This window comes from Ricinus communis, chromosome 4 (genome assembly GCF_019578655.1).
Source record: "Ricinus communis isolate WT05 ecotype wild-type chromosome 4, ASM1957865v1, whole genome shotgun sequence".
Lineage (NCBI taxonomy): Eukaryota > Viridiplantae > Streptophyta > Magnoliopsida > Malpighiales > Euphorbiaceae > Ricinus > Ricinus communis.
Window position 1 is genome coordinate 25,342,005 of NC_063259.1, and position 141,201 is coordinate 25,483,205.

Consider the following 141,201-nt stretch of genomic DNA (forward strand, 5'->3'; position numbering starts at 1 on the left):
TGATAAAGGAAAATATCAGAGACTTGTAGGAAGATTAATGTATTTAGCTCACACAAGACCTGATCTTGCGTATGCTTTGAGTATTGTTAGCCAATTCATGCATAATCCTGGAGAAAGACATATGAATGCTGTCATAAGAATCTTACAGTATTTGAAGTCCGCACTGGAAAGGAATTTTGTTCACTCAACATATGGATTGGCAAAACATAGAGGTTTACACCGATGTTGATTGGCTGGATCAATCGATGATGAGCGATCAACCGCAGGGATATTTTTTCGTTTGTGGGTGGAAATCTTGTGACATGGAGAAGCGAAGCAAAATGTTGTTGCGGTCGGTGAGTTCGAGGAATGGTCATTGGCGTGTGTGAAGCCTTATGGTTAAAACAAATTTTGGAAGATTTAGGTTACGACCGAGGCCAGTTAGATTGTATTGTGATAATAAAGCGACGTGATATAGCTTATAATCCGAGTCTGACATGATCGGACAAAGCATGTAGAGGTTGAGGATTTTTTATCAAAGAGAAGTTGGATGAGAATATCATAGAATTGCCTAAAGTATGTTTAGAAGATCAGTTGGCTGATATCCTTACCAAAGCAGTCTCGAGTCACATGTTCTTTAAATGTCTAGGCAAGTTGAGCATGTATGATATTTATGCACCAACTTGAGGAGGAGTGTTGAGATTTTGAGTTGTTAGGGTTGTTAGAATATGATAAGTATTTATCTTTTAAATTTAGGATATGATAAATATTTATCTTTTAAATTTAGAGTCTAGCTATTAAGAGTTTGTTATTTAGTTTCTATCAAAGTCTTACATATAAGTATAAATATAAGGCTGATGTATCTCTTTTTGATATTATAATACAATAATGAAAACCTAATTCTTAGGTTATTTCTTTCAAGTTTTCCTTGTCCTTTTTCTGTCATTCTAATTGCTTTGTAGCTAGTGAATGATCAGCTTGCAAATGATAAAATAATTATGTTTCGTCCATATTATAAATATCCTTCCAATTAAACTTGTCCAATTTCGCTTGAATTTCAGGTAAAGCATTTTTAATATTCTCCATGACAACTGAACTACTTTCACCGAACTTTCTATAAGACTTAATTCCATATCTCGCCTTGAACCGCTCTAGCCAATCACTTGAGAAGTTACAGTCTGAATCTGCATCACCATACATTTTTTATAGAAACTCTTTTGCTTTAGTTTGAATCATTTCTCTAATCATGTTCATTTTCTCTTGATATTGGAGAAATCACTCATACAATACCTTTTCTAATTCGGGATAGTTGGCTGATTTGTGGCTTTTAATATTGCTATTTGTTATCTCTTTTGATAATATTTTGCTCACATTTTGAGAGTATTTGATATAGTTCATTGGTCGAGGGAGAGACCAAACTTTTGTTGAACCCATTGTTACAAATATTTTTTACTTGAAAAGAGGTGCTCATTTTTGTACTCCCATAATGCTTTTCGTATCTCATCTGTTAGTTTAGATTTTTTTATACATTTCAAATGAGAAGCTATAGAGGAAAAGATATATATAAGTTTTTATATTTTGATATATGAAATTAAAGTGCATATTTTATTTATAAATATTTCATTGTGCACTCGAAACACTTCATATTCTAAACCGAATAAAAAAATTATAAAAAAATAAAAAAAATAAAAAATTGGATTGATTAATAAGAAATTTGCAATTTTATTTGATAAAATTTTGAATTAGTAAATTGAGAAATCTACTTTAACGGATAATGTACGTACATGCATGCATTGCATTTTAAACCATATCATCCCCACAATTAGCTCTGATACAATGCACCATCGTCCATCATGCATCTAAAATACCAAAAATCATTTCTATACTTTTTAATTCCTTTATTAATTTTATATAAATTTAATAAAAAATAATGTATAAATTATTAATTATTTTTTAAAATAATAAATATTATTTTATTAATAAATTAATAAAATATTAATTTATCGTTAAAATAATAACTTCTATAAAATAATAATTTTTTCTGTCGCAATGTTATTATTTTATAGAGGTTGCACAGTAATTATATTGCATTCATCCTTATGGACAAAGAAGTACATGCTTCGACCCAGTAAAAGAAATGTAGATAAATCATTTCTAATCAAACTTCTCAGTTCTGCAATTTGCAAAAACGTCTAGAAAGAAAACTCTATCTCAACTTTGACTGCCTTTTATACTTATCTTAATTCTATCTTAGCAAGAAGATTCTTTTAATGTTGCCCAATAATGTAGATGGCTGTTGTTTTACAACAGGTACTAACAAAGAAGAATAATACTGAAAAAGCAACTGAAATTCAAGTGGAAGAAGGTATGGAGACAAGAATTGAAGATATAAGAAAAAAGAAATCACTTAAATGGAATAAATAAGATTATATATTATATATATATTTAGAGTAAGAATCAAATTTCTCTATATATTACTACTTGGCAAGAAAGAACATTGCAAATTGAATTTTCAACTTTTTAAAGAACCAGTAATAACAGCCATTGAAATGAAGTATAATAAATGTGATTTAGTTAGTACAGCAGCATCATAGACATCATTCCCCACATCACCCATGTGCTGCATCTCTTTATCTTTCTCTTTCTGCAACCTAGCAGATAACATTCAATGATAAAAGCTTTACAATTTCTATATCAAATAACAAATTAATGGGTCAAATTTTTCCCATCAAATTTAGTTCTCAGTTTCACACAGTTCCTTAATAGTCATAATCGATGGCAAATAAACAGTGGGTCGGTTTCAGTATGCAGTTTTAACTTCATCTGAGTTGAGATAGAAAAAACAACTCTGAAATTGCTTAAGCAGTTACTACGTACATGTACTTGTGTAGAAGAGAAACAGAACTGCTTGAATATATTACAAGACAGACACTCAGTAATTACTTCAGTAATTTTGTTCTGTATTACTTTTCAATTGAAGTAGTTTGGCAATGTTATTAGAAAATAACCTGTAAGGTCATATTTGGGTTGAACCGTTATAAACCTGTTGCAGATTCTCTGTTTCTTGTTTTTCAATGAACAGACTCTTTTGTCTGCGATAATTTCAAAAGCAAAAAGTACCCAATTACTTGAGATCAAATGAATGATTAGGATAACAATAAACTTCAGAAAGCTCTATTTTATGACAAGTTGCAGACTGTATACACCGACCCTTATGTCCTATTACTGCAAAAATGGATGGAGGCGGCATTGCATTGCACCTTTACAAGGTAGAATTGCATCCTATCTTCACTTCCTTCTTTTTAACCAATCTACTACCCCAAAAAGGTTTATTTTATTTATCTAAATTCCTTTTCATGAATGAATTGCTTAATCGCAGAAAAAAATATCTACTGATAGTATGATGCCGCATCATGAACTGTGTCAAATAGAAAATACTTCATTTCACTCTTACTCCGCAGGAGTAATTTGCATAAATGTAAAATTTGACATTAATTGGGGCAAGCAAGAATTACAGTGATGTTCACATGTAAGAGCATTGAACGAAACAAAGCTTAACTTCGAAGCACCGAATGGCTAAACCAATAGCTAAATTCAACAACATATTGCAAATAATAAGCTAATAAAGAAATCATATACAACTAGCTAGGGACCAACCGTCCAGGCAGCAAGTTGCAGTAAATTGCAAATGTTTTAATTGGTCAGTTTAAGTATGGCAGTTCTTTTTTTTTTTTCTTTTGCAGTGGGCAAAAGTGCCATACTTGAACATGGATGATATTTGCATACCTGCACAAATAATATCTTTCCGAATTTTATTTTATTTTTCAAATAAAGAAAATTGAAAACCACGTGGTTTCAACAAAAGTAGGCCTGGATGCACTTGGCGGTTTAAGGTCCCCTTATACAGCTGAGTAGAGAGAGAGGTTCAGTTAGTTTATGTGACGTTGGCTAAGGGGACATTTTGCTTCCTTGAGCATCTATATATTTCCCCACATCAGCCCCCCCTCCTTTCCTCACAGGCCATACTACCAAATTCTCCTATTACACCACTATAATACCAGATTTAACTATACTAGTGTTTGAGCTTGTTACCTATTATTTAATTGTTGTTTTTTCCCGGAAAATGGCACTTGCTCATCTTCCCTTACTGGGATTTCTTTCTTTAGTCCCATTTGTTTATGGGTACGATGGTGGTTGGACTAATGCTCATGCTACCTTTTATGGAGGTGGTGATGCCTCTGGTACAATGGGTATGTAAACAGAAACAAACCCATTGCTCTCCTTTTGTGTTTAATGGGCTGTGGTTCCATTCTGTAATCTTACTGTTAAGCCGAAGCTATTAATAGTTGTTCACCTTTGTGGCATATGGAGATATACTGATAACTTGTATTTTGGCTACGTTTTGCAGGTGGGGCTTGTGGATATGGAAACTTATACAGCCAAGGATACGGGACTAACACTGCAGCTTTGAGCACAGCCCTGTTCAACAATGGCCTAAGCTGTGGAGCTTGTTTTGAAATAAAATGTACTGATGACCCAAAATGGTGCCTCCCTGGCTCTATTGTGGTGACAGCCACAAATTTCTGCCCGCCCAACAATGCCCTCCCTAACAATGCTGGGGGCTGGTGCAACCCTCCACAGCATCATTTTGATCTCGCTCAGCCTGTTTTTCAACGAATTGCTCAGTATCGATCAGGGATAGTCCCTGTCGTTTACAGAAGGTATGAAACCTAGTACTTGAAAATAATTTGTGGGAATTTTGGCTGTGGTTGTGGCGATGCTGTCATGCATGTGAAACATAAAAGAGAGACAGATTATAGATTTGTGTCCTCTTTATATATCCATCACAAGAAAAACTTTGTTTTTGTACAAGATATTGAATATTATTTTGATTACAGGGTACCATGCCAGAAGAGAGGAGGTATCAGATTCACGATCAATGGCCACTCATACTTCAACTTAGTCTTGATAACAAATGTTGGAGGTGCTGGTGATGTTCAGGCAGTTTCAATAAAAGGATCAAGAAGTGATTGGCAACCCATGTCAAGAAATTGGGGTCAGAACTGGCAAAGCAACTCATATCTCGACGGACAAAGCCTCTCATTTAAGGTCACAACAAGTGATGGGAAAACTGTTGTGTCTAACAATGTTGTACCTGCTGGATGGTCCTTTGGCCAGACTTTCACTGGCCAACAGTTCACTACTTAAGATTCAAACGAAACAAAAACAAGCAGACACATAAGCTAAAGGGTGCTGTCCGCTAGTTTGTCAGTTACTGCTATACTAAGTATTATTTCTTCTTCTTCTTCTTCTTTTATTTTCCGAATAAAAGATTTGTATTTTTACCACATCCGGACCGGGCACGGGCAAGGGTATTTGAAAGAGAGCCCGAAAGGCCCGGCTCCGAGCCACGCTTGATGGTCAGGTCTAGACTCTAGTCACTACTTATAGTTTTAGTTTCTTAGCTTAATTTAGTGAGATATGAAGGTCTTCCGTTCTGCTATCTTTTGAAAAGGCAGACGGGAAATTTGGCAGTGGTGGTGGATTTTACCACCCGCCATTTTTATTTTTATTTTTTAAAAGAAATATTTCGGAAGGCTTATCTTTTGCTATTATTGGTCATCTGTAGAAAGCAAATTTGCTTACCCCTGAAGCAACTGCATGTAACCAGCCATTTGCTGGATGTGCTACTACTAAATAATATGTGTTTTGGTTTCTGATTAGCAAGATTTGTGCCTCTCTATCTCTCTGAAAAATTTACATCAATTGTGAAATATGCTAAGAAATCTATAACTATATAAATATTATAAAGCTGACCCTATTCAGTAATTTTCAAGAAAAGTAATCTACAGAAGTTTATAATTACCATATTAAAAATAATATTATTATTTATCCATAAGTATCATCATATGTAGGAAAAATAATTAATGTTTTAGTTTTATAACAAACAAATCTCAATTTCAATATCAAAGGTAAGTAAAAATTATACCAGCCCATACTCTATAGGCCCTTCATTAATTAATGAGGATGTCCAACAAGGAGAGTGCAATCGTCTATATTGGGCCATACTTGTGGATCTTCTTAGTCTAGCCCAAGTTGGTTTATGGATATCTTATGCTAAGATGTAGCATGACTTATCCACTTGTCCATCAGCTATTGGACTGAAATACACATGGCAAGATGTCCTAAGCATCATATCAAGTTAAAAAAGATCTTCCAACGTGGACAAGACCATCTTTTGGTAACCAACAGCAAGAAAGAAATAGATACGTGGATATGGATACGAAGATAAAGGGATAAGCCACAGGTACTTCTCATTGGACAATCCAAAACCCGCAAGCACATCTCAACCGTTGGATCCAGAAAATCAACAAAACCAACCGTCAACTTTCAACAGAGAACAAGAACCACAATTCCTCCTTTCAAAATGAAGTACAAAGGCATCGACCATTAATCAGCTTTAAACAACTGCTACTACTAGTCTTCCTTTATCTGAGACCTTATTTTCTTTGCCGAAATTAAGGATGGCTACTGTCACTACTCAAGCTTCTGCCGCCGTATTCCGGCCATGTGCATCAAAATCAAGGTTTCTTAGTGGGTCTCCTAGTAAACTCAACAGAGAAGTAGCTTTTAAACCAATGTCATCTTCACCTGCTTCTTTCAAAGTTGAAGCCAAGAAAGGCGAGTGGTTGCCTGGTTTGCCCTCTCCAGCTTACCTCAATGGAAGGTATATATACAATGAACCTAACTTTAGTATTGCTGTTTCTTCTTCTTCTTCTTTTTTCTTAAAAAGAAAAAAATCAAACTAGCAACCTCATGACCATAGGACAACTCTGGTAAAAGCTGAATGGTTTCTTACTGTTGGTTTCTTCTTACTATAGAAAATGCTGAATTCTGAATGTTAAAACCTTGTCAATGTAAATGCAGTCTTCCAGGGGATAATGGGTTTGACCCTCTTGGTCTAGCTGAGGACCCTGAGAATTTGAAATGGTTTGTCCAGGCAGAGCTTGTGAATGGCAGGTGGGCTATGTTGGGCGTTGCAGGAATGCTATTGCCTGAAGTTTTCACAAAGATTGGAATAATCAACGTTCCTAAATGGTATGATGCTGGCAAAGAAGAGTACTTTGCTTCATCGTCAACTCTCTTTGTCATTGAGTTTATTTTGTTCCATTATGTGGAGATCAGAAGATGGCAAGATATCAAGAACCCAGGAAGTGTCAACCAAGATCCTATCTTCAAGCAATACAGCTTGCCTCCAAATGAAGTTGGTTACCCTGGTGGCATCTTCAACCCTCTAAACTTTGCACCAACTCTCGAGGCCAAGGAGAAGGAGCTTGCCAATGGTAATAATTAGCCAACAGCCTGCTTCATTCAATTCTGATAAGAAATTTTTGTATAGAATAGACTAATGTTGTTTTGATTCTATTATATGCAGGGAGATTGGCTATGTTGGCATTCCTAGGGTTTGTGATTCAACACAATGTGACTGGCAAAGGACCTTTCGACAACCTCTTGCAGCACCTGTCAGACCCATGGCACAACACCATTATCCAGACATTTAGTGGTAACTAAATTTCAGTAAGAGAAAGAAAAAAAGAAGAAAAAAATGGGGGTCCATGTTTCTTGCCTTTGTAAACCATGAATTATATGGTTTTTGAGTGAGGTTTGAGCATCAATGTGATATAAAGAACTTTCAGTGTACAGAGGAACTAAGATGGCATTTATATTACTATTTATCACTTTGACCCACTCAAATTATATCACTTTTATTCTATCTAGCATGAAGTTGCTTAGAAATAACAAATCCCAAGTGAAACTGTGGCACAAATTTTGTTTTCATTTTCTACAAATTACAATTATACAGCTCGGGTGACTACAGCCTGTTAACAGAAGCTTAATCCCGCTACAAAAGTGTCATTAAAGAACATAAGAGATCATATAAAGATATAGATATATATAGATGGCTTGGTAATTTATGATGTATATCATATATACAGCTAACAGCCTAGAAATATGAGATGGAAAAAAAAATCCAGTCGATTCGCAATATTCTCTCTGTTGATTTCTCTTCCATGTATCAAAATTGTGTCCTAAAACCTCCCTTCTCATAAATGGGTTGCTTCATAATATGTTATAAGATCACACCATTGATTCTTCCAGCAAGCACTCTTCCCATCAAAGGAAAGTAATGTTCATCTCGGTAGGATTAATTTGATTGCTGCATGAAATGAAGCAAACAGTAAAACACTTAAGAATAGATAATGGCATCAGCTCTCAGACACCTTAACTTTGTTCCTATCGATGGTTATCCCATTTATTAATGCAAGAGAAGGAAAAACCAAAATCATATCTTCATGACAAGGTTAGGTACAAGTGGATGATGCATCATAACGACTGTGGATCCAACTAATTAATTAACTATGAAAATGTACTACACATCACTGAGCACCAAAACGGCAAAACATATAAGACATTAGAAAATCCCTTTAGGTGATTTTCCATAAGAAAAACGCTCATTTGAAGGCAGCAGAACTAAGTGAAGAAAGTATTTTACCAACGAAAGCAATTCTTAGTAATTCAATCTGAACCATGAAACCGGCATGAAAATTGTTAGTATGGAAACAATATAGTATTGGCCTATCATTTTGAAAACTCCTTCATTAGCCACTTCATTGTAAAAAGATTTAAGACGATAATTTATGTAATGGTTCATGTTAGCTGGCAATAGAGACGTCCAAGAATTGGGCTTTAAAGGCAGTTGAAGAAACAACAAAAGCCTAACCATAATTCTTTCTTTTTCTCTGAGAAAGAAAAGCCTAACCATAATGATTTCGAATCAACCTAAAAAATTTGAAAAGAACACAAGTATATTATAATGCTGGCTGCTAAAATTGGATGCAATTAGAAATTAATAAGAACTCCTAGGGACTATACAATTAGACATATGATCTCAAATCAATTAAGTCCAGAAGAAACTACTCCAATTATTCTATCAATAAGCAAATTACCAAAAAGAGAAAAAACGACAGATAGAGAAAGATTTCTAACCTGATGGTATGGATTCTCATTAAACATTGCAATGCTGCAAGGCCCAGAAGCAGAAAACCAAGTATGATGCTCTTTGTCATACATTGGTCTAGGCAGTTCAAAGTTGCTATTGACTTGATAAACAGTGTGATTTCCTTGATTATTCATCTGCATCTCAGGCTTCACTTCCTTAACATCAGGCAAATTTAAACTACTGTACGGAGGGTATAGGAATTGCTCATCGAGTTGTACATTTAAGCATGTATTGCTACTTAAACTTCTCAATGCACCACCTTCCTGTCCCATGTTATCAACTGGTCCAGGTTTTCCAATTTCAGTTTGTTTTCCAGTATCATAGAAACCAGAATAGCCTGGAAGGGATGCATTGGTTGTGCACTCTATATCTCTGCAAAAAACAGAGCATGGCCACTCATTGTAATAAGATAACAGCATAACAGAAATCTGTTTGCCCAGTAAGCACTTACAAGATTTAGGGGGAAAAATGGAGAAAAGAAAATAACCAACAGCTTTTAACAACAGTTATTTAATAGCTGCATACAGAAATAGCAGACATAAATGAAACTCGGTAGTGCCTAACATCGATATATAAGTAACTTATTTTGATTAAACCAAAACTACGTTCAGAATGATTAACAATTCAAGCATTCGCTGATTAAATGGCATTTGAGCAACTGACCCAAAGATCAAGATCAAGGCAAATTTACCTTTGGGGCAAAAAACTTGGTTCGTTGGATATTATTAGATGTTGATTGCCATTGTTTGGAAGCCATGATAATGGTTGGGCCTCTTGTAAACCATTTATCATATAAGGTAAAGCAATTCCACTCTGAAACTGTGAGGCAAAATAAGTTAGATTAAGATTTTGGTTCCAACTAAAACATTCATTATACGGTCAATGCCATACCTGGTTATTGCATTCCAGAGGCATAAGTTGGCACTTCCCAATATCTTCCTGCCAAGAGAAGTAGCCAGTGTAAGAATATTATTCCAAAACTCATGATAATCTCACCAAGGTGAGTAAAAGAATTAGCAGCTCCCTCATTCACTCTTACAATTAAGGAGTAAACATAATTTGAAATGCTGATATAAAAAATTGGACAAGGAATAAGATGTCTTGATATGTGATATATACATCTTGTTCTTTTATAACATAATAAACAACTTCAAAAGGGACAAACACGAGGTGGCACTTTATTACTAACAAGAGTAAATGATTATCACTAGCTGGAAGTAACATAGAATGGTCGTTTAGGGCTTGGGGAGGTTTTTATGGATTCCAATCTTCCAGGCCTTCAAGATTCCAGTCTATACACTAAAACAAGTGATACCTAGAGTATAGCCATATTACTAAATCATGTGCAGTAACAATGTAGCATACCTTGTGCATACGGAGTTGATTAATCGACTCTTTTAGTGAGTCTTCCATCTGCCTAAGATGTTCTATTCTGTCAACCTTATCAGGATCACTCCAATAGCTGAAAAGAGTAATGGCATGAAACTGTAAGATTTATTTTATCCTAGAACAAACAGACAGGTCTTACTCCTACCTATATATAACGGGCATCCACAGACATCTACAACTCAAACTGTCATTGATAAGTTCATGCATATATCATAGCCAGTTTATGTACCACAGCAAGCATACTAAACTATGATAGGAGTTTTAAAGTCGTGCAATGTTAAAGATAGAAAGCCTTTGTTACATATTGTCTCATGTAAAGCTAATGAAGTGTGATAAACAGCACAATAAAAATGAGATGATTATTTTAACAACTAAAAGCTCAAAAGGTGCACCTCAGTCTCTGCTGTACTTCTGTAAGTTGCGCTTGCATTAACCTAACCTGATCAGTCAACTCCTGCCCATAACAAATTAACAACAAAAATAAAACTACCGATTTGCATCGTGACATTACAACCTAACATTGCGTGGAAGGTGAGACCACAAGTAGTAACTTCATACCTCAACTGTTTGACTGCTACAAGTTAAAAGAAAAAGTATATCAGATCCTTCCAAGGCTATCCTTAAAGAACAGTGCACTAACTTGACCAAAATAATCACATACCTGGAACCCAGAAAGTCTTGTATATTTACATCATGGTCCAATTTCTTAAAAGTTTTCTTTAATGCCTACATTCTCAAGAATAGCACCAAATTGAATGCAAAAATTGGAAAGAATTCAACCGTCCAAGAAATACTAGCAACAAGGAAAACATTACAACAAGAATATCATTTCAGAGCATGGATCATAGGCAATCTTACTTCAAGGCTTTCCAATTTCCTGTTCCAATTAAACGAAAATCTTTTAGCTGTAGTATCACCAAAATGCTAATGGAAGGGGCTCAAAATCTGCTTGCGAATTATCATACCTTTTTGCCCTCTCTTGTGGTGTTAATTGAGAAAATTTTGCAATAACATCTTCTATATTGCTGTAGAATCAAAGAGATACAAAATATTAGCATATAAGTTCTCATTATTTTGAGGCATTTGAAGTACTTGTGCAAAAAGTGAGATTATTTAAACAAACATTAGCCGTGCTTCATAATTGGAAAAGCGAGCAAAGTGGGAATACACTCAGCCAAAAAAGGATGGTTGAGAGTTGAGATGAGCATTAAATACTTTTCGAGAAATCTCCTCCATATCGCTGGCATGGCTATCAAATTGTAAGCATCAGCATATAGGTTCCAGAATCAAGTGGTAGTATATGGTCTTTTAGATATTGTTCTTGAAAAATGACCCGGCTATTGAAATTGTAGCATGTAGGTTCCAGATCCAAGTGGCAGTATCTGGTCTTTTAGCTATTGTTCTTGAGAAATGACCCGGTCTAGCCCATTCCTCAAAAGAATTTTTAATATACTTCTGGTACCAACAAACAAATAATCACTGAGTCCTCTTTCCATACAACGCATATAAAGAGACCCACCAACAACAGAGTCGAGGTATTAGTGAACCAATTGTTCAAAATTTATGATGGTGAAACACTACTAAAGCTCATTATTTTCCCACGATTACATTTATTTATAAGAGTTGCCTTCGCATATATGTTCTTTAAATTTCCTTTTCTTTTTAAAGTAAACCTAAAACCAAAAATTAATGCAGTCACCTGAACGAGCCAACGGCTAACGTAAAGCAGAAAACTAAAGAATGCAACACTATTTAAGCAAACTCAATAACTAAACTAGCATTTAGTCAATCTTTTTAAAGTCATCACGATAAGGGCAAACAATAATTGAAAAACTTGTGCACAGATTATATCTAAAATCAATTTAAAAATTCAAGCTAAACATTAGCTAAAATACCATTATGGCAAATTGTCCAGCACAAAAATACAAATGACATGTTTCTTTTTAATCACCTGTGATCTCCATGGAATAAAGTAGGCTTTCCAGTTGGAGAAAACATGAGAAGGACAATATGAATATCACATAATATAGACAATTCCTTAGCTTTTTTCAAGATCCCATTTCTTCGTTTCGAATAGGTGACTTGTCGATTACTAGTGCTTTCTAATCTCTTTATCTTTAGCTTAACCCTTCCCATACTGCAATTAGTAAACAAAAGCAAATCCTTAAGAATCCAATGATCGAAACAAATGACCCTTTTTATTTTTCTTTATGATGACATAGAAAGTCACTCACTTTATTTGTGCAAAAATACACCTCTCCAACTGAAACTTTCATCCCAGGAAACAAAACTAGAAGGAGAACATGATTCTAACCAACATTTCAACAAAAAAGAAGAACAATTTTTTATTTTTTTTTTAAAGAAAACAAGCAGAAAATGGTATAAAAAAGGTTCTAGTCCTTAAAACTAGGGACATTGTTATTTTCTAGGAGAAACAGAACACTATTCAGATAAAGCCATTAGAAACAAAAGAAATCAGACCCACTTGCAAAAACTGGCAATTTTCTGAAGAAAATGGAAACTTTTTAACTTGAAGTTTATAGAAAAAGAAAAAAGAAGAATAAAAAGAAAGAAAAATTCTTTATTAAGTCAGGAAGACCCAAAATTAAGTAATCCACATGAGGAAAAAGAATCAAGAAATAACAAAAGATCTAGCATAACTGATGAATTGCACGATGTTTAAAAGGAAAAGAAGGGAAGAGAAAAAAGAAAGAAAAAGAATTGAAGTGAAGGAAAAAGGAGGGAGAGAGAGAGAGAGAGAGAGAGAGAGAGAGAGATCGATCATGGATAGAAAGGTAGCAAATTCGCGCGAGGGGTGTACCTGTGATTACGGTAGTTAAATTTGAGCGGGACCAACCAACCCCCCAATTTGTTTTTGTGTTTTGTTAGAGTCTTTGTGAAATGGGAGGAGGTGATATTAATGCCTTTTTTTTTTTTTTTTCTTTTAATTTTCTTCAAAAGTATTTTCTGTTTTTTTTTTAAGCTTTTATTATGAAAAATTAAGGGCGTAATAAAAATTATTTACTTTACTATAAAACTCTAATTTTCTTTTTAAATTACAGCACTAATTTCTAATCTTCAATAATGATAGTTATTATTATTATTATTATTATTATTATTATTATTATATAGTAGATTATGAATTTTAATCTTTCTTTTTCTTCTAAGTAATAATTTTCTTTAGCTAACAGTAAAGTATGTGTTTATGTAATTATGTTATCACCTGTCATACGTTTCATTTTAATTTAAAAATAACTCTTAAAACCAACTCTAAATGAAAAAAGTATGGAAATAAATAATCTTATTTTTATTATTTATAACATTTAAGCCATGTCATCTCATTACTACATTATCTTGGTACAAAAAAATAACATGATAAAATCCTAATTTTTCTTTACTTTATGCATTAAAAAAAATGGGCAAGAATATAAATCACAGTATTGTAAAAATAAATTTCACTATACACGAAATGGATGACATATATTTTAATTAAATATTAATTATTTAATTTCAAATATAAAAAAATTATATTATATTCACAATCTCTTGTATTACATAGTAATATATAAATAAAATCTTATTAGTTCGTATTATTCTAATCACACCAAAATTTAATTAATAAGAACATCCAAAAAATATAATTAGATATAGTTTCTATTTTAAAAAGGTAGATCAGAATTAAGTAGATTTGTGAAATATTTAAATGAATAGAAAAAGTCACACAGTATAATTAAATTTTATTATCATATCTCTATTTAAGACCAAGTGCTTGTTGACCAAACCTATTTCATTTAGAAAAATATTTAAAAATATCATATATTATCAATAAAAGAATTATTAATTTTACTATGTAAATATTTTTTTAAAATATCTGTTTTTCTAAATTTTTTAAAATTTACTTTTCAGTTGTTTTATTAAAACAATTAAAAACAGACTAAAAATCAATTACAACCATAAGTTTTAATATTTTAATATGATATAAATAGAAAAAAATACTATAAATTTAGTAAAAAATAAAAAGCATACATATTTTTTTATATTTCCATGGAAGATTTTTGAGACTTAGATAATTTTTGCTAAAACCAGAACGGATCCAAACTTAAAAGTGAATGATATAATGATTATTATTCTAAACTGAGGTCTAATTATGATTTAGGTACCTTAGAAATTATAAAATGAAAACATATAACGGTAAAAAAACGTAAAGATCTGCTTGTTTTAACAATTTAAATTAATTTTTTTATTTTAATAAAATTAAGGCGACGTGTAATTTATAACACATAATAGCATATCAGTTACTATGTCAATATCTTTTCATTTAAAATATCAAAATAGGCCACAATTGCTATGAAATTATCTTTTATCAAAATTATTTTGCAAAAGAATTTGTCAAAATTAAACAGATTCATCAGGATTATCAAAAACTTTAATTATTTAACCTTTTATGATTATTAAATATATGAAAATTTATTTATTTTTATTAATTATAATATAATATTTTATTTTATTTTATTTTATTTTTTTAATGCTTAATTATTATTTTTTCAATAAAATGTCTGAATCTGTTAGTTTATATATATTATAGTGTTTTTTATAGGTTTTAAAGATTAAAATAATAATTTAACTCATTTTACATATGACTTAACTTAACTATCATTATTTATTTTATTCATAATTTTTTTTATTTTTTTTTAATCTTTTTTCTACTTTCAATCAAATATTTTTTTAATAACAAAGAAAGTGTTGGATTAAATTCCTTTAATTTTTATTTATTTTTATTTAAAATAATTTTATTCCTCATTTTTTTTAATTTCTGAAATTTATTTTTTCGAACACTTAATATCTTTTTTTTATTGTTTTGAAATGAAAAATATATTTTATTTTTTATTTTTAAGATAAATATATGAAAATAAAAGAATAAGTAAATGCCATTTAACTTTTTTAATTTTTATTTGAATGGATGAAAAAGAATAAAATAATTAAATTTTTTTCCTTTAATTTCTTAAGAAACAAATGAACTTTAAAAAAGATGATACTTATTGATAAAAAAAAGAAAAATAGAAGAAATATGATATTATTTTAAAGAAAGAGTTCTTAGCAAGTTTAAATATTTAATTGAATAAAAAATAATTAAACAGTAAAATAGAAAAAATTAAAAAATTAAAAGAACCAAATTTATAATTTTTCCGGAAACAAAAAAAACTTTATGCTGGATGAACAAAAGTGGGTCTGACGAAATCCGGCCCGATTCCATCCAAGTTATTATAGTTGTTACCAAACAGCACCCGTGCGGTCCCACAAACAAAAAAGGCCAAAGAATTTTCCAAAAATAAAAAAGGAAAAGGCAACGAACGACCAAAAGCATGTTAGCTGGCAATTGCGGCTTTTATTTGTAACGGCTATGAATCCCATGAATTCTGTAATTCACAGGCTGGTAGGTTGTTCGGTCAGTTTTTACACAAACAACGTCGTCGTATTGGAGGTTGTGAAAGGAACTTGCAAGGCGCTGTCTATAAATAGCAGACGAAGAAACCCTAAAAGCAACTCGAGCGTTGCTCTGACCACGTTGTTCATTCCTCTTCCTAAAATGGTTTCTCTTTTTTTTTGTCGCTCTTTCAATTACCGAAAAGGCGAATCCATTTTAGGAAGGGAATGAACACTGTCTTCAGAGTGAAATACTATCACCCAAAGACACAAGATTGATAATTCTTTCTCCAGATCACATTTATGTTTTTGGTGGTATTGTTTCTTTTAATTTGATTTGTATATTAATATTAAATGTTTTGCTGTTTGGATTGCTTGAGCTTAACCTTTTTATTTTTCCTGTATTGATTGATAAGCTATCTGTGCGTATAGGATGTCTACTGAGCTCGTAGATTCCCAAATGCTAAAGAATAAAACTCTTTTGCTATTTTAATCCATGCTTTAGATGATGAATTTTTATGTTTTACATGTCTCTGTAATTTATTAGGATATTCATCTCTCCTAATTTGGAGAAAAGCTCTTTCTTTAATGTTTAATTAAACTTAATAGGAAGATTCTTAATCCCCAATTACAGAGGGTTTATATATATATATATATATAAGTGGATATGTGTATTATTGATTTCTAAGTAGTGCTTTTGGATGTTCACCTGTGCCTTCAATTGTTCTTCCTCTAAATTTTGGGATAGGTGCCCTGTAAATTACTTTAGTTCAATTTAACTCATTTAGTTAACATTAGATGCTTGGTAAGTTGAGCTCATACTCTGTTTTCTTGGTTAAGCACTATCTTAACATGTTTTTGAAGGGATAAACAAAAGTATTAGAGAATGGTTGACCAGAGGCTCGAGGGGATGTATTCTTTCTTCTGACATTTTTTTTTTCAATAATTCATCAAGTGGTGCATTTGAGCTTTGTCAATTTTGGGAATTGGACTTTTGCATAATGATGCCGAGTCGAATAGAAAATGAATTGTTGGCTTAAAGTGATATTTTTTGACATGTAAGATTGAGATGGTGACGTTGTCGAGCAAAAGGTTTTCAGGTAAAAGTAGTTGTCTCCCTTGGATTTAGATGAGTAAATAGCTGATCTGTTCTAGAGTGTAGATGACTGCTGATGGTGTCTGGTATGATGAGTGTGCTACGACTTCTAACCCCTCCTTTCTTATTAACTTAGCCAGTAATTTGTTGCCTTCTAAAACGATCACTGTTCTTGGAATTTTTGATGATGTTTTTGTTGAAATAGGGCAGCAGTGATTATTCCCATTTGTTTGTTCGTTGGGGTGCTGCCTGAAAAAGCTTTTGGGCAGTATATGAATTTGAAATCCCTCAACACAATGCCAAAATGTCAAGGAAGGCTCTAAACATTTACTTGATCTACATGCCTAGAAGCTCACAAAAGAAACCTCTTTATAGGAAATGTAACTATGCAAGCTTTGACTCACTTGCATGTATATTGCTGTTTTGTGCTGGTCGGTAGATTAGTTGGACTTGATTTTGCAACACTGTAAGTTGTGATCTGATGATGCGAATGCACTCTTACTCGTTTTGGTATATTCATTGAAAGTGAGCATCTCTGTTCCTTCAGATGAAATGGAGTCTGGAGTTGCTTGTATGTACGGAAGACGTGGCTGTTCCTGTTCCTTGATAAACAAATTGATTGTTCACTTTGCAGTCCTAAAGCGTGTTGAAAGCTCTTCAAATTGACTTTACTACCATATTCCAGGGCTTTTAAGATCTTTTTCATTTTAGTTTCTCATAACCCTCTTTTGTACTTCTCGCTCTGCCCATATGAAATGTTGTTAACAGGGCGAATAAGTTTGTCCCGCCGTAGGATGAATACACACACCTGTGGAAATATATTGTAGATATGGCTGGTTCATGTAATTTCTGGAAACTATCAAACTAAAGCTTCAACCATAGTGATAGGCGATAGCACCAGCAGTGAGATGAGGAAAATGCTGAGAACTTCGAGTAACGCGACGCAAGGAGAACATGGGGCTGGGGACATAAGTTGGTTAATCGTGGGGGGTAAGGCATGGCATCATATCTTCTCTGTGACTACGAGTTAGAACCTAAGTGATTACTTTAATGGTAGTCTTTACATTTTCCCTTCCGCTCGTAGTATGGGGAAGAATTGGACTTTAGGGGTATTACTAATTGAATTGAGAAATCAAACTCTATCGCTTGTTTTTAGGTCGTTATGCAAAGATTAAAGATTTTTAAATTTAAAGATGAAAGATTTTTTAATTTATTAATTAATAATTAAATTGAATTATTTAATTCAATTTTTAAATTTGAAAATTATAACGAATTTTGGAAGAATTTATAATTGGAAAAACTCTTTATTTATTTATATTTTATATTAAAAATGAAAGTTATAAGACGAAAAACAAAAAAGATAATAAAAGAAAAATAATAAATAAATGGAAAATTATATCAGGAATATGCCAAGAAGCACAAGGTAGAAAACATAATATGCACTCCAGCCACGCTTCATAACTCCAAATACCAGGATTCGTTATAGTTCCTCCTGTGTAAAGTAGTAGATTTGATAGCCCCTTATCGCCATGGAAGAATTCAGGAGAGCTGAAGTGGGTAAATGTGGATGTCAGTAATTTGAGTCTGCTTATTTCTAACTTGTGAACTTAGTCAGTACAAAGCTATACGATAGCATCCATTTTTCTTCGGCAGTTCGATTTATGATTTATCAATTTATTGTTCATGGACGTTGATAAGAGCCTTCCATTTAGCAACACCTTAGGATGACATAGTTTTACAGTTAAGGGCGAAGTTCAAACGAGGAAAGGCTTATGATGGATATTTAAGCACTCAGAGATGAGAAATGGTGTAGTTCGCACATCTTGGATCAAGTAAAGACTTTGGGTTTCCAGCAAGCCACTGCTACATCCATTTCATTAGGAATTGATGATCTTCTAACAATACCTTCTACGGGATGGCTAGTTCAAGATGCTGAACAACAAAGTTTGATTTTGGAAAAACACTATCATTATGAAATTGTACACGCGGTAAAAAAAATTATGTCAATCTATTGAGATAGGGTATGCTACAATATTCTTTATGCTACCTATGAAAACAGTAGCAATATCAATGAGGAGATGAGATATTTTATTATTTTCTCCCAAAACATCCATTGGTTATTGAATTTTTTTTTAAGGATATATTGTCCTGTTACAAGTTTCTCTTGGATGGTTACACTTCAATCTAGCGCATCTAAACAGGCCATTAATTAATACGAATACTACAGAATATTAAAATTAAGAAATTAATCCACAAATTTTGTGCTTAGGTTAATTAAAGAAAAGGATCGCCTACTTCTTAATTGGGTATTAGAGACATTCACCGATATTAGTTGCAGTTCAACATCTTTGCTTAAGAAGTAAATCAGAAGATGTTGCACCTAGCATTTGTGAAATGGGTAGCAAAAACAACTCTACTGCATTTTGGTGCTTGAGAGATTGTTGAGATTCTATCTAATAGCCTAAGGCCCAATGTAGAACACTATTATTATACCAAAAAAAAAAAAGGATTTATTGTATGAGAAGCTGAATGCCTTGTAATTGTATAGGAAGATTAAGCCAGTTTCAGGCATCATATACTCTGTTTTAGTAAGAGAAAAATGCATTTTAAGTAGTACTAACTTTACCCCATTATCTACTATAACTACAACTTCTGTTTAGATGGCAATAATTTTGCTCCATTTCAAATGAAATAATACATACAATCTCCACATTATTTTGTAAAAGAACCTTGAAGGAAAAAAGAAATATATATAAACATATTACTTAGCTAAAACTACTCGCAATGAGTCTTACAAATTCATCCAAGTCTATGACTCCATCTCCATTATCATCAAAGGCATTAATCATCCTCGTGCAATCTGCTTCTGAGGCTTGTGGGAAACACAATGTGCGAAGGACTTTGTTCAACTCAGTTGCATCAATGGAACCATCTTTATTTTGATCAAAGACGGAGAAAGCTTCTTTTACTTCTTGGAGGCTTGGCTCCTGCTCTTCGAAGAGAGCAGTAATGTCGTTTGACCCCAGCTTATCCTGAAGCTTGTCGCCATCTGGGTCATAACAAGTTCCCAGCACACTCAGCACCGTTGTCAACTCTTCTGTACTCAGCTCTTCATTATGACAGCAGGCGTTCTCTGTCGAAACTGCTTCTGGTTTATCTGTCAGCATTTCCACTTCTTGTGGCAGCCTCTCACTTGCATTTCTGTCGATGCAAAGTTTCTTGGTTGCAACTTCTTCAACTCTACGGCACTTGCTGGCTAACCAAACTCTCCAGAGCTGCCAACAACTAATGTAATAGTTTTCAAGGATGATGATGATACAGTCGAGAATAATTAACAATAACAACCCAATTACAGAGTTTGCTGATTCATTAAAATCCGCAGCGTCGTTCTCCATTTCCTGAGGTAGAAAATTGGATCAAGGCAGTAATTCTGAAAGACTTTGGCAATAAATGTTGGTTCTGAAATGAAGAAGTATGGGAGTTTGGATATTATTAATATAGCAAGATTGAGGAAATGACTGAGAAAAAACACGACAATATAACAATTATTTTGCTCCCAAAAAAGTCTTGTTCGCTGATCTACCTTTTTCCTTTTATTAACTCGTTTACATTTGTTCAAAAAAACACTTCCTGCAACTTCCAAGACATGACCAACCAATTTTTTTTGTTTTTTATTATCGACGGATTTTAGTTAAAATATTTATAAAATATAACGGCAGATTGTTACTTAGGTTTGGCAAAAATGACATGTATGTAAAGGTGTTTTACACTTTGATCTTGGATGATTGACACATATTCTATTATTTAATATTAATAAATATATGTCAATCATCTATTAGTTTAGAGTATGGGTTGAAACATACGCCTAAATAAGAATTTTTTAAATAAAATAATATGGATACGTTTTCATTTATAGACAAAATTAAATTTATAGTGACTTAATAGTAATAATTTATTTATTTATTTTATTGATCATTCTGATTATAAGCTAATCGATGTAAATTTAACAGTTAATTACTTATATAATAATATAAAATCAATTTTATTTATATGAAAATTTCTTTATGATTCTATTTAACGAAATGTAAATGTTATAACATAACACTGGAGCAGATAAATAATTCAATAGAGTTGATATTTAGTGGTGAAAAAGACAGATATAATTTTTGTTTTAAAAATTTAAATTGTTTTCTATGAACATATTTAATAAAAATAAATATTTATTAAAAATTTTCGGGAATAATTTTTTTTAAAAAAATCATTTCTACTAATTATAATCTCAAATAATATCAAAATGACCAAACAATTTTTATTAGAATGGCTTTTCAAAAAGAATCGAAACTTATGAGTTTGAACTACGAGAAGAAGACGTATGAAATTGTATACATTTTACTTGGTAGAAATTGGCTTTGTGATGATTATTGATTAATGATGAAACTTTACAATATGAATTTTGAGATTTATAGTATAAGACAATTATGTTATATACATGTATGAGTTGCAACGGTCCCTAAGCTATCTAACGTCTGTCTATGGTCTATCTAATGTCCATTTCTCATTTAAGAAAGGTTGAAGTGACCTTTCTTCCTTAGAAAAGAAAAGTTGCTCCTTTTCCCTCCTCAAGGCCTGTGATGACATGTCTGTACAGCTTTCTGCTGTACAGACCTGAGGGCTTCCTTTCTTCTCCCTTTCTATGTGTTTGTTACATACTTTCTGTTTTGATTCTTCAACACTCCCCCTCAAGGTGGGTTTGTATAGGTTGATGGAACCCATCTTGCTAAGGATGTTTTGATGACTTGCTTTGTTGAGAGCTTTTGTAAATATATCAGCAGGTTGTTCATGACTTCTGAAGAATGGGGTTTCTATTTCTCCGGATTGTAATTTTTCTCTAATGAAGTGACAATCGACTTCAATGTGTTTAGTCCGTTCGTGGAAGTCTGGATTTGACGCAATGTGTCTGGCAGCTTGATTATCGCAATACATTTTCATAGGTCCTCTGCATTCTATTTTCATATAAATGAGTACTTGTTTGATCCAGACAAGGCCGCTAGCTGTAGATGCCATGGCTCAGTATTCAGCTTCTACACTTGATCTTGCAATTACATTTTGTTTCTTGCTTTTCCATGTTACTAGGTTTCCTCTTACAAAGGTGCAGAATCTTGTAGTTGATTTCCTGTCACAGCTTCCTGCCCAGTCTGCATCAGAGAAACCAACTATAGTGTTAGCATTATTATTCTTCATCCAAATACCTTGACCTGTAGTGTCCTTGAGATACCTAAGTATCCTATCAATTGCATCCAAGTGGCTGGTACGAGGAGCATGTATAAACTGGCTTACCATACTTACTGCATATGTAATATCAGGTCATTTGACAGTCAGATAGATCAACCTCCCTACTAGTCACTGATATTGCCCTATGTCAGTCAATGGTTTACTATCTTCCAGATTAAGTTTAACATTGGTCTCCATGGGAATATTGACGGGTTTAGCTCCTAGCTTCCCGGTTTCTTTTAGTAGGTTAAGGACATATTTTCTTTGGGACAAAAATAACCATTTGTTAGATTTGGCTATTTCTATTCCAAGAAAGTATGATAGCTGGCCTAAATCCTTAATGTCAAATTCATTTTTTAAACTTTGTTTAACTTCCTCAATTTCTTTATTATCGTTTCTAGTTAAAATGATGTCATTAACATATACGAGGATGATAATAGTGTATGTATGAGAGTGATTTACAAACATGGAAGAATCTGAAGTGCATTTATTGAATCCAATATTTAAAAGAAAGAGGCTTAGTTTGGCATTGCTCTTGGAGCTTGCTTAAGACCATAGATTGCCTTTTTAATTTGCATACCGGGGATGGATTTGATGTGGAGTTATGGCCTGGTGGTAGAGTCATATAGATTTCTTCTTCTAGAGTCCATTGGAGAAATGCATTTTAACGTCCATTTGGATCAGATTCCATCATGAATTAGTAATTACAAATAATAAAATACGAACTATGTTCATTTTTGCTACTGGTACAAATGTCTCTTGGTAGTCAACACCATAGGTTTGGGTAAATCCTTTTGGTACCAACCTAGCCTTATATCTCTTAATTGTTCCATCACAGTTATATTTTATTTTATGCACTCATTTACATTCGACGGGTTTTTTATCTGGGGGTAAGGGAATAATATCCCAAGTGTCATTTCTTTCTAGGGCTCGAAGCTCCTCCTTCATGGCTTTGCACCAATTAGGGTTGGTGTTAGCTTCATAGAAGGATGTAGGTTCTGTGTGTGCCGTGAGATTTCTTAGGTAGGCTTTATACTGACTTGATATTGACTCGTAATTAATGAAACATTGAATTGGATATGATACCTTGTGGGACACATAGTCCCTTAACCTGACAGGAGGCCTGGTTGGTCGGGTGGCTCTTTGCGAGGCAATTTCTTCTTGTGGCTCGTTTTCTCTATTACTTTCATTATCTCCCCCTGAAGGAATTGCCTCGAAGACTCGATATGGCTCCCCCTCTGGTGGAGTATCCTGTGCTTGATTGTCAAAAAAGGAAAGATTATGCGGAAATAATAAAGTGTGGGGCCCATGAGTGCTGGTTTAATCGCATGTGTAGTAGGGTTCACTTCTACAAATGATACATCTAGAGAGATGTAAGTCTTGTGTGTGGAAGGATCATAGCATTTATACCCTTTTTTCTTTAGGAGTATCCTAAAAACAGAGTTTTAACAGAACTCCTGTCGAGCTTGTGATGACGTTTGATGTGGACAAAGCTAGTGCAACCAAAGACTTGAATGTGTCCTAATTCTATTTTTCTCCCTTTGAGGATTTCTAGTGGACTGAGATTTTTTAATTTTACACTTGGTAATCTGTTGATGAGATACGTAGCGGTTAAGAGAGCATCCGACCAAAAAATATTTGGAACATTATTTTGAAAAAGGAGAGTCTTGGTGACTTTAAGAAGATGCCTGTTTTTTCATTCGGAGACCCCATTTTGTTTAGGGGTATTAATGCATGTAGTTTGATGCAAAATATCTTATCTGGTAAAAAATTCTGAAATTTTTTTATTTATATATTCAATGCCATTGTCAGAGCGAAATTTTTTGATTTTGGCAGTGTATTGATTTTGGATAAATTTAAAAGTCTTGAAAGTAGGTAAATACCTCATTTTTTCCTTTTAACAAATAAACCCAGGTAGTGCGGGAGTAATCGTCAATGAATGTAGCAAAATATCTTGAGATAACAGGGGGCAGGTCCCCAAACATCATAATGAATTAATTCAAACATATTTTCAGAGACATTAGAAGATAAAGGAAAAGGTAATCGTGTATGTTTAAAAAATTTACAAATATCACAACAACTGGAATTCAAATTGTAATAAAAAAGCTTGTTTAAAATTTAATCGGAGGGATGCCCAACCTGTCGATGCATCAGCATGCCTTGATCGACCGGTCTCATCGAGACAAGGCATTGGTTGGTGGAGTCCTTAAGATAGTATAGTCTATTTTCAAATTGTCCCTCACCAATCGTCTTCCATGTGATTCGATCCTGAAACAGTATTGTAGTTGGTGAGAATATGACATTACAGTTTAAAGTATGGGTTATTTTACCAACAGACAGTAAATTAGATTTAAAATTAGGTAAAAGTAATATATATTGTATATTTTTATGAAATAATGTGGAGGTGCCAAAACCAAAAATTTTAGCTTGTCCTCCATTAGCAAATTAACAGGTACAAAATTTTATAATTTTGTTGAATCTCACGTCATGTGATCAGTTGCACCAGAGTCAATAATCCAATTTTATGAATTTTTTAAAAAACTTGAACAATTTTTTGAGTTAGATACTAAACCTGACCCACGAGATTGCTGTTGTTGGACAATAGATTGAAGCTGAAAAATTAATTGGGAGCATTGTAAATTTTCTATCGGGTCGGATCCGGGTCGGGTTTACTGTGCAAATCGGGTCAAGTTATTAGAGTCGGGTCAGGTCGAGTCTTCATGCTCGGATATTTTAAAGAGACCCGACCCGCTACTTATGTTGAGCCTTGACCCGCTCCCTTCTTTCTCAATGTAACCCTTATTAGGGTTTGATAGGCTTATGCCGCCAAACCTCTTCTCTGTCTTCTTCCTTCTCTACCCGCCTCTAACCCTATTAGTCGCGCTGCTTCCTCGCTCGATTCGATTGTGATTCGGCCGCAGATGAGGGTGAAGATGCCAATAGTTATTGTGGGTGTGGCCCTGCTTGCTGCAGTGGTCGCACCTCTCGATACTAGTAGGCGCTCCCCTCGCGCGCGCTGTCTTTCGAGAGTCTGAGTGACGGGTGAGATAAGCTCGATTCTCTGTGTTATCGAGGCTGGAACTTGTGCTCATCATGGCGTGTCTGGTCTCTTCCTATTGGATGATGGCTATGACGGCGTCGATTTTTGGGAGTTTGCTGGACAGGAGGATTAGCAACCTCAAAGCTTCATAGCTTGAGTCCAATCCTCCTAGATAGGTATACACTAAATCTTGTTCTGCTCTTCTTCTGGGTCTGTTGTCGGTGGGAGGTAGTTTTGCAACTCCTCCCATCTGGTTAGAACTTCAGTTGCATAATATATGCTGGTTCAAGTCCTTTGCTTGATTTGTGATAGTTCATGTTTTAGGTTTAAGATGTGAGTGAAACTTTGCTCGTGGCCGTATAGGCTCTTCATCTGTTTCCAAATTGCTTGTGATGATTCGAGTAACATGCACAGTCTAGAAATCTGTGGTTTCATGGTGTTTGTGAGTAGGGACATGACCATATGGTCTGCTGTCTGCCATTCCTCAATTTCTTCTGTTTCTCCTTTGGTTGGTCGGTCTAGATTGATTGGCTTTGGCCTGTTTCTAGTTCCTGTGATGAACGCTAATTTTTTTTCTACCGCTCAAACTGATATATACAGACCTTGACCATTCGAAATAGTTTTGGTTGCCTTTTAACACAATGTTGATTAATTTTGTGATATCATTGTGAGACATGATGAAATTTTGAGATTTAGTTTATGGGAAAATGTAAGTGATGACAAGTTAAACATGCTTTGATTCCATGTAGAAATTGTATTTGTGATGATTATTGATCAATGATGAAATTTTACAATATGAATTCTGAGATTTACAGTATGAGACAATTTTACTATATACATGTATAAGTTGCAACGGTCCCTAAGCTATCTAACGTCTTGCTCCTTTTCCCTCTTCAAGGCCTGTGATGACATGTCTGTACAGCAGAAACTTGAGGCCTTCCTTTCTTCTCCCTTTTTGTGTGTTTGTTACATACTTTATGTTTTGATTCTTCAACATACTTCAAGTGAACTTTACCTATTAGTAATTTTTATTTTATAAAAATTTATTTCAAGTGATTTGATTTATTAAATGATCAATAAACTGATAATTATTTAAGGCTAAAAGCGAGTTTTTCTGCAGAGGTAAATGAGTGGATGAGTTTTTGGCACATGAACTCAACAATTAGTATAAAAACTTCACAGTGAACATTTATCTGTTTTAGTTCAATGTATTTACAACTCTCATTTCCAGTGAGATTTTTATTTCTGGTGATTAAAGTGTTTATTTTGTATTTAATTTCTTATAGATGCGGAATTTACAAACCTGTTAAATCTCATATGAATCAAAAATAGAAATTAATTTAAACAAAAAATCAATTATATTTACAGTCATTTAATCTGCATGTCGTGTAATTATTTATTATTATTTTGATTTAGACAATAGTGTAAAATAAATATTTAGAAAAGATTTGATGTTATCTAGACATCTTTTAAAATAATAATAAGTTTTGATATTTTTAAATGTTTGGTGATAAATATTTTGAGATTTTGTTTGATATAATAAATATTTAAATTATTCTTAAAAATATATATTAATCGAGTTATAATTATATAAAACTATAATATAATTAATAAAATTAACTTATTAATTTATATATTAAAAAAAAGATAACGTATTAATTGAATATTTCAACAAAAATAATGACCTAAAAAAAACTGACGCGTGGATTAAGAATTTCCACAAAAATCAGGAGCTCTAAATTCCATGGAAATCTTAGGCAAGAAGAAAAAATTGAAGTGGTAGTTGGTCAAGACCCATTTGTTTTGCAGTAGCATTTGTCGCAGTGATTTCATATCATAATCTTAGTTTAGTTTCTTGTTTATGATTGATTGCCTGTGCCGTGACGCAATTTCATTAGGTGAAACTCATGTTTTCCTTTATTACTACTAGTTTTAAGCTTGTTATTTATATGATTAATTGTATTCTTAAATTTACTTTTTTATTAATAGATTTGAACATGACATCTTACATTTTTAAGTTAATTTTGTAAAGCAAACAAGACAATTAAAAAACTAAAACTAATAATAATATTACTAATATAATTGCATTCTATCTTTTGGAGAGAAATAGAATTGTATGATTGCAAATTGTATATCCAGAAATAAAATATAAAAAAAAAAAATCAATTTTTTAGTAAATAAGTGAGGAAATACCAAATTTCAGTGAGTATTTGGGGCAGATGAGCATCATTGAAAACGATGAGCAAATACATTAGAAAATTGGTAGAAGAGAGTTGTGAGCTTCTGAGAAGATGGAACTGACTGACTGACTAACTTTTTCTTCTAAAAGCAGAAGTAAACTTCCTCATGCCCTTTTCACATCAAATCTATTTCCTTTTATCTGTTGACTCTTAAAGTCTTGAGGTCCACACACATAAAACCAAATACATTTTTCTTTCAAATTAAGGATATCTTTTTTAGACGATTGATTATCATTTCAAAAATGGTGGATTTTAACGTTATTCATTTCCTAAATGAGAAATTAAATCCTAAAAATTAAAATTTATAATTTCATATTTTTCAATCAAACGAGTCCTTGAAATAAATCAATCTTACCAACCATCACTATCTTTTTATCTGAACTTTTTGGCCTCATTGATTTTTTTTTCTTCTTTTAAATCATTAAAAAGATATTTAATTACAATCGTCCTTTAAGACAGCAAAAAGATCATCAGAAGGGGTCTGAGATGAGCTGAATTGTTTTTTTTTTTTTTAAAAGTAATTTAAGTACACTTTTAGAATATTAAAAAATGAAAAAATTACTGAGGAACAGCTGCATTCCAGGATTTTTCTTTGATAAACTGATGCGAATGTCTTCCTTTCGATTTTTATTTTATTTTTTTTAAAAAGTAATCCATCCTTCTTTAGCTCTTAACAGAGCAGCTGAAAGTTCATTTGCGGGTCTTAATTTCTTTATCCATTTCAATCCGAATAAATAATACTCAGAAACATTTATGATTTTATAAAAGATGAGCCCGACCAAGGATAGACCCAAAAGGCGAATCCGCCACTCTTCCCCACCCACACCATCCCGAACCGCCTCCTTCTCCTCCACACCCGACTCATCACATCGTCGATCTACACTCGCCCATTCAGCCACTCTCCAAGACCGGGAGGTCCTGACTGAAGAAGATACTTTAACACTCTTTGAAGACCTCCAAATCTCTGAAAAATACACCAAGTTTTCAAGCACTGAACCAAGAAGCTTTCCTTACAGTGTCAAGCAGCAATGTTGGGATAAGGCTGAGAAAGTTAAAGGCCGTGACCCAGATCGATGGCGACGTGACCCACTTGGTAACATTGTGTTTAGAAAGCTTGTTGGTTGTCCTGGTTGCTTGTGTCATGATTATGATCACATTGTTCCTTACTCTAAGGTAATTTCTTTCATTTCTTTTTTGACAATGCGTCTCATTTATGTTTATTAAATGTGTGGTATTTATTAGGTGGAAATTCTTTTAAATTGTTATAAAGATTATGTGTTTTGCTATTAATTTGTCAATCACCTGCTGCATAGGATTAGCACTATTCAACTATTTGATTTTATGAATGTTTTGATATTTTCCTCAACAATGAGGGGATGTGTGACTGTTGAAAATTCAATTTATCTGGGGCTGCTTGATTTTCCGCCTCTTGAATTGTATTTAGATGCACGCAGCCCTTAAATTTAGTTAGCGAGTTATGATAAATTGAAATTGTGGGTCAGAACCAAGGTAACTACCAATCCTGTTTGGAATAAAAGAATTGCAAAAATGTAGTAGAAATCAAACTGGATTAGCAGATGGTATGTAAATACTGCGGTACCAGCAATGTATAATGTCAGGTTACTGCCGTGATAAAATAGATTGTAGAGTTAGTGCTAGAATGAATTGCAGAATACCTGAAACAAGAATAGATCAGTTTAAATTTTAACTTGGAGATGTCCAGAATGCAGCGGCTGAAATGCAGTGAAGGTCTACAACCTTTTACATCCATTTCGAGGCATTAGCATCAGACTTGATAAGCCAGCAATTTTTTGCCTAGTTAGATATTGTAATTGGGCTCAACATATCTAGTCTAATGGTCCTGATTGAAAAGTTGTATAAATGTTTTTGCCATGTAGGATTGCTAAAGTAAAAAATCATTCATATTTGGTATATCAATCTTAGAGCATGGAATCTAAACAGCCAAAAGAAATAATTGAAGGGATTGAGAATTTAAAGGAAATCTGAGCCCTTCTATAGACAAGGGGAGAGAAGTGGATTGAATATATCATTATAGCCTACTCCGGCAATGCTATAAATTCTTTGTATTCTTTTTCTCTCTGGCAATGACAGATACAGTTTGGATTTACACATTATGTCTTGTTCAGAAGGCATGCTTGAATCCTGTTGTTGTGCAGTTTTTGGGTTTCCATCGTAATTGTTTCATTTGTATCATTAAACAAAGGATATAAGTGTTGGCATGTTTCGTATTACTTTTCTTTCATGATTGACTAATACTCAAATGTTTAGATTCTGTTAATGAACTCTTTGCTTAGTGGAGTGAGGATTAAAGAATGAATTACAACTCTGTTTGTCTACCAAAACTACCCAATACATGCTATAATTTTGTTGTCACCTTTCGAAGGTGCAGTTTGTTCAAGTATACCCTTTCATAAGCTCTACAGATTATTTTTACTTTGAATCATATGGAGCATTTGCTTTTTTATATTCTTATATGCACGAAATTTTATCTTAGATGCTTGTTGACTCTTATATGAGACCACTATTCTTGCAGTGTAACCAATTTTAGATCCTGTATGGAATCACTCTTAAAATACCCCTTGCAAATTGTGGATATCATTTAATGTAGTTTTGTATTCTAAACTTTATTATATATGGCGGCTGCTCGAGTTTGATTTAAATGTATTCTATTTCAGGGGGGCAAAAGCACACTGGAAAATTGCCAGGTTTTACAGGTGAGTGGCATGTTCTCTTCTAATATATGAGATTATAACATTTAATTCTTCTTTGGTTTGGTATGATGTTCTCGATATCTTTTGCATTTAAATGTTAAGTTCTTGAAAAAGATCAATTTGAACATTTTACTTTTTGCTTGTTTAATATGCCTGTTCCTACAAGAAAGCTACTTTTTCAAATTCATTATCCTTACTTATCTACATGATAGGAAGCAACTCATTTTGCATCTGCAAGATTGGCTCATGTTTAATATGCCAGTGCTGGGAAATATGAGATGGCTCATGTTTGTATACATAAATCTAGTAAGATTAGTGAACAGAATAGGTCTTTCAGCTGCTCCTTTCACTGAATAGTCTCAGTTAATTATGCCCTAGAGTTGTCACTGTTTATGCATAATTCTCACCGAGTCCATTGTGGTCTCATAAGTATATCGAGCATTAACCTTCAATTTCCATTCCCCAGTTAGCTAATGGAAATGAGCCTTTGTTTTCCTTGACAGCGGTTTGCTTGGAATGCGTTCTAGACGTTAAAATAAAATATTTCTGTGTACTTAATTGTTTTCTGACTGCTGTGTATGATATAATTTCTCAATGGTCTACACATCAAACCAAATTAGTAACCGATGCGTATGATGCAAGATATCTGACTGTTGTCCTGATACTGTTAGGAGGTCATGAAGTCATTAACCACATCTCTATGTTCCACCCAAACTGTAGCACACATCTCTTCTTAGATCTGCATGTTTTGATATTTTTAGTTTTATGTGAATCATCTAAAATGAGAAAGTTTATTTTCGGGAAATCGTTATATTGTGCTACTGGTGCAAGAAATTGGACACTCTTTAATAAAGCTGAATTTTGGTTATATCCCCTGCAGGCAACAGTTAATCGATCAAAGGGAAATAGAACCGAGCTATCCAGAGCTGATCTCATTCAGAGAAGTTCGTATTGCCGCGTAGCAGGTACTCTGAATGTAATAAATCAAACAAAAAATAAATAAAAGAAACCACACACAAGACACAAGTTCTTGAAGAAAGGAATTCAGCAGAATAACTAACTGGAGAATTTTGAATGAGGTGCAGGACGCGACATGGATCTTATTGAACTGTCAGCCTATGGCAATGTACGACACGCGCAAGAATCAGGAGGTTGTAGAATTCAATGAACAAGTAGCTATGGTAACTTGTAAAACAGGCTTCAAGACGAAGCAAAGGAATTTGTACATCTTGTTATACAATTACATATTGGAAACCTTTTGTTCAAACTGCATAGATCTTATCCAATTTCCTTTTGTTGTTATGTTAAGCAAGTCATCTGCAAGAAATTCTTGTCGTGGTAGAACTGTAAAGGTTTATTTATTGAATGGAAATAACCAGAATTTGATTGTGTGCGACGGTAAGCTTGGAAAGCGTCAAAATGGCGTCTTCCCGCTAGCTTTTATGTTCACTCTGAAGAATTATATTCTGCTCACGAATTTAGCCTTCTAAACGTATTCCAGAAAAAAGAGTCCCTGTTATAATCTACAGTTATTGAACCTTTCATGGTTTAGAAAAATATAATTTTTGTTTTTCTTTTGAGACCTGTTGACATGCATGCTTAGAGTAAGGCCACCTGCATATAAGTTGAAGGTTACCCCAAACCACAATCTTAAAAGGAGAGACCCTTGGGGCTTGAAGTGTGTGGAATGCCAATGCCAATGCCACATGCAAATTAGTAAATTAAGATACCAATTTCTTCACTAAAATTTGGATGTTAACATCAAATACCAATATGACTATCAAAGGGGAAAAGTAAAAAATGTTTGCTTCTTTTTGTTGTAAAGGGAAAAGCTTTACACGCATTCTACTTCTTTTGTTGAGCTACTTTTCTTTCTCCTCTAATTAATAACACCACTTTCTTTTCTTTTCCTTTTTGAGTCACTGTATTCTAATGTTACCAAAAAGAATCATTTTGGTCATCCTCTTTGGAAGCTAATATTTTTGATGCCATGCACGTCTCCCACACAAAGTCATTATTATCCAGAAAATCAGTCTCTTTTGATTGCTGTTGCATGTTACCGAACCAGTTTCTTCACTATTTTTATTTAATTAATTATCTTCTTTTAGTAAATATATCAATGCATCTGTATTTTTCAAAACTTAAAATTACCAAAGTTTTGTCAAGAAAAAAGTATCTTCGTTTGGCTTTTTTACAATCGCTACACCATAACGCCCGCATTTTCCTTTCCTTGAACATGGGGCTTTCCTTTTTTTTTTTGACTTTCTTGCACCTTTATGTTTGAAGTTAATTATAAAATTTGTTATATGTAAATTCAGCCTGTGCCTTTGGAATTACAATTTTAAAAGAAGGCCATGAATCAAATGGGTTCTTAAGTGGGATACTAGTTCCATTAGCAAGGCCTATGACTTTGAAAATAACATGTCTATTCGCCACTATAATTTCAATTTGATTAAACATGAAAAAGCAGCAGATCAAAGGATAATGGGAGCTTGACTGTGAGACCCAATGAAAAAGCATTCCCTTCCTCAACTAAGTCAACTTTGATTATAATGGCCATATTTCCTCATCAAGGCACTGAGGCTAAGGTCTAATATCAATCTTTCATTCAATTGGTTGCAAAATGCTAGTCAAGATAGGGTTTTTTTTTTTTTTTTTAAATGTTTTCCTAAAGGAAATGTCAAAATAGTTGACCCTGCACTTACTATAAGTCTATGACTTAAAAAAAAAAAAAAAAAATCTCTCACTCTCTTACTACTAGTATTATTTTAGGCTTAAGAAAACACTAAGGTAATAGTGGAAAACATTGACTAAACTTTAGATTACTATGAAACTTTAACTAATTAATATAATTGCATACTTTGACAATATGCTAAATTAGTTAGAGGGTTTTCCCATGTATTCATTCATGTTTCTGTAAGCAATTTTACATATATATTAGGTTTCTATCATGCAAGTGTCATTATAAGAAATATAACTTGCTCATATTGATGACTTCTTTGAGTTCTTTATTATTTTTCTTTTTTGGCATCGTAGGTTCAGGAACTTATATGGGTGCATGTCAAAAGCAAAGGGATAGATGGCTTTTCTTCTCTCCCCTCGTTTGCTAATGCTTTTCCTAGCATTTACCTTCAAGAGATTAATGATTTCTTGTATGAATATGCTTGGCTGGCTCTTTGGACCCTCCCTAATGTGGACAAGTTGCCTAATTTATTTAATATCTCAGCTGAAATATTACCTTCCAAGTAAAGCATCCAGGGAAATTATAAAACTCGAATGCTTTATGTTCTAACTTTCATCTCAATGACACGATGCACCATTTTATCTTATGGGCATCTCCTTTTTTAAAATATATGATGTCTTATTGATTAGCTCGCTTGAGTAACAGGCGTGCCACACAGTGTTCTCCTTTTCCAAAGAATAGACTCGGAGATGGTGCTTTGATGGACCTCATTGAAAGAATGAAGGATCAATAATCTTATTAATGAAACAAATTACAGTAATATATAATATACTACAATATGAGTCATCTGCAATACATAATTGATTAGAAAATGTTTATTCTTATCGCTTATGAGTTATAATGATTAAGTTATTCAATTAATAATTCAATAGTCAAGTGTCTATCTTGTAGTGTACAGCCGAATGTCTGTACAGATCCTTACTTAAATTGGCATAAAATAGTTAATAATTATCAATAGGCCATTGTTGACAAGTTAGAAGAATGCCATCTTTAGAGCAGGTAGGACTTGATCCAGATGGTTGGAAAACTGAAACCTGAAAGAATACAACTTTCCTTCTTCTTTTGTGTGTGTGTGTTGTAGAACTGACGCTCATAGTGGAAGTTTGTATTCAATCTGCTCTTGGAATAATGTATTTCGCAGGCAAACTAAATTAATGATTATATGGCCAGAATTTAATGATGCATACATGGAACTAACTATGATTAATGTTTCAGTTACCTGATGAAACAACTGAAACTTAGGCATATGGATGGAAAGAAAAGAACAATTGCTTTCTGCATAGAAAAGGAAAAGAGCAAAAAGTAAAGAAAGCAAAAGGAAGAGAGAATTGCCAATAATATGATGGCAGTATATGCAATTGGGTCCCCATAACAACTCACCTTATACGCAAAATGTGGCCTGTATTTGCTGCTACCAACAAAATATCTAAATGTTCCTTGTTGCTCATCAACCAGAGACACATGTTGCTTAGATTTTGATGTGTCTAGTAAATGCTCTTTTAAAGAAACAATTTATATTGGGTCATACATCTCAGTGGGGTCATCATCCATATATCCACTTTCCTATCAATGCAAATAGACCTGTTTTCTGTTTTTTGTCATTACTTAGAGCAGCTCATAATAAATCTGCAAGTTGATCCTGGTGCAATTTTAGTGGATTGTTTCTATCTTTTTATTTTTCAAATTATCCTAAGAATCTTATTATCACAGTTGAGGTAAGCAAATTTTCTCATTTATACTCAGCTTAAGAAGAAAGGGGACATAAATCAAGGAAATTCTGCAGAAGTTCAAGAACCTTGAAAATACATCTATGTTAGTGCTCTAATAAATATATAAAGAAGATTAGAGAGGAAGAAAATTCAAGAAAAATATCAAAGAACCTCATAATGCAATTACTCCTTTTGTGCAAGTTGTTCTTGTGTCCATTGAGCATGAAAAGGAAAGCTATTTGGCTTTTTTGTGAGATAAATTCAAGTTTATCTAGATTCAAAAAAAAGGGCCTAAAAGAATTTGAATATATTTATTTTTTGGAATTGTCATTTTTTTCCCTACTTTAGCCCCACCGGGGACCCTTTTAGCATTCTGCACTAATTACAGCGACTTTTTCTGCATTTGGCATCTTCCGATTATGCACGACTTTTCTCGAAGAATCCCTTTTCCAAACAATAGTCCTAAATCACTGCAAAGCAAACTACACACTAAGGATTTTATTGCATTCTTGAATCTGTTAACTCTCCTTATTTTTGGTAATATGAATGCTTCTTTCTGCAACTTTCAAGTACAGAACATATATGAGTCTGGCCTGAAAGAATTGCCGGTTTATTATACGGAAAGCAGCAGCAAGAGAAGTAGAGAAAATAGACTCCATTTTCTAGCTACTGTATTGAAGAACTACATTACAGTACGTGTACAGATTTTTCTGCTACATTCTTCTAAGGATTTTTCTCCAATCCTAGCTCAGTAGTATATCACATATATAGAGAGATATTTACATGAACTGAAACTCAGCAAAACAAGTAAAAAAAGATCCTCCAAAGACCCGAAATCTATGCCATCATCTCCTTTGTCTTGGTCAATTATCTTGTTTTGTTTCCCACGAGGCTAATGATTAAAATGATCCATTCAGGATCATGGTGAGTGCTGCAATCCTATAACGGGAAAGTCGAACTTGACCTTGCTCTTATGGTCTACATGTCAGCAAATCAAGTGCTCTCATGAAAGTTGATGGATCGAGACAAGGCAGCAGGGTTCGCTCTTAATACAGAAGAAGAAGAAGTTTGAGGAATATGATTCTTTTCATCACTCTTTGGTTGCAATGCCTTCAATAACCCTCCTCCATTAAAAGATTCATTCTTGATTCCTAGTGTAGCCCATATAGAACTTTTGGCTGCTTCGTTTGGATCATCAATTCTTAGTGTCTTGGGAACTAATACACGTCCATTTTTACGCTTCCCTGGCTCTTCTTTCCCCAAATCATCTGGCTTTAGCGCGTCCCCGTCTCTTGAATGCTTTCCTAGTGTAGGAGAATTAGGACTGGATGAAGCCTTTTGATTTGATGATGAAGAAGAAGATTGGGGTGACAAGAGAGGGATGTTCCAACCCCCTGCGACACCACAGTTCCAAATGGGAGGATAAAATGACATGGGAAATCCTGGTGGCGGAGGACAAAAAGCTGGAGGAGGAGGCAATGCAGAATTCCATGGATAAGCCCAAGGAACACCAGAAAGACATGTAATTGGAGAAGCAAAGCCATTGATGCTTGGCATGAAAGGTTCTTGTGCACCAGTACGGCGTCCTTCCTCCATCGAATTCGAAACCGTAACAGATGATCCACCTGAACAATCATCGCCACCATTTTCTCTACCTTTGCATGGAACACGAGTCATCTTGTCTTCAAAATGATGAAAACCATTTCGACTGCTATTCAAAACCTTCTTATCAGCAAGACTCAGTACAGAAGCCATCGAATCACATATTGGTGTATCCAAACCAAAGCTAAGGACTCTGCCATTAGGCCTTAATGCAGGATTGTTGCAGGTTCCATTAGGAGCCTCAATTCGAGCAGCTTGAAGCGCCTCAGAAATGGTTATATGACGATAATGAGAAGCAGAGTTCTTATTCTTACGACGTCCAGCTCCCACAGGAACGTTCCTCATAGTACCACCAGCAGTCCAGTATCTTTGACAGGCTTTGCAGAAATGGCGTGGTTGATTGATATTGTAATTATTATAATAACAAAATTTAGTATCCATGCTATTGCATCGGGGACAAGGAAGAATTTTGTCTGGCTTCTTGAGAGTTTTCTCTTGTGTATTTGTTCCATCATTCTGCTGTTTCTCTGATTTGGAATTCTTCGACTTTGCAGATTCTTCATTGATGGATGGTGTTTTTGGGTTGACATCAGTCTCCCCTAATTTTTCTGGCTCTGCAGATTCTTCTGTATCCTGAATTGGAGTATCGTCCTCATCATCTTCTTCTTGTGTATCAGTGACTTTTCCTGCTGAAAGTTCCTGAAATTTAACGTAGTTTCTTAGTTGGTTACATTCTAATCATATCTAAAATTAATCAGAATTCCTGAAAAGCAAGAAAAAACCCAAAGAGAAGAAATAGCATAAACTGAAGATTCTTTGAATTAACTGAAAGTTTTTCTTGTCATTTCTGGTTAAGGTTAAACACTAACATTTGCTTTGTCAAATTCCTCTGTTACACGTGTAGAGGTCTTATTGACAAGATCAATGTTCTAAGTTCAACTTTTGTGAACACATAGTCTAGAAATTTAATAAATTGGGCAACAAAGAAACAGACATGTGCACGGAAACCATGATTGTAATAGATTAAAGCAATCAGGAGGATAACATTTCAGAATTTCATGCTTAAGACAAGAAGTAGAATCTGCAATCAAAATCTCTAGTAAAAAACAGAACTCGTGTCAAGTTCTAATAGGAAGGGAATCAATGAAATTAAAAACACTTTATTGAAACTAAAGAACTGGATGAAAATAATTCTGAAAATACTACATTAAAAGGAGAAAAAGAAAAAATAACAAATAGGAGAAGAAAAGTAACAGTTTCCGTTGACATCTGGAAAAACAATATTCAAAATCAAGCATAAAAAATCAGTAATCTGAAGGTGAATGACAACTGTAAGAAAGCTGTAACAAAAATTTGCACTGATGGTTTCAAGTTTGACTAAGAGGATAAAACTTAATTTAACAAATGAAAACTTTGCTTCAATTGATTGTAAAGATGTAACAAGAAAAAGCGGATTCAGATTGGTAATCTGAAGTTTCAGGCTTTCGATTTACAAAGTCTACCAAGACTCTAAGATCAGAAAATTCATTTGTTTGTTCATTTTGTTTTCTTACCTTTCTCATCTTCCAAACACTAAAATCAAATCTGGAAAGTTGAAGTAAAAGCTTTTAGAAGTGGAAAGAAATTAAAAAAAAAAAAACCAACTCGAAATAGTAAAACCAATGAAGCGCAAAAACAAAATCCGACATGTTTGTCAAAATACTAGAAACTTAAAAAATGGAACAAAAAATGCCACTTGCAGCTTACTATGATAAGTAAAAATAGAAATCAAATCACGGAAGCTGAAAAGAAAAAAAAGGTAAAGCCACCAATTAATTCGTTTAGTATTCTAACAAATGGGTAATCTTCAAATCCATATATACCACAGTCTCTCTCAATCTCTATAGAAACCAGTACCTTCTCTGCTTTCATTTCTTCTTCGTCTTCTTCTACTGCTACCCTCTCCAAGGAAGGCAACTCCTGACCGGGGATCACCGGAGGGTCAAGGTCGGCGGTGAGAGGTATTTTCTTGCCGAAGAGTCTGATAGCAGGGTCTTTAGTAGTATTTTCTTGCATTTTTGTTTTTCGTTTCCTTGGTTAGCAAACAGGGGAGAGATAAAAAGAACGAACCAAAAGAGAGAGTTAGAATAGAAAAAGAAAACGCGCGAGAGAAATCTTTGTTGACAAAGTGGCATGGAAGGCAGTTTGGTGTCTCAGTTTTTGATCTCGTTTAAACAAGAAGTGGACGCCACGTCAGCATTATAGTTTGTTTCTCAGCCACAAGTTTTTGTGGCCTTTAAGATTTTCTTTTTCTTTCCGTCCTTTACACACACAAAGTATGGTGATTTTGATTCTATTCCAGTATATTAGGGTTGTAGCACAGAGTTTTGATACAATTGGTATATAGTCCTAGTCAGCATTTGAGATTTCCCTTGAAAGAGTATAAGTTTGGCTGCTACGATGACATGGCAATAAAATATTGGATTTCAGAAGCTAAACTGGTCCACAGGGAGGTCCATTTCTTGAAAACTCCACTTCTATCGTTTGAAAAGTTTGCAATTACTATTGGCCGGCCCTTTGACAAGACACATGAAGAGATTTTCTTTTCTTTTATGACCCAAGAGAAGAAGTTCTATTCCTCTAATATATATTACCTTTTCTAGAGGTAATCTTCGTCCCCGTCCCAAATTTTAGGGCAATTCCCATTATCCTCCCAGATTTTAATTAACACGTGAGATATTATATTAGTTTTTTAATGGTTTCTTTAATGAATAATAGTTCGAAGAATTTCTTTAGAGAAACTCAACCAAACTAGGCAAAACTCACTACCAAGCCCTTCCACTGTTCATGTTTGTTGCAATGAGTCTCAGACACCGAGTCTATATATTAATTATATTTTTGTTAAGTCTTTAAACGTCTGTTTATTATTTTATGAAGTATTATCGATAGAAATTGAAAATGCGGTTTTCGCCCTTTGTTAGAGGCTCGTAATATGAATGTTAATGAGGCTGATTAGCATGGGTTGAACACTAAGAAGCTTACTAGAATTAGTACTGACTAAAACAACATCCATCTTAGAGTTTAATAAAATTATCTAGTTTTTTAGTCTATTGATTTCCAATTTCAAAGAAGCTTTGTTGAAAATGATTTTTAATTATAAAGAAGCAATACATATTAGATTTTAAAATTTTGAAGTAAATTTAAATTTATGGAATGAAACTTTAATTGATCGAAGTTTATTATGAATTAAAATTGGACATCGATGATAAGACTTATTCTTAAATTTGAAAACCAAATACTCTTTTCTACAGCATAAAAAAAGTCTAGAGGAGGATTCCAGGCTGCATTCAAATAGTTTAAACACATTGTGTTTTTACTCTTTCCTTTTTTTTTTCTCATTCATTCTGTCGACGGATACTAATTAAGCCACAAAATCTTCAGATTCTGAAAACACAAACTGACAACATAAAACTCAGCCTCATTCTTACAAGATGTCAATTTTCCAAAATACTTTGATAATTACAGTCTTGAAATTACGTTTTCACATTGTATTTTGAGACTGACATTCTCAGACTGCATCAACTGGTTATCATCAGTTTAACGGCGACAAGCACCTTCTTGAGATAGACCTGCTCAAAGTCTCGGACCATGGTGGTGAACAGAAAGCGCTTGTAAGCAATGGGTTAGTGAATTCTCTCCTGACTTTTATAGTGACAAAGTGACTTTTAAAATTTATTGTAATAAGTCCTTTATCATAATTGCTAGGTTTACAGAAGAGATTGGGGTTGTGGATGAAATGAGTTTTGGAGAAATTGATGTATAGAAAATGGTATTGAAGCTTTTCCTGTTGTTTTTAGTCTGAAAATGAAAGTGTACAAGTGTTTTCAGAGGATGGATTAGTAGCCGTACGTAACATATATATATTCTATTCAATCTTAAATTGATTAGGAAAATTCTCAAATTGATTTATTATTATAATTTTGAGAAACAAATTACTTTCTATGAACGAATGGAGTCTTGATCTAACTTTATGTTATGGCAAATTTCGTTGCTTTTATATACTGCATTTTGAATTTTTTATATATAATAACTAAATAATTATATCGAAAAATGAATTCTGAATGATAAAATATGATGATTGATGATGCTCAAAATAAATATTTATTTTAATAAATTAATAGTTAAAATTATTTTACTAAGATTCGGAAATTTTTAAAAAAATACGAAGGAAATTTCCATTTCCATTTAACCGGTTGCATATCGGCCTTTAACAAAGAAATCTCTTCATTAAAGGGCAGTTACACTTTGATACTTTAATTTTACCAAGAGGAGCAACTGGAAATGATCCCACCACCGGAACCATTAATACCGTCACCCTACCGGAAGAAACACATCAACCCCATGTGTCAATTGTTGAAAGAACATCTCTGCTGTCAAAAATCTTTTCCCTCAAATTTGAATTCTGGAGGACAAATTTTCCTGAGATAAGAGGTTTAGATTTTCCCTATTCTTACACAAGTGCCCACCTATGGTGTCTCTCCTTACTCCCCTCTTACCTTCAGCGAACAAAAGTAGTCAATGAAACTGGAATGCCACTTTTCCTCGATCAACTACCTAAGGGCTTTATTTATTTAAGTTGATTTAGAGTCTAGTCTTAATTATTTATATGGGAAAATGTGCATTTTTGACCCTCATGTTTTTAGATTCAATTAAGCACAAAATCAATAAAAAGTTGAATTGTAAGCCCCTCCACTAATGGAAGATTTAACACCGTTTATAAAACAGTGATGTGGCAAGAAAGGGGGTCCATAAGCTAAACAAAATAAATTTATATGTTTTTGTCTAAAAAATTATCTTAATTTTAAAGTATTTAACTTTTTTTCTTAAAGGGGTAAGGGTGAAGAGTAAATTTATCACAAAAACTATCATATAAATTGATGGTTAATTAAATTAAAACAGAAGCTAGCAGATCAATCAAGCTAGCAGGTTTTGACTTGATTTATGAAGCAAGAATGTCAAGCAAGCAGGTGAAATTTGACAATAAACAAGCATGTCAAAACAAGTAGTTCAATAGCTTCTATTAACTTTTATCTCTATTTCTTTTCTTTTAATATATGCTCCATGTTCTTCAAGTTTTAACATATGAAAAAGGAAAGTTCGAGAAAAAAAAAACTATTATCTACTTTGTATGAGACTCACTTTATTTGTGTCATATCATCGTTTCAGAAAAGATGTTAATCTACCGTTAAAGAAGGACTTAGATTTCAGATTTTTACTAATTTTGTGCCTATTCGAATCTAAAAATAGTTAAAGGGCAAATGTGTGCCTGACACTAAACATTAGGGAGCAAATGTGCACCTTTTCCCTTATTTATATACTTTAAAGACTTTAAATACCAGTATTAAAACAAAATCTTTTTTATGAAAATAGGATATAAAATTTTATTAGATAACAAAAACTAATATTAAATATATATTATTTTATGAAAAGCAAAAATAAAATTCTTACTTCTGAATAAAATAAATTAAATAAACTGAGTTCTAATAATTAACAATTTAGTATATTACGTTATCTTAAGAGCTTTTATATATATCCATTTTAGAATTTTTTTTTTTAAAAGTCTTTTGACAAAGGAGATCATTGACTTCATATATATGTTATTTATTTTAGTTAGGATTTGGCATACAATTGGTATATTCATCGGTCTATCTTATGTTTATGCCAATGCCAATAATTTGTTGGCTTAGTAAGCTCTTTGTTATATCGTTTAACATTCTCATCATTTGATATTTCCATTTGAAAAGGTACTTTTAAGTCCATTCACCCTTAGCTCAAAAATTTATCAATTTTTTTGGGGAAAATAAAAAATAATTACCTATTAGTCAGTATGTGTAATTCAAAATTCAGTAATGAGATTTATTAATATAAAATTTATTTAAGAATTTTATTTATTTCACTATAATTTAATATAATTATAATTAATTTTATAAAAAAATAATTATATAAAATTTTAAATTAATTCTCACTTTATTTAAAAAATATAAATTTTATAAATTTCAATCAGAATGGTGGTGTAACATAATCTCCTTGTCTATAAATATTCATTGATAAGTCATCCAGGTGTATGAGGTACAAAATTACACTTTCTTTAATTTGTTCTTTTGAGTATATGAAAGTTTTCTCTCTTATTTTTTTTAATTAATATTTTATTTTTTAGCTGACCACTAATGTCTTTTTCTTATGTTTTTATTATTAATTATTTTTATAAATACATATTATTATTTTCTTTAAAGGGTTTTATACTCTTCTATTATAAAAATTTTGAATTTTCTTTTTATAGGAGTTTTATAATTCTCCATTACAAAAAATGTTGAATTCTCATTCTATAAGAGTAGTGAAGAGAAAAAATAGATCAAATTTAATATTCAAATAATTAGACTCGTTAAAAAAGTTTTATAAAATCGATATATAGCTTAGTGCCACGCAATGAAATATTCTTATCATAGAATTACAATCTACTTCTTCATCAATATGATTGATAAGTGTTAAAAATAAATATTTTTACATATATTTTTTAATATTTAATTATTACAGAATTACAATCTACTACTTCGTCAATATGATTTGTTAGAAGTAAATATTTATATATATATTTTTTAATATTTGATTTTGAATTTAATTTTTATTTTTTATATTAAAATATATTTTTAAATTTTTATTAATAAAATATTCATATTTCTTTTAACGAATTTGAAAATCTTATTTTTCTTATGAATTATGGGTCTCTTTCTTTTATTTTCCTATGTTATAATTTCTTTTTTAGGGAACTATTAGATATCACACAAATAAACATATTTCTTTGACCATATTATAAATCCTCCAAAATGCATAAGACTATAAACAAGTGATTTAAAATTATGATTATATCTAATTTATAGTTTCTTTTATTTTCTTACTTTGAAATATTCATGAAGATAAAATTGTATTTAAAATTATGATTATATCTAAATTATTTGTTTAACAACTGATTTGTTTTTAAACGAGACTGTTAACACTCAAACTTGAGCCGACCCTGAGTAGCTATTATACTGCCATGTTTACGTTGAGAGAATTTAAAAAAAAAAAAAAAAAAAAAAAGAAGAAGAAGAAGAAACAAACGCGGTTTCTAGCCACATCAGCATTCAACATTTTCCGAGCAGGTCCCACATCCAAAAAAAAACTTTTCCTTTCCTGCTTACTCCCAAACTCGAACACAATCCATAATCATCCGACACGCGTCCTTACTTGAACACGTGTAATAACACTACAAACCAAATTATGTCTTGTCGTTCAAGGTATATACATTTGAGTCGCGCCACGTGTCCACCACTTAGAAATACTTAATTAAGAAAAAATAGTATTGGTGCACGTAATAGTCTTAGATAAAAAGGTACACAACGAGGACCCTTTTCGATCTTTCGGTGTAAAAAAGGTCAGCCCATTTTGCATTTTTTTAGTATTTATATTAATTAGATACCTTAAGTAAGAGCGTTTAAAGTTTAATTAAGATAATAAAAATGTCTGATTCAGATGTTACTTTATGAGATTAAATTCTTACTTTGTTAATGAGGGGGCGGCCGCGTGGGCGGTTATGGATATTGAATCTTCAGTTTTCTAATCTGTATTAAATTAGAACTCTGATTTGGACGTGTAAAAATTTGTTTACATTTCTTTAAAAGTTTTATGATTTCTTTATTAATATTTTATCAAAATTCCAATAAAACAAATATTCTAAAATTCATTGGCTTTTATTTCAAATTAAATTATAATTTTTTTAACATTTCACAGCAGAAAGTCTATATATATATAATTTCGCTCTCTATCTTCTCTTTTTTAATAAAGAGAATATATATTTATGATATCCTTTTGACTATAAAGTCATTCTCTTTGAATTTTGCTTCTATATTTCTTCTCCCTTTATATTTTCTCCTCTTCATCTGTTATTTTCTTCTTTCTAAATTCGCCACTCATGCAGGGCTTATTTGGCCACTGAATTTGTTGTTTAAAAAGGCCAACAATTAAGGTTCATAGTTGAAACTTTGAATTGTAAGGTTTCAAGATCTAAAAGATATAAGAAATTGACCCTTTTAGCCTAGTACACAAATTGGGAAGGAGAAAAGTCATTGTAAAGATTAGTTCAAAAAGGTTAAAAGACCAAAGTGTTTCTTATAATTTGACTTTTTCTTTTTAATTCTATAATATATTATTATTATTCTCTTATCGATCCCTTGAGAGAGTTTTTGTTTGTTTATTATTATAAATTGATTCAGGTGAGTCCAAACGATTAAATTTTCAAGTCCTATTTTATCATCATTTAATCAAATTTAAAAAATGATGATTAAAAGAAATGCAGTTTTGAGGGGCAATTGAATTAGTAGAGTTGAGGTTGAATCAACTTTCTTATTAGGATTTATTCTTCTCAAGTTTTGGGTTACGCCAAGCCCACATGTATTGCAGCCTATCTTCACTATCCAACGATATTTGTGGTTTAATATTGTGTTTGTTAGTGTTTTTGCTTATGTAAATAAAATAAAAATATATATTTAATTATAAATAAATAAAATGAGAATTTAAATTTTGAAATTTTTTATCTGTCTATGAACAATAGAGGGTAGCTATTCTCTTTCTCTCACTGTAAAGATAGTAACTTTCATCATTATTAATCGATGACTATGGTGATGAAGATTCTTACAAGTGAAGAAAGATGATTAAAAGAAATATAATTATGGCGGTTTTCATTGCTGATGAGCCTGCATCATTTTGTTGGGCCTGAAAGTTTCAAATGCCCATCAGATTTTCTTCGATTGGCCCATCATAAATTTGACATATTTAAGGATGTTTCTGTGTTCACATATATTTAGTTTTCTCATGTTAGTTTATCATGAGAATCTATGGCTCTACCAACATTATTACAACTTTCAGCAAATTCCTTTTTTTTTGTTGTTGTTGTTTTTATTTCTTGTAATGCACAAGTTAAATTATACAAACGGAATGCTATTTTTCTTCTAATAAAAAGGAGAAAAAAAAAAGATATATAAGATATAATTACGACCTAATTATTGCTTTTTTTTTTTTTTCATCAATTCATGTTTAATTCTCACAAACGACTAACATATTTTTGAAGTAAAAATTGACACAAGTTACACAAATAATTATTGTGTCTCATAGCTCTATTAGACATAGTAATTTCCCGACGAAAACAATTTTTTCTGTGAAATCGTCCTCTGTTTTTTTTCTTTGCTCCCGAAAGATAAAGGCTATGAGACAGATTCACAGTAAGCACAGGACCGGTAGATTCCTTTGTCGCATGTAAGCTGAGAGGAAGCCCACTCAAAATGCTGAATGAGTGATTGCCCTTCTCCGATCCTACTCTCCAACTTTCAATTTTAAAAATTAATGATTGAATAAGATGGAAGCTTATCAAGAACAATTAAAGGGTAGGAATGAAATTAAAAGATATCATCATTGATAAAAATTTCAATAGTAAGAAAGGAAAAATATTATTGGAAACATTAGAAGAAAAAAAACATGTGATAAGGCAGATTCTAAGAATTTTCTTTTCTTAATTTATTCAAAAATATATCTGCATCAACCCAATATTAGTTTCAACTCTTTACGTACTGTGTTGTACTATGATGAGGTTTGTAGCATGTGTAATGCATAACTGGTCGGTTAGTCGTAAGGTCATGCTTACAGTCTATTTATATAACTTTTAATTTATTTTTTTTAATATTTGTGCTTAATTTTTGACATATAAAATTATTATTTTAATATATATATTTATTTATGTTGACATGTGTACTTATTTTTCACATATAAAGTTTAAAATAATATATAATTTTATAATTTTTGCTATTGATTTATTGATTAATAAGTTACATTTCTAATTAAATACTGACTCTAATTTTAAAAAATAGGATGTTAATTATATTTTATATTTATTAATAAATAGTTTTCTAATCAGATAATGATACTATTTTTTAAAAATATCATTTATCAATTATATTTTAATATTATGTTAACTAATAAATTAGTTTTATAATTGAATAAAGAAAATAATATCTTTAATATTATACTCAATAATAAATTAATTTTTATTATATAATAAATTTTTAATCCAAAAAATAATTATATCAATTATATTGATAGTATTAATTCATATAATACAAGAATTAATTAATAAGTATTTTTAAAATATTTTTAAATTATTGTACTATAAGATTTTAAAATTTTCTTAAAATTTGAAAAGACATTGAAAATAGTTAGTTTGCTATTATTTTTAAAATATTATTAATTAATATTAAATATTAATTTTTTATTAAATTATATCTATTAACTTGATTTTATAATCGAAATAATATTAAATTTTTTATTAAATTGTATCTATCAACTTGATTTTATAATCGAAATAATAATAACGGTTGTGTAACGCACGAGTATACTACTAATAGTACACTAATTTTTAAGTAGTGGAAGAGAAATTTAAGGCAAAGATAAAAAAAAGAAAAGGAAAGAAAGTTAATTTTTTTTATCCCTTATTTGGAATTATGTGAAAATAAGAGAAAGAAAACAACCAATAAAAGTTGTATTCTATTTTATTTTATTTAAAATAAATAAAAAATTACAACTTTATCCAAAAAGCAAAATAATGATAAATATGATTTTATATATATATATCTAGAGTTAATTTAGAGCGTACCGAACAGACCTCTTACAGAAAGCAAAGTATTTCTTCAAAGAATTTGAAAATAGTTGCATACCTAAAATTTGAATTTGAAACTTTAGTTAAGTTAGAAGAGACCATTACCATCTCATTTTAATTTAAGATATTCTAATTTTGTGAATCCAACAAAAAAAGAAAAAAAAAAAAAGAAGAAAAGAAAAAAAAATTTGCCTCATGTTGAAACGAACTAATGAAAAATGGAAGCAAGCCACTTGCTTAGTAGAAGAACATGTAGAAAGGCTCTGTAAAAACCCCCATTTCAGCCTGAAGTCCAAAGCTTTCTATGGAGAGCTTGTACGACCTTGTTGGCCCCTGTGGCTAACTTATTTCACAAGGATCTAGTAGCTTTAACCCATTATGCTCTTTTAATTGCAATAAGAGTCCATTAATGAGCATGTGATATCTGAGATCCAGTAACCATGGTAGAGGCAGCATGATTTGCAAGTGATTTGGACTAGATTTCTAATATTGTTGGGCAGTCTGTCATTTCTAATAAATTTATATTACACCTAAAAATAAGATAAGAATTTCTCAAAAAGAAAAAAAAAAGTAGAAAAAATTTGGTTGATCGTTGTAAGAAATGAGAGTTCTTTTTGTGAAAAAGTTGCATCTTTCCGTCGTTTTCTTTTTTATATAGGAGGGCATAGTAACACAAATTATTAAGTTAAAAAAGAAAAAGAAAACATTTTCATAGAGTTGACTAATTATACTTGTAAAGGAGACATGCATTATGAAGATTGGAAAGTGTATGTGGAAGTAATTGCTTATTGAAGTGGTGATATTAGACAAAATGGGTTGGTTTCATTTGTCTTTAACTTTCTCTCCATCCGCCAATTAGCAATGTTGCACTCAAAAGCTTCTGCCTCATTGGGTTACAGGTTTGCCCCTTTGCATTTTAAAGCTGTCTGCTAGTTTTTTGAAGCACGGAAAATTAAAACTGTAATCAAACAAAAAGAAAAGGCAGAGAGATTCTTAATTAGTTGAACTTTAATTGCTTTTTACTAGTGTGAAGTATGAACATGTACCATAGTCAATGTAAATCATCAAGCCCTCAAATCTGTGGTCAGGAATTTACAGGAAAACCTAACCTCTATTCATTTATCGCACAGTTGACCACTCAAACAAGAAAATCCATTCTTAATTAGCCTTTTTTTATTGGTTATAAATATTTTAAACATACAATTAGATAAATAATTCTTTTTTTACTCTAAGCATATATATACATATACCATAATATATATGTGAATAGTATATTTAATTATTTTACATTAATAAATATATCTTACTCATTTATAAATTTGATGCATAGTATATGTGGAAACATAAATGAATGAATGATATATATTTTCATAATTAAATATTAAAATTTAATTTTTTTTTAATTCTTACATAAGATGGGAGTTTCTCAAAATAAAATGTTTTATTTACCTTAATATATTACAAAAAGAAAACAATGCCTTGCTTTAATTGAATATTTTTCATCCAAAATACTAAATAAATAAATAAATGATTTAAAGGATTGACTTTAAGTTGAATCATTCTCTAGATCGATCTAAGTTTTGGAGAGAACCTTCTTCAATTATTTGGTGATCAAGTATAGTAGAAGGAGATTTTGCATCAATTATAGAGCTCTAAACCAATTAAAAAGAAAAGGACAAGACAAACAAGTGCCATTGTTGGTATCTTAATATGACACACTTTTATAGTGAAGAATTGCTGCCACAATTAGTAGCCAAGATATGCTCTGCTCCCACATCTCACAATGACAATTTTATTGCAATATAGTCTTGAGAACATAAGTGCCTCAACTTTTTTCTTTTTATGAGTTCTCACTTTTCATGGATGTGAGCCTTCCATTTGAATTCATTGAACATCTTTTCTTGACATCTAATGATAATCCCCACTAGGCCTTGACCTAAATAATTAGTGCAATGCCCTCAAATATATATGTTCCAACACCATCATTCATCTGTCATCTTCCACTTGTATAGTGTGTGCTCCATCTCCCTTCACCCTTCACCCATCATCCCAATCTTTGCTTAATTATATATATAATTTTCAAAGATGTCTCCCCACTTTAACGAGTCTTTTAAACCATCTCTTAATACACCTTAACTTTTTTCCTTTCGACTTAAATTGCGGTAAAGTCTTCCTAAACAAAGATGTTTATGTTCCTATCGCTTTTTGACTTTTGGGAAGCATGATAACTACTGTTAAATTTCTCCATCATTACATGTGTCCAGGAGAATCTCCAGTGGTGTGTAAATGTATAAATTGAGTACTCTTGCTTTTATCAGCAGCAGCATACTAAGAAGCATAGTCTCTAAGGAAAACTTGTTTCTTTGAAAATGGCAGGCACTTTCCTACGCTTACTAGTACTTTTCTTGGGGATTTCTAACCTTATTTGCTTGAATGCTATCCCGATTACAAGTATGTTTTTGATGATTCTAAAGACCCAACCTTCTTCTTCTTCTTCTTCCCTTCTTATCTCTTCTTCTCCTTATTCTAATTCTTGAATTTCTTTTTTGATATTTGTTGCAGGAATTGGAAGACTAACTCATGGACCTCAAGTTCTTACAGTTTCAGAGACTACTCACATGGTATCCACTTATTAACTGGCCAATCTAATAGCCGAGGTTATTATATTATTTTGATGACCAAGGAAATGAATACAGTTTCTATTATTTGTGTCGTGCAGGTAGCTAAGGATAAAAATTTGGAGGAACATGAGAATCTTGAAGAAAGGATAGCTGCAGAGCTAAATGATTACCCTGGATCCGGTGCGAATCACCGCCATACTCCATGGCCACCGCAGCTGAGATGTGCTGATTGCTAAGTTATATATATATATATATATATATATATATATATATTTACTCTAGAATTATATATAAGATTTATGCACTTCAGACTTCTCGTTAGTGTAGTATGGGCATGCAATCATAGGCAAGTATCTTACAAGATACTTAGGACGTTCTTTATTTATTTGTATCATCAACTTTTACTAAAGATGGGAAGATATATATATGTATGTAAAATCTTGAGCGAGTGAGCTACTAGGGTGGTTACGGTTCCTGTTATATTATATATAAGCTAGTTCTTGATAATTAGCTATATGTAATTAAGAACCTTATATATTAATCTATATATAAGTAATGAGAATTTATTAATTAATCTGGTGCCAAGAACTTGAGCATTTCTTTGTGAGAATTCAAGGCCAATCAGTGCTCACTCTCGCTTTTGTGAAATTTTCTGCTTGCAAGAGCTTTTCTTTTGATCACTCCAGTGAAAGATTTGCTATCAAGTTTTCAAGCTATAAGCAAAGGATGGGTGGAATTCCATAGTTGGGTTGGTTTTGTTTTAACTTTGGATTAATGTAGATATCTTAAATGGAGAAACTCATAAATGGATTCATGTATATATATATATATATATATATATATATATATATGTTTCTGAAGATCTTTTTCAAGTTCTTGCAAAATTAGTCTAGAGCAATTCTGTGATAGATTTGGATCCTCAAAAGCTATTCGCCATAGTCAAATTGTCCTTCAGTAATACACTATCTAACCCTTTATCGTTGACAATAATACATTGATCCTTAACTTTTAATAATCATAGTAGTCTGCCTTAAGTCAAAAATTTTGAGACTCGGCTTTTATAAATATACAGTTGACTCCTTATAATTAGTTATTTGTAACCCACATGTTATGTATGCAAATATTAATATAATTCAATTTGTTACTGCGCATATTATAAAAAATAAATAATTACTAACTTTAAAATAAAAATAAATACTTTTAGAATTGTAATTAATATAATACTTAAAATAAAATATTTATTTAATTTTTAATTTATTTTTATAAAATAAATTAACATATCTACAATTTGAATATGATTGTATACAAATCTAATTCAAAGCATTTGATTATTTATTCGATCCTTTTATCAAGTTGTCTATTTTAAGTAGAAATATAAAATAAATAGTTGTACCATAATATAAATAATGCTTGCTGATTTTTTTTTCTTAATTTTTAATAATGACATTAGAAATAATAATTTATTAAATTTATAAAGAATGAAAATTATAAAATAGTATGAAATTAACGTTACAAAGCAAACTATATATTTGAACTTGTAATCACTAAATTACTAAAAAGAAATTATTATAAGAAATGCAAAGCTAATCCAACAAGTGATCCTAAAAAGAGAAACATCACACTCTATTTCTTGCAGCAAATGCCTAAAAAATTTCTTTTTATATTTGCAACACATGAATTGGTTTTAGTGATACATCACTAAGAACTTTTAATTTATTTTAATGCATTTCTTTTAAATATTTCTCATTATTAATAATTCAATAAGGAACAAAGTGGGTTCTATGGGAATTTATTAATCAATAAAATTTTTAATTTATTAAGTATTAATAAATACAAAAGAGTGTACTATAAATATAGATTTAGATACATAATTTAAATATAATTAAGAATTAAAATCACCAGTAGGGATTTTAATAAAGGTAAAAGGGAATTCTTGGATAGTAATTGAGAGTTGATGATCTTTAAACTTGTTAGGTGAATTCTAGGGCGTCTACGACCATTCATGATGAAATTGGAGGCAAGTTTTCAACTCCTTCATAAAAAAGAAAACATAAAAGGAAAAAGACGGAAAAAGCAGCATGTTTGAGTGGCCTTTAGCGCAATGCAAATGCAAAAGAGATTGGATCACAACCATGAATATACTTGAACCCCTAACCCTTAAGTTACGATAAGTTCTCTTTGTAGAATACCTTTACCCTTTTTTCGGGACGCAAAAGGGGGAAAGAAAGAAGAATAGAAAACTGGAACTGCTTTACAAAGTTTGGTGATACACAACCCAAAGTTTAGAGAAAGTTCACTAATTCTTTACAGAAAGAAAAGAAAAAGAACATGTTAGGTAAACCACACTGCAAATATCTGGAAGCACATCTAATTTTGTACATGTGCATTGTGTAATTTTCAAGTGGAGAAGGTGGATTGTTGAGTCGGTAGGCAATAGGCATATTCATTTCCTTAGTCCTTACCACTATCTTTTCCATTGAACTAGGGAGGGCTCTCTTTTTTAGATGTTCCCTTATTTGGTCATTTCTTGTACAAATGGACAACTAGGAATAATGAATAAGATTGGAAAAACTTTTATCTTATATATAAACTTAAGCGTATCTTGTGTTAAAACATAGCATTTTAGTGGTCCTTTAACTTGATTAAACTAACTCTATGTAGGCTAAATGTATGGATGCAAAAGTAGTACCAAATGGAAAGACATGGACCAGCAACAAAAAGAAAATTTGTTGTATGTGATTATAATAATTATATGGTGGGATTTGATCTCCCTATCAGTAAGGATCTCACCCGTGTAAAAGTGCAAGGGGAATTCACTATTGCCCTATTGTTCTACGTCAAACCATATTGAAACATTTAGTTTACTAGATAATAACATTAGACCAGGATGATCTTCTTTACATGGCTAGCTCATAGCTACCTAGAACTGGCCCGTAAGCATTTTCAGTTTTGATCTCACGTCCGAATTAAGAATGCACTGCGATTGTAAAATTGAACTGTGAATTTTGTTTATGATATTTGATGGCCGTTATTGCCCTACACTTGCCAGACAAATGTGATGGCTCAAAATTTTGCACATACCAACTAGAGATTTCTTTAGCATTTTTCTTGTAATGGAAATCGGATCAAACATTGGAGACAAAAAGATGTAATCTTTCCATGCTTGAAAGGTCATGTGCCTCTTCAGTCTTGAATATTGTACAACGTACAACTGTACGATTGTAAGAATGCAAATACTTGTTCAACAAAATATAGCAATAAGTTATTAGCTGCAATCAAGTGCGTGGCAACAATGATTAAAATTCGCTCGTAAATTTTGTGATCAATCTGAGGATGGGGCATCAGCTGGTGCAGAGGAAGGAGCATTTGTATCATTAACACGTAAAAATCCAAATTTCTTAATGAGCTCATTGGCAATCAACGCGTTTGCGCTATCTGATGGATGGTATTCATCCCAAAACACGTACTTGCTCCTGTCCTTGCACAATGTTGATGCAGGAATACATGTCAGAGCTGGTCGTATTCTTCCAAACGAGCAACACGGCGAGTCGGAGTTATTGAATCCTGCACCAAATTACAGAACAAAAAAATATCAAAATTTATTGGAAAAAAAAAAAAACGGCAAGAATTAATCAGTCATGAGTAGTTCAAGACAGAAGGAAAAATTTTCTTGCCGTATTGAGTTGGGTTGCTAATCACATCATTAACAACATCATAAGCATCTCCAAATTTGAAGCTTGCATTAGCAAGCTTGGTGGTTAAATTATCTAATAACTTGCTGGAAGCTTGATTAAAGCTAATTGCTAGTTTGTTGGTTCTTTCTTGACAGCCCCCAGATGTACTTAGGATCCTTTGGAGTGGAATGCAGCCCATTGGTCCTAGCCCAAATACCATCAGCTCCCTTGCCCCTAAGCTGTGCAATGTCTGTACCAAAAACAAAAAACTCAGCTGCCTGACTTGATAAAACTATTGATTTAGGTTTTTATTGGATCATAATAAATTAATCTAACTTACCCTGAGTTGCCTGTCAAGTGTTTCCATTAGATAGTCAATGAAAGTTTGATCATTGTACTTCCATGAATCGCTGTAAACCGGCATTAAGTAATTGTTAATGAAGTCATTACTCCCTAGAGCAACAACATATCTAGCCTTTTGGAAGAACTTCTTTGCTTCTTCTTGGCCAATTCTGTTAATAATGAGCTGTTGGGTTCCTTGAAATAGCTCAATTTGCTTGTTGAGAGAAAACCTCTGAATCTGCAGGAATTAATTTTTACAAAATAAATCTTATTACTAGCAGTGATGGTTTTGGAATTAAAAGGGATGTGATTAAAATACTCACAAAATAGCCACCAGTTTCATTCAGAATCCCTCCGCCTCCAGAAGCATAATTTACTCCATTCTCCAAGATTACGTCTTCTGTTAAAGATGGGTCGAGAAAAGCGGGCGGCCTTGGCAGACCAGTATTGTCACCTGCATGCATGCAAAAACAAGAAAGGTTAGTTAAGTAGAAAATGATGTTAAGATCTTTCCTTAATCAGAACATTGATGAATGCTAGCAAAACTGACGATATATACCTATAATATCAGCAACTGTACGTCCATTAGTAAACCTGCCATTAGGCAGTCCATTGCCAAAATCTATACCGTACCAGGGCAGACTAGCTTGAGCAAGACTCCTAGACAAGTACCTGTTGTTACCAACATCTGAAAGTGAATCCCCAAAAATAAACTGCACAATCTTGCACTGGCACCCATCAATTGCAAGTCCTACAAAGGTCAAAACAAATAGCAGCAGCAAAACAAGGAGCTTCATGTTTGTCCAGAGAAACTCTTTATGTTTTTTGTTTTTTTTCCTTCAGGAAGTTCCAAGTTCATTGGCATTTTAAACACGTTTGGAAGCAGACAAATTGTATGAGAGACAGAGAGAGAGAGGTCAGGATTGTTGGATGAACCAACTGTTAGATCATTCAAACCTACTGCAACTACATTAGTATATTGTTACAACGGTATTGCAATTTTCATACCATTATCTTTTTTCTTGGGCGATTAGAGTTCACCTACCCTTTAGTTTTCTTGCATGAGTCCACAAAATCTAAAGGGCTGATTGCTTCTACTGTATGAGAACATCTTGTCAATAAACTGAATGTTGCTAACGAATCCTTGTGATCTAATATGTATTTATTTTTGTACTTAATACATCCTTTGACAAGAGAGTGATTTTATTGGGCTGGGCCTGAATTTGGGATTATATTTCAACTGATGTACATTTGGGTCTTAAAAAATCTTTATAGTTTTTCTTAATTTAATAAGTAATAAACAGTATTTCAACTGATGCATGTGTACACAGAAATTACAGATGCATAATATCTGACTAATGTGACGCAAAAAATAAAAATGAAAAAGCAAAAAAGCAAGACTCCCGCGAAAGAAGAACACAACGTCAACGTGGCGCAACGCAAGCCACTCACTTGAACTAAAATTACAAAAGTACAAAACAAAAACAAAAATTGAATTGAATAATCCCCACAATCTATCCTCATTATCCATATCCAATCCTCACCCTCAATTCCTTCAATCCGACGGTGCACAACCCCCACATATCCCAAACCATATCCACCATGAAATATCCGCCAAAGTTTTTAACAAAAACCCCAACACACTCGCACTCTCTCGCCATCCAACTCTTCCAATGTCTTCCTCCATCGTTTTTAAGTCCTTCACCGGACTCCGCCACTCCACCACCGTTGATTCATCTAAAACTACCACCCCTCTTAACCGCCAGCACCGCCGGAGCCTCCAAGTTTCCGCCAGCAAAACCAGCCCCAAGCTCCAAAACCGCAACCTCCGTGTAGCTGTCATCGGTGGTGGCCCTGCTGGTGGTGCTGCTGCTGAAACACTCGCTAAAGGTGGCATTGAAACTTTCCTGATCGAGCGTAAGCTTGACAACTGCAAGCCATGTGGTGGAGCTATCCCACTTTGCATGGTGGGTGAGTTCGATTTACCATTAGATATTATTGACAGGAAAGTAACTAAAATGAAAATGATATCTCCATCAAATATAGCTGTTGATATTGGTCAGACTCTAAAGCCTCACGAGTACATTGGTATGGTGAGAAGAGAGGTTCTTGATTCTTATTTAAGAGAGAGAGCTCAGAGTAATGGTGCTAAGGTTATTCATGGTTTGTTCTTGAAATTGGACATTCCTAAAGGCAGTGGTAATAATGCACCTTATGTTCTACATTATAACGAGTACGATGGAAAGGTTGGCGGAACTGGGCAAAAGAAGACTCTTGAGGTTGATGCTGTAATTGGAGCTGATGGTGCTAATTCTCGTGTTGCCAAGTCTATTGGCGCTGGTGATTATGACTATGCCATTGCCTTTCAGGTACAACTTATCCCAAAGCTCTTGCCTACTCTGAGCTTATTACACTCAATTACTCGATGATGGATACAAATAGACCACTTATTATAATAATTAGGATATATGTCAATCGTTCCATTGTCCTTCCAACACAAGCACTCAGATTACATGTCAATCACTTATACTGTAACTATATTCATGCCATTTCCTTATTGGCGCTTAATTTTGTGGTTGTTTCTGGAATTTGGTTCTCTATTTCTTGCAGGAGAGAATCAAAATCCCAGATGATAAAATGGTGTACTATGAGAATTTAGCAGAAATGTATGTTGGTGATGATGTGTCCCCAGATTTTTACGGTTGGGTGTTCCCTAAATGTGACCACGTTGCTGTTGGAACTGGGACAGTAACTCATAAAGGGGACATCAAGAAATTCCAATTAGCTACAAGAAACAGAGCTAAGGACAAGATTCTCGGTGGTAAGATTATTCGAGTGGAAGCACATCCTATACCGGAACACCCTAGGCCTCGCAGGTTATTGGACAGAGTTGCATTAGTCGGCGATGCAGCTGGATATGTGACGAAATGCTCAGGTGAAGGCATCTATTTCGCAGCGAAAAGTGGAAGAATGTGCGCGGAGGCAATCATTGAAGGGTCGGAGTATGGGAAGAGAATGGTGGATGAGATTGATTTGAGGAAGTATCTAGAGAAATGGGACAAGACTTATTGGCCAACGTATAAAGTGTTGGATGTATTGCAAAAAGTTTTCTACAGGTCGAATCCTGCAAGAGAAGCATTCGTGGAGATGTGCGCGGACGAGTATGTGCAGAAGATGACTTTTGATAGCTATTTGTACAAGAGAGTTGTGCCTGGTAATCCTTTGGATGATTTGAAGTTAGCTTTTAATACAATTGGAAGCTTGGTGAGGGCTAATGCTCTTAGAAAGGAAATGAACAAGCTCAGTGTATGAAGAAACATGTAACTAATTAACTTGAGAAACTATGCTAGATTTATGCCTCTGTTAATTTTCCCCTACCTTTGTGCGCTGGGAGATTTATAATTTACATAATTGATTTGCATATTTTGTTCAAGTACAAAGAGTTCATGGTTACAAGGCTTTTTCCAGCCTCAATTTTTCTATTCTGATTATGATTTTCGCACATTAAGACATGAATTGAATCTTTGCCAAAGAGTCCAGACATGAGCATTTCGACTTTGGTAATCTCTAAAGTTTCTGCACTCTAGGCATTTTCCTTTTGCCAGCATACAGGATAGCGGCTGCAGAGCAATCAAGTACACAGCAAGAGATCTTTTTGATGTTCAGAACAAGAAAATGCACCTCCATTACAGGATGAACAAGACGATGAATGGGCATGATTTTTGCATTGGTGACCCGTGACCCCATTCAATCTGTGAATTCTTTTTGTTGGGTGTTTGAAGAGTGTCTTGGAAAGAAAAAGAAAATCAACTAAAGAATGAATGGCCTGTTGTAATTGGTCAGAAAAGTTGTCACATGATGACACTGAAGATTACTGCCTCTGATTAAGACGTAGGTAGTTAATTTAAATTAAAATAAAAAGTGCTTGAAATAAAAAAAATAAATAAAAGAAAATAAAGAAAAGAAAGAAAGAGTGGTTAGGCAAGTGCTTATGCAATCGTTCTTAATTAGAAACCAAAGACCGGCTCCAACTCTTGGCTCTGCGAAAGAGGCAATCTACCTGGTGTGTGTTTGATTGCTGTACGCATTAAGCAAGGGCCAACTTTGCTAATTCATATTTTACTCAAAGGACAAAAACATGAACAAAATCAATTTGAACATGAAAATTTTACCGATAAATACTTCACTCACTATAGAATTTCTCTCGAGCAATTTCTAATTTATAAATATAAATATTTAATTAAATATTAAAACAGTGTTATCTTGTTTTTATTGTTAAAGAAATTTCAACTATAAATGGGAAAAACATAAAACGAATGAAAAGGAAAAGGAAAGAGTGGGGACAAAAAGGGTAGAAATCAAAGCCACTAAAACCCACGTAAGAGATAAACCGACGGTGGAGATTCTTTTACATATTGAAGAGTGATTCTTTCTCAGACTCCCAAGTGCGCCAATGTATTGGGTACACAGAAAGAGAAAAAAGGAAATATATATAAAAAGAGAAGAGAACAGAGGAGAGGTGTCGATGGATAGCTGTTTAGTATAAACCCAGCAACAGAGTTGTTGAAAAAGCAGATTCTTTCAAGGCCCATTGGCGGAGTTATCAAACCCATCTTACAAATTTCCTCTCTTAAATTCACCAACCCACATATACTTTTCATTTTCATACACACTCATCTGAACGACAAATCTCTGCTGCATCTCTTTCTTTTCTTCCTTTTCAGGGTTCGTTTTCTATCTATAGCTGTTTTATTTACTCGTTTCTTTTTCTTTTTTATGCAACATTTATATTTTTTCTTTCTTGTATACTTTGGGATCTCAAACCTCTTGGTTTTTCTTGAGCTTTATGGTGCAATTCTTGAAATTAGATTTGTACGTTAATCTTGTGCTTTGGGTTTAGATCTGATGTGGGTTTCCTTTCTTTAAACTTGATGTTTTGTTATGTATTTGATGGAATATGTTATCTATATTTGCTTGTGCTGTTACCTGAATCTGAATGAAGGGTCAAACATAAAAGAAAGATGCCTGTTTTTAGTACCTTTAATCGGTAAATTTATTATGTAAGAATTTCCATCAAATGAGCAAATGAATGGGAACTATATGTGCTATTGAATTTGCAGATGTAGTTTGTGCCGGTCCTTTTGTTTGAAATTATCAGATAATAGTATTGTGTTCTTATTTAGTTATTAGATGTCAAGCTTTTCGACCATTATTTGATTGAATTGTCGGCCATGTTGCTATATGTGATCTTTCTTCTTTGTGCTTTAGTTTGGCATGACAGTTTAATTTCTTGGTATTAATTGGCCATGCTGCTATTTGGATGTATATTTCTTAGCTAATTTATAGCATTTGATCCTGTAATATTATTATTTGTAGACTCGGAACTTGAAACTTTTAATCGTAATCTTTCTTGGTAATTCTTCTGTGCCTTCGCCATTTTATTTCATCATCAGAAATCTCATATTTGACTTTTATGGTGCAATTTGTTCGCTAATCTCTGTATTCAGTGTTCTCTGTCAGATGTGGTCCAATAATTATCTTGATAAAGCAGTTCTACCAGTGTGTCACTGGTTACAATGTCTACAATCGCAATTTTTTTATCTCCTTTGTTCTCTTAAAGAAGATTTTAGGATTGGAATTAAGAACCTTGTGTATCTTTCTTAATCTAGATCATATGTGTGCCAAGAATACTATATTTATGTTAAATTTTAGATATTGCCTCTTCTTGATCATTCTGTTTGTTGTCTGCAAGGTCCTTTACCATAGGATAATTTATTGGAGGTCGAATAGCTGGTGTCATGTATCTTCTGTAACGTATTATTATTCTTGGTTTTACAGATTCAGAAGATGGCAGCAACATCAGCGGCAACCTTTTCAATTGGATCAGCTGTCTCCTTTGGCCCTAAAGCGAGCCAACTTCCACAGTCAAAGTCCCTTGCTGTGAGATTCAACTCCCAGAACTCAATTGTGAGCTTCAGCAATCTCAAGGCATCAACCTCTGTGAACTTCGAGTCAGAATCATCCTTCTTTGGCAAGGAAAGTACTATGGCCCTCCGAGGATCTTTTGCTACAAAAGCCCACAAATCAAGCCAAAGGTCACAGTATCAACTGAACCTCCAGGCATCTTACAAAGTGGCAATTCTTGGAGCTGCCGGAGGAATAGGCCAACCCCTAGCACTTTTAGTTAAGATGTCCCCGTTGGTTTCAGCCTTGCACCTTTATGATATAGCAAATGTCAAGGGAGTTGCTGCTGACCTCAGCCATTGCAACACGCCCTCTCAAGTTCTGGATTTTACTGGGGCTGCTGAGTTGGCCAACTGTTTGAAAGGTGTAGACATTGTGGTTATACCTGCTGGAGTTCCAAGAAAGCCCGGGATGACTCGTGATGACCTCTTCAACATCAACGCCAACATTGTAAAGACCTTGGTTGAGGCTGTTGCTGATAATTGCCCTGATGCTTTCATTCACATTATCAGCAATCCAGTCAACTCTACAGTGCCAATTGCTGCTGAAGTTTTGAAGCTGAAAGGTGTCTATGATCCAAAAAAGCTCTTTGGTGTTACTACACTTGATGTTGTGAGGGCAAACACATTTGTTGCTCAGAAGAAGAACCTCAAGCTCATTGACGTGGATGTTCCAGTTGTGGGAGGGCATGCTGGAATTACCATACTCCCCCTTCTGTCCAAGACAAAACCCTCAGCCAGTTTCACTGATGAGGAAACGCAGGAACTAACTGTGAGGATCCAGAATGCTGGGACAGAAGTTGTGGAAGCAAAAGCAGGTGCTGGGTCTGCTACCCTGTCGATGGCATATGCAGCAGCTAGATTTGTTGAGTCTTCTCTTCGTGCACTTGATGGAGATAGTGATGTCTACGAGTGCTCATTTGTTCAGTCCGATCTGACCGAGCTTCCTTTCTTTGCATCAAGGGTAAAAATCGGAAAGAAGGGGGTTGAAGCTCTCATTTCATCTGACCTCCAAGGATTGACCGAGTATGAACAGAAGGCACTCGAAGATTTGAAGCCAGAGCTGAAGGCTAGCATCGAGAAGGGTATTGCATTTGCTCAAAAGCAACCAGTGGCTGCATAGAGAGAATTTGGAACTGAGTGCCCTAATTAGAGTGAAATGCAGGTCCAAAGAAGCTTTGTCAAAATTGATACTTCGTTATAATCATCATTGCGTCAGCACTTCAGTTTTGTAGAATTTTCCTTTCTCTTTTTTTTTTTTTTTCTTTTTTAAATTTTCATAAAGCACTTTTTATGAGGAGCCATTTGGAGGCTGGAGCAATTATGTTAGTGTTGTAGATTCGAAAGTGCAATCAATTATCCTGAAGAGCTTGTAATATTTGTCTTCTTGAATAACATTGCCGGTGCATCATATTACAGATATTTTGGGAATGTCATAAAATTTCTCTCCTTGTACACTAGTTCTTGGATTGGCAGCTAATATAATCCTTTTGTGGATTCATTGTTTGGCATTAATGCAAAATCTAATGTCAATGCATCCATAGAAGGATACCTCAGATCAATTTGGAAGCAGTAGCAATAATGTGAAGACCTCTGCATTTTCTATCTCTCAAGATGTTCAATTTGGGAACAATATTAAGATTGAAAAGTAACTCTCACTCTTTCAGGAAAATTCTGAAAGTTTATGTTAAGTGTGACTATTAAATATCAATCAGAGGTACGGATGCTATAGACATCTGAGTTGTCCTGAAGAGTTAAAGGATAGTAGTTTTAGATGAAACACATTCAGTTGAGAATCAACACCCACCAGGTTGATACCTGCAAAGTGGAAAACTTCATTGTCAAACAAAGGTCCTGTGGGCGACCCAGTGGCTGCAGCTCCTCAGTTTGGCAGTTCAGGAAAATAATTTCAACAGAAACAATATATAAACCGGAGAGCTGTTGCTTGCACTGAACTTTACTCTTACAAAAATAAGATGGATCTAGCTTGTAAATTTATTTGTTAGTAACAAAAAATGCGTGAATATGAGGTCATTAGCATATTGGTAACCGAAAAGCAGGCACTAACTTCAGGAACTGTTGTTGGCTACCTATCCTTTTTCTGTGAACTATCTGATAAAACGATGAACATGATTTTGTTGATTATGCAATTGACACAATTCCCTTGAGGAAAACTGATGCAACCATAGATCTGACAGCCCCCTGATTATTTGCATCTGGTTCAGGATCACTCCACACAGGTTTAAAAAATCAATCCCTGCCCCTACTTACACTGCAGATAAGGCCTTACACTGAAGCTTCTGCTGCTGCTTCTCTCAAATTTGACCTTGTGAGATAACTTAGGGCTTAGATTCCCTAGCCTTCCCCATTTAAAACCTTCCCATTCAATCTCAGTAGAACTTGAACCTGAATCTGCAAAAAGGAATGCCCAAATTAAAACCATTGGCATGTCCTTTCTAGAAAGATTGATTTTACGCTCAAGCTGGCCCTTTCACTTGCATGAATACATTTCCAAACAAGAATTTCCAACCACTTCTTGACACTTCGGGTGGTGTTATCCAACCTCAAATGTTGCCATCAATGAAAGTGTACAAGTATCATTACCAATAGTCATTGCACGAGCAGTGTCCTTCGCGGAAATGATGAAAGCGAGTACGATCTCTGACAATTACTTCTCGATTATAAACCCCTGAAAGAAACTTAGCAAAGTTATGGCAATCAACACAGGTGCGGAGATTCTTGGCTATTCTGATGGTTGTGCCAGGTGGTGTTGCAAGGACTCCAAAAGCAATAGCTAACTTCTCACTGTGATAAGATAGTGTATGACTCTTTTCCTCTGAGCTCAAATTGTGCAGTTCAGATGTTATTTCAGCAACATAACCAGCAATTTTAAGCTGCTTATTAATCTCATCCAGCATTTCATAAATTTCATCTTTTCGTGGATGAGAAACATCATCCACAACAAACTCATGAACCTCACCTTTCAATTCGATTGAACTGCAGCCAGGTGTCGTTTCGATTCCTTTCTCCTTCATAAGCTTTCTTATTTCTGTTACCTTCTCCCAATTCCCAATCGAGGAATAAATATTCAACAATAAAACATAATCCCCAGCCTCTTGAGCCTTAAGTTCAATCAAATGCCCAATCACGCGTTCTCCAAGTGTAACATGGTGATGAATCCTACAAGCCCCTAGTAATGTCCTCCATAAGGCTGAATCTGGTCTGACTTCCATTGACATTATTAGCTGATATGCCTGATCAAGCTTACCAGCACGACCTAAAAGATCAACCATACACCCATAATGATGATTATTTGGAGCTATACCGAACTCCTGGGTCATTTTATCAAAAAACAGCATTCCCTCATCAACCAATCCACAATGACTACAAGCGGAAAGAACTCCGGTAAAAGTTTGGTCATCAGGCAGAACACCTATTCTTTGCATCTTTCCAAATGTTTCAATAGCTTGTCTCCCATACCCATTCATTGCAAAACCAGAAATCATCGCACTCCATGTGACCACATTTTTATTAGGCATGTTCTTAAACACTCCATAAGCCTTGTCCAAACATCCACACCGCGAATACATTGTTATAAGAGAATTACAAAGATTCGTTTTATCACCATATCTATGTCCTTGAATGTAAAGATGAACCTTTTCACCAAATTCAAGTGCACCCAGATTCGAGCATGCCTGAACCAGAAGCAAGCAGGTAACGTCATCTGGTTCACATCCAAACTCACCACTAACCATATCGTCAAACAAACCTAAAACATCCCTGGTCCTTTGATTTCTTATAAAACATGAAATCAATACATTCCAAGCAACAGTGTCTCTTTGAGGTATTTCATCAAACACCCTACACGCTTCAGTTCCCTTCTCACAAAACGAATATAAATCCATCAAATTAGTAAGTAACAAACTATCTGATTGAAACCCATCTCTTAAAAGCCTAGCATGAACCTGCACACCGCCCATTAAAGAGCTAACTTTAACAAAACACTTGATAACAAAGGACAAAGATAATGGATCTGCACGTAGACCTTTTTGTCTCATTTCTTGGTATAAATAAAACCCTTCAATAGGTGAACTGCTCATGGAGTAAGCTCTTATCATGGTGTTGTATTGGAAAACGGATGGATTTGATGTTTGAGAGAAAATTTGGCGGGAATAGGTAATATCTTGGATTGGAGAGAGTGCTACGCGTGACAAGAAAGGGAAAGAAACTCTGGGTTCTTGAATAAGAGAGTTGCGGATTAGTTGAGCATGGATTTGGAGTAATTGGGACTTTTTGGTACATGATCTTACGAGAGAAATCAAATTTTGAATCATTTGTGTTTTGACAGTAATTTGTGAGCAATACAGTATGGTTTTATTTTATGCCCTGCCCATGTCAAATAACAAAAGTATCTACCGCGGTGAAACCATTGTAAAAATAAATATTTTAACCTACAGCAAACCTATACGCAGTTCATTATATAAGATTGACTTGATTATAGATGAGCCAAACCTATACGCAGGTTAAGAATTCATATGGCGAAGTATTTAGAGTTGGAAAGAAGAGGAAGGTGACAATTAATATATAAACTATGAAAATGTTATAACCTGTCTTGAACTTGATTCTCTTACTACAGATTCAGACTAAAACAAACATGGATGAACATCTGTCAACGATAATTCAAATATATATAAAGCCAAAGAGAAACAAAAAGCACTCCTAATTAAAATAGATGAGATAGCCAAGGCTGGAACAATAGGAATTTAGAACATCAAATTGTTAGCATGACAAAAGGGCTCATTCAGTAGGGATTTAATTTCCTCGTCATCTTCAGTCATCATCATCATCTCATGAGCAACGCTGGCCTCTAAACTTGCATGGCTGCTGCTGCCACTAGAAGAACAAGAATTACCCATCATGCCCATCAGCTTTCTCTTCTTGTAATTCGCCTTAAAACAGGCTTGTCTAAGACATTTAGTTTTGTGCTCAAGTTGCATGTCAGGCATCTCTTCTAGCAACTTCCTTTCGCTCTCCAATATTTCAATAGCTTCTTTCAGCCTTTTGTCACTTTCATCCCCCTCTACTTTCTTCATCTCCTACAACAAACATATATACAGTCTTTACTACATACATATGCATATATAGCATCTAATCTAAATGAAGATAAATAGGCAGCCACTCGACCATTAAATTGGATCAGAAGCATATTTACCTGAACATTTTTTATGAGGGTTTGGAGGCTCATCAGCTTCCTGTGAGGCCACCTCCTAATGCCCAATTCTCTGCATCTTTTTTTCAAAAGTGTTAACCCCACGTTGAGTTCTCTGGCTGCTAGAGTTATTGGCATGTAGAAATACTTTGATATTATCTCCCTTGTCAAAGCTTTGGATATACTATTATTCAACTTTTCTTCTCTGCATTTTGTTGCCTTCCTTTCTTCCTTCAACTCTCTAGTACTTGATGATTCTTTTGTAGTACTTTCACGCAAAAGTAGCATCTGCTTCTGGGGCTCAATTAAATAGCCTAACTCACTCCACACACAAAGTCCATTGATATCATCTGCAATGATCAGCAATTAATAACTATCAGATTGATTGTTATAATTAACGAAAAAAAATGATGACTGTACAATACTATACCTTGCACAATAGTGGGACTATGTTCAATATCTAACGAAGCATCATACAAAGAATCAGAAGGACAGTAGCTTTCCATCAAAGGACACATATCAAGATAACTCTCTTGTATAGATAATTCATTTTGCCAATTCAACATAGAGTTATAGGCACTTCCGCTGTAGAACCAGAAAAAAGAAAGAACGAATCAATTACGTATCAAAGAACAAGGAAAATACAGAAAACAAAAGAATGTCATATTACCAGAAATCAAAAGTAGGCAACTGGCTTGAAAAGGCAGAAGGGTCTTCTTCTTTGGCCACGATTTGATATCCAGAACAAACCTCAAGGACTGAATGACTAGCCATTTTTTAAACACTCGCACAAACTAGTTACTGAAAAGAGGATAATGATAAGAAAAGAGAAAATACTTTTTCTTTTTTCTGGAGTGGATAATAATCAGAGAATAACCATTAATGGATTTGAGGAAGAAGATGAAACGGAGAGAGAGAGAGATATGTATAAATATATATATACACACACAGAGAGAGTGAGTGAAATGGCAGTGTATCTGAATCTTAAATGAATCTAACTCAAGAGAGAGTAATAAGTAGTGGGAGATTGTGCGCCGTCGCATGATCTAACTGGCCATGCATGAATATTCATGAATAATAATAATTTACATTTATTGGTGAGAGTTACAATACAAGTTAGATTACTCTCTTTCTACTGTGGAGATACAAAATGTTAGTAAATTATTTTGATGAGAGAAGTGAACATCTGTTTAATGTGACAATATATATGATTCAATTATTTATTTTTTTGGTTTCAAAAAAATAATATTTTCTTTTATTTCCAATTATTTCGACCCTATAGTATGGGAATTTTTTTCTACTGTTTTACCATTATTGAAAGAGAGATTTAACATTGAGGATTATTTTCATCATTAATAAAGAATTAGCGGACTAAATTTTAAGTTTTGCAAGTCGAGATATACTGTTATGACAAAAGTAATTAGTATATTGCACAGCACATAATAATCAATAGACATAATTATTTCTCTTTATTTTACTTCTGTAAGTAAAATACGTTCGTCTCTAATTTATATAGTAGTAAAACCAGGTAAAAACAACTTGTGAAATCAAAAAGAAAACTATTTTAGGGTAAAACATTGAAGATAAAATGGATCTCGATAAAAGATAGAAAAAGAAAAAGGGAAGGGGACAATCATCATTAGATTTATTTCTTCTGGGCAGTGGATATATGTTAGAGGTGTCGTATAATCCTGCATGCATGGAAGCCACATGTAATGCAAGTAGTTGTTGCAGGCTATAGCCACCATTTCAGAGCATTCAATGGAAGCTGTAAGTAATGAAATATAGTAGTAGTAGTAGTAGTATAAAAAGATCCAAGCGTGCATGGGATGGTATTTTATCTTCTCCACTTTGTCAAGGCACTAAAAACTTGGCTAAGGACTGCTTATACTCTCTCAAGTTCATCAGGAATCACCAGCCATCCTTCAGTAGTCATAATCATTATTATCTCCCTTGAATATTAGAAGAAGAATCATTATCTCAGCCACCTTTCCCTGACCCTTGTTTAATAATTACACTTCCATAATCCCACCACCTCACACAAAACCAAAAAAAAGTAATATTAAGAATAAGAAGATTATCAGAATTACTTTCTTCTTATTTGATTGCGAAATGAATTAGTGAGGGAGTTACAGTTAAACTCGTGGTATGATTAATTGCTACTAATAAGCAACATTTACGCCTTCTTTTATTGTAAATGGGTGACAAATTATTAAATCATTACTTATATTATTACCTTTCAAGAGGATGGAGAAGGTTGCAGTACTAATTACCACTTTAATCGGCTTCAAGGGCAATTGGCAGTTTTATCAATGCAACATAATTAGAAAGGAATAAATGCTATCTTCTTGTTCGTTATAGAATTAGAAAGAAAAAACTGTTAAACTCTTGCTCTAGCTGAAGTTCTGGAAAATCCAACTTCAGAAATTAACTATTTTGGACTTTGGTGTTGGAACTTGCTTTTGGTCTTTTATGGAGCCCTTCTGGATAAGGTAATTTATCTGGAGAAGCGTATCTGAAATGCTTTGTTTTGTTATGTATTTAAACAGAAACTATCCAATTTTGAACTCCTTAGCAATTTATCTGCTGAAATGCTTTGTTCTTTTATGCACAATTCAAGTTCAAACTTCAGAGAGATTATATACAGCTATGATTTTAACCGGCAATGATAACCTATCCATTTTCTAACCCATTAGCAAATAGCAATATAATACTGAAAGAGGGAAAGAAAGTCGAGAAATACTCCCATAAAATTTGTGTATAGCGCTAGAGCAAGGCATTAAGAGAAAGGAAAAAGCAATAATGGAAAATGCATAACTCAAACAGGCAAAGATGGAATAGCGAACACTATTCAGAAACAATACATTTTAACGATCAAAACTAGGACAAAAATTGTAGCTTAGCTAGGTAAATCAAGAAGGAAAACAAGTGATACTTTTTTTTTTTTCTTCTACATAATGTTTACCCCAGGTGAAAAATCAACAATCAGTTCAGCCTCTTGATTTACCACCTCTTCCATGGCCACGCCCTCGGCCTCGGCCCCTGCCACCTCTTCCACTACCACCACCACCTTTTCCTCCATGACCCTTGCCATTTCCATCAGATTTTATTTTCATGTCCTCTGGTAAGGGAAGTATTTTATCCACACACTTCCTGAAGCTGAAATCATCCATAGTATCATCATCTCTGATAAGGAAGAAGCATCGACTCTTCCACATTGGATGGTAACGAACTTGGAAAGCCTGGATGCCGCCGCCAATCTTTTTCTCAGGATCAGAGTGGCCCTTCTTAAGCAATTCCAACAGCACCATATGCTCATACTGTAATGTTTACCGATAACCAAAGACACATCAGTAGGATGGTATGTATAATTTGACGCAAAGGCTCCAAATATAAACAGGTGAAAACATTATTGCAGTCACCAAGCTTTCATGTATGAGTATGACAATTACTAATCACAACTTGATACATCATGTTTAACCACCAATAGCAAAGCTTTTGAGCATTTGGGCACAATAGGTAACAAGAATGAAGATTAAAATGTACAAATTTGAACGAAAAATCCTGCTTTTCTTACCAAATTTATACTGACATTACCGGTCCTAACTTCAACTAAATCATTAACATAAGGAGAGCATAAAACACAGCTCTAGACTTGATATGGTGATAACCAGGTTTATCCAAAGCAACAAATAAAACATGAGCAATGCTACTTTTTTTTATTACTCTCATTGGCCCTGATCAATTAGCGCCCTTTTGCAATTATTCGAACCACCAGCATTACTCAGTATATGAAGAATTCCGTGGAATTCAAATGCTATTCTACTCAACTTTAAACTATCCGAAATAGTGCAGTGAATTAAATCTCCAAAACTTGCAACTTTATAAAGTAAATGATTAAAATAAAAAAGGTTACCTTGTTAACAGTGAGATTAGGGGGCCAGTAATGAAGAAGATTATAAAAGTAATCAAACATCTCCACAGAAGACCCGAAACTCTTCGGACCCAAACTAACCGGAACAGATTCTTCCTTGTCCTCCTCTCCTTCTCCCTCCTCAAGCTTCTCCAATCTCTCCTCTTCTACAGACTTATCTACCTTCTGCTTCTTCGATACGTCGTCATCGTTCTGTTCCTCCTCAGAATCTCTCACTCGTTTGGCGCCGTTGGCGGCTGATTCTTCGGCCACATCCATGTCCTCTGTGGTCGAGTCAACTCGCTCTTGGTTGGCTTGAGTGGGTTCGGTTGCTTTCTCTTCTGCCATTAGTATTGATATGCGAAGAAGGAGAGGTAAAACCCTAATTTAAACCTCTCCTAACTACTTGCACACTGATTTTTATATTGGCGGAGTTTTTGGTGGCGGATCCAGATCCGAAATTTGACTTACAATATATTCGGGTTTTGTTTGGTCCGAATTATACGGGACTTCTCTTCTTACCTCTATCGTTTAAAGCCCTATTTGTGTATAGCTCCTCGTCTTGGATTGATTTCTATAGATGGCATCGGGGCGGGCCTTGCAAATTTCGTGCCCGATCCTACAAGAAGAAATAGTGCTCTCGGTCCAAATAGTCCTAACGGGTTTGGCCGGAGTTTTTAAATAAAGTATGAAAAACAAATACAATTTTTATAACAAAAGTATTAGATGAGTTTTTCTTTTTTTAACTTTTAAATCATGAAAGTTGTCATTTAACTTTTTTTTTTTTTCTTTAACTAAATAAGCCAGAAATACATTCTTACCTATTTAATGCAGATTTTTCAAATTAGAGCTTCATAATTTTAGCACCATCACCATTGTGAATATTTGGAGCTACATATTAGAGATATAATCTTACATTGAAATCCCATTCAACCGTGTAAATGTTGTAAATGTGTTTCCATTTACCTTAACTAGTATTTTGATCCTCTAAATTAATTGTTGAAAAATACGAATCTTATTTATATTCCTATTTCAGTTTTTTTCCATATACCTTTTTATTGTTCAGTTTTTTTGAATTTGCATTTAACTTTATTTGAAAATGATTGAAATATCTAACGTATATTTAATATATATTATTTTTATTAAATATATATCTTCTACTATTATTTACGTTAAAAATATACCATAAATTTTTTTTTTCTTCAATATATATTGAATATATATTTATTTTACCTTATAGCAATTTGTCTAATTTTTTGGATATGATATTTTCAACACGTCTTCAAATTTTTAAATTAGAAAAGTACATTTTGAGTTTATTTATTTATTCACTATTAATATCACAAGAAGCAAAAATAGTTTACAAAAATTATTTTAAATTTATTATCTATCAAAAGTATATTGAACATGTACACTTTTCTTCAAAGTATACTCAATATATATCTTTTCATATGAGAAAAGTAAATCGAATATTTTTATAAATAAAATTGGAAGACAATTTAAATTTTACCCCTCATGTTTACTGTGAGGATCATATTTTCCCCTAATCTATTTTTTGGTGCAATTAAACACTAATTTAACTAAAAGCTTCATTTTATGCCCTTTTTTTAAACTCAAATTTAACATCGTTTCTTAAACAATGATGTGGTAAGAAATGGCCTTTACAATTAAAAAAGAAAAAAACGACCTTCGCTATTCAGTGGAGTTGGCTCTGGATCATAAAAACTCTGCGTTTTTGAAAGACACGGTTAAAGATTTTAGGCTCGCACTAGGAAAAGTCTATAATGATATCTCTTTCTGAAATTTCTCTCCTACTTGATAACCTTGAAAGGTCAACTACTAAAGTAAAATTTCATACTTATAACATCCCAATGGATGATTCCTTAGTGAATAAGGAAGCCATTCATGAGAATATGAATAATGTCGTTGTTGAGGAGGAGAACGTGATGGGTGATGATATCGAAATGACCTAGTTTGCTTCTAAGTCATATAAAGACAAGCTTATTAACAAGGATGAGTCCAACCATTTGAGATCAAGCTTTGATGTTACAGTGGATGAGGGGGATATTAATGTGACTATAGAAACTTTAGGGTCATCCATTTTGCTTTCAAACAGATTAAGAAATTAAATAAAGAAACATTGGGAGAACTCCGTGGTAGTGAAACTGTTAGGGAGACCTATTGGTTACACAATGCTGAATAATCGTATTAAGGATCTTTGGCAACTTACATGGTACTTTAAAGTAATTGACCTTGATAATGGTTTCTTTCTTATTCAGTTAGCTCTTTAAGGAAGACCTTGTGAAGGCTATACTTGGAGGCCCTTGGACAATCATGGGACATTATCTTACAATTCAGTAATGGACCCTAGATTTTTGTGCTGTTACAGCCAATATAAAGTTCGTGGTTGCCTGGGTCCGTTTCCTTGACATGCCTGTCCAATATTATCAAGAGAGCATTGTTCATGCTATAGGTAATATAATTGGTTCTACTGTTAAAGTTGACATGAACACTCAACTTGCCAATCAGGACAAGTTTGCAAGAGTGGCGGTGGAGCTCAACTTTGCTAGACCTTTGATATCAAAATTCCATCTTGATGGCATTTCCTAAAATGTGGAATATGAGCATCTCCCGCAAATATGCTTTGATTGTGTTCGTGTAGGGCACAGCCAGATATTTTGTCCTTTTACAAAACGCCCGAACCAAGAGACGATTCGAGAGGATAAAAGTAATGAAGATGATGTTCAGAACCGGAATCCTACTTCGATTCATGATGAAAAGTCTTGTTATAGCCCCTGGATGGTTGCTGCTGGTCGGCCTCGAAATATTCAAAATAAGGAAAATAAGAAAAATAAACTAGTGATCAAGAAAGTTAATAGAAAAGAAAATTCGGGCTCGAGATTTGCTGCGTTGAATGTAGAGGGGGATGATTGTGAGAAGATCTTGACTGGAGCTTATCATGGGATTTGTGAACTCTAGAAATTAGGATATCAAAAGCAGGAAGAGAAAGAATTATTCCTAGAAATCAAACTCCTAAACAAGTTAATTCAAAAAAAAGAGTATGGTATTGGGAACCACGTGGGTAATAAGGAGGAAGGGGCTTGTCCTAGTGGTGTCTTTAAATTATTGAATATAGGTAGTACTAGGCATAATGGGCATGAGCCTACTACTAATGACTTTCCCAATGAGTTGGTCAATGCTAACACTCTTGATTTGCATCTTTTGAATCATATGCATGACCATAATAATTTAGTAATTTTATTTAATGCTTCGAAGCCACCTGACAAAAGCAAGAAGCGATCACATTCAACGAGTACTCCTAGATGAGGTAAAAAGTTTGAAGGTGTTTTCTCTGTTAGCAACTTATACTCTCTTCTTCTGGGGAGGTCTTAAGTACTATTGCTACCGGTGGTAAGGAAATTTATGGAGAGGGAGAGCACCAATTTGGAACTCTTCCATAAGATCTTTTCGGGTATTTTTTCTATTTTCTCTATGTTTATATTTATATCGATTATGATGTGGAATTGTCAATGAGCTGGCAATAATCGTTTTATCTTAGCTTTTAAAAGAGCTGAATAGAATGCACCGTCTTTCAATCTGGATCATTGTTGAGCCTAAGATTAGTGGCTCTTGAGTTTTTGATGTGATTAAGAAACTGGTTTTTCGTAATCAATATAAGGAGGAAGCTAGAGGCTTCTCTAGAGGAATTTGGATTCTCTGGGATGACCTTGTTACTTGTTACTGTTAACCTGATTGCCTCTAGTTCTCAATTTATCCACTTTAATTGGAAATCTTAAGCTGATATGGGTTATTGTATGACTTTCTATGGTAGTCATATTCCCCATATTCACACTCATCTTTGGTACGCCTTAAGGAACCTTCATCAATCTACCTATGATCATTGGGTTGTCATTAGCGATATTAACTCTTACCTTAGCATTGATGAGAAAATAGGAGGTGTGGCGGCCTCAACACCCAAATGTCGTGATTTTAAAGCTTGCATGGATGATTGTTAGTTGGTGGACTTGGGCTCTGTTGGTAACAGTTTCACATGGATTCAGGGTCGAGTTAGAGAAAGACTGGATCGAGTCATCTGCTCTATTAATTGGCGAACTCGCTTCCAAGAGGCTAACTTGTTTCACCTTCCAAGGATCAAGTTGGATCACTGCCCTGTTATTTTGAAGATTGTTGGCTCGAGACCTCCCACCTTTCCTAATCGGTCTTTCCGCTTGAAAGCGGCTTGGTTGACTCCCTCGAACTTTGAAGATTTTATTATCCAAAATTGGAATGAAAGTATGAGTCTTAATCGATCAATTAAGGACTTTGTTCCTAAGCTTAATCAATGGAATAAAGATGTTTTTGGCAACATTTTTATTAGAAAAAGAAAGTTCATGTCTAGAATGGAGGGTGTGGACAGGTTGCTAGATCAACAATATTCTTGGCATCATACTCAGCTTCGGGAGCGCATTTCCAAGTAGCTTAATAAGGTTCTTATGCAGGAAGAGATCCTTTAGTTTCAAAAAGCTAGGCAGAAATGGCTCTTACTTGATGACCGCAATACAAGCTACTTTCATGCTTTTACTATTATTTGGAGGAAAAGAAACAAGATTGAAGCTATTTTTTCTACCTCTAAGGACTGGATTAAAGATCAGGAGGTTATCATGAGAGAAGTAATCAATTATTATCGTATTCTCTACTCGAATGATGGGTTTATGAATGACGATACTCCTTTGCATAATGATTTTAGAGGGATAGACTTTACTACATGTACAGGTCTTCAGGATGCTATCACTTTGGAAGAAGTCAGGAAGGCTATTTTTGCTATGGGCCCCTATAAGGCCCTTGGCCCGGATGGTCTGTAGTCGATTTTCTTTCAGTTTCAATGGGATATAGTCAGGAGTTTGATCTTTAATTTGGTTCAGGAGTTCTTTAACTTGGGAGAGCTTGATCCTAAAGTGAATGAAACTTTAATCGTTCCTATTATAAAAGTTTCTAATCCAAAAGACTTGTCTCGGATGCACCCCATTAGCCTATGTAATGTGGCTTATAAGGCCATTACCAAGCTCATTGTCAATCGAATTAAGCCGCTTATTAACAATATTATTAGCGAGACTCAAAGCAGCTCTGTTCTTGGGCGTCAGATCACGAATAATATTGTCATTTAGTAAGAGAATGTTCATTCCTTCAAAAAATGGAAATAGAAACAAGGAGGTATGGTTATCAAAGGGACCTTGAGAAGGTTTATGATCACCTTAAATCGAGCTTTATCGAACAAACTCTTAATTTGCTTGGATTCCCTAATAGTCTAACAGATAGGATTATGTCTTGTGTTAGTTCTTCTAGTATGCGTGTTATTTGGAATGGCGAACTAACTAGAACGTTTTTTCCTAGCAGGAGGATTTGTCAAGGTGACCCACAGTTCCCTTATTTGTTCATTTTATGTATGGAGCGCCTCTCTCACTTGATTAATCTCGAAGTTGCCAACGATAATTGGAAGCCCATCACATTAAGCAAAGGTGGCCCTCCCATCTCGCACTTTTTCTTTGCTGACGACTTGCTTTTATTTGGTGAAGCATCAGTTGCTCAAGCTCAAGTAATTGAGAAAGTGTTGCATAAGTTCTGCATAGCCTCGGGTCAGCGGGTTAGCAACAGTAAAACCCGCATCTTCTTCTCTTAGAATTCGGATGGGTCTATTCCCAATGATATCTGTCACACCTTGAATTTTTCTAAAATCCAAGACTTGGGCAAATATCTTGGAGCTATGGTCTTTCACGATAGGGTTGGTAAGGACGCTTTAAAAGTGTTGTGGACAAAATTAAAAATAAACTCTTTGGATGGAAAATAAAAAAGCTTTCTTTGCTGGTAGAATTACCTTGGCTAAATTTGTGTTGCAAGCAATTCCTATTTATCCTATGCTAACAGCTAAATTTCCTATATTTTCTTGTCAGGCTAGTGATAGGATTGTGTAAGACTTTGTCTGGGACTCTACGACGGATAAAAGAAAGATGCATCTCCTAAGCTGGGAGAAGATCTGTGCCCCGAAATCTAAGGGCAGTCTAGGCCTTCGTAAAGCTATGGAGATTAACCATGTCTTGCTCATGAAACTAGGGTGGAATTTAATCTCGAAGCCTAATGCACTTTGGGTTCGAGTCCTCCTGAACAAGTACAACAAAAAGTCATATCCCTGATGTCTCCCTAATCCTAAACCAGGTTGCTCTAACATTTAGCGGGGTATATGTCATTCTTGGCCTCATGTCATGCACGGACTTTCTTGGAGCATTGGGAATGGGCAACAGGCTCGTTTTTGGATTGACGATTGGCTTGGAGGGTTTGGTCCATTGCTTGCTTATGCCACTCAAGAAATTCCAGGTGATGTCAAGTTTAAACCAATTTCTTTTTTTGTTTTTCTAATAGAAACTGGAATTAGAGTTGCTTTCATTCGTTGTTACCTTCCTTCGTTTGTTTAAGGCTAGATGCAGTTCTCCCCCCTTCGTGCAACAATGATGGAGATCTTGTTATATGGAACTTCTCAAAGTCTCTGATGTTTTCCGTCAGCTCAGCTCATGACCTACTCCATGGCGACATGCATTTGAATGATAATCCCCTCTAGAGTAACATTTGGAAATGGAAGGGTCCCCGACGAATAAGAGCATTCTTATTGCTCATGGCGCAAAATAGGCTGCCCGCTGCTGACTTATGCTTCAAGAGAAAGGTGGTTTCCTCCAACTCTTGTTCGCGATGTGGCACCATTAAGGAACCAACTGTTCATGCAGTTCGGGACTGCCCTTTTGTGCAACAAATTTGGAGACTTGTCATTCCTATGGAAATGTGGAACTGCTTTAATTCCCTTCCTCTGAAAGATTGGATTGATAGAAATTTAAAAAACAAGAGTCATATCATCCAGAATAAATATAGCTGGTACCTTGTGTTTGGAGTAGTTACTTGGCAGCTTTGGTTTTGGAGAAACCAATTTGTGTTTGATAATCTTTTTCATCTTACCAATGATCCTCTGTAGAAAATTCAGCAGAGATGTGATGAGATCTGTCGAGCTCAAGTAAGCTATGGTTCTCTTTGAATCCAAGCAAGAAATTCTGATAGTTTAAAAGCTCGTTAGCAACCCCCTACTGGTACGGTTAAACTTAACATTAATGGAGCTTGTGTTGAGTTTGGCGATAGAGCTGTTGCTGGGGGTGTCATTTGTGATGCCAATGGTTGCTGGTTGAAGGGCTTTACATTCAAAATTGGCAGTTGCTCTCCTTTGGACGCAGAGCTTTGGGGGCCCTTAGTGGTCTTGACATTGCTTGGAACCTTGGTTTTAGAAATATCACTCTTAAAATGGATCCTACTTTAGCAGTGGACTACATTTATAGGAGGAATACAGCTCATAATTCGCCAAAGAAATTGTTAAAAGAATTCATGGTCTTCTGTCCAGAGACATTGTATATTGCGTTCATGTGTTTCAGGAGGCAAATTCATGTGTATCAGGACTACCTCTGCCTTGAACTCTCATTCGAGTTTTTAGATGCTGGACAATCCTCCTGCTCAACTACTGTCATTTTTAATCTGAGATTCCTTAGACATCGCTAATAGCCATTTTACTTCTCATGTCTAATTTTCGTTTTACTTGGGACTGTGCCCCCTTTTCATACCAAAAAAAACCCTCTATTTTCTTTTCTCTCTCACCACCACTCTATCTCCTCTCTCACTCTAGTATCACCGCCAACTCTACTCAACTCAACATATACCCAAAATCAATCAGTGAATAAGCTCATCCTATTCTTATCCACTGTTTCTTTTTCTTTCTTATTTTTTTCTTTATTTTTAATCAACTATGCAACTAACTTTCTTGAAATAAGGTCCATTGTTGTGCAGCACATACAACCTTATTGTCTTTAACTGCTATGGCAAAATAATTTGCTTTATTATTGACCAATTAGCTTGCATGAATATATGACATCTTGTACATATATCCGTGTATATAAATATGAAAAATCATTATTCATCAAAAGAAACTTTCTTTATATAAAAAATCAAGCAAAGCAATTTGGGTTTTAAAAAAAATCAAAAAATTTTAGCTAGAGACCTATTTGATTTAAAGCTTGTGATCCCCTTTTTTTTTTTCTAAATCAAAGCTTCTGACCGAAGCTTGGACTCATTTTATTTTATGATTTGAAGCCTGTGATGATAGTGGAGACTGTCGATAGTGATGCGGCAAGTGGTAGAGGAGATGGCGATGGTGGTGGTGCTTTGATGCCGGAAAGTAGGGTGCTTCGATGATTACGTTGAAGCTTGAGATGAAGAAACAAATAAGGATGGTGGCGGAGACGACGTGAATGGCAGAAGAGATGGTGGTCGTAGTGATGCTTTAATGTGATGCTTTGTCTAAAACTAAAGGCATATATAAACTGATTTAAAGATCTAGAAAGAAAAAAAAAAGGATAATATTGAAGATGACATAGATAGGATGTTATTAAGTTGTCGATAATGAGTTCATTTGAAGAAGAGATGCATTTTATTTGAATAAAAATTGCTTTAATAGGTAACATGCTTTATTTCCGTTTTCTCGACTTTAACATATATGTTTTCTTTTATTTTTTTATTTTATTTTAATACTTTAAAATTATGATTTTCTTTTAGATTAAAAAAATGTTTAAATCTATTTTATAAAATTTATGGATTCACACATTGATAAGAATGTGTTTGCCTATGAAGAAGAAATACGGTTTCGGTAAACCTGATCTATCTATACTGTGTTTTTGGGCTGTCATAATGTGAGTTTCGACTTCCACTCGCCTCAACCGAAGACCGGGGGAAGTTTCTTTTTTCCAGAGTTGCAATTAATTATCCATTGCAAGGAATTCATTTTTACAGTAAATGTTCAATACCCAAGTAGGCCTAAAAGGTTATCATGATTAAATGCCTTTTGGGTCGTCTCAGACCTTTCGATTGGCCTTTATCTCTAAAAAACATCGAGACTTTTTACAAATAATTGAGAAAATTAATAAAAAAAATTTTTTTATTACAATTCACCAAGATCAAGAAGTCAATTCATCCAATCAAAAAAAAAGATTTTAAAAAAGATTATATGGAATTAGATATGAAAAAACATAGACATAATTCACTTTCTTGTCATTTCAGCATTTCACATGCCGTATTAAATTTTCAATTAAAGGAGAAATGTAAATTTAAAATCTTTTAAATGAATTTTTATTTAATTACGCTTAAAAATAATTTAAAAATATATATGCACCTCGTACTAAATATTAAATACAAAAATATATATTTTTTCAATAAAATTTTATATTAGAATATTTTTATAAATAAAATCCTATCTTTTAGTATTTTTGTGATTAAATATTTTTGCAAGTATGTTTATAATTATTTTATGTTTTATAACATTTATGAAAGATACAATTCAAATATCTAAGTAATTGCCTACCTCCTCTAATTATAATCCTAATGGTCAAAATAAAGTTATGTATGTAAGTTTAATCATGACGATATTTGTAAGAAAATTGAGGACTTATAGTATAGCTTCCGTGGGCGCCCGTGAATCAGCAAATGGATAGTGGAGATTTTCCAATTTGCTCTTTCCAAGTAGCACGCGCCACCCTTAATGACATGGTCTAGTGTAGGCCATAGTTCATCACGTGGACGTTACACCATAAATATAATTGAAATTAAATAAGTAACTTTTCAACCTAAATTATCATTGCGCAAATTTAGGAATTATATTAACTCCTGTTTGATTAATATGCTTTTAATTATTGACTAAATCGCATTATACAATCATTAATTTTAATATATTTCATTATAATCATCAATTTTATTCTTTTCTAAATTAGAAAACTGATCAAAAAATTAAATAACTAAGAAGAAAACTCAAAATAATCAAATAGAACGTAAAAATATTAGCCATATATTTGACAATTTTAAATACAAATTTATGAATTTAGTAAATCTACGAAGATATTTGAGGTTCACCTCATTAGTAATTTTAAAGAAGTTAAGAAACTAGCAATATGTAATTTAAAGAAAAGAAAATACGTGGCAAATTAGATATCATATGTTTGGTTTTTTAAATCTTTAAAATGAAAAACATAGAAAAAAATATGATTCTATTTTATTTCTTTTAAAGAATATTAAATTAACTACAGAATATAAGAAAATAATTAATTTATGAAAAGAATTAAAATATACATATTATTCTTTTTATTTCTTTATCTTTATAATAAAAAAAAATCTTTTTATATGATTTTTGACATTTCTATAAATTTTTTTACACTTTCACTTTCTTTTTTCTTGATTTTATAATGAGATTTATCTCTCTTTTTTTTTCTTTTACATGGTAGCTATATATTTAGTTTTTATGGTTATGGATCTTGTCAATCTCAAGTTAACTTTCAAATTTTTTATTTTATTTATTTTATGTGAGTGGTGGTTTTTTTGTCTTTATTTTAAGTATACATTGTCCTTTTGCTACTCTCAAATTATTTATTTTACATAAATATAAAAAAAAAAATTATATTTTAAAAGAAAACAGACAAATTTAACACATTTTTCTCCAATTCCTTAAATGATTATTTATTATATAATCAAATGAAAAGAAATTTTCCTCCCTTCAACACCCTTCCTTCCTTTAAAAATATCTTTCAATTCTCTCCCCACTCTTCTTTATTATCGTGGATGGTCCCATTTTACACAAGGATACTTATTCATAATTCACACCAAAATAGTTGGCAGCACTATAATAGGAATCATGAATCTTCGATATAAACTTGAAATGAATCTGAAAATAGATTTTAAAAAGAAAAAATCTCGAGCTGAGTATTTATTAAAAGTAATATTACATCTAATATAGAGATTTAATTTCATTTGAATAACGACAATTCATATAAAAATCATTTTAGAATTTATAATTTGATTCCGTCCTTTTCATGTATTTTTCTCATTTTAAATTATATGAATAAAAATATAAATAAATTTAAATTTCATACAAATAACATCAAAGACAATAAAAAATATTAAAATATCTAAAATGAAATATGAACAATACTAATAAAAATAAAATCTGAATAATTTATATTTACTAAACTATAATAAAACAAAATAAAAAGAACAATTGTAAATTTAAAACATGGTAGGCCTGAAATATTTTATAGAAAAAGTAAGAAAAATAGAGAAGACCGGTAGCTAGAAAAAAAGAGAATATGTTTGGCATATTTAAAAATAATTGGTTGGAAGCTTGCTGCTAATGGACTAAATCAAAGTTGGGGATTGAATAGTTTCATTGGATTTAAAGAATTGGACCCCTCAATATTGAGAGGCCAAAATGTCAATTGCAAACAACTGCCACATCAGCTAAAAAACTTCCAATAAGATAAATTCACAAACAAACAAAAAAATGAAAAAACTGGAAAATCAAAATATATATAAGTCAAACAAAAAATAATAAACTTTTTTCAATAATATAAGAGATTTCTAGACTAAAAATAGAAAGTTTTAATTCATTCCTGCGATGAAAATTTCATAAGTTTTTGTTTTTTTTTTTATAAAAAGAAGAATTTTACATTTTTAATATTTTATGATATTTTATCGGTTAATAAATTGTATCTATTTTTTATTACATGATTATGTATGGAAACCTCAATAATATTTGAATTACTATTTTTATCTTTTAAGTTCACTTTAATTAAATTTAGATTTTAACAGTTAAAAAAACATGAATTTCCTTTTCTTTTTCTTTTTTATCAAAATATATAAGAAATTCATGAACTCAGACTGAAAAAACTACATCTGAATAAAAGCAAAAGATGATTTACAATTAGGTCTACCGCTAACTTTGTTTTTATCCATTAGTATGCTTCCACGTATACCTCTCATTTTCCTTTATCCATTAGTTCGCCTCCACCGTAGAAATGATTCAATAACAATTGTTTTCTTTTAAATCAGGTGGGACACACGACGATGAGACTTTAAAAAATACGTGGCAGAATCCTATCGGACCTACAATCTATTTTAACTGGCGGTAATTCGGTAAAACCCGCCAAAAGGGACTCTGACAGGAGCCATGACGTGTCGACTCAAATTTGCAAAGACTTGTAATTTTCACTACAAGACATAAGTGCGACTTAGACCCCTAGCTTTAAACCAACATTACCAAAACCTAACCCCAAAAACCAAATTTAAAACACCTTCGTTTAAACCGGACCGGACAATTTCCCCTCTCTTTCGTTCCCTTCCCTTTTAATTTTATATATAACATTAAGTTATTAGCTACAAATTTTTGTCATTCAAATCAAAACAAAAGCTACGACGATAACAAGAGAGAGAAAAGAGAAAGAGAAAGCTTAGACTTTTTCTTCCATAAAGCTCAATACCCATTACCCAAAAGCGCGTTCTTCTTCTTCTTTTTTTCTTTGTTTAACATTTCCAGGTACATTTCGATCGCTTGTTCTTTTTTAATCTGTAATGGTATGCTTTCTATTGTTTTATTGTGATTTTGATTCCTGATTTTTTAGGGTTTTTGGTTCATGATTAAATTTCAATGGGTGTGAAATATCTGACGTTTTTCGTTTTGGGTTAGATTGTGATGGGAATATTTTGTTTTGTTTGTCTGATGATAAAGGAATTGAAGGAAGTTTATCTGATAGGAGAAAGGAATTGAAAGGGTTTTTTTTTTATTTATTTCTGCTTTTGTTCTGTTTCCTTTGAGAAAGTCTAAAACTTTTCTGAGAAAAAAAAAGTGTCTACTTGATTAATTGAATGGAATGTAGCTACGTGTTTTACACAGGTTAATGTGTTTGTTGTTGTTAGGATTGATTTTGGTTTTGACTTTATAGTATTTTCTTAATATCTTAGTAGGTGGATGAAACTTACTGAACAATAGAATTGCATGTTTTATTTGGGTTTGTTGCTCTTCTCATAGTGGGTTAGGTTTTTATGAGGATGAAGGACATGGGCTTTATACTTCAAACATAGAGATTATGAAAAGAAAAATATATGGAATTATGGAACTTCGCTTTCTATTATTCGCTCTACGACCTTGATAATCATAAAAGCACTGTACTGGAGACAAGTATTAAAGCTAGAGCACATACAACTGAGGTCTTGAGTCTTGATAATCTAGTGCAGGTTAAAAGATGATAATTCTGTATTTTATTGGTGAGAATTTGCATGAGAACACTTAAACTCTGATTCTCTGTCTTAGAAAAGAATGCACCATTGGGACTTACTTTTTTTATAACACTTTTATTACATGCCATATTGCATTTTATTTTGAATGTACTAGCTTGACGTTTGGACTCTGATAAGAAAATTATTATGATGTGGTGTAGCAGGATTTTTAATCAAATACCAATGAGTGATCAACTAGTTTTGTGTGCTGATCGTCTCATAACACCTGAAAGTTTGCAATCAATGGAAAAAGCTAAGGAGCCAGGATCTTCTGGGGAGTGTTCATCTTCCCATACTGCTGATCTACCCACTTGTGTAATTGATGTTGAGGGAGGGGGGGAACATGGTGTATCTGAAGAAGAAGAACCACTTCTGCAAACAATGGAATGTCGCATTTGCCAGGAGGAGGATAGCATTAATAATTTGGAGGCACCATGTGCCTGTAGTGGTAGTTTGAAGGTAGATATGATGTCCTTTTCTTTTCTATGGTTAAGATAATGGAATTTATATGGATTATTCTTTCCTGTCCCCTTCACCTATAATATTTTGAATCTCACTGTGAAGCAAAATGCCACTGTTCCATTTTGGAGCATTTCTCCAGTATTCCTTTTTCTGATTTTTGCCATCTCAATGTCATTTTCAAATAGATCTAGCACATGCATGCTTAGAGACGCTTATGTTCTCAGATTTAATTAGTTCTTGTTTTTGCTGTGCTCTAACAAGTTTTATGGGCATGAAATATGCACACTTTAGGTAAAAGGTTGACATATTCTCTCATGGGTTATACGATTAGAGAACTTCTGTTTTTTTCAGTACCTATGCATTTCATCTTTAATCTTATTACTTGATGGATTAATCACCAGCTTTGACAAGCTTTTCTTTTCCAGTTTGCCCACAGGAAATGTGTTCAGCGATGGTGCAACGAAAAAGGAGATATAACCTGTGAGATATGTCATCAGGTGTTGTATTTGACCATTTGTAATATATAGTTTTTGCTATTATCATGTTTGTCGATGATGGTTATATTAAGGTTCATTCCTACATGATATATTTTCAAGCTCTTGAAATTGCTGATATCCTTTCAATTCTCTCAAGTAGGCAGACTATGTTCTTTATCTATTTTTCGCTGTATGGAACTGCTAACAGAAAATTCTAGATTATGTGATCCGCTGGATTATTAATTTAGAAAACTTATTGCCTTTCATAATTAAGAGGTGTATTTCATTGTTGACTGGCATGATTATAACTGGGTCCCTGTTCGGTGCATTTTTGTTTTCAAGATTGTACTAGATACTAATTCTATATATTTACTAATTGGGAATGTACCTACACCAGCTCCTGTAGTTTAGCTGCATTTCTTATGATAGAAACATTGTTAGTCTTTTATATCTTTTAGGAAACAATTTTACACACATGAGGTGTTATGCATGCAAGCTTCATCTTGGTATTTATATCTCCTTCAGAGTCTGGCCTGCTCAAACTTGATTTTTGTACCAGTACAAGAATTTTGTCTAGGACTTGAAATTATTGCCCAATCTTCAGACAAGTATTTTAGAGATTTCGAAGGTCTTTAACGTCAAGTTAATAGTTGAGTCATGTTGTTTATAGTTTAGTGTGTTTTAATTATAGTAAGTGGGATTTGTAGTAAATGATGCATCTTTCGACACATTCTCAAGGACCTATATGATGGATGAGAATGTGATAAATACACTATTGTTAGTAGAGTTAAGATGAAACTATTCCATGTAAATATGATGTTGTTTTGGCTATGGGTTTTTCATTCACTAATTTCCATAGAAATGTGTCTTTCTGTTAACAGCCTTACCAACCTAATTACACTGCCTCACCACCTCTTCCATTAGAAGATACAGCAATTGATATCAGGTAACTTTTACATACACATGGCTCCTGATTTAATGTTATTATCAGATGATTGTTGTTGTTAGATTTTGAATTATTTGTAGGTACTAATATATTATGTTAACATATGTACCTTCTTTATCTAACTTCAATATGTTGGATACCTTTTCTGTGTGCTACTCCCTAAACTTAGTGTATTTGCACTAATTGTTTTTCAGTTCAATTATTTGGATTTTGGAGAAATTATGTTCACTTGTGGTTATTGGCATTAGAATTTTCTTGTGGATTACTGTTGAGACTTGAGACTTGAGGGTGTTGCTATCTGCAGTATGGATATGATGTACTATTTTTGAATGGTTCTTTATCTCCATTTCTGATTCTTTTTCCACAGTGAGGGTTGGACTATTGCTGGGACTCCTTTGGATTTGCACGATCCTCGAATTTTGGCTATGGCTGCAGCAGAGCGTCATTTTTTGGAGGCTGAATATGATGAATATGCTGATTCCAGTGCTAGTGGAGCTGCATTTTGCCGTTCTGCTGCTTTAATTGTAAGCTGTAAATCTCTTCAAATCATGTTAGCTTTTAAACTGCGTGGGAACGCTAATCTCACTGGAACCTCCTATTATTCATGACACTAGTCTAAAGAATGTATACCAACACAATGTGACGCATGTTAATCTGATGGTGTGTGGAGAGATCTGTCACGTTCTGCTGAATAATGACTGTATTTGGGGTGGTTAGGTTTCCTTCTATTTTGGTTTCTGTAAACAGTTAGCTATGTGCATTTTCTGTTGCTGAATAAGAAAAATAGAGGTCGTACTTTAAATCGCCTTGTATTTTTTACCATCTGCGCTATTTTGGCAGCTAATGGCTCTTCTGCTCCTGAGGCATGCTATGTCTCTTACTGGAGATAGTGATGAAGATGCTTCTACGTTTTTCTCTGTAAGCAGATGTCAGCTTTCTATTTTCATCATGCATGCATACATATTTAGATGCTAGATTTTTATTGTTTGTACTTGGCAGCTTTTCCTGATACGGGCTGCTGGATTTCTTCTCCCATGTTACATCATGGCCTGGGCCATCAGCATATTGCAGAGACGAAGGCAAAGACAGGTTGGTACTTGATTTCATAATTTCTTCTGTGTATTTTTTCACTTCTCGCCAAATAGGAAAAAGTAAAAGAAAATCTTTGCCGATGAGATTGTTTTGCATATATATTTGCGAGATTTTAAGGTGTTAATATACTTTATTATTCTCTAACACTGCATGGTTAATTTATTTGTATTCCTCTATTGTATGAAACAGGAAGCAGCAGCACTTGCAGCTACTGAGGTTGCATTCATGCTACAGGCAGGTCAACGACGGGGATTGCAATTCACAATTGCACCTGGACTTGCAGTGAATCCTCACCAAGCTGCAACTCCACAGCAAGAGCCACTTCAATGATGAAATGAATGGGGATGCTAGTACAGAAGCATGAGTGATCATCTTACTTGTGCTTTGTATCTCTAATTGGGTTTATGTTGAAAACTCGTATTTTCACATTATTTCTGACGTGTGTGTACATAAATCTTTGATCACACAGCCGGATTTGTGTTGCTTGAGAAACTTTGTAAGTGGGAGAGCTATAGTCTTCCAATGAACATATCATCAAGATCTTCTCAAGTTTTGTTGTGAATGGCGGTCTGCATGATTCTTCATGCATGCATTACTATGTATTTGTCTGTCCATCTTGTATACAGAAACCAGCGGATATTGTTTGAGTGCAGAGGTATTATTAATTCAATATAGCTCGGGCGCGCATGCACACACACTATCAGGTTTCTCATGTGGCCAATAAGAAGGCTGGCCTTCAGTTCCTTTCTCTAATCCAAGCATTGTTGAAGTAATATACTAGTCTGTATGTTGTACTGTCATGGTAATTACCATCGATGTATGGGAGTGTTAATGGTATAAATGTTATTACCATGTTCTAATTGCCAATCTTAGTCGATAAGGTATGGTGATTTCTTGTTATATTTATTTTCTTTTTCTGTTTAGATGCATTTGTCATTTGGCAGATAGATCAGTGGATCGATAGTTTCGGTAAATATGGATTTTTGTTGATCCGAATTTGGGATAGAGTGGACGCTTCAACTGTCATTTGTCAGTTTGAAGAAATGACTTGCCTCCCACAATTGAGGCCGGCTCCCGCCAATTTGTCTATGGATAGGGAGAGTATGATGATGCTTTTACAAGTGAAAGGGTCCCAATTGAGAACTGGTTTCAGAGCAATCCTCCAATTTCTGGCTATTTTAAATTGGTTCAAAACCTGGCATAGGTTCCTCTTCACATATATGTAAGGCTGTCCCGTTTTGGTCGCCATTCTATCCTCTGATGTTCCTTTTCTGAAAATATATAGATAATCTATCTTCTTTGTTAAAATGAGATATGAAAATTATGCCTTTTCGGTTTACTAATAAAAATATATCACGGTTTTTTCTTTTTATATATTTTAAGATTTTATATGATCATATTCTAATTTTTATCAGTGATCATCATTTTTTCTTAAAAACTTGTCCAAATTTCTAGTAAGGGTAATGTAATGTGCTGCATACTTTCTTTCTTTTTTTCTTTTTTCTTTTTGAACTAAAGAACATAATTGAGATTTTGATTAAACGTACTCCTTAAAGAACATGCGAATTCAAAATGAAAAATGTTCTTAATTCTAAAGTTTTAGAGTTACTAAAACACTGTCATTTTGGTCACCAAACAAGCAAGGGTCCTGTCCTCAACATAGCTTCCACTCAGGAAAACGCTGCCGTCACCCTCTAGTCTCTTCCACAAAATTTGCTATTAACGTACGAAAATTAATTAAAGGGTTGCAAGATATATGTTTAGTAGTACTAATCCCCAGAAAGGTCATCAGTAATTCTTTTTTATTTTTCTTAAAAATCAATAATTCAAACAAGTAAACTGGGATGAGGTTAGTGCAGGATGAGATTTTCTGCCTAATTTTGGCTAAAGATGGAACAGTAGGGTGAGACGTATCCGTTGGTACTATCCGAATGGAACATATGAAATTCCAGGCTTTTTTCTGTCTTTGTATTGCAAGTGCACAAAAATAACTTCAAAACAAGTGAATTGGCAAGGAACAAAGATAATAGAAAGAAAAAGAGCAGTGAGGGTGTCAACTCAACGTTCAAATTGTAACAGCGAAGAGTGATTTTGGAAAGCAACTACTCATTGATTCATCATTTCTTTGCTCTTTTTTCATTTTTCTTTAACTTTAATGATGTGGTGCTAAAAGGAGAATGCCCGTCATTGGAGCATCCGAGCAAGCAAGCTTCTTACATGTCTTCTATAACTTGCAATACGATTGTATCATCTTCCTTTTTCCTTCTCTTTTTCTTTCTTGCTTTCTTTCTTTTTTCCTTCTACTTCTCCACATACCACTTTTTAAACTTCTTGTTTACTTGTTTAGATGAGCATATTCTCCCTTCCCTAATTTTTATTGATTGACCATATGATTAGCATGTCATTTCTGTTTTAAGTATTCACTTTCCACTCGCGTCATTTGTTACTTCAAATTCTGCATCTCATTATATCTAGTTACTCCTGAATAGCTCAGTGATTCGGCTTGTTAAAGGCTCACTAAAGATACGAGTAAATATATAAATGAGGAAATTCTTGTCTAATTTTAAATTTGGTTGCCAACCCTGAGCAATGATCAGTTTAGCTTATCAGCGAATCGATTACTAGATCTATATAATTCATAATAAAGTAAAGTTTATCAGTTTATCGCTGTTTTTCCTTTTCAAATTTAAGTATCGAAGAATTATATCCACATTTCCCATGGTTATACTAAAATCTTATATATTTAAATATGTTTTGTTAAATTCATCAGCTTTTCTTTTTGAATGATTTCCAAAATATTTATTCTCAATATATATTTCTTAGGGTTTGATCGTGGATTTTAGATAATTATACATGGTCGAAGGTTTAATTTATTTAGTGAATTTTAAGTTTAAATTTGAACTTATTTAATTGAACAAATTAAACTTAAATATACTATTAACATGGTTTATTTGTAGTCCTGTTGACATGACATTATTTGTCCGGCCACCAGCATACTATGCTCATAGTATAAACGGTTCTTTAAAACTGTTAATATAACAAAATGGTATGACTAGATTCTAATAATCTTTCCGCCCTTCGTGATTCGACAGAATTCTATGATTTTTATATTTGCCATTGTCCATTCTAATAATTAAAAGATAATGCTAAACTAAGAAAATTATAGCATGAATATGATTAATAATTTTAGGCCTTAATATCAAATTGATTTTATTATCTTTATAGTAATTTTTTTAATTCTTTTATAATAAAAAAAATTAAAAAAAAATTCAATTCTTTTATAATACGACGACATATTTGGAAGTAGGAGAATCTTCACATTAAGCAGGGGTAGATATCATGAATTTACGAGTGTTATATGGTCAATATATAAATGAGTGTCCTCGATGTACAAGAATCTGCACTTTTCGATTAATATAGGGAGAGAGATATGGTCTTTATTGATAAACGGGAAACATGAACAAAAAGCCTCAGAATGGCAAATATGAAGAACCTTGATTGAGTGTTTTCTTTGGAAGTTTGAACAGAGAGTGCTTAGGGTTGGGCAATCCAAAGATATAGAGAGCTAATTAAGAAAAGCATAAAGGGAAAACCCAATTAGCACAACGAATCAAGACTTATTTTTCTTTTAATATTTATATATAATTCTTATTTAAAATTTTTGCATGGAGAGAAGAGCTTGGAATTCTAAAGTTGGCTATAGCATAAAGTAAGTTCTTGTTTTTTTTTTTTTTTTTTTAAAATTTTTGGGGAGAAGTTGCTATTCCCTCTCTCTCTTCCCTATCAACATCTCTACTTTTAATGGCTTTCTTGCTACATATGAACTGTAGTATTCTGTAAACATGTAGCAGCAGCAGCTGGCTCATGGCTTGCTTCTAGCTGCTATAACCCAATTTGGCTCGTTCCAATTCTGCTCCTATGCAACAAATACAGGAGACACAATCCGACAACTGCATGCTTTATTATTAGTTGTTCTCTTTTTTTCTTTTTAAATATACCGAAATAAAATAACCATTTTTTAATCCAAAAACAACCGTGTTTTATTGAATGATAACTATATATATATATATATATTTTAAATTATTCATAAAAAACATAATGTTACACAGCTTGAGCTAGATTCATCGACTGAAATCATAAATAATGTAGAACAAATCTCCCAGCTTGAGCTAGATTGGCCTGCAGTATGAGCCAACAGCGCTAGTAAAAGCAAAAATGATATGTCAGGATGGTCGGATGACAGGGCAAGTCGGCTATAGAATTAAATTGAATAGAGTCTATACCTTGGTCATGGTTTGGTAAAAAAGGGCAAGGCGAATGATAAGGAAATGTGGGGAAACTAAAATGAAAAGATACTTATCTTCCCAAGGATATTGTTCCAACTGCAACTTTTTGTTCAAACCTGTCAGAGTCTTCTAAAACAACCTTATATATGTATTTGCTTTCATAACAGGCTTATGATTGGGGTGAATCGATAGCCTTCCCTACATGTTCTGGGCCCTCTCCTTGTATGCTGCTTTATGGTTCTTTTAGCATTCCAAATCCCATAAAAGGATAAATCCTAGGCTTACTCCTATAGACATAAGGCTTAGAATATAGAGGAAGAGTTCGTTCTGAGACACACCGTTCATACTTCTCATATTATTGCTGCAAAAACAAGGAATCTTTACCTTCGTTCCTTTGTTTCTTGCAGGACACTTACAAACATGGGCTTTTTAGTTCACAGGGGGTTTCTTCTTCTTCTTTGTATTGGGTACTTATCTTTTCAACCTGAGAAGGTTTCTAGCCTGACAAGCATTGATCTTGCCCTCAGATTGAAGCAGGAGCTATTACCAGTTGCTCAAAATTCGCGAATGTTAACCACTGTTGCGCTAGACGATTTGCAGACATTCACAAGTTCTGCGCCAGCGCCTTCAATGGTGTTTGATCCGAATCAATCTAACAAAAGAACGGTTCGAAAAGGATCAGATCCTATCCACAACAGATGTTGACAGGTTAAAGCTGATAGGCAAGTGGAAAATGTTGTTTTTTCAAGCAAAGGAGGTGATGGCTTGACGCTATAACTGATGCCAAAAAGAAATATGACGAAGGGAGGAGCTTCACGATTTGAGTTTGTTGGATTTCTACATTTTTTAAATTTGTTTTAGTCAAAGATTCTTCTTCTTCTTTTTCCTTCTTTTTTTTGAGTGAGCTGAAGAATAGCAGTTACTGGCCAGCATCATCTCTATATTGTATAGACTTAGGTCCTTAATCCACCATAGCTGAATACATTAAAGATGATAATGCTGGCTCGCCTACACGAAACATAGTTTTTTTTTTTCTTAATTTTCTCCACAAGAGTATGTACTTTATATGTGGCCTTAGTTGTATTTTACGATGATATACTTGGCCTTAGTTGTATTTTACGATGATATACTTACCATTGCAATTTTTTCTTCTAGCTACTTAGGTTGTTACTCTCTTTGCTAAAGAACCTCATGGTGCATAACCTGTTCAAGACACTCTGTCGACCAGTTTATAGTTTTTGTGCTGTTTCTTCTCTTGTGATTTGGCTAGATTAATACATATGTAATGGACAGCGAGAATATGAGCATGTTTTTTCACAAAGATCCTCATTCAACAGCTAAAAGAATGTGTTTATTATGTGTATTTTCTCTCAGAATGGTTGCAAAACAATTAGATGCAATTTCCAGAAATGAATTCGTAAGTCTCATAAAAAAGTGCTCTGTAAACAGAATCCTATAAAGGTGATTGCCATTTAATGTGGGATAAAGATATTGTCTGCAAATATACCGGCAAAAACAAGAGTCAAAAAGAACTATAGATAATAAATGCCCTTACAGATCTTCTGCAAAAGCCTAAGCTTGTATCTTCTCCAAAAACCACACCCAGCAAAAAAGATCCACCAGGCTCTGCGCATGTAAGACCAAAAATAGAAAAATCAAGTTTTCCCATGGTCGTTTGTCAATTTAATCACTGAATTTCAAATCTGCTATATCTGTTCCTCCTGTGAATTGTGAGTTGCACTGGAGATAGCTTACGTGATACTGCCTGCCAGATCATATCCACAGCATCACCAGACTGGGATGGATACTGATATTCAAAATGTGGTGCAATTTCTTTTAGTCTTTCCCACATCATGGTCCACTTGTCTCGATCAATACTTTGAAGAAGGTTCAGCAGGTACCCTTCTTTAACAGCATCAGATGCGCGCACAAATACACTGAATTCCGAGTAGTCTAAGACATCTTCAAATGGTAGCTCAATGTCATCACTAATTATCACAGGAACACAGTGACTCACAATGGCATCAAAGAGGCGATTTGAGGATGGGGTATCACCGGCAATATTCAGGCAGAACTTAGATGAGGCCATCCCTTGGCCTGCTTTGTTGACTCCATTCTTTCGAACAGTTCCAAATGTAAAATGTACATCTTTCTCATCTTTTAGAAGGTAATATAATTCTTGGCGAATAATTCCTCCCTGAAAGGGAAGTGACAACAAACAGAAAATCAGATTGCTGGTAGTAAGATATATATGACTTTCCCTATATAAGCAGCGAAACTTTTTCTAAAATTAAATGCAAGGTAATTTGACGAAAGGAAGGGAAGTAGAAAAAAGCAATGGTCTAATACAGGAACAGAAAAGAAAAAAAAGAAAGTTAACTGGCATTGCAGATATATATTATAACAACTGTTACATCTCTGTTGGGTAGTACAATAATGAACATTTGACTGCAGTCTTAGGATTAAAAATTTATTGATCACTGGAATTGGCTATCTTTCAATTTCTTGATCAGATTGGCTATCATCCCATTTTGAACGAAGACAATGCATGCTTATCCTCTTTTGTTGAACATATGGATGTAATTTTGGCCTGTCTGAAGGTTGGTACTGTTAAGAAGCTCTTCATATTTGAGCCAAAGGGAATATAGGAATAACCTAAGTATTTCATCCAGGTCAGTAATTGCAACCTTTTGGTGCAAGGAATAATCATGTTAAGATGATAACAGGACCTAAAAGAATATAAGAAACAAGTGCCATTCTATTATTATATCGATAGAGGAAAATAATCAGAACAGCTCCTATCAGCATCACTTAGAGAGCAAAAAACCAACTTGAAAAAAAGCATTGTGATAATTTAAGCAGTGATGCATTTTATCAATCAACCTAGACATTTTGGTGATGAGACTCCATTTTCATAGCATACATAAGTCTGTTAAAAATAGATGCATAATTTTAGGATATAAATACATCTAAGGATCTTAACACTTCACAGGAAGAGAACTTACATCCTTTCTATATATTGCTCCTTGGAAAAACACTAATATGGGACGCTCCTCAAATTGAGCTGATTCACCACTTGGAATGGTCCTCACAACATGCTTGTAAGGAGCAATTACATCCTTTTTAAGATTTGCAATTTCGACTGGGTATCTCCCAAAATCTGCAAGCACAAACATGGCAGCGCCCAGCATTTTTCTAGCATCCAACATGCTATTTGGATGGTGGGCCACAATCAAATGATCCCTTCCCCCAGATCGCTTCCATTCATCCTGACCCATCAAAAACTCTACCAGTCTATTCTGCAACATTTTATTCATGCTAACTTTCCCTTTACCATGAAGCTTAGAATGTCGGTTGTAACTCAGAGAGGAGAAATATGGCACAAAAATAATATCTGCTTGACTGGAATTATCCACTCTGACTGCACCACAAGGTCTGACCACCTTTGGTCTGTTTGATGCCAGAAGATCAAGGGTCAGCCAGTACTCTATACTGTGCTGTAAATTCAACCCACCAGGGTATAGTGGGATATGGTCAAGGTCATCAACATTTGGCCATATTTGATTTGCTTTTCCTTTCCAACCCAATAACCCAAAGTGAAACTCAGGCGGCATGTCATACATATAGACCTTTAAGAGACCTTGATTTGGATTACATGTATTCCCTATGTGCTTTCCAGAAGCAGCCACTTCAAAATTTGAACAATTCTCCCCTCCACTTCTCATTGATGATCTAGTATCTTGCGATGGCTTAGAAGAGAAGAAAGGAAATTTGCCAAGTTCATTTTTGACATTGGATTTCAAGTAAATTGATGTACTATTAACAAGAATAAGCTTGATAACAGAACTGGGTAGGAAAGAAGTACTGCTAAGTTGAAGAAGGGACATAGAGAAAATGATGAAAAGAAACATAGAAATGGGAATCAAGAAGAAAAGAAACCTTGAAGAAAGCCTACTTTTCTCAGACATTGATGGAAATTAGACAAACAAGGTTTATCCAATTTAAAATTTTAGCAGAGTCACAAGAGTAGGACACAAAACCAAGTAAAGCAATTAAAGTTACTTTCTGAATAGAAGAAAGGTTTAGCAAAGATCTCCTATACACAATTCAAATCTTTCTAGCTCCAAATGTATCAATTTAGAAGGTAAGTTATTGAAGAAACAGGCCTTTCATTTCTATGCATTAACAAGACCAACTTTCTTTCCACAAACATGACCATCTCCAAAATAAAGGTTAAACCCCAAAATAATGGCTAAACCCGAATTTCTATCCTTAAACCCTCAGGATTCTGAGAAGAACTCAAGTACTCATCAAATTATATGCTGCTACAAACATCAATGAACTTAATTTCCAGCAGCCACCAACTCTCTTCAGAACAAGAAGAGGGAAAGAAAAAGAAGTCTTATTTCTTCCTGTAGACTTGCTCAATGCTTATCTCCTCTGAAGTTCTTACTCACGATTCTCTCAAAAGGACAAAAACTTTACCATCTGCAAACAACTTAATAAAAGAACATTAAAAAATATTGTATTTTTCAGCTCAATTAAGTATTTTTTTCTTATCTATAGACAGCCAAAGACAATCCTAAACAACCAATCACATAGAAAAAAGAAAAAAGAAAGGAGTAAAACTAATAAAAAAATCCAATTTTTTATCACCCGGGTGTGCAAGATAAATGATTCTTTTAAACTGGGTCGATGAGAGGAAGCAAGAAAAGATTACCTGATAATCAACTAGGTTTTCAAGACTCCATTGCCAGCAAGCACCTTCTGGAAACTGTGCAACGCTGAGTGGGAAGCATGTCTCCGAAATACCGAAGGTCCAAAGTCTTTCATCATAGTATATATACCTCCGATTTCATTTTAACTTACATGAAAGCGATTACCTACAATCAACTAAAGAATTCTCTTTTTGAGAAAAAGAATGATGCCTTTGGTTTTCATGATCATGGCACAAGTGTAGAGGAGAAGAGAGAAAAGAGTAGATACATGAAACTTTTCTCGTGTCCTACAGACAAGTATGACTTTTTTTTTTTTTTGAATTATTACTGATAAAGTGTTTGAAACTTTACTCTTTCGAAGGAAACCCCTACTCATCTTTTATGTTCCCAAAAAAGTAATTATTTTTATAAATTAGATCTACTATCTGGAAGAATACAAATACACATACTAACATGTCTTCATTTAAGCATTAATTAGACGAATTCCCGCGCTCCTGGCAGAGTTAAATTATTATTAAAATAAAATTAAATAATTTTAATAATTTATCTATATAAATATTATTGAAATATAATAAAATATTAGATAACTATATATCATAAATTATCAGTTACTAAATTTTATTATAATTAGTGCTCTATAAATTATTGAAAATATTGATATTTGATAATTTCTGTTTCTGCTTTAGTATTATTTTTTAAAATAAAATATTTGAAAGTAATTAAGAAAAGTCTAAAAAATTTAATTTTATATAGTTAAAAGTGAAGGAGATAGTAATACGGATAAACCAATTTAATTAAAGCATTAAGAGAAAAAATAAAAAATAATATATTAAAAAAGACACACCAAATCAAAAGAAATATCTTCAAATAATAAAAAAAGTGTAATGTAAGAAAAACAAACTATCTTAAAATATGTGATATTAAACTTTAAAAAATATATTAAAATGTATAAAAATGATTTTAGAAAATAAAGAAATATATTTTAAAAAAAAATACCTCTTAAAATACTCTTTTTATATAGAGCAACTACTGATTTGAATTTAACATAAAAAAAATTAAAAAGGATAAAGATAAATTTATTTGTTCATAAAAAAAATAACAAATAAAAATAATGAAATTGAGTTGAAGGATATAATATTAGCTTGTAAATAAAATAAAATAAATGGCAAAAAGAGAAAAATCAATAAATAAAATATGAGAATTAAATTTTTTTATTTTCTTAGAAATAAAAAAATAAGAGTTAAAAATAAAATTTATAAGTTATATATAAAAAATGCCAAGTTTTCCTATGAGTTTTTATGTGGTAAGATTTTATAAAGCCATTTTATATTATTTTCTAATGAGAAAATGACACATGACACATTTATAAAAATATTAACTTATAAATATTTATAAAAGAATTAATATGATCTTAAATAATGCTAATAATGAATATGATATTTTTATTTATTTAAATATAAGATTATTATATTCTTAAAATAATTAGAATAAGTATAATAATTAGTAAAGGTACTACATAAATCTTATTATCTTTCTAATAAAATATATATTTACATTCATATATATAATTAATAAAATAATAAAAGAATAGGAATCTAAATTTGGATCATAAAAATAGTTAAAAGAAATTTGTGACATATTGAAGAATTTATTAGTCCAATATAATAAATAGAAAAAAATTTAATCTCAAAAAAATAATAACAAAAGAATAAACAGAAAAAGTTATAGTAATCTTATTTATTAAATATTTATTATATAAATATATGAGAATTTATTAGTGCAATAAATATATAAAGAGTTAAAATTGATAAGTATATTTTTCTCATATTTATTTATTTTAGCATATAAAAAATAAAAAATTTATTAAAAATATATTATATTTTTTATAAAAATACTAATATATATATATATAAAAATAAAAGTATCATAAAATAAAATAAAAATTTATTTTTATACTAAAATAATTATAAATTGAATTATATAATATATAATAGAATATTTAAATATAAAATAAATAAATAATCATGGAATGGTGTGAGTAAAGTGCTAGTAGTTATATATGAAAAAAAAATAATAATAAAAAAAAGTTAAAAAATTTAGATGCAATATCAATGAAAGAACTAAAAAATCTAGGTAAAATAAAATTTCTTAAATACATCTTTTTAAGAAAAGAAAGAGAGAACTTAAGATAAAAAGAAATGATTTATAAGAATGATTTATGTAAACTAAGAAAAATGCTTTAAAAATAGATAAAAAAAAACTATGTAGGAAAGAGAAAACACATAAAGCTAAAAGTTTAGGTGAAATGAAATATCTTAAATACCTTTTTTTAAGAGAAGAAAGAGAGAACTTGAGAGAACAAGAAATAATCTATAAAAATAATTCATATAAATAAAAAGAAATACCTTAAAAAATAGAAAAAAACCATGTAAAAAAGAAAAATATATATTTAAAGCATTACTTTCATATATATACTAGTTTTTATGCCTGCCTATCAGACGGATTGTTTTATAACGACTTACATAAGAATCAATTATTATATTCTATATTTAATTTTATTTATTATTTAATTAGAGATGAATGTCCAATAAAAAAATAGAAAAATATAAAGTAATAGTAGAATAAAGAATTGAAAAATGATAGGATTACAAAACAAATCAAAAGAAATATCTTCAAATAATAGAAAACGTGTAATGTAAGAAAAAAAAAACTATTTTAAAATATGTGATATTAAACTTCAAAAAATATATCAAAATGTATAAAAATAACTTTAGAAAATAAAGAAATATATTTAAAAAAAGAAAATATCTCTTAAAATACTCTTTTTATATAGAGCAACTACTGATTTGAATTTAACTAACTTAGCATAAAAAAAATTAAAAAGGATAAAGATAAATTTATTTGTTCATAAAAAAATAACAAATAAAAATAATGAAATTGAGTTGAAGGATATAATATTAGCTTGTAAATAAAATAAAATAAATGGCAAAAAGAGAAAAATCAATAAATAAAATATGAGAATTAAATTTTTTTATTTTCTTAGAAATAGAAAAATAAGAGTTAAAAATAAAATTTATAAGTTATATATAAAAAATGCCAAGTTTTTATGTGGTAAGATTTTATAAAGCCATTTTATATTATTTTCTAATGAGAAAATGGCACATGACACATTTATAAAAATATTAACTTATAAATATTTATAAAAGAATTAATATGATCTTAAATAATGCTAATAATGAATATGATATTTTTATTTATTTAAATATAAGATTATTATATTCTTAAAATAATTATAATAAGTATAATAATTAGTAAAGGTACTACATAAATCTTATTATCTTTCTAATAAAATATATATTTACATTCATATATATAATTAATAAAATAATAAAAGAATAGGAATCTAAATTTGGATCATAAAAATAGTTAAAAAAAATTTGTGACATATTGAAGAATTTATTAGTCCAATATAATAAATAGAAAAAAAATTAATCTCAAGAAAAATAATAACAAAAGAATAAACAGAAAAAGTTATAGTAATCTTATTTATTAAATATTTATTGTATAAATATATGAGAATTTATTAGTGCAATAAATATATAAAGAGTTAAAATTGATAAGTATATTTTTCTCATATTTATTTATTTTAGCATATAAAAATAAAAATTTATTAAAAATATATTATATTTTTTATAAAAATACTAATATATATATAAATAAAAGTATCATAAAATAAAATAAAAATTTATTTTTATACTAAAATAATTATAAATTGAATTATATAATATATAATAGAATATTTAAATATAAAATAAATAAATAATCATGGAATGGTGTGAGTAAAGTGCTAGTAGTTATATATGAAAAAAAAAAGAATAATAAAAAAAAGTTAAAAAATTTAGATGCAATATCAATGAAAGAACTAAAAAATCTAGGTAAAATAAAATTTCTTAAATACATCTTTTTAAGAAAAGAAAGAGAGAACTTAAGATAAAAAGAAATAATTTATAAGAATGATTTATGTAAGCTAAGAAAAATGTTTTAAAAATAGATAAAAAAAAGAACTATGTAGGAAAGAGAAAACACATAAAGCTAAAAGTTTAGGTGAAATAAAATATCTTAAATACCTCTTTTTAAGAGAAGAAAGAGAGAATTTGAGAGAACAAGAAATAATCTATAAAAATAATTCATATAAATAAAAAGAAATACCTTAAAAAATAGAAAAAAACCATGTAAAAAAGAAAAATATATATTTAAAGCATTACTTTCATATATATACTAGTTTTTATGCCTGCCTATCAGACGGATTGTTTTATAACGACTTACATAAGAATCAATTATTATATTCTATATTTAATTTTATTTATTATTTAATTAGAGATGAATGTCCAATAAAAAAATAGAAAAATATAAAGTAATAGTAGAATAAAGAATTGAAAAATGATAGGATTACAAAACATACAAAATAGCAGCCATTTCTACTTTGTTTTAGTGCATATGAACTATTATTAACTTTAACCATAAGCATTACATATATAAAGAATTAAATTTAAAATAATATAAAATGAAAAATTAGTCTTAAAAAGAATACAATTCAAAATTTTTAAATAATTGAACAGAACAAAATATTTAATAATTAGAATTTATATGAATGTAAAAAATATTATTGCTATTAATATATGAATTTATAAATAATATTATTAAAATAAAAATTTAATATAATTAAGTAAAAATAACAAAACATTAATATTACATAATTATAAAAAAATTTAAGAAATTAAAATAATTTTTTTAGCATTAGCTTTTAAGAGTTTTTAAAAATAATGTTACAAATTATAATAATGCTATTTCAAAGCTATTTTTCTTGGATTTTCTTCCATTGTTTGCTCTTTAATTTTATTGAAAAATAGGGATAAAAATAAAATTTGAAATAAAGATCAAAATGGAAAATATAAAATATATGAATGATAAAATATTAATTTACATTAAAATGATTCTGGTAATAAATAATGACTCTTCAATTATCAAAAGGGAGTTCATGAGATACAAAATTAGTAAAATAAAAAAATTATAATTTATTAATAATATATAAAATTAATAGAGGAGGTGAATATATATTAATATTAATTGACAATTAATATAGCTTTAAAGATAAAAAAAATAAAAAATATTCTTTCATAAAATCTAAAAAAATATTTTGAAAATCATAAAACTTAAAACTTAAAACTAAATTTTTTCTTATATATATATATATATATATGATATGTATTAGTTTTTGGCAAAACGTAGTTAGGAGAACGTATATATAAGCCTTTCAACTTTTAGTTAAAGTGCAATTAAATTCTTAAATTTTAAAGTAGCTCAATTACATTCTTAACATTTGAAATACATAACATTTACATCTTGAAGCTAATTTCGTCTATTTTACAGTGACATGAAACTTAATTAATTTAGTCTATTCCGAAGCTCTGGGATTATTGTCTGTAAATAATTTGTTCTCATGCATAAGCTTGGATGGGCATCCCCCAGAAACAAAAGCAGAGCAAAGCACCGCTCCCAATGTTTAACGAGGCCTTAGACCTTCTTGCAAAAGAAGGAAAAACTGTTATTGACATCTCTTTTGATGAAATGAAAGAACTTTTGGCCCAATTGGGAGTTGAATTTGGAAAAAATCCTTCTGCAACTTGCAGAAAGGAGATCCAGGCTGATCTACCAGCAGTACAACCAACCCATGCAATCCAACATACAAGGAGATTTTGGCAGTCAAATACGAGATAAAGAAATCATTTTGTACAAACAAAATAGTTATGTAAATTAGACATTGATCTCCACGTTTTGGGATATCGTTAGAATATATATATATATATATTACTAAGCAAAAAGGCTATTATGCCAGTTATCTAATTTTTATATAAAAAATATACAAAAGGTTAAGATATTATTAAACATTAGAAAATTTTGTATAATTATAAGAGATTATATAAGAAAAAGAAATTAGAAATAGAAGAAAATTATATCCATAAAAGTGTATATACAAAATTTTAATAAATTATATCCATAAAAGTGTGTATATACAAAATTTTAATGTTCTATTATACCTCTTTAATATAATTTTTATTTTTTAATAGTATCTTACTAAAGTATAGGTTATAAATTTTATAAATTCCTAGTCATACACTTTTTAATGTTATTTAATTTATCTCTTTAATACTCAAGCAATAGTTTTTTAGTGGTTTTTCTTAAAATATATAACTCACTACAATTTAAAGAAATAATTCAAAAACTTTAAAATAATTTTTGTGAAGAGAGAGAAAGCAAGTCACAACCTTGCTTTCATAAATATATAAATTTTCAAATTGTTTCAATTACATTACTAAATTGAAAATGTCAATTGTAAGACCATTAACATCTTCTCTAATTGCTCCATTTAAAATAATAATAATAATAATACATTCTAATTATTTATTTGTTAGAGTCAAAAGATTATACAGTAAAAATAATTATCACTTATACTTGTTATATAAATAATAAATTTCTACTGATATCAAAAAGTATAATGGCACGAATTAAATGAAAAAATTTTCAAATTTTTATAAAATTAAGTATTAACAATTTAATAAAGATAAAGATCTAATCATCTAAATGGCTAGTTTTAGTTATTTTGATATTAGTTGAATCTGAATTCGGTACTTATAAAATAATTTTTTTTATATAAAAACATATTTTAAAAGTATCATTTTGAAAAAGAAAAAGTACTATCGTTTAAATGAGAATGCTAATTGCATTAGTAACGTTGCCTTTTAAGCTGAGAACGTGCGATGACTAATTAGATAGTATTCACATAATCAATGATTAATTTGGTAAGTCAAACGACGGGATAGCTAATGAGAGAACAGTTTATACTAAATTTGAATGTAAAGGCCAATTATCTTTTTTGTAATCAAAATTCAATAAAAGAAGTTTTTCAAGTTTATGCCAATCATTTTGCAGCTTCTTTGATAGAGAAAGCAAATAGGCGGAAAATAAATAAAAATGGATTTGTAATAGAATCAGGTTAAAAGAATATGGGCCTAAAATAAGGCCGTTTTGGCTGCTAAAAGATGTTTATTTTTTTTAATAAATATGTTTATTTATATCATTTGTGAGTTTGAGAAATTAATCTTTTAAATTTAATATTTTTTAGTGTTATAAACAAGTTAATTTATTTATAGTTTAAATTTATTTAATTATGTGTCGTGCTGTGTTGTTTTAATTATGTGGTGTGCAAATTTGTTTGCCAATTAAGATATTCCTAAATTTAGAAAGCCTGTGTTATTTATGCATTAACTATAGACTTTTTAAAAAAAAAAAACTTTGTTAACATTGCAAAATAGCTGAGTTTATTGAAAACCGAATTCATATATGCAACATAGATTGCCATTATCGTGCATAGAATTGTACTATTTTTATAACAAAAGAAAAAAACATACATAAAAATGACATTTGTATATGGCGATTAAGCTTCCCATTTTGGTTCTGCAAAATCATATCAAGCAATCAACCCAATGGAGGCATGAAAATTAAAATTCTAATTGCAAGGAAATTAACAATGAGCATGGAGAAACAGTCACCAGAAACTAGTAACAACACATCATAACATAAATATTAGTGCGAATTTCCAACAGCGCCCAAATAGAGAAAAAAAGGAATGAAAGAATTGATCCTAAGGGCATTTGGGTCCTCCACGTTTGGTCTTCCAGTTGTTGTAGCAAGGGCACACACTTTTGTTCCCGTAGTACCCAGGAGGAACGCATAGGCACTTCGCACAGCATTTCTGGCAGAAGAACATGCAGGGTTTGTGATACTGTGTCTGGCTACATCTCCTCGTGCATTGCGACGGGCATTCTGGTCATTTGATTCCAATTATTAGTATATTAGAAATTTTTAAAGAAATAATCATTAGTATCTGATTATATAGTTTCTAGTTCCAGCTTCTTTTTCTTCACTATTCATCAACATTATCACATGACTCAAAATTGAAATCTATTGACATGTAATATGACAACTTACGGTAGCTCTTCAGACTTCCTGGTCCGTAATTGCCCTGAAAGTTATGAACTTTTGTCTTAGTACTGTGATTATCAGGACTTGTAATAACCATAAAACGAAACATCAGGGGAGAGTGAAGATAAGAAGAAAATTATAACTTACACTGTCAAGGTGGTACTGGGAATCATTTGCCATGACCTGCAAGAATGTTAAAGAAACAAAGTTATCAAGAAAATCTCTGGTAATGGGTTGGGTTCCATGATCAAGAATCAAAAATATGTTAAAGAGCAAGAGAAATGCAAAATTGCAGATTATATGTATCTAAGGCGAAGTCTACCTGGGTTGCAACCATGGAAATGGCAAGGATAGTAAGAAGCAGGAGACAGGCAAGCTTAGCCATTGCCATTACTACTACCAGGCAAAACTAGACTGTCTTCTTTGGAACTTGGAAACAGGAAAAGGGACGAGAAAGAGGCTTTTGAGTGAACGTTTGCCTATTAGTGTTGTGGGGGCTTTGCTTGCTTCTTAGTGTCAAGTGCCAAGGCAGTCCATGCTATAAATAGACCCCTTTTGAAAGGTTAGCTGGCCAACGGATTGGCCTTACCTAATCTGTTGTTTCTTCAATAACTCTAATCAAAGCTTGAAGTGACTCATGGTCAGGACATAATTTCGATAATGCCCTCAATTATGAGATATCTCTTGCCATTGGGATCTTGGCAGTAATTTAGGCTTCTTGTTTGAGAATATATGACATTAATTTCAGTGCCAGGGTGGATAAATGTAAATTTTAATGAGATAAGTTCTGCTACTCATTCTTGAATATTTGTCTAATTATTAAGTTGTCTTAGTCCTTTTCTTTTTCTCTTCTCTCAGAAATTATAAAAAGAAAATAGAGTTCTAATCCTGTCTTTAGCAGTATATATAATATATTTTTTCTTATTCTGGCTTAAATAATGACTCAAGGCTCAAGGGCATTCTTGAAAAAGAATCCACTTTGCATACAAACACTATAGACAACTTAAAAAGAAAAAGACCAGAGTACTATATATTGTACCAATTGAATCGGCATTAATAGCTATTTATTACCAGTTCGACAATTAAAAGATTGGTTCAAGTAACTCATGGATACACATCTTCATGGTCGGTCCCTTGGATCCTGTTTATGTCCACATATTTTTCCCTTGTTTTTGGTCCATGTGATTGCAGTTGTGAACTGGTCCAAGAATCCTTCTCAGCCAGTGAACACTTAAAACACGAAAAAAGAAATAAGAAAATTTCTCTCCAAGCTTCAAGAATTTTAACAGCTAAATGCAACACCGTAGAGCTCTTGTTCATAATTCTTAATGTCCACCCAAGAAAAAGGATGACCTTAAGGCTTAAGGCTTAAGGCTTAAGACAAACTCTCCATCATTTCATTTTTCTAAGAAAGGTAATTTTACGGAACAGCAGCATAGAAGTTCTTCACATTCTTGATACTGGTTTCGCATTCTCTAACATTGGCACTTTAACTGCATATTTTCCTTTTAGCTTTGGAACTCAATAATCATGAAATGGAAGTAGCCAGCTACTCATTTAATATCACAATTGAGAATATAAGGCTAATCATCAAAATAACCCAACCCAAATCTTTGCCAACTGATGCAATTTTAATTTCTTAAAAAAAAAAAAAAAAAAACTATTAGTTTTTGCAGTTCTTATAGAATTGGTTAATTCGCATGTGGTTTTGACATTTTCATAAATTTACCTTTTATCTGTTTGGTATAGACATTAAATATGCCAAAGTATAATAGCTATTGGATTTATTTTGTTTCTTCTTTCCAAAACTTTAAGAATAGAAGAGTGAAAATATTCATATGATCAAGAGGATTATTAAGAAGAAGGTCTATCTTATCCCAATAAAAACTGAAAAAAGATAAAGACTAATAATTTGAAGGGTATATGGGTAAGCCTACAGTACAAAGCAAGTTGATGCATGTGCTGCAATGGTAAGCATGTATGACATCTCAATAACAAGTAGCCAACATTTGGATAACATTTATGATGGTCCTCAAAAGTGTAAAAATCAGTTATTTTTTGACACATTACATATTTAAATATTTAAATTTTTACCATTCTCGCTTTACTATTTTAACTTTCAGTTTAATCTAATAAATATTTAAATTTTATTTTTATAATTTATTAAACACTTTTAATTTTTATTTTAACCTAATAGACACTAAAATTTTATTAAGTGATAATATTAAAACACTTGACAAATGATCAATTTCACCCATAAACTTGTGTTCAAAATTCAAGTACAATCAATTTAGATTTTTTCAATAAATAGCCTCTTAAATTTGTGTCCAATGATCAAATACACTCAATTTAAACTTTTTTGAAAGTGAAATTATATTATTTTTAGATTTTAATTGAATTAGAAAAATTAAAAATAATTTTTATTTTATTAATTTATTGATAGATTAGATTTTTAGATTTTAGTTGAATTAATAAATTAATGAAATACAGATTATTTTAATTTTTATAATTCAATAAAATCTAAAATTTAATATTATTTTATTTTTAAAAAAAAAAATTAAATATTTTTGACCACTAGACACAAATTTAAAAACAAATTAACTTGTTGTCCTTAAAACACCTATGTATAATATAGGTGAACATGTAAAATAAAGTCATATATCAAAAAGTATTTAAATATTATATAAAATACAAATTGAGGTGTTTAATAAATTGAAAATTAAAATATTAAAAGTGACTAAACCTTCAAAGTTTAAGTATCTAAATATGCATTTTGACTCTTTTTTTTTTTTTTCAGAAAAAGAACATGAAGAACTTATGCTCTACTTCTTTTGGCTACAGACAATCCAAAACCCATCAACCCTTTGATGCAATACACCACTATATCAGCTCTAGCGAGATTGGACAGTAGTTGAAATGGCAACATCACAGATGAGAAGATAAGTGAAGTGCAACTGGGAAGTAGGGTACTGAATTGGAGCTAATAAGGAGAATCTTGAAAGCTTATAATTGAATTGGGGGAGTTGAAGAGTCTCCATGTGCACACATCTGAGCTCAAGCAACAAAGCACATGCATGACCCTTTTTAAACAAATTCTCTAGAAACGATACCTCAAGCTGTATCCCATCCCGTCCTGTCCATACTATGTTATCTTCATATATAGTTCACTTCCACTCAGTACAGATAAACTTAACTGTGATGGGGACTCCCTATGCTAAAGCTTTAATAGTAAGGGTTTTTTGTCACTTATCTGCCTGTTACATAATCCGTCTTGTTTAAAAGAGCTTATAAGTGTTCATTTTATGTTATTCTAATCTTTTCATTTGGGGTTTTACTGTCCAACACTTGACAACTATTTTACAGTTGTATTATTGTTGTGCTACTGTCTGTTTTTCCACTGTATTACTGCCTCCAAAACCAGCTCAACAACAAATTAAGCTCTAGACAAGAAAAAGAGTTCTAAAAGAAAGGGATCCTAAAAAGGTTTTGGAACCTTTCGCAGGGGCTCTTTTCAAAGAAGAAAAAAAACTATTAATTTCTATTTTTCCCTAAAAACCTAAAGATTTTTGTACCCTTGTGGTAAGGAAAGCAATTTCGGAAAAATTAAACCCAACTGGTAATTCGGTTTGGCTTTATATATATTTATATTTAATTTTAATTCTTAAAATATGAAGTTAATTTAGTTTAATTTGAATAAATAAATTTTAATGAATGAACCAAAATTTTCTTATATAATAAAACTTGATATATTGAAATTGTTTTATATAACTCAATTTATATATAGTTGAATTTTTCAGTCTTATCTTTTATTTACTTTTGGTTGACTTTATATTTATACATAATTCGCAAATGAATATTTATACGCGTAATTCGTGCTTTATAATTCATTGAAGCTCGAGGTTTGCAGGGTTATATTATGGGTGACAAGTCAAAGTTAGCCGTTACCGATTAAATGTTCAACTAACGCAGATGTAACAATTCCCTTTTATGTGAGCAATTATTAGATAGCTTTCTAAAAAAAATATGATTAAATAGACTTCTAAATCAAAATTATGTGAGAAGTTATTAGATAAATTGAGTTTATTACATCATTTATAGACAAAATTAATTGTATAATAACAATTAATTTAATTTACGAATAACATAATAGATAAAATCTGTCTAGTAATTTCTCACTGCCTCAATTTATGCACTTGTTCCCTTAAATACTCATTACTGATGAAATCACTACGTTAAACCTATTTCCAAGTATAGGCAACGATGATTAAATCTATATGAGCTTCAGAAGAAAGGTACGTGAGTCAAAGGAGAGATGGCTATGGCTCACTGCATTGTTAGATTGAGTGGTCTGTCTATGGCAAGAACATGATTGCTGTCAAAGTTTATAAGCTACGTGTGCTCAGGATGCTATAAGATTTTGGAAAGGTGATAGAGAAGGAACGCGTATGTGAAGATTTTCTTCCTGTGGGCCTAAAAATGGAGTAAAAATAGGTTCGAGTTGCAGTTGTAGGTTAGAATTAGGATTATATTTCATACTATGAGAGAGACACATGCTTATATGTACAAGTACAACTGCAGGAAAGCCGTAGGAGTGTCATCCATCACACAATCTCTGCAGACAAAACAAGTACGGCAACGAACTCTCTTTATGTACACACCAACGTTAGTGATCACCTTAAGTATGATCATTGTCGCATTAAAGGAACCTGTTGATGTTACACCACCAAGGTTAGTGATCACAGGAAGATCAACTTAAGTGTGGTTATTGTGGAGACCCCCGGCACCTATTCCAAGTTACATGGTCGACCAACTAAAGATCTAGTGATAAGAGAATATTGGATCCTCAGGACCACAAACTCATGTGTTTAAGACTATATGGAGACATTCCATTTAAGAGAATTTTTATAATAATTTTATCCTGTCGTTGGATTTGAAGACTTTCTAATAAAATCTTTATCTGAAAATTTCTACAGTTCCAACAAGTTTAATCTCAGAATTCTTCTAATTTCTAAACCAAATAAATAAAGGTGCCTCATGTCATTGGATATAATTCCTTACATATATAGCCCGGACATATGTCATTGGATATAATTCTGTTTCTTCATACGCATCAAATAATTAATATATTATCAGTAATACATTAATATGAGCCCAGCTCACATAAGTCTAGTGTAATATGGATCGGGAAGTTCTTGGTTATTCGCAGATGATTGCATTTTTTTTGAATGAGTGGGGCATATTTTAAATATTTTATATTTAACTCTCTCATATAAATTAGTTGGAACCATCCACTTATCCATCTCTCTCTCACTAGAATTGTAACAAATTTTCATTCATATTGGTAAACAGTTACTTGAATTTGAGACACCATAATTTTATTAAATAAAATCACCAATAATACCACTCCCTGAAGGGTTGTTGTCCTGTTTATGTTGGTAACTACTTGCAATGTTCTGTAATTTTTTTTTTGTTTTGCTGTTTTTAAGGTTCATTCTTTCTGCTATCTAAGTAATATTATTTTCATTTCTTCTGTTATTTGTTGAAGCACCTCAACTACGACTAAGATCATTAAATATTTGATTTGGTTAAGTATATCTCTTAATACTACTACTAATAATAATAACAATGTTCTGGAACTTTACAGACTGCAGATCATATTTATCCTTCTGCTTCTTCTGTCTCTTGCATGGAATTTGGTCCAAAGTCCAGGGGCACATTATGCTCCATTGAAATCTTAGTGAAACTGGACAGACTGAGGATCTGAATTCTTTAATATATACCATTTATTAATACTATTTAGCAGCTATCATCCCCTTTCTTAAGATAAATAATGAGCCCATGATCGGATTTCTTAATCTATTTTAATAATGCAGGTTAGGACATTTTAACAGCAGATTGAATTGGGTTATCAGATATTGATGCCCTTGGATCAGAAGCCACCATTACTGCCGGCTATAGCATACCATAGATAAGGGGGCCATAAAGAATTAATATGTAAAAGTCTAATGATTGTTTTATCTGATTAACCTAATCTCCAGCTTTAGTCTAGAAACATTTTTGTAATGCATCAGATTCTATATATGTTTAAAGTTCATGTGTGGAAGGGAGAATCAGCATCATGTGCAGCAAATCAAAATAGAGTCAATTCAGGTCCTGGAGAAAGTTTTATGATATATCAAGAAAACAGATACTAGAGAACTCAGATTAGAGTTATGTGAATCTAATGAATCTTGATCCTACTTTTTATATATAATAATGCATTGAATTTGAGGCCTTCAGTCCTAATGGCTGATAAATAATATGATATTCATTTGCTGGAAAAAAATATTTTGTTCCGTAAACGAGATGCAAGAAAAGATACAGTGGGCGGCATAATCCAGAAGTAATCAATAACTTGTTGAATGAAATTATTAGACCTGGCTAATTTGCATATATGGTCTTGGTCTCGCATTAAAGAAGACAAGTGGAGCTTTATCATTCACTCAAGATTCTGCATGTGGATGCAGGAAAAGCACCCAGTTTGCTAATTAAATAAGAAGCCCAAAATTATGGGGCCTTAACACAAAATAATAATATTATATATATAGAACTGAAAATTCTTCCAACCCATTGAAGCAAAGTACATAACTACAATCCAGAATATTTGTTCAATCCCATGGTGTCCATAAATGTATATTAAAAGAAAATCTTAAGTATTTCAATCGTAGAAAGCTTCTAACAGAGATATAGTACATATACATGCATGTAATTGGGCCTTATCGCTCTAATTTGCTAGGGAAACGGTCCTGATATCCAACCCTCAAATTTTGGTACCTCCAACCAAAAGACTTAAAGTTAGGTAGTAAATTAAAAAATATATAGACACTGGCCTCATATATATGCTGGCATAAGGTAGATTACTAGCCCAACCATGCACAATCAATGCCTAAGGGATCAAAAGAGAGGGTGACCTTGTCTAGCCATTGTCCCTTAAAAAAAGATAGCTTCAAGAATATGTTCAATCTTCTAGCGATATCTTTCAAAGATATAAGAATTATTTTATGTATGGTGTTCTACACACTGGCAGGTCCCGACAATATGTCAATGGGGTCAGGCTGGTGACCCACATAATATAACAAGTTCTCTTGTGAAATAGAATTAATTGTCATTTTAGTCGAAAATAAATATATTTTTATTAGACTTGGAACAGATAAGGTACTGAATCCCTTAAACTGAACTAAATTAGACAGTAAATATACACAGCTCTAAATTAATCTTATGTTATGCAAATCTATACAGGAAGAATGTGAATAAATATAAGGGAAAAGGGAATAGAAAAATGGTAAAAAATATCATGATTCTTATAAAGCAGAAGAAAATACCTCAAGAATTTTAAATTTATTGTTGTGATTCTTATTCTTGCACATCTGTAGTTTTTGCAAGAACATTTATTTTATTTTTTTTCATTCATCCCAACACACAACCTTAATTCTTTCTTGCTTAATGCTCATGCATATCATTTAATCTTTTTATCCTAAATCTATTATTTATGCATTGATTAACTTCCTTTCTCTTCTTCTAACATTACGAAGGATATTAATTTAGAGCCGTCACCTATGTGGGCTAATTAAATTCAATAGCCTAGGATGTTCAGTTTCACCTCTGGACATTAGCAAAGAATTACCAATTTTCCAACCCTAACACATGCTATTTAAATAGTGGCAGATGTCCTAATGAAAAGTAGAGAAGGGGAATCTTCAAGAAAGGTTAAAACCTTTGATAACACAAACAGTTGACCTTATCAAAGTTTCAATTCATATGATCATACAAGTACTCGTTCTTGTCAATGGGTCGATCTATCTAATCATGCAGCACTCTTGCTTTGTAATGATTCAATGGTTGGCATAACTCATTGGTGCAACATACCAATCTTCATATTAATGCATCTTTCTCTTTGTTATAATCCAATCATATTAATGTGCAACTGTGTAAAGCCAAAAAAGTACAATCAATTCTATTCACCATATATGTTCTAACAGATTCATAAATAACAAAATCATCTTGTTCCTCTTCCTTGTCTTTCTATGCATGTAAGTATAATTTGATCATAATTATTCATGTCAATTAATACTCACAACATGCAATCAAAGACTTTAAGGGCTGCAAGCAAAGACTGCCTTTCTCAGCTCACAATGTGATGAAATTCCTTGAAGAATCATACAGCACACATACAAATACTATTTTTTAAAATTTCCTCAACTGAAGGCAATATATAAAGAATTTGAAGAAACATCTCAAGGACAAGATATAAAGCATGGTTTCCACTTCAACCCATTCATTGTCTATTTTATTTTATTTTTTTGTTATCTTGTCTAGTGCTCTTTGTTCTTTACTAGTGAGCTCCATCACCCAGAAGATGAGGAGGGTCACTTTCTATAGATTATAAATTCTGTTGTCTAAGCTTTACTCTACTTTATAACTTAACTATTGAAGAGATTTATATCATGGTGATAGCATGATTTGATATGTGGGCCTTTGAAAATTATTTCATTCCAGATTCTACATGATTGTAACAAAGATAATTGGATAAACCATCTGTATTCGGATACATTCTGGGCTGTTTAGTCACCAAGAAATCATGGCACGGAAAGAAAATACATATTTTAGTGTATATGCCAAGAAAGAAAAAGAAAGGCAAAGATACACACTATATGCCTTACTTTAGTGTTGTTAGAATGAATTAGGTTTTGGAAAATGGCAAGTCACATTCTTCTCACTTATAACTCACACTGCAGCTAGACATTTTTATTTATCAATAGAGGGATTGATAAGCAAGTCAAAACATACAACTCTACTACTAGTTATAGACAAAGGGGTGCTCTTCCTGTAGTTCGCTACACTGAAGAGGAATGGCTCCCCCTTTCTTATTAAAACTCTCGCTTATAGTTGATGATTAATGAAAGAAAAAAAAAACAACTATAGAGTTTAAGTTGGTCAAATTGTTCATCCTACCTGTATACATGGGTGCCCAAGTGACGGAAAAATGAAAGAGCCTATGCTTCCGATGCAATGAAAGGAATTAGAGCTGAAAGGGAAAGTCCTAACTAGATAAATACTACACGATTGAAATTGTACCTTTTCTCTAATCGGGATTCTGAGATTGAAATAGCTAAATTTTACAGTACACATTCAATTAATGCAACTTATATGGAATTCCCCACCTTAATTTCTTTCCACATGCATATTTATATGCAAGTCCCAACTAATTTGTACAGCTATATATGTTAAGTTTTAATCTTGTCTTCTTCCCCCTTCATCCCTGTAACTTCAATGCATAATAGTAATTTGGCAAGTCAAATATAATGATTCATGAATTGCTTGAAAGAAAGAAAACTAATTAAAAGGGAAAAGAAAGAAGTCCATCAATCTTTCTTGAAGGATTAATTGCATTACTTGAAGTTTGATATATAATACAATCTTGGGACAAATTTCGAAGAGCACACTTTCTTGAAGATTAATTTTGTGTTCCCCCTTTTTTCACAGCACAATCTAAACAACAACAATCAGTTAAATTCATATCATATATAACAATAGAATTCATCATCTCCACTCTATATATGTGTGTATTCTTTTCTTTTCTTTTCTGTTTCTTGTTTTAAAGTTTGTCAACGACTAGAATTAGGTGGAGAATACTCACAAACTACCTCAGTTTCCACTTCTCTTCTATGGAAGTTCCTGTGGCAGCCACAAGCAGCACAGATAAGAGCACCGTTAGCAGCATCTTCTCCACTTGCCATGAATTCTCTGCAACCGTCGACTGCATATCCTCCGATGTTGGCCGCATGATTCTTTTGACACTCTCCATATCTTACGTTTCTCACTACTGAAGATGAAGTTGTAGAAGCTCTTCCAGAGACATCTCTTTTTAGTACAACTTGCCGTTTCTTCATCATTTTCTTTTCTCAAATAAACCCTAATTAACTAACTCAACTGTGTGTTATTATAAATGGGTTCTTGATGAATGATATCTCAATCTACTCATACAAGTTCAAGAGTGAGCTAGAAGCGAAATATAACCAGCTTTTGAGTAGATTGAGTTGGAAGGGAAAAAAAGAAGAAAAGACCCCCCAAAAAAAAAAGAAAAAAGAAAAAAAAAATGATGTAGTACCCTTTGTGTGTATTGATGACTAACCCTAACCCTAGCGTGTGTATTTATAAGGGGTTAGTGCTATCCCACTAGCAAAGAAATAGAAAATTGGCCACTAGCAGCCTTATTTTACCATTAGTTTCACGTCTTTTGGTTCGCTAAAGGCAAAGATTCACCCCCATTTCATCATGTCAGCAAATCACCTTCCTCCACGTCACTAAATTGGGTGGCACCTTTCCATTATTTTGGCAAAAAAGTAGATGAAAGTATCTTATATTATATCACAGTACTATTTAATTCTTGTGCAATTTTTAGTCTAGTTTCTCCCCCTTAAAATATCAAAACCAAGGACAAAATGGTACGTGTTGCAATCTGAATGCAAAATGGAGCTCCATAGAGAGATTGTTATTGTCTTCACATGAAGGGAAAAATAATACCCTGGAATGATCTTTGGAAATGATATTTCAACTGCCCCCTCATAAGACATTAGAGAGCAAAAGACCACAATTTTCTGCCATGAGAGTGGCCCAAAAATGATGAAAGAAAATTTCGGTTTGTGGACGAAAACAGTGACTAATATGTTAATGTCTTATAAATTGGAGTGGGTCCAAATTGATGCTAAAAAGGCAGGTTGCTATGACCCTCCATTGGAACTGTGACAACAACTCTTGTCTAATTACCTAAGATTCTAATTATTAGGAGCAGTGTGTCCACCGTGTATGAATGTAACTACCTTCCTATCAAGTTCAATCATGATCACTTTCAACATCGCTGCTGTGCTTTTCAGTTCCTGTAGTTTAGCATTAGGGTCAAGTCTTAATCCAAACTAAACGACTGCGCATTAAATTTACATGCTTTTTAATTATTGGAAATAAGAAGATTGTTGAATTTGGACAGATAATGTCTTATTTTAAAGATTTTTGTTTAATTTTATTATCTAAATTTGGAGTTTAAGCACTTTAATGCTTCTTTTAGAACTTATAATTTTGTATTGCAGGAATAATAATGTATTTGCAAATAAGGCAATTTATTTATTAACTAGATTACTTTATTCTTTAACGTATTTTATGAATTTCTTTTTCTATAGATGTATTAGGTGATGATGTTTTTGTTTAATAAAATTTTTACTTATAAGTTCAGAAATATGTAAACTATTAATTTATTAGTTCAAATTGAAACTTTGATTAGGTCAGAAGATAGCTTATTTCTAGTCTCAAAGACCAATATAAATATTTAAAAACACTTTCACTTATCTTTTTAAATGTTTGGATTCGATCCTTAGAGCTGGCATTTAAAAATGAATAAACTTCTTTGAAATACTGAGGTCCATTTTAAAGTAATAACCCTCTTTGCAGAATCATTTTGTTTTATGAGTAAAGGCATGAATAATGGATGCGAATTGAAAAATAAAAAAAAAAAATCGAATTAAGAAGAAAAGAAAGCACGCAACTCTCAATCAAAATCATGTGCACTATTTTCGACCTCGAGAGACGACATAGACACGTGTGGTTGTCAATCAAGAACATGACCTATTTCAATTCCATGTATAAATAATGTTATCACATTCCTTAGTGTGTGTATATACCCATAGTTTCTTTATGTTTTCCTAGAAAAGTTATTATCGAAAAAGGAAGAGAATTATTTCTTTCTTTCTTTTTTTATTAAAAAAGAAAATAGAGAGAAAGTGGTTGATGGTATACAATTAATTTTCTTGGTATAGTAAATTGATTATAATGGTATACATAACCAAGAACCCCTGTATTAGTGATGTCTTGAATAGCTATAGCATTTCAGAATGTTGGGCAGAGTCAACTAAAGGTATTATGTAAGCTGATAATTATATACATGCAGTCACCTTTCCTGTTTAGAGATGTCCTCAATTTACTGTTAGCTAGGATGTTAACTAGACATTTAAAAAGTCTTGATCATAGCACTTTTAGCTTTTATGTATATGAAATGTTTGTATGCAATAGTATCCTCAGACGTTTCTCAATTAGCAAGCTCAAAGCAAGAAACGTGCATCCTTCAATTTGGTTTTAAGATTACAATATATATATATATAAGTGTTCAATTGACAAGACCAACTTATAAAATTAATATCAATTCTGATTTCAAATTATATTTTATAAGAAAGCATCACTTATTTGTTTTCAATTCATTAAATTTTAATTCTTAACGTGTAATTTAATGGAATCAGCCTAGTAGAGATATATGAAATTTTATGCATGTTTTGCATCTTCTTTTTTATGAAAAGAACTTGGTTTACAGTTAAACGAAGAGTTCTAGGACGTATGGAGTTGCTAAATCGGGAAATGAATCCATCGTTAAAAAATTATGGCCAGAAGCTATAAAGGTTTCTAATCATCTATAAATGACACTTAATTAATAATTATATAATTTAGGGCACCTAGAACTGTACTTGGAAAAGATATCTCGATTGATGGGGACTTGAAAATGTGAATGATACGTAAATTGAGGATTTGGGAATGGATTATGATGAGACCCTTTGCCCCTCACCAACCCTACCCAAATTTGTGAGTCTTATAGTGCCTCAATTTAAATGTATATATTGAGAATGATTTTGCCTCTAAATTCGTCTGGCTTAATTGACTCAGTAAGTAGAAAAATCGGGTATATATTTTGGAAGGAAATTCAAAACCCTAGATTGTGATTGATGCAAACTTACCCTATCAATATCTTTGAAATAGACTAAGACCCACTAATTAAGACTCTTTATTTTCCATTGACATTAATCATCAACTACCTTTCAATACCTTTATATCGCTTCTTCCCTTTTTTCTTTTTCTTTTTTCTTTTTGGATCAAGTCTCTTTTTCCTTTTTCATTAGAGTTGCATATTGCAGCTTTGAGATAGAGTATAGGTGAGTTGATACTCAATACCATTTCTCAAAATTGTTGCCTAGCCGTAAGTATGTTTAAGCTTTTTTTATATAGAAAAAATATGAATATTCCATTAATAAGAATTAATAAGTATATCTTGATATAAAATATAAAACTAAATATTAAATATCAAAAAATATAAGTAAAGAAATCTACTCATAAAAATCATCAATCATGTTGACGAGCAGTAAATTACAATTTTGTGGAAAGAACGCTTCACTGGATGATCTTAAGCCATATATTGAATTTATAGATATTTTTTTACGAACCCGATTATTTGAATGTTGGATTTATTTATTTTTTTCTCTTCACCACTCCCATAGAGAGAGAATTCAACATCCCTATAATTGATGACTATAAAACTCTTATGGAAGGAGAATGTAAAACTTCCATAATAGAAAACCATAAAATTCTTCAAAAAGTACTAATATTTATTTATTAAAATTAATTAACAATAAAAAAAAAGAACCATTGCAGATTAAAAAATGACTGGCTGTGGATTAAAAAATAAAACTTTAATGAAAAATAAGAAAAAAGAGAAGAAAAGAAGAAAGGCCACTAGAGTTTTAGAGATAAATATGTTGGACTTATGAATGTAATTTTAGTATCTAGATTGTAGAAACGGCCATATAGTACTTTTGTTCCAAGTAGATTCCAATATAAAACAAGAAAAAGACCGTGACTCAAACACAATAGTCTTTACTTCTACAGCAGATGATGATTAGAAAACGATGACTTATGCAATTTCTTTATATGAACTCTACTCAAGTTGATTATGTATATGAATTAGCTAAAATGACATAACTTTTAATTAGCCTCTTAATTAGTTGGCATTTATTTTGATAATATAATATTAATTATCAAAATTATGGTATTTGACAGTAGTTTAGCAAAATAATCTAGTTTGATTTATAAAAATGGTCACAATTTGATTCGAATAATTTTAACAGCATATTGTATCAGATTATGAAAACTTCTATCTTTTAATATAATTTTGAATTTGAAAGAGAAAAAAACTATTTAATTAAAAGAGATGGAGGAAGGAAAATTGAATAAAATGTTGCACTATATTAAGTAATAGAAACAAAATTACTTGTTTTAGGATGAAAGCTATCAAATATTGTGGATGTGTTGAATTGAAGGGAAGGATGGAGAATAATGTAGAAATTATTAGATAGGTTATTTGGCAACAATTTAGGGCAACTTATGGCCCTTTTTTTAGTAATGCACAAAAAGACATCAATCACCTACTACTTTACTATTACCCCTTTTATCTAGAAATTATGAAACTGAATCTTTTCATAGTGAGGCTGCCTATGGTGTTCTCATAGGACCACAGTGAATTATATGATCAGGCCTTTTCTTGCAAGCATCTTTTTCCAATCAAAATTGTGGTTTGCACTTTTCTTCTTAATTACTTGGAGCCTTTGGCTAGAATAAAACAGCATTCTCTTTCAGGGGTGGAGAAAATCATTGAGGTCATCGTCTAACTGGAGTTTCTGTATCAAGACTTTACATCTGATTCAGTCTATAACTGGTGCTAGAAAACTGGAAAAATTAAAGCAGAGAAATTAGTCTAGTGGTATGCTGCCCCATCAATAGATTCAATAGTAAAGTGGAATGTTATTTAATCTTTAAGAAAAAATTAGGTCCCTTTGGTATCGAAGGTGTTGCCCGTCGTTAAAAATATATTTTTCCCGACATTTTTTTTTATTTTAAAAGTGTTAAAGACAATATTAAAATATGAAATTATTATTTTAAAATTAATTGAATTGAGCTATCACTACCACATAATTAATATAGCAGGATTCAAACTCTTATTAGATCAAACTCCATGAATGCCATAGGTTGGGTAAAAGAACAATTGGGTAAATACTCAATGGAATGTTAGAGCATATTGTGGCATTAAGAACATGTACCAGAAGTTTTCTCATATTTAGCTGACTATGTAGAAATGTGAACTATATATGTAGCTGACTACCTTTCTAAGAGCTATGTTGACTGGTTCTCTAACTTTCAAGTAGCCGTTGGATTTTCATCTTTTGGAGAACACCTAATTGAAATATTAGTAGCAAATGACCCAGTATGAGAAAGAGTTCCATTAAGAACCAGAAACAACTCTATTGATGGTTGAATCAGAGATGTGAGATCTTTTTCTTTTTTCTTAAATCAAAAAAAAAAAAAAAAGGATTTTCAGTGCTATTGGAGGGAAGTAAATATCATCATATTATGTTCAGAAGCTTAAGGGCTTTCTTTTGAGAGCAAAATTGTAATGTTTGATGAATGGAGAGATTATATTCTAGCCGAGTACAAGATGTAATTGAAATGCATTTAAAAGTTGGGGTATTTAATTGATTAAAATAAATAAATTTGATGAAAGTTTATAATTTTTCTTTTGTTATATAACCCATTTTTACCTATGTATGTTTGTGGGATACATAATTTCTTCTATGTTTAACTTTGACTAATTAAGATATATATGTTTCTTTATTTGGATATATGTATGTTGTCAGTCAACTAAATCTCCTTTAAAAACCATCATTATTTTTCTATGTTATAAAAACGAAAAATAAAAAGAATCGTTACAAAAATAAGTATTTATTTATAATTTCAATCAAGTTCCATTGTATCATTATTGTTTTTCCATACTGATTAAGACATCGCAACTGTTTAAAGTAAAAATTCACAAAAGTCATGATTAATAGATTGAAAATCTTGCTGTCACACAACATTAAGGCCCTCTCTTGAACTTTCAAGGTCAGATTATTAGCCAATAGCCTACATATGCATCTTCAAGATTATTTCATTTATACAATTGCCAAAAACGAAAAGAAAATTATTTACAAACACTATTAGTATATTTTATTTGAACGACATCTAAGAGCATATAGATGAAATGGTAAGAGTCTCTTCTAGTTTAACTAAAAAACCCTATCCATAAGAGCATACAACAAATCTTAAGTATGCAGCTACACTAAAACTTTGAAAAAATATTTTGCCATTACGAGAACCGTATCCAGCACGCTCTAAATTAACTCTAGATATATATATACAAAAAGAAAATCAATACTATATGAAAAATTTACTTTCTTAACTATAATCGAATTACTAAATTTACTATGTTTAATTTTGTTAATAAAAAAGTTTTTTTTTTCTAAATTTTATAAATTTAACATTAGTTTAAAGTTTGAACAGCGTATAATAATACATAAAAAAAAAAATCTTTCAATTTTTGTTGCAGAACTTTATTTATTTATTTATTTTTTTTCAATTAATCCCAAGTTTCCCTTGAGCTTAAATTCCAAACGATATTTAGGCACTTGTAACATTTTTAAGTAATTCTATTTCAGTTTATTGACTTAAAAAACCAAAATAAATATAAAATCTTAAAACGAGGAATCGGATTACATACATTTCTTATTGTTAGTCTATTTCTTTCACTTTATATTGTGATTAGTTAGGGCTATTATTTTTTAGCCAGAAAAGCTGGAGAGATAAAAGAGTGAAGGTGGCTTGGAAGCTTCAACAATGGTGGGATGCAATTATATAACAGGCCAACTGCTTCCAACAAAAAGAATATCCCATTAGATATTTGGTGAATCGAAAAGAAAAATAACAAAAGAAAAAGAAGAAAAGACAGAAGAGAAGAACGGGGTCCAACATGATTGCTCAGCTATGTATCAATTATCCAGAGGGCTCACCATTAGTAGTTGCCCATTCTTTTGTTTCTCTCCCACTCCCTCTCTATTAATTCCCTCCACATGCAATTCTGTATTAATTTGCAATCGCAAGTGAAGGCAACACTAACTCATTTTCTGGGAAAAGAGATGGAATTTCCTTACTTTTTAATTTATTTTATTTTAATGATGAAAGTATATAAAACTGTTCACCATTTTTTTGTTTTCTAAGAAAGAAATAAAAGAAAAAGAGGAAAGCAAAATTTAGAAGTATGTATGGACAGAAAGCATCTGTCCTATATGAAGTTAGGCGGTGGAAAGGCCCAAAATCCCATCAATCAATCCATATGGGATGACTCAAATGATGTCCTCTTGCTTTATAAACCTGAAGACAATTTTAGTTCTTTTGATGGGCTAAGCTTTTGGGCTGTGGGCCCAGATGTAGATTTCCCTATAAAGCTTTCCACAACATCTGAGAGGACCATACACCCACACCACTCACTCATCATTTTCTTTTTTTACTTTTGTTTTATCTTTTATGGGGCCCTTTCCTTGGCTCATGCCCCTCTACAAATTTAAAGCAAATCCAAGAAAGCCATTCACCCTCCCTGGGTTGGGTAGTTCAATACTCAATTTTTGTCTTATCGATTACCTTTGTTTCCATAACATACCCATTCGTACGCTTCTGCCTCAATAAAAATGATGCGCATGAGTAATTTAAACTTGGCTACCAGAATTAAACTTTGAGTGCTAAAAAGTTAGAGATAATTCATTTATCATTTCTTTGATTATAATCCTCTTTAATCAATGCTGAAATGAAAATTTTAATCGCCAAACTGGTTTACAGCTATAAACTGGATAAGTCTTAGAAGTTTGTTTTCATAACATAAGAAGATAGAAATTTTGCATGGAAAATTCAAAAGAATCATACAATTAATCAACTCTTTTCACATGATGTGGGGCATGTAAAATGGCTCATTAGTTGCTTAGAAAAATAGAGAGGCAGGGTTCCTTAATACATACTCAGTCCTTAGAATTGAAATATGAAAAAGGCATGTGGGTTCATAATGTTGAATCCAATCTGGCAGGAAATAGGTTCACTTAATAGATAGCACCAATCCAAAATGCAACCCATCTCAATAATTGAACAGTACTTTCCTGTCATTTTCAGATGTTCCACTGCTTGGCTTTGTAGATTAGATTGCATGTTCAATAAGGAATATGCATTTCTCGGCTTGCCAAAGCCATCGCTATCAAGAAAAGAAGGAATTCCAATAAAAGAAAAGAAAATCTAACCTGGTATGAATGAGAATGGGCCCAATGTTTTAGGTCCTTCGGGCAATTTTGTTCCTGTGTTTTTTTAGCCCATGCATATGGAGGACTATTAGCCCAAGTGAAACACAGCACATGAAAGCATGTCTTTTTTTTTTTTTGACACAAATCCCCACTCAAAAGCAGCTGCTACTTATAAGAAGAGTTGGTAATGGTATTGGTGGCCGCTGGCCTGGCCACCTTATTCTCTCTCTCTTCTTCACTCTCTCTCTCTCTCTCTCTCTCTCTCTTTCTGTCTCCCACTTTGTCGGGTTATTTTTTGCTTTCTTCTTGTCTTCACCAACTTTCGGCTAATCTTGGTATTATTCTGCTCCTGCTAAATTTATTACATGGGCCTTAAGCCGAACATTGCTGTGTCGCCTTTTGAGCCCAATAAACAAAAATGAAATATGGCCCAACTCTTTGTCTCGGACAGATTCAGAGGTCCAGACAAGTCCGTACCTTGACACTACTGTTAGTCTGTTAGTAGGACGGCAACGGTGGAGTATGATTAGGTTAGTCTCATGTTTTTTCTCATACCTAAAAACCAGTCTCATAAAGATTTTATTATAATAAAATTATTTTTTAAAAAAACTTATACAATCGGTGGAATTATTCCACCGTAAATATTGTTGAAATATTATCTCTATTATTACCTGTAATTAGTAAAAATATATATATATTATTTTATTAGTAAATTTTCATTCAACGGTTATAATTAAATCTAATAAATTTAATGGCTTAAGATATAAATGACATCCGTTCATATGACACTGAACCATTGTCTAAAAAAATATGTGTCTTTTAAAATACTAAGTAAGATGATTCTAAAATTTTGTTAATGTAATAATATAAAAATTATTTTTTAATTATTTTTAATATTATAAATTAACATATCAATATAATTGATATTACTATTTTTTATTAATTAAAAATTTATTATATAATTAAAATTTTAATTTATTATTAAATATAATATTAAAAATATAATTTAAGATGTTACTTCATATATTAGAATTATTATCTCATTATAAAAGTAGTTTATTAGTTAATATAATATTAAAATATAATTAATATGTTATTTTTTAAGATAAAATCAATATCATTATTTGATTAGAAAACTATTTATTAGTTAATATAATATTAGAATATAATTAGCGTGCTACTATTTTCTAGGATAGAATTAATATTATTATCTGATTAAAAGATTATTTATTAGTTAATATAATATTAAAATATTATTAGTATCCTATCTCTTAGGATTAGAGTCGATGTTTAATTAGGAATATAATTTATTAATTAATAAATTAATAGAAAAAACTATAAAATTATACAAAAGCTTGAATCTCATATGTCAAACCAAAAATTCTGTATGTTAAAAATTAAACATACATGTCAAAAAATTTTAAGTTTTAGAAATTAATATATAGATTTAATTAAAACAATATGCACTATAGTCGAATAGGCTATAAAAAATTGATACACTAAAAGCAACTAAAATATTAAAAGAAAAGTTAAATAATTAAAAGAAAGTATAGATAAAGTCTCAGTAAGTATCTGCTAATTTTATAAAATATATGAATCACTTCTAGTTTTAATTTTCTCAATTATTTGATTGATATGTTTAAGGAGTGTTTGATTGATATGTTTAAGGAGTGTTTGATTGATATTTATTTCTCAACAATTCAATTAAATTTAAAGGCATTTAAATGCTAAAAAAAGAATAGATTCTGATATCTTTTTAGTAACTAATCCAACCTTAAACTTCATGGATAGAGATTAGAGAAATGATGGATTATAAAGAGATTCTGAAGAATTAGTAAGAGAGGTTTGTTAACAATGTTATGGCAGATCCATTTAAAAATGCAATGAAGGCATGTCTTATATTTAAATTCTATTTCTTCTAATTATCTTTTATTTTTATTATACTTTTTGAGTTGCAATTATCTTTTATTGTCTGGTCGCTCACGACAAGGAATTGATTTTATTGCAACAACGCAAGAATTAGAAAGGAAAACTCCACCCAATCACATTTTCCCATTCTTACTAACAAAAAAAAATAAAATCAATTACTTATCAACAAGAAAAACAAATAAAAAGTTTATCAAAGTTAGCAATTCTCAACTGAATCTATAGAAATAAAATATAAAATTAGACCAACAAAATGTCAAACGTTGCCTCATTTCCAGTTTTGTAATAAAATTTCTTGATTGAAAAACCAACAATGATAAAACACGTATTTAGAGCTTAAGAAAAGATAAAATCTTGCCGAAAGGCGATACATATTAAAGCAAGATAGCAAAATTTTAAATGGCCCATTTTTTTATTAAATTTTCAGTGTTTAATATTTATTTATTATATTTAAAATAATAATAATTTTTTAATATTTTAATATTTTATTAGTATATACTAATATAAAAATTATTCTAAGAATATTTATTAATTAATTTTAATATTATATAAATTAATACTATCATATAATTGATATTACTGTTTTTAAAATTAAAAATTAATTTATCATATAGTATTTAAAAATATAAATTCCTAAGATTGAAATAATTATCTAATTAGAAAATTAATTTATTAGTTTAATTTAATATTAAGATATAATTAATATGTTAAATTTAAAATAATTATTATCTAATTAAAAAATCGATTTATTATTAATACAATAAATTCTTAAAATCAAAATTAGTATTTAATTAAAAATATAATATATTAATTAAGAAATTAATAAAAAAATCAAAAAATTACACGTAAATTAATTTTCATACATTCAAAATAGATATATTTATAAAAACAAAGATATTATGTACTAAGAAAAGAAACATATATCAAAAATCTAAGTATAGACAGTAAAATATATCAGATGTATAAATTAGCATTTCATCAATTTATTCTTCTTTAATAATCTGTTTCTTCCCCTTCGTATAATAACAAATTAAACATTGTAAAGAAAAGAAAAAAAAAAAGCCACGGTTACAATAAATTTGTAGTGAGAGAAACCGAGAGATAGTATTTGGTAAATTGAAGCTTCTGAATGATGAGGTGCAACATGCAAAGCACTGACATACGTACTTTACTACTCGGGTAACTAAGTACAACCGTCTACAGCTTCTACAAAGCTAAACTTGGTACAACCTGGTAGAGCATATATACTTAATCTATGGAATACCTAGAAAGAGATTATGGAAATGAAAACAGTGAAGTGGTAAGCAACCCAAATGAGATGAGCTGTTAACATGGATTAAATGGAGTAGAAGGATCTAAGACCCTACCACTAACAAGACATGGGACCAGAGATCTAATCCTGACCTGCATAATCTTGCACATGGCTGTGAATGATATTTTAATAGGTCTTTGAGAAAGATGCAACTAATTGGCCGTATACAAAAACCCTAGAGCAAAATAAATATTAATTAACAGATGTCAATCATGGAGTGGTTTGGTTATGTTCTCATCTGCGAGGTTGAGATTTTCTCCAAGTATTATTGGTGGCCATTTATTACTTTAGTGATTATAAATGAATGACGATGGTCATGTTTATTGCTAAAAATCAACTTCATATTTATGCTCCTCAAATTTTAGACATTCAATAATTTTAATACTCTAATTTTTAAAGCAATTTAATAGCTTTAATTTTATCTTTATAATATTTTAATAATTATATATATATATATATATTTATTTATTTAATATGTTAACCGTTTCTAAATATTATTAAAAGGTAAAATTTATGTACGTTAGGTGAAATTGAATTTAAAGTGTTTAGTTATTAAAAAGAAAATTCAAGCATTTATTATGTTAAATGAAAAGTTAAAATATGAAATTGACTAATTGATAGAAATTTAGAAACATCAATATATACTTAACATAAAAATACATTATTAAACTTTTCTTTAGAAGATCTATATATATATTTATACATTATAATTTTGTCACTAATTTTTTCTTTCCTATACGACTCTCTCTCTCTCTCTCTCTCTCTCTCTCTCTCTCTCTCTCTCTCTCTCTCTTCTTAAAGCATTCTTTTGACTTAATGTGGTAATCCTAATAGATTATTTCTTTTTCTCTTGTCTTCCCTCACCTAAAGTTTTTATTTTTTAACACTCTTCTATCCAAATTTTATATAGGTTAAAATGATAATTTACCTTTGGAGCTAATGTATAATTAGTTCATATTTTAATTTTTTAGTCAATTTATCCAACAATTTAGTAAAAGTAGTTAATTCACCCAAATCAAATTACTTAGTCAATACAAAAAGCTCAATTTTGTCCTTAAATTTCATACTAAATGTCAAATTTTATAAAAAATAACTTCTTATCGAAGTTGAGTAAAATTATTTAAGTTTAACATAATTACTCTAACTATTTTAGCAATATTTAGTTTTAGTTTCTAATAAAAAAATAAAAACTTAATCCTAATCTCGATCTAAATTCTAACATGAAGAAATGCCATACATTTTTAAAGTTATTTAATTTAATATTGTGAAAACTTATTTGAAGTACTTTTTAATTTCTTAAATTATTTATATAATCATCAGGTAAAGGTTCGAGACCGATTTACAAACTAATGAAATCATTGTTTTTATTAGAAACTAAAAGTAAACATTGCTAAAATATAAAATTTTTTATTCTATTTTTGTAAAAATATAATTTTATATAAGTTCAATAATATTATTTAATTTAAAACTCTTAATTAAAAATATTATCTGATTATTTTCGTTAAGTAATATAAATAAATTATATTTAAATTAAATAAGTTTAATTTAACTCAATAAAATTTATTTTTATATAATTTCACATTTAATATGAACTTCAAGGGCTAAATTAAACTTTTCGTATTAAGGAATTCTTTTGAATAGGTTGAATTTACCATTTTTCCTAAGTTGCTAGCTGAATTAACTAAAGGATTAAAATTTAATTACCCATTGATTCCAAGTTCAAGGGGCAAATTAGCATTTAACTGCCCTATATATAACTATTTCTTCTTTTTAGTCACTTATTTTTTATCTTGCCATTTATTTTATTTTATTTACAGGTGATTGTCATATTCTTTAACTCAACTTCTTCATCGTGAATTTTCTCTTTAATTGTTGAATTTATTTTTATTCTCTTTTATTTTTTCTATGCCAAGTTAATTAAATTCAAATCTATAATCTCTTGTTGTACATAAAGACAATGTTTTAAGATATACTTTCTCTTTTCTCAATGCATTTCTCTTTTTTTTTAAAGCCATTTCTATGCATTTTAAGATTTTTTTAATCTATTATTATATATTCTAGCATAGTTTTATTTTTCTTATATGGCACTATCTTTCTATTCTCTAAGGCAACTTATTTTGATTTGAAGTATTTTTCTGATATATTATTTTTATGTTTTTGTTATTTTTTTAATGATTTATTTAGAAATTTCATCTGATTATCCATATTAATTTTTTTCTCACTTTTAGTCTTGTAAATTTTGGAGTTTCTTAGTTTATCTTGATTTCTTTCACACATTTTCTTTTAAAAATATCATTGAGGAAGAGAATTATTAGATTTTGAAATTGCCAATAATATGTAAAAGAATGATCGTAGCAAAATTCATCAGCCCATGATTCATATTATATAATTATATAATATTTTGTTATTTTATTATATTTTTATTTGCATATAATATATTATTAAAATTACTTATTATTATCTTTTAGAAATAGATATAATACATATTTAGATACTTAGATTTTAGTTTTTTAATCACTTTAGCACTTTAATTTTTTATTTTTTACATAATAAATACTTAAACTCTATTTTTATAACTTATTAAATATTTTTAATTTTTAATTTAAACTCTAATAGATACTGGATGTTAAAAGTGTTTAAATATTACAATAAATATAAATTGAGGTGATTAAAGTATTGAAGTGATCAAATAATTAAAATTTAATATTTAATACACTTAGCCTTAATAATATTTGAACCCGGCCATACGACAGGCACTCATCAGGTTTTGTAAAATAACGATAAGAAAATAGTGTTCTTTTGGAAGATGGAAAATGGTCTCTCATGACTCTTTTACGTACGAACATTTCCATTACACTTAAATGACATCGAATAGAAGAAGCTTCCTTCCAAGGCGGGCTGCTATTGACTTTCTTCTCTACCTGCATACATAAATAATGAAATGGAAGTACATCTTTATGTTGCCTTGGAATTGACTTCGAGAAAAGAAAATTATTTATTATTAATAGATAAATCCATGAGCACACTTTTATAACATGAATTTAAATTTCTTGTGTCATATATATCAGCTATAAAAAAGAAAAAGAAAAGAAAAACCCTGTAATGCACAGTGGCTGGCATGATAATAATAGGATTGTAATGACGATCCAAAAGGAGGGTAGAAAAAGGAACTTGTGTGTTTTCCCTGCCATGTCGTGATGATATTCAAGAGGGGCTTAGGGGTAATAATGGCAGTGAGGTTACAGATTAGGTTAGGAATTACGTAAAAAAAGTGAATCAAACCAAAGTCCAACTTATGGAAAAATGAAAAGCAAAAGTCAAACTTTTCATATTGCTTCATTCAAGACTCTCCATTTTACCAATTCCCAATTCCTGGATGTGCATTTAATTTCCTTCCTATCATTAATGTTCTTTCCTTCCCCAACGAAAACTACAAATTATAATTGCATAAGAAAAAACAAAAACTACAAATTACTTGGCACTTGCTGTTAAGTTTTTGTATTCAAATAGCTTGATGGTTAAGTCACAGAGCACAGAGAAAAGCTAAATAACGCAAGTTTAATTGTCTCGTCAAGTATTCAAATAGGAGATCCTAAAAATGAGTTGCTAGGTTACTTTTGTTTTTTTTTCAATACCCATATATATATATATACTACAGAAAAAACAAAAACAGAAAACTATATGGAGAAAATACATATTTAAAAAACAGAGAAAAAGTTATTTTAAAAATAATACATACATAAAAATTTAGATAAATAAGATTATTAAAAAGTAAATTACAATATTAAAAGAGTATTTTTAATATTAAATATAATTAACTCCTCTTTCTCAGTGCTTTATTTCAAATAAAAATAAGATAAAATCATCCAATAATAAATATAATAAGATGTAAATTTATAACTCTATCTTATCATTAAAAATATTTCTAGTGTAGATATAGTCAACTCCTCTCTCCCACTATTTTCTCACAGTAAAAATAAGATAAGATTATTCATAATAGATAATATTAAGATCTTAAGTTTATAATTCTATCTTATTATAAAAATGGGATCATTCACATTAACCAGGTCATTGAAATACGACATTAAGATGGCATTTTTCCCTTTTATAATTTCTTTTTATATAGATTCTCTTTATTGAACTGTTCAAAAAAAGAATTTAGTTATAAAGAAATAATTTATTTATGGAATTATTGGGGTTTATAATTTTATAGATTCTTGGAGATAAACAAATGGAGTTGCTTGATCGATAAAAATCAGTCTGTCATCTTATTATTTTTAATTTGAACACTCGTGTTCTCGAATTAGGGCAAAAGATTAAGATTATTACTGCCTAATAGCCAAACAATGGCATTCTGTAATGTTGGAAATGTTTGATTTTGGTGGGGGGAGTAACACAAAGGAAGAAAGGAACAGAACCCTGGAACTTTAGAACAAAACCACGCCTTTTTCTTTTTTATTTATTCTAAGTCTATTTTTTATACTTAAAATATTATTTAAATCTAAAATAAATATATTTTATAAATTTCATAAATTTCTAATGAAAATAAAAAAATATATATTTTTCTTAAGAACTAAAAAACAAAATAAAAAAATCTTTACAAATAACTAAGCTCTTGGGCAGGAAGGATATAGTTTGGGGCTAAATTATAGAAAGAAGAAAGAGGGAAGAATTTGCGGTTTTGGAAAAGAGTGAAACTGGCGGGAAGGATATAGTTTACGGTAACTTAATCTTTCAAGTATCTTTGGGTATTTATTAGCGGTTTATTTGTGCTAATATATATATAATTTAAATTTTTATTTTAATTTTAAATATATTATATTATAAGAGACTAATTTTACTTACATTCTTTAACTATTATTTTATTTTAATAAATATTTAATATTATTATTTTGTTTTAATAATTTTAAAATTTAATAGATATATATAAAATAATAAAAAATTTAAAATAAAGTAAATTAGTAGCATTATATAGTCATTAGTTTTCTATATTTAGCTATCATTTTATTTTAATAAATATTTAATAATATTATTTTATTTTATTAGTAATTAATATCATAATAAAATCTTATATAAGCCACATTAAAATCACATATCATTTATTTATTAGAATTCCATAAAGTTTAGCTTTATAGAATATTTCTAAATGGAATCTCTTAAAAATATTTAGCCTACTTTATATATATATATATATATATATATATATATATATAATAATAAATATTTATAACATTTAAACTAAATTTACATAAAAACTTTTATTGAGCATTTGTATAAAAAGATTTTAATGCATAAGAATTTATAAAATTTTATAAGAAAATTCCATAATAAATTTTTTTATATATGTTTAATCAAAATTTTATAAATTTTTATTATATAAATATATAAAGATATTACAATGTATTACGTTATTATAAATTATGACATTTTAGAATTCATATGTTTTCGGATGGTGTGTCGATTGGGCTTAAATTTTGTTATTTTCTCATTAGTTATAATTGATAAAGTCTCTAAATCATAGGGATAATTATATTTTCAGTGTCTGAAGTTATTAAGAAATAAAAATCGAGTGATGAATTTTTAAAATTAACAATTGATTGTGATAATTTATAAAAAAAAAATAACAAAATAGCGATTTTAGCATGTGATTTTTAGATTTTTTTTAAATTTTTTATAAATATAAGTGAGGAGAGCAAAAATTATTAAACACGTCAAAAACTAAAGTGAATTCGTTATTAATATAGCATTAAAATAAATTTTATCTTATATAACTCTTTTTCTATAACCTCTATTAATTATCAAGTATTCCTAATCCTTAATTTTATGAATTCTAATATTTATTGTGCTATAGAACTCTAATGACTTGGTAAAAATACGTTTGTATATGATAGACAAGTTTATTATTTTATTATTTTCATAATACATTTTTACCATACATCTCTTATTTTTCATCTCATTTAACATAAAAAAATCCACATTGGTTTTTATAATGTTTGACCTACTAAAAATACTATTTTATTATTTTTTTTTATAAATTACCACACTTAATTATTAGTTTTAAAAATTCAACTATTCAATTATTATTTTTGACAAATTTGAAAACCAAACATATAATTATCCCAAAATCATATTAGCTTCACAAAAATAAAAAAAGATTTGACAGTATATATTTGGACTTAATAAAGCAACAACATTATAAGTATGTGCGACATAAGAACTATTGTAGATAAACCATTTAACATGAGAATTCAAACCACATATCTTTTCGATGTGAATAAGATACGAATTAACAAATGCAGTTTTTTTTATTTAATGTTATTAACTTTAATTACTATATTTGAAAATATTTTTATTAAAATTTATATAAAAACTATAAATTTTAAATTATGAGATATAAAAATTAATTATATGTGATAATATTTATATAATTAATAAAAATATTTTTATAATTACTCATTAAACTAACAATTAAAAAAAAGATTATAATTTAAGATACAGATAGAGAAAATATAATTTATGTTGTAGATTAATATTCTTTTACTTTTTATATTCTTACAATTGAATATTTGTATCTCTGTCTTGTTCTATTTCGTATATATTTTATTAAAATTATTTCGATATGGTTTAGTTTTAAATAAAGAATTCAGTTAATAGAACCTAGTTTTTATATTAATAAACAGAATATTATTAGTGCATTATAAAATTAGTTTTCTAAATTAGATTTTACATAATTTAGTGAATTAAAAAATAAAAAAATATTATTTTTTTATACATGTAAAGTAAGTAATATTATTGAATTATATGTTTAAGAGATAAAATATAAAACCAACCAAGAATTTTGAAAAAATAAATATTAAAGAAACCAAAATGAGATAATTTAATGTTATTCACTTTATATTTACAAAATATTTACTTTATTCAGTTATCAATGCTCCTAATTATTTATGTCCATATATAAATGTTATGGATAAAAGAACATAAGCAAATTAAGGAGGCAAACTAAAAAGATTAAATCGTATAAAAAGAAAAAAAAATGTTGTTAGAGAATGACTTTATCGTTATTAAAAAGAATAACCATTAGAAGAATTTAAAAAGACTTTAGTTTATCATTATATTTACTCAGTAATTTATGTTTATATTATTTATAACTAAAGATCTTAATCTCTTAAATATTTAATAAAATTTAAGAATATTTATAATAATAAAAAATTATATGACTGACCGCCCATGGAATACTGAAGTAACACTGGATTAAATTGAGATCCAAGGCCAATTAAAGCATATTGTGGTGCTCTAGGCACTTAAATGCACTTGCAATAAAAGGTGAATGATGCGTACATGTTTTTTCTTTAATTGTTTTCACTTATAAATGCTATGTAGCAACTACTTAGCAAGTAGTCATTTTTTGAATTTGAAAATTAAATAAAAACCTCTGAGAATAATTTTAGAAATTGGGATAAAATAAAAAGATTGGGGAGGAGGTTATCTTATTTTACAACACAGAACAAATATATGCCAAACTTCCATGCCAAGAACTCCTAATTTTGAACAAGGAATTAAGGATCACCTTAATCCTCATATCATTAAGCTTCTTCATCTCAAATGATCAAGTACATGCATGGAGTGATCGAACTTAATCGCAAATAGATTTATAAAGATTAGGTTAAACAAAACCTAATAACAAAGAGGCGGTGGTCAGGTGGGCATGTATGAGTTTCACCCTCAAGATAAAGAAAGAAGAAAGCACCAAAAATTTGCAGAAAATACAACAAATTAAGTTCCAATTAACAATAAGTAGATAATAACAGTACTATATGTATATCCAGTACACAGGATATTCATACAGATTTGTAGTCTTTAATTTACACTTTCTTTCCTTCCGTTAAGGTTGGGTGGGGGCTGTGGTTATCTTAGCCTCTGCTTAGCCTAGAAACAAGTTTTCCTTTCTTTTACTAGCTAGCTAGTACAAAACCTAGATCACAAAAAGGACGACAAAAGAAAAAAGGAGCCCTAACATTAATTGACATGATTATCATAATTAATTAATTTAAGGTCTTAATTTTCTTTCAAAACAACCCAATTGCAGTTTCTTCTAATGAAATGTTAACTAGGTCGTCATGACCTTGAACAGCACCTTCATCAAAGAGCCATTTCTCCAGCAATGAAAGAGGAACTTGTTGAAGATGATGGTTATGGTGATTGTCCTCCATGTCTGATTTGCTTTCATCTTGAAAGAGGCTGGTTTCTGGTGTCAAATTCGCGTTCTCGTCCACTGATTGAGATGCATCTGAATTGGATGATGAGTTGAAGCTAAAGAGTAAATTAAAGCCCTGACTGCTAGGTATTGTTGTACTGTGTGCCCCTTCGGTGCTAGAACTAGAATTTTCTGCTGTTAGAACTTGTCTTGGTGAATTTTTCATCCAGTTCTCAAGCAACCTTGCTATGTTTTCAGCACTTGATGCATAAGCAGTGCTAGTATTTAATTCCTGTGCTTGATATGGCCTTATGATTAGGTTAGAGGCACCATTCGCACCAGTAGTAGCAACAGAGGGCTTTAAGTGAGTTAAAGGAGTAGTTGGTTTATCAAGAGATAGAGCTTCACAAAGGGCTTGTTTAGCCAAATGGATATCTGTTTGAAGCCTTCTTTCCCACTGACCTTTTGGTTGAGAAACTGATAACCTGTCGAGATCTTGGCCATCTTTAAGCTCTGTGAGCTTCTTTTCCAAATGGGTGTTCCAATAATTTTTTATATCATTATCTGTTCTTTGAGGAAGATAAGATGCTATTGCTGCCCATCTGCATGTAACCCACAAAAACAAATCTGTTTCATTAGAATCTCCATCAAGAAATTTGTAAAATGGACACGTATATAGATCAAAAAGAAAGAGAAAACTCGCCTATTCCCAAGAAGAGCTTGGAGATGTACAATCATCTTCTCTTCGTGATCCGTGAAGTTACCACGCTTAATACCTGGCCGGAGATAATTAGTCCATCTGAGCCTGCAACTCTTACTGCATCTAAGCAAACCTGAAAGAACCCACAAAGAGAATAAAACTGTAAATAATCAAAACCAAAAACAAACTTATCTGAACATTTAGGGCAGTGCCGAAGATGACAGTAGAGTAGGTGCAGGATAATAAATACACAATTTTAAAGATCAATCAATCCCAAACCAAACAAGGAGTGAAAAAAATAAATAGACAAAGAAAAAGGTGTGAACATAAACAAGTAAAAGATTTGAAAAAGTTAATTGGATAGGTTTTATGCCTGTATTAGTAGGAACAGATCTCCAATTCCCAGGTCCATGTTCTTGAATATAAGAAACCAAGATGATATCTTCTTCAGGGGTCCATGGCCCTTTCTTCACTCCTATTTTCTCACAGCAAGGTGGTCTCCCCATATCTTTCTTCTTTCCAATTCTTTCCTTCTTGGGTTCAAGATTTATCAACAAGAGGTCTTTGTGTAGGTGTGTATATATATCTATGTGGACTCTATGTGCATATATTTATATATGTAAGTAATATTATTCGTGTTCTCTTTCTCCTAAGAGATGCAGAGACAAGCGTCCAAGGTAAGGATATGGGGTTGTCTATAAATACAAATCTTTAGAGAGGGAGACTAAAAGATGTTCACGCTGACCAAAGTGAAGGGTAAAAGGGTTTGCTGTTTCTATTAGAGTCAAAGTGGACAGCAAGGAGCATTTACTCCTTCGTTGCAAAAAGTCAGCTACATGTATTTTACACTCTCTCTCTCTCTCTCTCTCTCTCTCTCTCTCTCTCTCATTATGAGCATTGTGGAGGTGGCACCGAAAGGAAAAAAACCCTAAATTATAATTACCCTTATACCTCATTAGTGCATTTGTATCATCACCAAACAAGTAATAATAATACAATTACTAATATGTTATTAACACTGCTTTCTGCTGTAAAATCCTTTTTTTGTGTGTGTGAATTTTGTCATTATCGAATAGTATTACTAGTATGTTATTCTAGAATTCTCTAACAATTTAGATTTAATTATTGATTATTCTCTCTATTATTATAACTGTTATTTTTAATAATTCATATAGATCAAGAAAGAATTTAATAAAATTAATTATAAAAAAATTAAATTAGATTAATTTATCTTCTAGTGAATATTATAAAATTTATTATATATAGTGACAAAATAGAAAAAAGAATTAATGTTACATTAATATATAAAAATAAAAGATATAAAAAAATTATTTAAAAAATTTATAATTAATATGGAATTGAAAAAGTACATTGCTAGTGTTTGCTTTAAAAGAATTTAAACCTCAGTCGTTGTGATGTGTACATGACCTGTGATGTCAAAATTACATTTCTTATAGTAAATGGGCCATTTTCTTTATCTTCTTTTTTGTGTGTACATGCAAGGATAGATAGGAGCTAACACGAAATTCGAATGCCACCCATTAATTTGAGAGATTTTTAGACACGAAATAAAGTTTTTATCAGTTAGTATTAAAGAGGGACATTTCATTAATAAAAATCTGTACCCAGAATTATAGAATTCGCTTTTTCTAATACAAAATAGAAGTTTTTACTTGTATATAAAATAGAAGTGAATTCTATAGGATTGCTCATCTGATAATAAAAGGAAAAGAAAAAAGAAAACACTATGTAGGCTATATTTCTCAAGCTTTCACATGGTAGGTTAAAAGTGGGATCAAAAGCAGTATGGTGATCGGAGGGATATGCATTGTTTCTAATAAGATCATGGCTGATGGAGCTGAAGAGAAACAGCAGTAGTTATAGGTACACTCTACTTCTATCATTAATGTCTACGCGTCAGAAGAGCATCGGATGCATTGGTTTGGACTTATGGGACCATTCCTGGTGTATTATCTTTCATGGGTGTTGAAGATGACGGTTTTTAATGAAAACTTTTGTAGGGTTTACATTTTTTTTTTCTTTCTATGATTAACAGATTGGCTGAAAAATAAATAAATTTTATAATTTTTTAAAAAAAATTTCTCTATTCATTTGAATTTTTTACAATGAGAAATTCATAAAGTTTAGATAAGAGATAGTTTCTTGTAAAATTATTTAGTTTAATAAATGAACTTTAATATCTTTGATTTAATGTGAATTCTAAACACGAGAGCATCAATAATTTCATAGAACTAGAAATTTCTATTAATTTTGACAAATCCACACCGATTCTAATTTTTGAAGACCACATTCCAAATGAGTCCTTATAGATTAATCCTGTGGAACGGGTCTACCATTCTTTAATGCTACCGCAGACTATTAATTATCAATTATACATCACCATTAATCAAATCGTAATTGTAAATCAATCTTGTTAATTTAATTTCCCGTCAATAAAGGTGTCAATTAATAAGTAGGCTTATGCAAATTGGCCTAGTTCATAAAAGAGAGAGAGTGTAATTTTCGGTGCTACTTATAAAATTCAAGTTCCAATAGCTTATTTCATTTATATAAATATAAAATATAAATTCCCATGGTTTCTAGTGCAAGATGGCTTTTAATCTGGGGATTGCCCATCTTCTTTTTCAACTTAAGAAGAGTCAGATTCGATGAACGTCTGAAGATATATTAATATAGGACCTGAGTTATGGGCATCATCCTCTTCCTTCGATCAAAATACTGTTCATAACAGAACTACTACTCAAAACTTTGTTAAAGAATTAAACTGCTTTTAATACAGTGATTCTTAATCCTCGTTTTCCCTATATATTATAAAGTGATAATATCAATTATACCATTTTCAATAATAATAACAATAATCATCGAACTATGCAAAATAAAATATAGTAAAAAAAACTAAAACAAATAGGGTCATGCATAAACATGAAAAGAAAAATACAAGTGACAAAATTTGACGTATTGAATACTTAAATTGGACACACCACAGCTTATATTGATGTGGAAACAAAAAAAGATTGTAGGACAAGTGGCATATTTATAAGTGTGGTTCTATATTAAACTTCTTCTTTTTCTACTGCATTCTGGGTTACGTATCGTTTCGTTTCATTCTTGTTGTCATTGACCCTTGCAAAAACCCCAGCCTTTCAGATTCAGAGTCTTTTGTCCTTTCCTGGAAAATAAGAAAACAAATGTAAAATCAAGACAAGAAACTTGTCTTATTGTAAAGAATCAAACCCGAAACTCGTAACTTCCTTCTGACGAAAACATTTGATACACTTTGTCGTTTTTTTATCATGATGAAGGAGAAGGAGAAGGCATTGCTTTTTGACACGATCGTTTCCATCTGTTACTGCGTCGGCCCTTTCAACCCTAGCTGCTCGTGAAAAATGCTATGGATGAAACGACAAGTTGATGCATTAGAAAGGATACATAAACATTAATGGAATAGGTGGACTGGATAATAGTAAATACAGGATTTTAATTAATATATTAGTAATAATTTCAAAAAATTTAATACTGTTCTTCAAGAATTTTTTTTAAATTTCACTTGGGAGTTAAAACAGTGACTAAAACAAAAATAATATAAAAAGAAGTACATAATAACATTCCAAAAAACTTTTAAATTATAATTTTTCTTATTATATATAACATTATATAAAAATTAAGTTTTCAAGAATCTCCCTCATTCATCATCCTTCTTTATTAAGGAGTAGAGAAAAGAGCTCTTAACTCTTAAGTACGTAATATTAATTTTAGTTTTTAATCTTTTAAAAATTTTTTTTAAGAGTCTCATTCTATCCTTATATTTATTTATTTTTCTCTTTTCACTTTATTAATAAAAAGTTAACTATAATTTAAAATAGAAATTATTGTTGGAATATACATAATGAATAAAAATAAAAATTTAATTATTTACAATTTAATAAAAAAACATATAAAAAATATTGTTTTGGATGCTCTAACTGGAAAATTAATTTAAAAAGAAAACGATAATAAAGATTTTTTTTTTTAGAAATGACTACTAGATCTTGAAAATATGAATTAATGAATATTTCTAATCTTTGGAAGGTCAATATTTACAAATTTATTAAATATCATCTTCAATCTATAACGTCTTTATATCATTGATGATTACATCACTATGTTCATTATAGATTTAGATAATTTTTTTTATTTTGAGTTTCACGTGATAGTTGGAAGAATAGTAGCTATTGCATGCCACGTCAGAATCTCTTAATAATAATATGCAATTTTACCATTATTGGCTAACAGTTATATTTATAGAATACTAAAATAAAAATAAAACAAACTACAGATCGTAAAGTAAAAATATATTAAACCACGAGATAGTTTAATAAAGTTTTTTTTTTTTTTTTTTTTTTTACTTTCTCTCTATTTTTGGGTGTGTGTACATATATATTCATTTATTACATAATTTGCTAAATATCTTTATTTTGATAGAGTATTATTCCAACTAGGACCTTAGAGTTGGAATACCAGCTTCACCATATAATTTCTTATGTATCAATCCATACATTGATGAATCCATTCATCCAAAAATATATAACTGTATTTACAGCGATGGATGTAAAAGTTCGAATCGGATCATGTTTGTAACTTCTACTTTTAATTTTAAATTAAGTGGTTAAGATTTAATTGAAAATTTAGATAATGGGTAATTATTTACTAAGTAACAAATCTAAATTAATAATTTTAATTTTTGATAATCATAATTATTATGCAAATATGACCTAATAGTTTATTTTTAAAAAAATTTATAGTTCCAAAGAGTTCATTGTCTATGGAGTACTAGCACTTTTATCTTCTATATCACATGTTCTATGTTTTTTGTTTGGAATAATGGCCAATTTGGACATCAAAAATCTGAGAAAGTTCAATTTACTCATTTTTTGTCAGATAAGCATAGATTTCTCTATTTCGGATCATTTTAATCATTTTCTTATAAGAGAAGAACTACAGACTCCTTAAATTTACTCTCAAAGTTAAGCATCACTGAATCAAATTAAATCGACATTTCATCACTCATACTCATAAAAAACAACTAATATATTCATTTAAAAAAAATAAAAATATTTAAAAATAGTTAATTTATTATTATTTTTAAAATTTTTACAAAGCAATATTAAATACTAAAAATTCTGTTAGACTGTATCTATCAACTTAAATTTATAATCAAAATAATAATATAACAGCCGTGAAACACACGAATAAACGACTAATATTATTTAATTACGTATAGAAAACTCGGCACCATTAGCTCAATCATTTTCTTTCTGAATCTATAACTTTAAAATTAGCAAGACTAATTCTTTACACTGGAAAAGATGAGCAAAGGTTAGTGTTCCTATATATATTGAGCGAAATATAGTATTCTTCTCATTACTATGGATTTTCTAGTCACATAATAATTGGAAATAGAAAATAAAAACATGTGGAAGAGGATGATATATATATATATAATATGATTTATTCTTAAATAATAAAAATAGACAGTGAACATATTAATTTTTACTGAAAGTTTGAAATGATCTCTCTTTTCACTTATTTGTAGTTTTTATTGAATTTTATATTTAAGTTTATTGTCGATTATTTTTTAAATTAGTAATGATTTATTTTTTTATTTTATATTACTCAGTTTTAATAATTAAATATTAAAATATCTTTTTAAAAATGATATTATCCATCTTTATAAGAGCATTTATTAACTATAAAAGTACTGAAATGAATGAAAAATTAAATCGACATCTCATCAAAGCAGCTATGATTCATTAATATGATAACCTATTTCTAGCGGAGTTACAAATCTACTTGCCTATTAAAACAATTAATGATCAAATTTAGTTTCTCCTCTTTTTTTTCTTAATATTTAATATGCATTTTCATTTTTTCTGTGTCAAAAAATAGAATTGTAAATCACATTAGTTAAGTACTTCTTGTAATAAAACAAGGAGGATAGTGGTTGTGGTATCCGTAGAAGATAATTAAAGCATGTAAAATCGAAGTCGGCAAATTGTATTTTGTTTTCTGTAATTCAACGATGACATTTTATTTATTTTATTGTATCATTCTTTTGGTTACGTTGGATTTATCTGAGATCTGGTGACGAATGGGTCGGCCCATGGCCATGTGAGAGAACCACAAAGAATTTGAAAATTATTGGAGTTGGACCCATCATTCAATTTATGAAATATGATTAAATGAGAGCTAACCTTTGCCTCGAAAGCTACTAGCTAGAGAGAGAAGGCATTCAAATTTATTAAAAAATCTCTATATTAAATTAAAAAGTACAATACATATATTATTTTCTTAAATAAGAAATTCTTATTTAATTAGGAGAATTATTCTTTAATTTAAAAATGGGTCATCTACTACTTAAAAATTAGATTTGTTATAAATTACTGATTTTTTAAATATATTATTTAAAATAAGAAGTAATTTTTTAATCAATGTCAATAATAAATATATAATTTGAGTACAATATAGTTAAATGTTATTAAATCATACATTTAAACTAAAACAATATAGTTATACAATTGGATAAAATAAAATTTACGACTATAAAGATATTAGAGCATCATGAAAATTTAAGTACTAAATTTTTCTTTTGACTTAATACTTAATTTTTTGGATAAAATAATAGCAACCAGATGTCATATACATTAATATCTTGTCATATTGTATAATAAAATTGAAGAGACAAAATAATATTATTAAAAATAAATATAAATACTATAATATTTATAATCATATTTAGAGGGAGTTTTCTGTCTTTAAAGCCACTAAAAGTATCTTGCATAATAAGTGTAATTATAAAATCAATGTAATTGGTCCAAATATTATTATATAGAGAAATATTTTTTTAAATTAAAGTTTAAATATTTATAATTATTATAATATAAAATTTATTTATATTTGGGGTCAAATATTTTTTTTTTAAAATTGTATAGAGGTTATTATTATATTAAGTATTAATATAGATAGACTTTATTATATTTATAATGCATTAATGAAATTTAAATCATTATAAAAAATATCTTTTTTAAATATATCGAGTAATTATCTAAAAATAATTTCAATTATAGTATATCAATATGAATAGAATAAGAAATAATGAATATAAATATATGAAATTTTTTAAATCTTTCTTATAGCAAAATATAAGTTTTTTAAAATATATTATTGTTATAGATTACATCTAAACCTCTATCTTCTGCTTCTTTTAGGGGCTTAAGAAGGCAGATTTAATAAGTAATTTACCAAAATTAGTTTCAATTATGATATATAAAATTTGAGTAAAATAAGAAAATGATAAATATAACTATTTGGAATTTCTTAAAAAAAACAATTTTTTTTTCTTTTTGTTCAATAATTGCTTTATCCCGCCAAATATAATAATAAAAGAATATATTTTAAAACTATCGTTTTCATATTATTTTCTAACAACAATAATTATAGTATCTATTATGAGATTTTGAACAAATTTTATGTAATTAACGAGTCCCTGAGATTAGGTCATAACTATAAGAGAGCCCCTCCATCCATTTTTTATCAAATTAACGTTATTGTGCAGTTTGAACAGTGCAAATTTGTGATTGGAGCTGAGTTGAATATCATTGAGGAGTAATTTGTGACATGAGAAAAGAATTTCAATTTATTAACTGAAATAATCCAAATAAATCTTAAAAAGAAAAACAAAATTACATAACTCTTTTTATTATTAGCTTAAATTTCATTCACTTCACCTTGTTTATCATTCATAAATTAAGGTGGTTGAATCTCCTAGTTAAGGGATTTTATTAAATTTTTGTTTATAATGTTTTTAAGAGAGAAAAATTATAAAAATTAAATAACTAGCGAGAATAATGAATTCATATAATTAACTGGTCACGTATAAAATAGGTCAGACAAAATTAATATATACATAAATGAAAAGCGTTAATAATCGAATTAATACATCTCTTAGATTGATTTCGCTAATAGAAAAACCTTTCAATTTAATTTTTGTCAATTTGATATTAATTTGCAGTTTGAACGGTGCAAAACAATATATGAGATGCCTAAACTATCCTTACTTCTTTTGCATTTGAATAAATAGAATATGTGGAAGTAAAAACAACAAATTCCTTCCAATTTCATTTCAAAACCTCTTTATTTGTTTTTTTTTTTCTCCTTTAGGTTGAGATCCACTGTTTATGTTAGGTCTAACTGCTGAAGAATTATTTAATTATTATCAAATTTAATGTGTAGTCTTTTATTTTAATATTATATTTTAATATTAATTTAAATTTAGCTTTCAAAGTCAATTTTTTATTAAAATATTATCGTTTAATTATATAAAATTAATTATTTTTTTTATTTTATAGTTTCATTGATCTTATTAGGGCTGAGCATGGATCTCGGTGATTCCCGTCCGAACCGAAAAGTACCAGAACCGAAAAAAACTGAAAGTTTTTATAACCGAATTGTACCGATCCGATTTTTTTTACTATTACGGTATGGTACTGGTTCTTTAATAAAAATCGTACTGTAACCGTACCAGAACCGATCCGGACCAAACCGTAGAATCGAAGTTTTTACATATATTTATAAATAATTATTTATATTATATAAATAATACATATTAAAAAAATAATACATATACTCTATAAAAAAACTATTTTATATTTATCATTTATATGATTGAAGCAATTGTTATCGAAATACAAAAATAATACATATTAAAAATAACTATAATATTATAATATACTTTATACTTTATAAAAAATATAAGTTATATATATATATATTAATATGTCATATAGTATATTGATACTAGTAATCTAGTATACATACTATTTTTCCTTATTTTACTTTTGATTGCTTGAGGACAAGCAATGAGCTAAGTGTGGGGTTATTTGATGTGCATAAAATACACAAATCTAAATGGGGTTTTTAAAATTGATTCTATGGACATTTGGATGTGAATTGGTTCCAACACTCACCCTATGCGTCTGTTTGTGTGCATTAGATCCAAAAGAAGTCAAAGAATGATAAAGAGAAGAATTGGAGCATAATTGGACGTCAAAGCTGCCGAAACGAGCTAAGTATGGGCATGAAAAAGC

General features: G+C 31.2%; 18 protein-coding genes and 2 long non-coding RNA genes across 27 annotated transcripts; 9 read left to right on the plus strand and 11 right to left on the minus strand.

The window, feature by feature from the left end:
- Positions 1-3,969: 3,969 nt before the first annotated feature.
- On the plus strand, positions 3,970-5,702 carry LOC8263413 (expansin-A15). Its single transcript, XM_002514694.4, has 3 exons — positions 3,970-4,229; positions 4,388-4,700; positions 4,878-5,702. Exons 1-3 carry the CDS (start codon positions 4,103-4,105, stop codon positions 5,185-5,187), a joined length of 750 nt encoding a protein of 249 aa, XP_002514740.1. The 5' UTR covers positions 3,970-4,102; the 3' UTR covers positions 5,188-5,702.
- Positions 5,703-6,427: 725 nt separating this feature from the next.
- On the plus strand, positions 6,428-7,734 carry LOC8263414 (chlorophyll a-b binding protein P4, chloroplastic). The gene is made up of 3 exons (XM_002514695.4): positions 6,428-6,706; positions 6,907-7,322; positions 7,415-7,734. Exons 1-3 carry the CDS (start codon positions 6,504-6,506, stop codon positions 7,549-7,551), a joined length of 756 nt encoding a protein of 251 aa, XP_002514741.1. The 5' UTR covers positions 6,428-6,503; the 3' UTR covers positions 7,552-7,734.
- A 56-nt stretch (positions 7,735-7,790) lies between these two features.
- Positions 7,791-13,699, minus strand: LOC8263415 (agamous-like MADS-box protein AGL65). 4 transcript variants are annotated; one of them, XM_048372901.1, is made up of 12 exons: positions 13,251-13,699; positions 12,381-12,566; positions 11,395-11,454; positions 11,288-11,306; positions 11,091-11,155; positions 10,988-11,003; positions 10,822-10,883; positions 10,406-10,502; positions 9,932-9,979; positions 9,732-9,859; positions 9,028-9,412; positions 7,791-8,197 (listed from the first exon to the last, which is right to left on the minus strand). In XM_048372901.1, the coding sequence occupies exons 2-12, from the start codon at positions 12,563-12,565 to the stop codon at positions 8,186-8,188; spliced, it is 1,077 nt and encodes a 358-aa protein (XP_048228858.1). In that variant the 5' UTR covers position 12,566; positions 13,251-13,699; the 3' UTR covers positions 7,791-8,185. The 4 variants fall into 4 exon arrangements, with proteins under 4 accessions (XP_048228858.1, XP_015572064.2, XP_015572066.2 ...); XM_015716578.3 differs by lacking the exon at positions 13,251-13,699 and adding an exon at positions 12,664-13,193; XM_015716580.3 differs by lacking the exon at positions 13,251-13,699 and adding an exon at positions 12,664-13,192 and having other exon boundaries at positions 10,988-11,000.
- Positions 13,700-15,519: 1,820 nt separating this feature from the next.
- Positions 15,520-18,148, plus strand: LOC125369717. Its single transcript, XR_007215393.1, has 2 exons — positions 15,520-16,168; positions 17,497-18,148. It is a non-coding gene; the product is annotated as an uncharacterized LOC125369717 (long non-coding RNA).
- Positions 18,149-19,679: 1,531 nt separating this feature from the next.
- Positions 19,680-20,586, minus strand: LOC8263417 (probable calcium-binding protein CML45). Its single transcript, XM_002514698.4, has one exon. It carries the CDS (start codon positions 20,342-20,344, stop codon positions 19,715-19,717), a length of 630 nt encoding a protein of 209 aa, XP_002514744.2. The 5' UTR covers positions 20,345-20,586; the 3' UTR covers positions 19,680-19,714.
- A 7,351-nt stretch (positions 20,587-27,937) lies between these two features.
- Positions 27,938-31,623, plus strand: LOC8263418. The gene is made up of 4 exons (XM_002514699.4): positions 27,938-28,673; positions 30,197-30,235; positions 31,113-31,197; positions 31,318-31,623. Exons 1-4 carry the CDS (start codon positions 28,269-28,271, stop codon positions 31,398-31,400), a joined length of 612 nt encoding a protein of 203 aa, XP_002514745.1. The 5' UTR covers positions 27,938-28,268; the 3' UTR covers positions 31,401-31,623.
- A 3,655-nt stretch (positions 31,624-35,278) lies between these two features.
- Positions 35,279-38,493, minus strand: LOC8263419 (cyclic dof factor 3). The gene is made up of 2 exons (XM_002514700.4): positions 38,183-38,493; positions 35,279-36,985 (listed from the first exon to the last, which is right to left on the minus strand). The coding sequence occupies exons 1-2, from the start codon at positions 38,339-38,341 to the stop codon at positions 35,678-35,680; spliced, it is 1,467 nt and encodes a 488-aa protein (XP_002514746.2). The 5' UTR covers positions 38,342-38,493; the 3' UTR covers positions 35,279-35,677.
- Positions 38,494-49,151: 10,658 nt separating this feature from the next.
- LOC8263420 lies at positions 49,152-50,201 on the plus strand. Its single transcript, XM_002514701.4, has 3 exons — positions 49,152-49,457; positions 49,569-49,627; positions 49,726-50,201. The coding sequence occupies exons 1-3, from the start codon at positions 49,376-49,378 to the stop codon at positions 49,861-49,863; spliced, it is 279 nt and encodes a 92-aa protein (XP_002514747.1). The 5' UTR covers positions 49,152-49,375; the 3' UTR covers positions 49,864-50,201.
- A 2,558-nt stretch (positions 50,202-52,759) lies between these two features.
- Positions 52,760-54,501, minus strand: LOC8263421 (GDSL esterase/lipase At1g74460). Its single transcript, XM_002514702.4, has 5 exons — positions 54,203-54,501; positions 53,967-54,097; positions 53,642-53,881; positions 53,302-53,551; positions 52,760-53,191 (listed from the first exon to the last, which is right to left on the minus strand). Exons 1-5 carry the CDS (start codon positions 54,438-54,440, stop codon positions 52,950-52,952), a joined length of 1,101 nt encoding a protein of 366 aa, XP_002514748.1. The 5' UTR covers positions 54,441-54,501; the 3' UTR covers positions 52,760-52,949.
- Positions 54,502-55,258: 757 nt separating this feature from the next.
- LOC8263422 (geranylgeranyl diphosphate reductase, chloroplastic) lies at positions 55,259-57,076 on the plus strand. The gene is made up of 2 exons (XM_002514703.4): positions 55,259-56,012; positions 56,254-57,076. The coding sequence occupies exons 1-2, from the start codon at positions 55,317-55,319 to the stop codon at positions 56,953-56,955; spliced, it is 1,398 nt and encodes a 465-aa protein (XP_002514749.2). The 5' UTR covers positions 55,259-55,316; the 3' UTR covers positions 56,956-57,076.
- A 1,007-nt stretch (positions 57,077-58,083) lies between these two features.
- Positions 58,084-61,028, plus strand: LOC8263423 (malate dehydrogenase, chloroplastic). The gene is made up of 2 exons (XM_025156594.2): positions 58,084-58,368; positions 59,482-61,028. Exon 2 carries the CDS (start codon positions 59,491-59,493, stop codon positions 60,727-60,729), a length of 1,239 nt encoding a protein of 412 aa, XP_025012362.1. The 5' UTR covers positions 58,084-58,368; positions 59,482-59,490; the 3' UTR covers positions 60,730-61,028.
- A 151-nt stretch (positions 61,029-61,179) lies between these two features.
- LOC8263424 (pentatricopeptide repeat-containing protein At3g47530) lies at positions 61,180-64,080 on the minus strand. 2 transcript variants are annotated; one of them, XM_015716469.3, is made up of 2 exons: positions 62,211-64,080; positions 61,180-62,018 (listed from the first exon to the last, which is right to left on the minus strand). In XM_015716469.3, coding segments are annotated over exons 1-2 (1,731 nt in total). In that variant the 5' UTR covers positions 63,941-64,080; the 3' UTR covers positions 61,180-62,017. The 2 variants fall into 2 exon arrangements, with proteins under 2 accessions (XP_015571955.1, XP_015571954.1); XM_015716468.3 differs by having other exon boundaries at positions 61,180-64,080.
- A 186-nt stretch (positions 64,081-64,266) lies between these two features.
- LOC8263425 (protein RKD1) lies at positions 64,267-65,589 on the minus strand. Its single transcript, XM_002514706.2, has 4 exons — positions 65,486-65,589; positions 65,246-65,400; positions 64,819-65,165; positions 64,267-64,702 (listed from the first exon to the last, which is right to left on the minus strand). Exons 1-4 carry the CDS (start codon positions 65,587-65,589, stop codon positions 64,370-64,372), a joined length of 939 nt encoding a protein of 312 aa, XP_002514752.1. The 3' UTR covers positions 64,267-64,369.
- Positions 65,590-67,629: 2,040 nt separating this feature from the next.
- LOC8263426 (protein EMBRYO DEFECTIVE 514) lies at positions 67,630-69,219 on the minus strand. The gene is made up of 2 exons (XM_002514707.4): positions 68,732-69,219; positions 67,630-68,135 (listed from the first exon to the last, which is right to left on the minus strand). Exons 1-2 carry the CDS (start codon positions 69,074-69,076, stop codon positions 67,806-67,808), a joined length of 675 nt encoding a protein of 224 aa, XP_002514753.1. The 5' UTR covers positions 69,077-69,219; the 3' UTR covers positions 67,630-67,805.
- A 4,898-nt stretch (positions 69,220-74,117) lies between these two features.
- Positions 74,118-76,661, plus strand: LOC125369723. Its single transcript, XR_007215408.1, has 2 exons — positions 74,118-74,511; positions 74,677-76,661. It is a non-coding gene; the product is annotated as an uncharacterized LOC125369723 (long non-coding RNA).
- A 4,336-nt stretch (positions 76,662-80,997) lies between these two features.
- On the plus strand, positions 80,998-85,780 carry LOC8263431. Of its 2 annotated transcripts, none has more exons than XM_002514712.4 (8): positions 80,998-81,164; positions 82,069-82,363; positions 82,792-82,863; positions 83,724-83,788; positions 84,156-84,312; positions 84,629-84,706; positions 84,788-84,877; positions 85,070-85,780. In XM_002514712.4, the coding sequence occupies exons 2-8, from the start codon at positions 82,088-82,090 to the stop codon at positions 85,208-85,210; spliced, it is 879 nt and encodes a 292-aa protein (XP_002514758.1). In that variant the 5' UTR covers positions 80,998-81,164; positions 82,069-82,087; the 3' UTR covers positions 85,211-85,780. The 2 variants fall into 2 exon arrangements, with proteins under 2 accessions (XP_002514758.1, XP_015572078.1); XM_015716592.2 differs by having other exon boundaries at positions 81,007-81,164; positions 82,066-82,363.
- Positions 85,781-90,608: 4,828 nt separating this feature from the next.
- LOC8263433 (probable arabinosyltransferase ARAD1) lies at positions 90,609-94,358 on the minus strand. Of its 3 annotated transcripts, none has more exons than XM_002514714.4 (4): positions 93,887-94,358; positions 92,172-93,654; positions 90,922-91,363; positions 90,609-90,792 (listed from the first exon to the last, which is right to left on the minus strand). In XM_002514714.4, exons 2-4 carry the CDS (start codon positions 93,132-93,134, stop codon positions 90,689-90,691), a joined length of 1,509 nt encoding a protein of 502 aa, XP_002514760.3. In that variant the 5' UTR covers positions 93,135-93,654; positions 93,887-94,358; the 3' UTR covers positions 90,609-90,688. The 3 variants fall into 3 exon arrangements, with proteins under 3 accessions (XP_002514760.3, XP_015572093.2, XP_015572094.2); XM_015716607.3 differs by having other exon boundaries at positions 92,172-93,664; XM_015716608.3 differs by having other exon boundaries at positions 90,609-91,363; positions 93,887-94,345.
- Positions 94,359-101,433: 7,075 nt separating this feature from the next.
- LOC8263434 (gibberellin-regulated protein 6) lies at positions 101,434-102,460 on the minus strand. The gene is made up of 4 exons (XM_048372590.1): positions 102,250-102,460; positions 102,075-102,110; positions 101,934-101,967; positions 101,434-101,768 (listed from the first exon to the last, which is right to left on the minus strand). The coding sequence occupies exons 1-4, from the start codon at positions 102,316-102,318 to the stop codon at positions 101,587-101,589; spliced, it is 321 nt and encodes a 106-aa protein (XP_048228547.1). The 5' UTR covers positions 102,319-102,460; the 3' UTR covers positions 101,434-101,586.
- Positions 102,461-111,334: 8,874 nt separating this feature from the next.
- On the minus strand, positions 111,335-112,271 carry LOC8263435 (mini zinc finger protein 3). Its single transcript, XM_002514716.4, has one exon. It carries the CDS (start codon positions 111,857-111,859, stop codon positions 111,572-111,574), a length of 288 nt encoding a protein of 95 aa, XP_002514762.1. The 5' UTR covers positions 111,860-112,271; the 3' UTR covers positions 111,335-111,571.
- An 18,657-nt stretch (positions 112,272-130,928) lies between these two features.
- On the minus strand, positions 130,929-132,772 carry LOC8263436 (myb-related protein 306). The gene is made up of 3 exons (XM_002514717.4): positions 132,432-132,772; positions 132,062-132,191; positions 130,929-131,960 (listed from the first exon to the last, which is right to left on the minus strand). Exons 1-3 carry the CDS (start codon positions 132,562-132,564, stop codon positions 131,231-131,233), a joined length of 993 nt encoding a protein of 330 aa, XP_002514763.3. The 5' UTR covers positions 132,565-132,772; the 3' UTR covers positions 130,929-131,230.
- Between the last annotated feature and the right edge of the window lie 8,429 nt (positions 132,773-141,201).

Excerpts from the sequence above, each read along its gene's own strand:
- LOC8263434 (XM_048372590.1), bottom strand. The coding sequence starts at position 102,318 with ATGGCAATGGCTAAGCTTGCCTGTCTCCTGCTTCTTACTATCCTTGCC. Across the intron at positions 102,111-102,249 it reads TTTCCATGGTTGCAACCCAG|GTCATGGCAAATGATTCCCA; the intron begins GTAGACTTCGCC and ends ACATTCTTGCAG. Across the intron at positions 101,968-102,074 it reads CCCAGTACCACCTTGACAGT|GGCAATTACGGACCAGGAAG; the intron begins GTAAGTTATAAT and ends CATAACTTTCAG.
- LOC8263421 (XM_002514702.4), bottom strand. The coding sequence starts at position 54,440 with ATGAAGCTCCTTGTTTTGCTGCTGCTATTTGTTTTGACCTTTGTAGGA. Across the intron at positions 53,882-53,966 it reads ATGAAACTGGTGGCTATTTT|ATTCAGAGGTTTTCTCTCAA; the intron begins GTGAGTATTTTA and ends TAATTCCTGCAG. Across the intron at positions 53,552-53,641 it reads CACTTGACAGGCAACTCAGG|ACATTGCACAGCTTAGGGGC; the intron begins GTAAGTTAGATT and ends TTTTTGGTACAG.
- LOC8263424 (XM_015716468.3), bottom strand. The coding sequence starts at position 63,940 with ATGATTCAAAATTTGATTTCTCTCGTAAGATCATGTACCAAAAAGTCC.
- LOC8263426 (XM_002514707.4), bottom strand. The coding sequence starts at position 69,076 with ATGGCAGAAGAGAAAGCAACCGAACCCACTCAAGCCAACCAAGAGCGA. Across the intron at positions 68,136-68,731 it reads CTAATCTCACTGTTAACAAG|TATGAGCATATGGTGCTGTT; the intron begins GTAACCTTTTTT and ends TAAACATTACAG.
- LOC8263433 (XM_002514714.4), bottom strand. The coding sequence starts at position 93,134 with ATGTCTGAGAAAAGTAGGCTTTCTTCAAGGTTTCTTTTCTTCTTGATT. Across the intron at positions 91,364-92,171 it reads GAGCAATATATAGAAAGGAT|GGAGGAATTATTCGCCAAGA; the intron begins GTAAGTTCTCTT and ends CTTCCCTTTCAG. Across the intron at positions 90,793-90,921 it reads GATCTGGCAGGCAGTATCAC|AGCCTGGTGGATCTTTTTTG; the intron begins GTAAGCTATCTC and ends TTACATGCGCAG.
- LOC8263415 (XM_048372901.1), bottom strand. The coding sequence starts at position 12,565 with ATGGGAAGGGTTAAGCTAAAGATAAAGAGATTAGAAAGCACTAGTAAT. Across the intron at positions 10,503-10,821 it reads GAAGTACAGCAGAGACTGAG|CTATTGGAGTGATCCTGATA; the intron begins GTGCACCTTTTG and ends TACTCTTTTCAG. Across the intron at positions 9,413-9,731 it reads CCAAGTTTTTTGCCCCAAAG|AGATATAGAGTGCACAACCA; the intron begins GTAAATTTGCCT and ends TGTTTTTTGCAG.
- LOC8263436 (XM_002514717.4), bottom strand. The coding sequence starts at position 132,564 with ATGGGGAGACCACCTTGCTGTGAGAAAATAGGAGTGAAGAAAGGGCCA. Across the intron at positions 132,192-132,431 it reads ATCTGTTCCTACTAATACAG|GTTTGCTTAGATGCAGTAAG; the intron begins GCATAAAACCTA and ends GGGTTCTTTCAG. Across the intron at positions 131,961-132,061 it reads CAAGCTCTTCTTGGGAATAG|ATGGGCAGCAATAGCATCTT; the intron begins GCGAGTTTTCTC and ends GGTTACATGCAG.
- LOC8263425 (XM_002514706.2), bottom strand. The coding sequence starts at position 65,589 with ATGGCTAGTCATTCAGTCCTTGAGGTTTGTTCTGGATATCAAATCGTG. Across the intron at positions 65,401-65,485 it reads TTGCCTACTTTTGATTTCTG|CGGAAGTGCCTATAACTCTA; the intron begins GTAATATGACAT and ends CTGGTTCTACAG. Across the intron at positions 65,166-65,245 it reads TAGTCCCACTATTGTGCAAG|ATGATATCAATGGACTTTGT; the intron begins GTATAGTATTGT and ends TGATCATTGCAG.
- LOC8263420 (XM_002514701.4), top strand. The coding sequence starts at position 49,376 with ATGGCAGGCACTTTCCTACGCTTACTAGTACTTTTCTTGGGGATTTCT. Across the intron at positions 49,458-49,568 it reads GAATGCTATCCCGATTACAA|GAATTGGAAGACTAACTCAT; the intron begins GTATGTTTTTGA and ends TATTTGTTGCAG. Across the intron at positions 49,628-49,725 it reads TTTCAGAGACTACTCACATG|GTAGCTAAGGATAAAAATTT; the intron begins GTATCCACTTAT and ends TGTGTCGTGCAG.
- LOC8263418 (XM_002514699.4), top strand. The coding sequence starts at position 28,269 with ATGAGCCCGACCAAGGATAGACCCAAAAGGCGAATCCGCCACTCTTCC. Across the intron at positions 28,674-30,196 it reads ACATTGTTCCTTACTCTAAG|GGGGGCAAAAGCACACTGGA; the intron begins GTAATTTCTTTC and ends ATTCTATTTCAG. Across the intron at positions 31,198-31,317 it reads TTCGTATTGCCGCGTAGCAG|GACGCGACATGGATCTTATT; the intron begins GTACTCTGAATG and ends AATGAGGTGCAG.
- LOC8263414 (XM_002514695.4), top strand. The coding sequence starts at position 6,504 with ATGGCTACTGTCACTACTCAAGCTTCTGCCGCCGTATTCCGGCCATGT. Across the intron at positions 6,707-6,906 it reads CCAGCTTACCTCAATGGAAG|TCTTCCAGGGGATAATGGGT; the intron begins GTATATATACAA and ends ATGTAAATGCAG. Across the intron at positions 7,323-7,414 it reads GGAGAAGGAGCTTGCCAATG|GGAGATTGGCTATGTTGGCA; the intron begins GTAATAATTAGC and ends TATTATATGCAG.
- LOC8263435 (XM_002514716.4), bottom strand. The coding sequence starts at position 111,859 with ATGATGAAGAAACGGCAAGTTGTACTAAAAAGAGATGTCTCTGGAAGA.
- LOC8263413 (XM_002514694.4), top strand. The coding sequence starts at position 4,103 with ATGGCACTTGCTCATCTTCCCTTACTGGGATTTCTTTCTTTAGTCCCA. Across the intron at positions 4,230-4,387 it reads TGATGCCTCTGGTACAATGG|GTGGGGCTTGTGGATATGGA; the intron begins GTATGTAAACAG and ends TACGTTTTGCAG. Across the intron at positions 4,701-4,877 it reads GTCCCTGTCGTTTACAGAAG|GGTACCATGCCAGAAGAGAG; the intron begins GTATGAAACCTA and ends TTTTGATTACAG.
- LOC8263423 (XM_025156594.2), top strand. The coding sequence starts at position 59,491 with ATGGCAGCAACATCAGCGGCAACCTTTTCAATTGGATCAGCTGTCTCC.
- LOC8263419 (XM_002514700.4), bottom strand. The coding sequence starts at position 38,341 with ATGCAAGAAAATACTACTAAAGACCCTGCTATCAGACTCTTCGGCAAG. Across the intron at positions 36,986-38,182 it reads AAGAAATGAAAGCAGAGAAG|GAACTTTCAGCAGGAAAAGT; the intron begins GTACTGGTTTCT and ends GTTAAATTTCAG.
- LOC8263422 (XM_002514703.4), top strand. The coding sequence starts at position 55,317 with ATGTCTTCCTCCATCGTTTTTAAGTCCTTCACCGGACTCCGCCACTCC. Across the intron at positions 56,013-56,253 it reads ACTATGCCATTGCCTTTCAG|GAGAGAATCAAAATCCCAGA; the intron begins GTACAACTTATC and ends TATTTCTTGCAG.
- LOC8263431 (XM_002514712.4), top strand. The coding sequence starts at position 82,088 with ATGAGTGATCAACTAGTTTTGTGTGCTGATCGTCTCATAACACCTGAA. Across the intron at positions 82,364-82,791 it reads CCTGTAGTGGTAGTTTGAAG|TTTGCCCACAGGAAATGTGT; the intron begins GTAGATATGATG and ends TTTCTTTTCCAG. Across the intron at positions 84,313-84,628 it reads GCCGTTCTGCTGCTTTAATT|CTAATGGCTCTTCTGCTCCT; the intron begins GTAAGCTGTAAA and ends CTATTTTGGCAG.
- LOC8263417 (XM_002514698.4), bottom strand. The coding sequence starts at position 20,344 with ATGGAGAACGACGCTGCGGATTTTAATGAATCAGCAAACTCTGTAATT.